General features: G+C 47.4%; 4 protein-coding genes across 4 annotated transcripts in view; 3 read left to right on the forward strand and 1 right to left on the reverse strand.

Moving 5' to 3' along the window:
* The window catches only part of SLC40A1 (solute carrier family 40 member 1), a 20,845-nt gene extending 15,526 nt beyond the window's left edge, over nucleotides 1–5,319 (reverse strand). Inside the window, exons 1-3 of the mRNA XM_036319970.1 lie at nucleotides 5,019–5,319; nucleotides 4,506–4,573; nucleotides 74–233 (exon numbers count right to left, since the gene is read on the reverse strand). Of these exons, the coding sequence (XP_036175863.1) occupies nucleotides 74–233; nucleotides 4,506–4,573; nucleotides 5,019–5,061 (271 nt within the window). The 5' untranslated portion in view covers nucleotides 5,062–5,319. The remainder of the gene's footprint in view (nucleotides 1–73; nucleotides 234–4,505; nucleotides 4,574–5,018) is intronic.
* Nucleotides 5,320–58,373: 53,054 nt separating this feature from the next.
* ASDURF (ASNSD1 upstream reading frame) lies at nucleotides 58,374–63,387 on the forward strand. Its single transcript, XM_036320304.1, has 4 exons — nucleotides 58,374–58,506; nucleotides 61,158–61,211; nucleotides 62,566–62,641; nucleotides 63,248–63,387. Exons 1-4 carry the CDS (start codon nucleotides 58,426–58,428, stop codon nucleotides 63,316–63,318), a joined length of 282 nt encoding a protein of 93 aa, XP_036176197.1. The 5' UTR covers nucleotides 58,374–58,425; the 3' UTR covers nucleotides 63,319–63,387.
* ASNSD1 (asparagine synthetase domain containing 1) lies at nucleotides 63,305–66,237 on the forward strand. The gene is made up of 3 exons (XM_036320303.1): nucleotides 63,305–64,788; nucleotides 65,073–65,254; nucleotides 65,887–66,237. Exons 1-3 carry the CDS (start codon nucleotides 63,340–63,342, stop codon nucleotides 66,170–66,172), a joined length of 1,917 nt encoding a protein of 638 aa, XP_036176196.1. The 5' UTR covers nucleotides 63,305–63,339; the 3' UTR covers nucleotides 66,173–66,237.
* Nucleotides 66,238–75,474: 9,237 nt separating this feature from the next.
* ANKAR (ankyrin and armadillo repeat containing) lies at nucleotides 75,475–121,571 on the forward strand. The gene is made up of 22 exons (XM_036320825.1): nucleotides 75,475–76,093; nucleotides 78,825–79,262; nucleotides 81,225–81,388; nucleotides 82,119–82,222; nucleotides 83,988–84,168; nucleotides 85,634–85,853; nucleotides 88,770–88,971; nucleotides 89,159–89,367; nucleotides 91,481–91,585; nucleotides 95,502–95,743; nucleotides 96,710–96,878; nucleotides 97,234–97,475; nucleotides 104,731–104,884; nucleotides 105,401–105,562; nucleotides 106,517–106,623; nucleotides 108,532–108,654; nucleotides 111,671–111,829; nucleotides 112,912–113,029; nucleotides 114,099–114,208; nucleotides 116,685–116,881; nucleotides 119,542–119,588; nucleotides 121,228–121,571. The coding sequence occupies exons 1-22, from the start codon at nucleotides 75,493–75,495 to the stop codon at nucleotides 121,473–121,475; spliced, it is 4,302 nt and encodes a 1,433-aa protein (XP_036176718.1). The 5' UTR covers nucleotides 75,475–75,492; the 3' UTR covers nucleotides 121,476–121,571.
* The last annotated feature ends 325 nt before the right edge of the window (nucleotides 121,572–121,896 follow it).

Here is a 121,896-nt window from a genome sequence, read left to right on the forward strand (position 1 = left end):
GAATGGAACCGTGACCTCCTGGTTCATGGGTCCACGCTCAGCCCCTGAGCCACGCCGGCCGGGCAGCACTCACCTTTGAGCCTGGCGTTTTTATCCACCCAGTCGCCGATGATGGCCCCGAGGACCAGCACGGACCCGGCCACCACCAGCCCGTAGACGGCCGTCAGCAGCAGGCTGTTCCCGTAGAGCTCCACCAGGAACACGGACACCGCGAAGTGCCACATCCGGTCCCCCTGGAACCAGAGGGAGACAATGGTGGCCGAACCATTTTCGTTTCTGGTCAGTTATTCTCAGGAAGCGGCTTGCTTCTCTGAGGACACTTTCTGGCCCCTCAGGAGGTTTTCGAGGTTGGGTCCTCTATGGATGGAGCACTGGCCACGGGCAAGACTGTCCATCCTGCCACGTGGAAGCTGCTCTGGCTCAAGGGCTAAGCAAACCGGAAAGAACATGCTATTAGTGAAACACACAGAATCCTTCCCATTCCAGAAAAAACACGTTTCCGGACCTAAGAAGGTGTTTTAAGACAAAAGCCGATGCCAGGTGTGTCAGGTTCCGAGCCTGGAAGGGCCTGTCCTGAGGTAGTTTACCTCTGAATCAGCATGAACCTAGAGCAGAGCTTACGAACAGTAGGGTGCCTTGAATGCCAAAAAAAACCAAAAAAAACCCCCACCAGTTTCCTAATTTGTAAAATGATAAGAATGAACTATCTCTAAAGCCTTTTGTAGCTCTAATGTTCTAAAATCTATGCTCCACTTCACAAACAAATTTCAAAGTCATAAAACAGCGGGGCAATCAGAAGGATGAAATTAGTATGGGCCAACTCTGGCACCGCATAAAAGAAGACATCAGAAATAAATGCATAGCAAGCAGCCATTTTTACACTTTAACAAAGATGGGTTTTGAAAGGGGAAAGAAACTACTTATTTCTTCACTAGAGGCCTGGTGCACAAAATCCGTGCACTGAGGGTGGATGGGGGGCCCCTCAGCCCAGCCTGCGCCCTCTCACAGTCCAGGAGCCCTTGGGGGATGTCCGACTGACGGCTTAGGCCCACTCCCCATCAGTCGGACATCCTTAGTGCTGCTGCGGAGGCAGGAGAGGCTCCCGCCACCGCCGCTATGCTCACCAGCTGTGAGCCCGGCTTCTAGCTGAGCAGCGCTCCCCCTGTGGGAGTACACTGACCACCAGGGGGCAGCTCCTGCGTTGAGCGTCTGCCCCCTGGTGGTCAGTGCACGTCATAGCAACCAGTTGTTTCACTGTTGGGTCTATTTGCATATTAGCCTCTTATTATATAGGATTCCAGAGTATACAGGGAGTTTTGGGAATTCACCACTGCAAAATGAGGCATGACAAACTTTTCAATGAATCAGTTAAATTAATGTATAAGAAATCTATAATGGACCTTGTTATATTTTAGGTTCCATTCCTAACAGGTTAACATAAAACAGGACAACACTGTTCTATCATAACCTACCCCTGGAAATCACTACAGGACACATTTCCAGGCTAGATTCTTATGGGATGGGGGAGAAGAGGTACTTGATTCTGACCTCCATTCCTCTGAACAGCTCCCAAGGAAAGACTAAAACACATAAATGCGCCAAATGAGAGGTTGCCTCAACAAGTGAGTTTCCTCTTTTTTAACCTAAAGAGTAAGAAATATTATCCCACCACTATTGCTTCTTCCTCTTTTTTTGTTTTGTTTTTCTATCCTATCTTTTTTCCAACGGAATTTGTTTTAGATTCCTCCAGAGCATCAAAACGGGTGCTATTCAGAGGCAACTTTCTGTCTTGCCTATCCCGTATGGCATGGCCCTTCCTTGATAGAAGGGAATAAAATTGCTCCAGTTACCCCAATTTCCAAAGCCTTTTCGTTGTAAGAAGTAACAGCTTCTATGCTCACAAAACCCCCAAATCGGGTAAACTCTAAGTAAATGTTGACCAAGTACAACTTGCAAGCCCACCCGTTCCTTCCTTACGTTCACTCCCTGCCTTCCCATAAGCTCCGGCCATACTTGCTTACATGTCCATCTACACCCAGTGGACTAAGAGCTGAAGACCCACTGAATATCAGTGTGTGAACAATCAGTCATTCCTCAATACGTTCCTCTCTTGTTGAGAGGGACTACGGAGGCACCAGAGATTCAAGTGCATGAAAATCAAGGTCCATGGTCCCATGCAGCTTGCATCCCAGTGAACAAAGACCAAAAATACATCTAGAATAGGTCAAGCAGTGTAAATGCATGACAAAAAATAAAGGTAGGATGGGGTTGGAAGGTGGCATTTTGCATGAGGCAGTGACAGAGATCTCTATGAGCAGGGACCGGAAGGAAGGGAGGGCTGGGCCATGCAGACATCTGGGGTATAAAGGGAGACAGGTCATAGGATGGTGACATAAGATGGAAGCAACTGGCATCCTTTCAATGCCTTTCACTACCGGTTATCTTTCTGTGATTAGATACAGTTGTTAAAGCCCATACTAACCTATATTAAAAGCTCCCTGATAGAATCCACTTCTTACACTACTTGGTATTTGATATAGTGTCTAGAGCAGCGGTTCTCAAGCTGTGGGTCGCGACCCCTTTGGCGGTCGAACAACCCTTTCACAGGGGTCGCCTAAGACCATCTTGCATATCAGATATTTACATTACGATTCATCACAGTAGCAACATGACAGGAAGTAGCAATGAAAATAATTTTATGGTTGGATCACAACATGAGGAACTGTGTTTAAAGGGCCAGAAGGTTGAGAACCACTGGTCTAGAGGAAAACGTATGGATCCACTGGCAGGTAGAAATGAAGTCAGAAATAAAAGCTTTCAACCCTACACACATTTAAGCTCGTATAACCTTCTACAGTAACACCTCCATATTCAGTGTACAGGAAGCTATGGTGTGGCAGAGTTGGCAGGGAAATAGATAGATAGATGCAGATGCATCAGCTATGATTGTAGTTGCTGTTATTTTGTTTGTTTGTTTGTTTTTTTGGGGGGGGGAGCTTGCTTTAAATACAACTTTCCCACAAGAACTCCCTTTGCTCAACTTACTTGTAAAATTGCCATAAGCTTGTCACTTTGCTATGGAATTTACATTCTGACCAAACAACCCTCTTTTGGCAAATCTGACCTCCCCACCTGTGAACAGAAGGTCACACAAACCCTAAACGTACCAGGATTTGGAAATGAGGCACATCGCTGCCCTAATGGACAGGCCCAGACCACAGGTGAGAATTTCAGATCCTCTCCATCACTTGTGATTGTTTTGTGTGGTTTTTCAATACTTCATACTTACTGAGTTAAACTGGAACACCAAACCACTGAGTTAGATTAATGGAGAGTACTCTCACTAGCTTTCCACCCAGAACCGGCAGCTACGGGAAATGAAACCTGCGGGATTCCTCCGTGCTCACATGTGCCTGCAGGGCCCTGTCTAGGCCTCGGGAGAGAGGCGCCTGCCTCCCGCAAGGCCGGCTCTGCTGCTGTTTCTCCAGGAGCTGATAACCCGGCTGAGCATTCCCCCAGGGCCCGGGCGCAGATTTCCTCCTACGATAGTGGGCATGCACGTCTTCAGGACGATTTATGAGACGTTTCCAACTTAAAAGGAAAGCAGCCGTCACCAAAGGGCCTCTCTAAGCTCCTTCTCCTTACCTACAGCTCTTAAACACACACAAGGTGTGAAGAGAATACACTCAGACTCATTGCTTCTAAACCAGAAGAACAAGTGCTTAATTTTAAAGAGTCTAATCATGAGTTAAATACATATCCAACACCCTTTTGGGATTAGTCTTTCTTGGGGGGGAGTGGTTTGAGGACAGAACCCAGGCCCACAGAAACACAGGGCCCCTTACAACACCACAGAGGAAGTCAGAGGAAAAACTGGATCAGGTGATGACTTTCAGTGCATGATGGTTTCAACATAGCCTGAGGGGCCCCACCCATACCTGCCTACAGGTAACATTTTTAAAGACCAGGCTTTTCATCACTCAGACATTTGTGTTGGGGATACATTTTATTTACATTAACCTTAGGATGCTATGTTCAGCCTAAGTCCGTCACTCCGCTGTTCTCCTGTAATCTCATAGTGCAGTATGCCGAAGCAAAAATTTAACGAAAGAAAATTAAAAATTAAAACATGAGGGAAAGAATAGGAGGTATCTGAGACAGCCATTCATTCTTAGCAGCAGATATGACCACTTACTAAGCCTGGTAACGAAAAAAACAAACCATTGGCAAACAAGGCAAGTACCACTGCTGTGGTTAAAGCTGTCCTTCGCTACTTGTTCAACCTACACAGAGTGTAATAACCTGATAATTAAATAGTATTTACTAACCCTATGGGAAAATACCCTAGGGGGGGGGGACACTTTTTCATCAAAGCATGTGTTTGGATAATGTTATGTCTCTCGCTGCCCGACAAACAGGAGGGTGGCTTAAAACAGCTGGCCCCAGTCAAAGGAAACCAGAATTGTGCAAGTGTGAGGTAAGAATGACTGCACAGGCTCACTTACCCAAGTGGATAAGAAATGGCCCACGTAGAGAAGGAACTTCGCCGAGGTCAGGTAGTTTGTTAAGGATTCTGTAAAGACACACACGGGGCGGGAGATCAAAAGCATATTTTGTCCCTGGAGGTAGAGGAGGTTGGAATGTGTGTCCGTTTTAAAGGACCATGAAGCAGGACCATCAGGAACGACGTGGTGGGGTTGGCCAGGGTCATGTTATCAGGCCGCGCCGCGCGCGCTCGCATTCAGCAGGACCTTGGCCAGTGGGCTGCGCGCCTTTCCGGCAGCGGGAGAGCGGGGCCAGCCTTCCTGGGCTCCAGGTCTCCACCGAGGGCGCCCGGCTGCCCAGCCCACTCGTCCGGTCCGGCCTGCAAGCCCCTCTTCCCTCCCCCCCTCCCCCGGGACTCCCATGGCTCCCTCCAGCCCCTCCAAAACAGGAGTCAGAGGAGCTACCGGGCGCTCTGCTCGCCCTTCAGCCACAGTCCCCGGAGCCCGCGAGCCCGGCACCTGGCGGCCACTCACCGCAGCATCCTCCCGGGCGGTCCTGCTCGCGTGGCCGGGTCATGGCCGGCGCCCTGGCTCAGGTGCTCGGGACGGGAGTGCGAGGAACGGCGGGAGCGCCTCCGGGAACGCAGCAGCCCAGCCCGGAGCGAGCGACGGCAGCTGCAGGGCAGAGGCGGGTCTGGGGGTCCGGGGTTCCTTCCTAACTTAGCTATCACTGTAGCTGAAGTCGGAAGGCAAAGCCTTATGGACGCGCCGGAGCTGCTGCCCGACCGACCGCGCGAGCCGATCGCTGCCCCGCGCGCCGCCGCCGCCGCCCGGCCCGGCCCGACCTTATAGGTGCCCGGGGCGGGGCTCCGTGCGGCCGCCCCTCCCTCCCTCTCGCTCCCCGCCCCGCGGCGCGAGCCCGGCCGCCCCGACCCGACCGGCGGTGCGGCCTCCACGCCCCGATCCCCGGCTGTCTCCGCCCGCGTCCCCGCGTCCCCCTCCGGCTGCGAACAGCTGCGGCCCCGGGGGGCCTCCCGGTGACTCCCCGCCAGGGAGCGCGCTCCGGCGGCCGGGGCATCGGGAGGCGCTGGGGTCGGGCTCGGACCCCGGCTGCGAGGGCGGTGGGGAGAGGGGCGCACGGGTGGGGAGAGGGGCGCACGGGCGGCGAAAGGGGCTCACAGCCCTGGGGGCAAGGAGGTCAGCGCTGCCGAGCTGCGGCCTGGGCGTGCGGAAGCCTTTTTTTTTTTTTTTTTTAAACGAAAACCTTCACGTAAAGGTGTGTCCCCGGCCGCTCTCCGGCTTCCCGTCCGGCCACCGGTCTGCCCGGACGGACGCACAGCGGGTCCCTCCGAGCCCAGCATCAAAGGGCAGGAAGGGCGCAGGGACCCGAGCCGCCTCGGGGAGAAAAGCGGCGGGAAGGTCGAGTCCAGCCCAGAACTCGGGTCTCCGAGGCGCCCCGGCTGCAGCGGGGAAAGCAGCCAGGCTTCTCCCTTCCCCATCCTGTCCCCCCGCCCTCCCTCTGCCCCCAGCCGGTGAGGGACTGAGGGACCGGGAATACCGGCTATCCCGGTCATTCCTGGCCCGGCCCGGCCCAGACAGCCTTTCCGCGCTCCCGAGGGGCAGGTGAAGGATTCGGGAGCGACCAGACTCACCCTCCTCCCCGCCCCTCATCCCGCCTGCCCGGCCCCTCTGCCTCCCAGGCGTGACCTTACCCTTCGCCAACTCGCCAAATCCCGGGAGGGGGTCCTACAGGTGCCACAGCGGCCGGATCCACCCGCGGGCCCAGGCCCGACTGCTCCCGGTGTGCGGGGAGACGCGTGCACACCGCCCTGTATCAGAGCGGCCATCAGGAGCCGCGGGTGGCGGCGGGCGGGGCGCAGGGGGTTCGGTTGGCGCGCGGTCTGGAGGGCAGAGATAGGGGTGCAGTTTAGCTACTGCTGTCAACCGCCTTCTCCCTTCCAGCACCGCTCTCCCCTCTTCCCACGGCCTTCATGTCCTTCCTCTTCACTCCCAGGGGGGTGAGGGGCTGTCTTCTGAGGTTGGGAGGAGAGGGCCAGGTATCCACATGCCCTGGAGGTAAACCGAGGCAGCTCCTGGGGGGAGACAGGAGTGAGCCCTCCAGGCCGGCACCTCTCTCCCTGGAGGTGATCTTGTGACGGGTGGGTCCACAGCAAAGCACAGGGATAATGGTGTTTGCACAGGCCTCTCGCCAACGGGCCTCCCAGCGCTTTCCTGAGCTTCCTGGGCCACAGAGGAGCCCTGTGCTGCCAACTCCCAGGTGCCTTAAAGGAGGTTCCGTTGATTTTTTAAAAGTTTATGTCTGGACCAGCTGGTGCAGCTCAGTGGTTGAGTGTTGACCTATGAACCAGGAGGTCATGGTTCGATTCCCAGTCAGGGCACATGCCTGGGGTTGTGGGCTTGATCCCCAGTGGGGGGCGTGCAGGAGGCAGCCGATGGATGATGTTTCTCTCTCTCTATCCCTCTCCCTCTCTCTAAAAATCAGTAAAGGGGAAAAAATATTTTTATTTTATTTATTTCTGGCCAGGCCGGTGTGGCTCAATGGTTGGGCATCAACCTATGAACCAGGTCATGGTTGGATTCCATCTCAGGGGGTTTCAGGCTCAACCCCAAGTAGGGGGCCTGCAGGAGGCCGCAGATCAATGATTCTCTCTCATCGCGGATGTTTCTCTCTCTCTCTCCCTCTCCCTCCCTCTCAGAAATCAATACAAATAAATGTATTTTTTAATGTACCTCTGGTCACCACTGCTTGAGAAGTGTCTGTGGGAGTAGCAGCCTAGTCAGTGCATACCTCACAACATGATACAGAGATTGTTTTCCACTGTCAGGGAGGAGACCCCAGAAGCCAACACTAAGAGGAGGGAGAATCAGACAGGGACCACGGTGACGCCGGTAGGAAAGACACAGGGACTTTGGGAAGAAAACGAGCAAGATCCACAGCATCCAAACCAGCGAGGTGTGTGAGCCTTGGCAGGGGAACCCTGAGTATTCCTGGGAGCAGTCCAGATAGAGTAGCTGGGGCGCATGAAATATAAAGGAATGAAAAGGGAAATGTAATAAAAACCCTCAAAATATGTGCAAATGCAAAGTGAGGGTCATCTCCTGGCCTTGACATTCGCGATCACAAAGCACCGCTTAAACCACAAACCCTCCTGGCTACTCCTCCTAGGAGTCATTTGACAGGTTCGAAATCCAGATTTCTTTCTTTAAGTATTTTCCCAGAAGTCAGAAAACACACCTTCCCTGTCGTGTAATCATGACCAAGAAGGCCGTACAATTTTTAAACCATTTTACAAAGAATAGGCACCCTAAACACCATTTCCCAGTTCGTTTCCAAGGTTTTTTAGTTTGTGACAAGGTTAGCTAACTCTGTAAGAAGTCCAACCAGAATAAACTGTATGTTCTAATTTGAAATTGGTAAGTATTTACGCTTGGCCAATAAAGGGGTTGTATTATTTTATTTCAAGTTGCTTTTTCACTTACCGGTCAGGGCATCCTGAGCTTCCGCCGCGTTAGCGGACGTGCTCACTGGGACAAAGGCAGACAGGCATGGCCACCAGTACACCGCTCCAAGTAAAAGCAACGGGGCTGGCACCACCGATTCCAGGAAGAGCTGGTCTGGGCTGGGGCTGCTGTCGGATGTGAAAATGTGAAACTTTAGGGCGTGATTTGGGATCTATAAAGCCATGTTGCCATTCACAAGCCTTTCTCAGTGTTACAGGCATATTTCAAGAACGGTCTGACATTTCTATAACCTGTGACCGACTGGGTCCTTGAGAAATTTAAGTTGACACCTAGTTCAAATTGCAGGCCTCTACTTGAAAAATAAGCATTTCCCCCCATTTCCACTTTGGATATTTCAAATAGATTTCTCATGAATGCTGACTCTGACTTCTTACTCTGACTTCTTTCTTGCCCTCTCTCCTCTCTCTCTCTTTCTCAAACACACACACACACACACACACACACACACACATACACACACACACACACACAGATGTATCAGTAGTCTACGATTTCTAATTGGGGAATTAAGTGCATAATGTAAAAGATTCCTAAAGAAATACATTCCCTTGGCAAATCCATGGAGACAGAAAGCATATGACTAGTAGGTGTCGGGGCGGGAGGTGAAAATGGGTGGTGCCCGCCTCAGGGTGCAGGTTCCCTTCTGGGTGATGAGTATGTTCCAGAGCTAGACGGTGCCGGTAGCTGCAGCACACTGTAAATGTGCTGAAAGCCCCAGAACCGTGTGTTTTCAAATCGTTAAAATGGTGAATTTTATGTTATGAGAGGTTTACCTCCATCTCAAAATATATTCCTCTGTGGGAAGGTGGCCATTGGGGGGAGAGTGGCCCCTGGGATAAATGTAGGCCACATGAGGTCCTAGGAGAGTTTCATCAAAAAGCAAGAATTTGCAGAGGTATCTTGCCCATCAGACTCTGTGGAAACTTAAAAAGGTTGAAACTGAATTAACTGGTTCGGTTTCTCCATGTTTGGCCAGAAAATACATCCAAATTCCATTTAATCCATGTTTCGGTATCCTCCCCGTGGCCACAGGCAGCCCTTCCGCTGTCTACCCTCAGTCCCTCGTGCTGCAGCATGACGTCCGCGCTCCTGCCCTCTCTCAGCGGCCAGCAGGCAGTGCCCAGCATCACATCGCCCTCCCCGTCTCCGGCCCTCTCAGCGGCCAGCAGGCAGTGCCCAGCAGCACATCGCCCTCCCCGTCTCTGGCCCTCTCAGCGGCCAGCAGGCAGTGCCCAGCAGCACATCGCCCTCCCCGTCTCCGGCCCTCTCTCAGTGGCCAGCAGGCAGTGTCCAGCAGCACATCGCCCTCCCCGTCTCCGGCCCTCTCAGCGGCCAGCAGGCAGTGCCCAGCAGCACATCGCCCTCCCCGTCTCCGGCCCTCTCAGCGGCCAGCAGGCAGTGCCCAGCAGCACATCGCCCTCCCCATCTCCAGCCCTCTCAGCGGCCAGCAGGCAGTGCCCAGCATCGCATCGCCCTCCCCGTCTCCGGTCCTCTCAGCGGCCAGCAGGCAGTGCCCAGCATTGCATCGCCCTCCCCGTCTCCGGCCCTCTCAGCGGCCAGCAGGCAGTGCCCAGCATTGCATCGCCCTCCCCGTCTCCGGCCCTCTCAGCGGCCAGCAGGCAGTGCCCAGCAGCACATCGCCCTCCCCGTCTCCGGCCCTCTCAGCGGCCAGCAGGCAGTGCCCAGCAGCACATAGCCCTCCCCGTCTCTGGCCCTCTCAGCGGCCAGCAGGCAGTGCCCAGCAGCACATCGCCCTCCCCGTCTCCGGCCCTCTCAGCGGCCAGCAGGCAGTGCCCAGCAGCACATCGCCCTCCCCGTCTCCGGCCCTCTCAGCGGCCAGCAGGCAGTGCCCAGCAGCACATCGCCCTCCCCGTCTCCGGCCCTCTCTCAGCGGCCAGCAGGCAGGGTCCAGGAGCACATCGCCCTCCCCGTCTCCGGCCCTCTCAGCGGCCAGCAGGCAGTGCCCAGCATCGCATTGCCCTCCCCGTCTCCGGCCCTTGCTGGCCTGAGCCAGGCTCTGCCAACAGGGACAGACGCCCCGGGCCTTCGGTCACCTGGATGGCCTTCTTGGCGCCCTCTCCATCGCGCCATCTGCTTGCAAGCCCTCCTGGGAGACAGCACGAGGGCCGCACTGCCTGAGCCGAGGGCTCCTGAGCGACAGGATCCCCACCCTCCGTCGTATGTCCCGGCCCGTGCGCTGCACCTGCTCCTAAGCCCAGCTGAGGGCTGACTCCCACTCAGCCCGCCGCGCGCGAAATCTACATGCCGGGCTCTCAGCCACGGCCTCGGGCTCCTTCATGTTCTCTGTGGGACGTGGCCCACGTGGCCCGAGCGAGAGGCCCTGCTTTCCAGCCCCCTCCCACCCCGGCCTCTCAGTGGTGCGACCCTTTGCCTGCTCGCCCCCCTTGCTGGTCTATGTGAGTAAAGACTCCTTCCACGCGGCTGGCTTGCTCCTTTCAAGTCTCGTAAATGCCTGATTGTCACAGCCGCCCCGGAGAAGACAATGGTGTCTTACAGGCCCCCAGGCCTGGTGAGACGCGATGCCTTACCTTCGGTTCTTGAATTTTGGCCCCACGGCCCAGCATGTAACAGGAAGGCTCTAAAACAACCAAGACCCTCCCCACTCCTGGCACAGCCCGCCTCGCCAGGCGATTAGAACATGCTGACGAGAGCGATGGCCTTGGCATCTAGGAACAGTTCAATCACAACAGCAAGGCCCTCCGAGGAGTCTGTCAGACCGGCCGCTGCCCTGCTGCCTGCACGGAGCCATGCGCACGACAGAGGCCATCAACTTGGAGTTCAGACAAGTGGCAGACACTCCGCAAGGTGTGTATCAGGTATTGTGTCATCTAACACTGTGACACCCTGTGAAGTGCTGCGGCTTCTATCCCCACTGTGCACACACGGAAGCTAGGCTTGGGGGTGAAGTACTCACTGGGGCACTGGGCTGCAGAGGGCAGAGACAGGACGCACGCCTAGATCTGTCCCACGGCACAGCCCTGGCTGGTTCAATCCCTGGTCCCTGTTGGGGTGTGTGCGGGAGGCAACCAGTCCATGTTCCACGTGTCTCTCTCACATTGATGTTTCTCTCTCTCCCTCTCTCTCTCTCTCTCTCTCTCTCTCTCTCTCTCTCTCTCACACACACACACACACACACACACACACACACAGTCCCTCTGGAAGTAGGGGAGGTCTTGAGTGATGGGAGTTGGTGATGAAGGATACTATGGGATTGGAAAGAGGACTGGATTAAGGGGGACAGAAGGGGCTGAATATAAAAGTGAACGAAAGAGCAGGGAGGGAGGGTGGTCAGCAAGGTTCATGAGAGTGAGCTTTGGGCTAGAAATCGGGGACAGAGTGCCCTCTTTGCCATCAGCCGCTGGGTGTCCTCAGGCAACTTGTTTTCCTATAACAAGTCTGCTCCCTCGTTGGTAAATGAAGGGCTTTGTGGATCTCTGAGATCAAATTCATCGAAACTGTCTGCTGTTCATAACAGTAGTCGCTTCCAGATTTTTACATTCTCCTCTCAGTAGTTTTCTATGGATGAGCATGTATTATATATCCAGAAACAAAACAAAAAAATTAAGCTTCCTATAGTTTCAATTCCTTCGACCACAAGAAGGCTTTCTGTATCAGTTCATGCCCTTCAACCTTTGAACGGGGCTGATGGCGATCCCTCCAAGGACACTTCTCCCTAAAATACCAATGACACTTCTAACCATCGGGGCTGCAATCATAGTTCAAAAAATCTCAGTAAATCTTCCTGCCATAGATGTGGGTATTATTTTATTTGAGAAGAAAGTGGTAATGGTTTCCTATCTTTGATTTTGCACTTGAATCGACTCCATTGCTATACCTCTGAGGAAATGTGAAGTGTTCATTAAGGCGACACGGGGTCCGTGTTGCTGTTTCGACTCCTTTATCTCCTGGATCCAAATATTCGTCATCTGGAAAACGGCATCACCGCGTAGGGCCCTTGGTCTGGTAACGATGTTGGCTCTTCTGCACTTGATCGCCTTTGGATCACGTAGTCCCTGTGGTCAGAGTGACAGCGGACACTTGGAGTCCTGCTTCCTGAGGAGCATCTTGTTTACATGTGAAGACTGATCTCCAGCGCATGCCCATAGAGATGCCAACAATGTAGAAAAGATGCACCAGACTGACTGGCAAAAGCATTTTCACAGCGTGAATCCCAAAGACTGTGTCCTTGCACTTTTAGGTTTCATGCGATTTGGGGAGCCCAGCGTGGGCTGCCTTTAGCTTCTTCAGGGGTTGCTTCTGTAGGGTCCCCTGACCCCCATCCACACTGACTGAATCCCCCTCTCCCGTGCGCCCCTTCCCTCTGACAGCCATGGCCAATCCCTGCACCAGGGCCAGCTCGGCCCCCGTCCCTGTGGTCACGAGGCCTGCACGTCTTGAACAACCCACTGTGTGTTCTCCTCAGCAGTGGGTGACCCGCCCTTTGAAAAAAATCACGCTGCACCCCAAGAAGGCACACTGGAAAACACGAATGTCGTGACTAATTTAAAGCTGTAAGTGAAAAACACCTAGGCTGCCATTATCGGCTTGTGAGGGGAAAGGGTATCCTCACATGAGGTTAGTTGTGTCTTCTCAGTACCAATTACTCCACACAGGCCTAATTTGTTTTCCTCTGCGTGCAAGCTGCTGCCCTCGAGGTAAACGCAGACGGATGCAGCATGATGAGCTGTGCGTCAGTCCTGCACGGGCGGACCATCTGAGCTCGAGTTGAACCTAAGGATCAAGTGGCTCAGGGAAGGTCCACATGTATCGGGCGTCGCATTTGTCTCCTAAAAACAAGAATCTCATTTTCCCAGCAGGTGACGACCTCAAACAGACGGTCAGCACAACAAATTACTGTATTCATCTGCCGACTGTGAGCTTAAGCTGAGCTGGTGATTCAATATTTAGGAAATAATTCTGTCCAAAACCTCAGGAATTACATTAACTTGATATTTATCTTTGTTTCCTTGTGCTATCTGGCCCCAGGGAAAAACTGGCACATTTTCTCTTTTAAACTGTTGACATTTTTTAGAATAAAAGTGCACGGCAACTCTTCGGATTTCTCCTGCTCACACAGTTCAGGGACTGGGTGGCTCACCAATACCGCGTGTTCCAAACGGCTTTGCAAACCATAACAGTATAGAGGCCCCATGGTACAGTATATAAATGCCTCAGAAGTGCCCTGAACCATGCCTTTTGGTCAATAACTAGCTTTTGTCTTCATTCAGAAAAAGCTCAGACTAACTCCCAGCTGTTTTGATAGTTCCAGTTCAAAACACTTTCTGCTCTCTGCCAAACATGTCCTGAAGAAAGACAATTTGGTTATGCAACTGCCCCTAAAAGTCCCACCATATATGTCAACTCCGGCTCAACCAACAACATGGGAATCGAACCCACAGCCCTTCTGTCCATGGGCTGACACTCTAACTGAGCCAAACAGCCCAGGGCTGTTGCCAGTAATTATTAAATGAGTATTAACAATTACATTAAGATAAAAGGAGAAAAGTCATAATTTGTCCATTTCCCATGATAACTAAGCCTCCAAATAGATCTGCATTTACATTTTATTAAAAACAGACATAGATAAGAGTAAACCTGGCTATCAAACCAAAACACTCACCTCATCTGTACCTTTAAGAATAATATACAATACATTACAATGGAAGGGCATTTGCTTTGCAATGTTATCTGCTATAAAAGGCAACCACAACAAATGTCTTCATTTAGTCCTGGGCAGGCTTTCCATACTTTTTAGAGCACATGCTAGGCAAACAGGAGGCGGTAATGGAATGAGTCGTAAGCAACCAACAGCTTGACTCGCACTCCAGAAAGTGTTAAGCGTGGATTCAGATATGAAAGTAAGGGTTACAGGATGTGAGCCTTTCCTGGTGGGACTGGGACAATCCCGCAGCATGCAGGATGGGTGGCACCCTTACCATTTCCTAGCGAGTAGATTATATAAAGTCTGAAGATTTTCAAATTTGATTTTTTTCCTCTTGTATCTGTTTACTCTTTCTTTTTGTAGGACTTATTTACTGAGTGCTGGATGCTTGTAAAGATGTAAGAGAAAATCATCCCAGAATCTGTGCTTCTGAAATGAAGACTATCTTGGTCAGCTTGTCAACTGAGCATGAAAATCCCTCGATGGAGGGGAAGGGAGAGGAGGGAAGGAGGGAGGGAGGGAGGGAGGGAGATAGGACGGAAGAGAGGAAAGGAGACAGAAAGGTTGTCAGTACCATTCAAGGAAAAGAGAACTTCCTAACTGTAGTCCTAGAAAGATCAAAATAGATATAAGGGTTACATGGCTTTGCCACACTTACTTGGAACATCCTTTCACGCCATCCAATTCACGTGCTTCTCACTTAATTCAGGAGCCTGGTGTGTCCTGATCTGGTGTCACGGAGCACACGGTGCTGACAGAGGGAATGTTACAGAGAGTCCTTTTCCCTGGAAAGGAGTGTGCCTCTCTGCAAATTAAAAGCGTGGTATAAACAGTATCCCTTGAGTTTAGCAAGTATGATGGAGTTATAACCACGTTTTAAAATAAGAGCCAACAGGCCAAGCCGAAATAGCTCAGTTGGGAGAGCGTTAGACTGAAGATCTAAAATAAGAGCCAACACTTCCAGAGCATTTACTATGTGCCTGATGCACCTCTAAGTCCTCGACATACACAAATCCCTTTACTCATCACAGTAAACCCCGAGAAGTAAGCATGATTCTTGTGCCCATTTTACAGACAAGGAAACTGAGGCTGAGATCTCTGGGGGAGCATTTTACCGATTTTCTACACCTGAGAGCTAAGACACTAAGCGCTTGAGCAGCAATAAGCCCACATGTACCCTCTCATGTCTGGCTGGAAGCAGCCCCAGCCATCACATTACCGTTCAAGGCGGTGCCTGCCCCGCTTCAGCAACGCTGTTCTCTCTTGAGAATGAGCACAGCAGCAGAGAATTGCAAACAAAACCTATGCTCTCTCCCCAGATCAACTGCGGGCGAGTGAGTCTCCAAGTTGTCATCCACCCAGCACACACACAGCACATGCAGCGCACACAGAGCATATGCAGCACACACAGAGCATATGCAGCACACACAGAGCATATGCAGCGCACACAGAGTATATGCAGCGCACACAGAGTATATGCAGCGCACACAGCACAGATGCAGCGCACACAGAGCATATGCAGCGCACACAGAGTATACGCAGCGCACACAGAGTATATGCAGCGCACACAGAGTATACGCAGCGCACACAGAGCAGATGCAGCGCACACAGAGCATATGCAGCGCACACAGAGCATATGCAGCGCACACACAGCATATGCAGCGCACACAGAGCATATGCAGCGCACACAGCACAGATGCAGCGCACACAGAGCAGATGCAGCGCACACAGAGCAGATGCAGCGCACACAGAGCATATGGAGCTCACACAGAGCAGATGCAGCACACACAGAGCATATGGAACGCACACAGAGCATATGTAGCGCACACAGAGCAGATGCAGCACACACAGAGCATATGCAGCGCACACAGAGTATATGCAGCGCACACAGAGTATATGCAGCGCACACAGAGTATACGCAGCGCACACAGAGCAGATGCAGCGCACACAGAGCAGATGCAGCGCACACAGAGCATATGCAGTGCACACAGAGCATATGCAGCGCACACAGAGCATATGCAGTGCACACAGAGAGCATATGGAGCGCACACAGAGCAGATGCAGCGCACACAGAGCAGATGCAGCGCACACAGAGCAGATGCAGCGCACACAGAGCAGATGCAGCGTACACAGAGCAGATGCAGCGCACACAGAGCAGATGCAGTGCACACAGAGCATATGCAGCGCACACAGAGTATATGCAGCGCACACAGAGCAGATGCAGCGCACACAGAGCAGATGCAGCGCACACAGAGCAGATGCAGCGCACACAGAGCAGAACACAGAGCATATGCAGCGCACACAGAGCATATGCAGCGCACACAGAGCATATGCAGCGCACACAGAGCATATGCAGCACACACAGAGTATATGCAGTGCACACAGAGCATATGCAGCGCACACAGAGCATATGCAGTGCACACAGAGCATATGCAGTGCACAGATGTGGACAACTTTGTGCTCACAATCCACCCTCCTGGCTCTGAAGTACAGCTGACCTGGAAACAATGCAGGTGTGAACTGCTCAGGTCCACTGATGTCCCAATTTTTTTTTCAGTAAATACTGTAAATGCATTTTCTCTTCCTTATGATTGTCTTAATAATATTTTCTTTTCTCTAGCATACTTTATTGTTAGAATAGAATATATAATACCTATAGCATACAAAACGTGTTAAGCGACTGTTTGTTATAGCAAGGCTTTTCGGATCAATGTTAGGCTATTAGTAGCTAAGTTTTTGTGAAGTCAAAGTTATACATGGCCCAGCCTTGGTGGCTCAGTGGTTGAACATCATACTATGAACCAAGAGGTCACTGTTCAATTCCTGATCAGGGCATATGCCAGGATTGTGGGTTCGATCCCTAGTCGAAGGCGTGCAGCAGGCAACCTCATCATTGATGTTTCTATCTCTCTCTCCTTCTCCCTTCCTCTCTGAAATCAATTTTATATACATGGATTTTCAACTGTGCCAGGAGCCCGCAGCTCTGACCCTGTGCTGTTCCAGGTCACCTGCAGTGCTGTATGCCTGAGAGGCTGGTTCTGGAGGGTTAACTGCCCTGTAGGTAGGACCTCATCTTCAGGTTGCAAGTGACTAAACCTCACCCCACAGCCCAGCAAGAGACTCCATGCATCCTGGGAACCACTGCAGTTTCTCAAAGCATCTTTTATGGATGACTGAAAGTTCAATATGAGGTGCCTACTTTCTTTTGTGATTCTCCAGATCTTTAGCAGTTAAACTGAACATAAATAGCAATGAAGTATAAGCATCGAACAAATTTTATTTTTAACCAACAAGACATATTAACTTGTGTTACTCTGGTCAGAATAAGATTATTTAGGAGTTAATATTATGCAATTGGGTCTCAAGTATTGTTATATTATCAATGTTAAAAAAAAAGAAGCATAAATTAATTGACATAACAATGAAACAAGAGGTACAGACTGAGGAAAAACGCAAAGCATGGCTTACCGATTTGTGTATAAGGAGTGGCTCTTACCCCATGAACCTTGACACAACCGAAGAGGTTGGGAGAAGAGAGGAGAGGACTGGTGCTTGCACTGTGGTGGGGATGGGGGAGAGGGCTGCCTTCCAGGGGTTCTAGCAGAGCTGGGAGAGGCACGTCTTTGCTGCCAGTCAACACTCATTCCTGCAGCCCTACTAGGTGCAGGCACTATCCAAGGTCCTGAAATACAGAAGTAAACAGAACCCCCATGAGGCTTACATCTGCTATGGCAAACTCGGGGTTCAGGTATTAGTCCCTGACAAGGAAAGTGGTGAGGGGGCGGACTTTTTCCTGGACCCTCTTGAACCCAGCTGACTTGTGGATCTCACAGCCAAGAAAGACACTGAGGGCTACTGAGAAATCCTAGTCCCCTCCCACTTTGGATCCTCAATAAATATGACTCCAATTTGGACTGTAGTCAGTAGTCTCTAAGAATAACGATTATAGAAATACAGTCTTCACATCGGGACAATCTGGGCACATGGAAGACATGCAATAGCTATTTTGATTGAAAGCATAATTAACGAAAATATTAAAACCACCAAAAGTCAGCTTCATCATTTCCTATTTACTGTATGACATTAAGCTATTTGACATCATATGAAGTTTTTGTCTTTCCTTCTTAAAAGAAATAGTAGTTGGACGTTGCCTAAATAAAGATGCTTAGAGAATTGAAAGCAGGGCGAAGGGCTCTTTCAGGCAAGCATCCAGTTTCTTTAATCCATGAGCGTTCTTTATAAACAAACACAGACCATGCGGCCGTGCCAGGCCCTTCACCTGAGCAGCACCCGTCATCACTCACGGATCCCAGGGTGCCCGGCTGACCCTTATCTTCAACTAAAAGGATGTTGGGAACACAAGAAACACACAGTGGGGATTGCTGTCCTTCCTGAGCTCAAAGGACACACGCGGAGGAGCGAAGGTCAAGGGGAGGAGTTCAGTTTGCTTAGTGAACACAAAAGACATTGTCCACGGGATTGGCCTTCTCACTGGAATGAGTAAACCATGTCTAGACAGGCACCGTACCGAGAAAAGTCTGTTAATTGGCTGGATAATTTCATTGGAAGAAATCCAATCGTGAGCAAAAGAAATGCAGTTGCACAATTTTCTGTCCAACGTAAAGAATATTCAAACAGAGTAAATTTTTGGTTACAGAATATGACAATGGTAATTATTGGTAGCAGTACACAATCTCTTTCCACAGCCTCATTATCTTCCTGCTTAACTGTTTCCTCAAGTCTATTCACGGTCCAACACACCCGAGGGGAAAGACTTTAATTACCGCCGCTGCCGAGAGTGAAAATTTTAGTTACCTTCCTGGCGAGCATGGGAGGGAAAACCAAGAGCAAGCAGGAGTGGGGGAAGTCACCTCTGCTTTGGCTGGTATATCTGTTTTTAAAATATATATATTTTTACTGATTTCCAAGAGGAAGGGAGAGGGAGAGACGGACAGGAACATCAGTGAACAGAGAGAATGGGATTTCTTTAGCCGAGTGGAGATGCCGGCCATCCCCAATATGAGGGAGAGCCCGGAGGAGATGAGCAAAAGCCCCGGAGATTACAAAGAAAAGGGCACTCCTACACTTTATGAGCTTCCTGGTAAATTTATTATTGTATTTGAATTATTACACATTTTCAGCATGACACACTCGCACTAAAACACAAGTCCAGAACACATTCCAGAGACATGTGTTATGATACAACCTTCCCTTCATTATCTCTGCTAATAGGGAATGGTGGCAACGTAACCCAAATACCTTCATATCTTTTTTTTTGAAGCGGGGGTGGGGGGGGACACACTACTTTGCTCTGAATTTAATGTATTTTTATTGAGATATAATTGGCACAGCATTATATTAGTTTCACATGTACAACATAATGATTTGATATTTGTATAGATTGTGAAATGATTACCACAATAAGTCCAGTTAACATCTATCACCACATATAGTTACAGAATGTTTTGCTCTTGTGATGAAAACTCTTAAGATATAGTCTCTTAGCAACTGCCAAATGCACAATGCAGCATTAACTCTGGTCCCATACTGTGCGTACATCCCGGGGCTGATTTATTCTCTAATCGGAATTTTGAACGTTTTGACTCCTTTCACCCATTTCCCTCCCCCTGGGCCTCCCCGCCCCCTTCCCCCCATGCCTCTGGCAGCCACCAATCTGTTCCAAATACCTTTCTAAAAACCATCTTTATTGGGCTATGGCTATAGCATAGTATCAACATATGACAGGAACAGTTGATGAGCAATAAGCATTACTACGTTGGGAATGTGGTTGGCAGCTGCTTCTCTCATTCTATCCAGAAATTTATGGAGGGAAACTAAAGAGGCTTCATTCATCCCTCGGAATCAACTGGGTCTGAGGGGACGTGGAGATGGAGCAGCACCCGTTTCTAAGGTCTCCTCACATTTAGAAATCTGTCTGGAGGACAAGGAAGTGACCCACCGCACAGAAAAGGGGGAAAGGAGGTTCTAAGAATCTTTGATCTTCAAAGTCAGAAGTCAACACAAAACGAGTTTACAAAAGGAAGCCAACCTGGGGCGCATGCCAGGCGGCAGGAATCAATGGCTTAGAACCAACTGGCCCAAGAGCGGAAGAAGCATCTATTATTTCAATGAAAAGAAGAGAAAAGTGAAAAGAGAGATGATGGCATAGTTCATTTGTTAATAATTTAACATTTGAAAACGTCCAAAAGGGCATTTCTACACATTCACATCACAAAAGCCATGGCCCCACCCAAAGGTCCATGCCCTCTTGTATTTTCAGTGTATGATGAACACACAGCCTAGGTGAGTCCAGCTCTAAAACATATTTCTCAGGTAGATTTCACACGCAGTCCCAGGCTGGAGCCAGAGGAAAGCCCAAGAGGCTCCTGAGCCTTCCAGGATCACCACGTGGGCCGTCACAGGATGACCGAGTGGCCGTGGCACAGCCCCGAGCTTCTGTAGGCAGAACGCGGTAGTATTCATCGGAGACCCGCACCTATTGCAGTGCAGGGTACATAGTCACCACTCAAAAAAAGGTTGGCTAATTAATAAATGAGCACCGTACAGGTATATAACCATAGGTGCTACCCGGATTGAGACTAAGTCACAGATTGAGATTCAAACTATGCTGGTGAACTGCTCTGTGAACCTTTACACGTCAGCTCCTGTCCATGTGTGTAATGTATCTCATGTGCATTGAAGTCCTTATATTAAAGTGCCAAATTACTATTATTACGACTAAATGACTTATTCTTTTTATTTACCCAAGCACCTTTTATCCAAATACTTAAAAGCATTTCCAATCATGGCAAACTCCTCAGACTTTCCCACACCTTAACATATTTTAAGGACTAAAAACATATCCATAGCACTCATTCGTAATTCTTATTTTTACCCAGTCCCAGAGGGCTTCACTATGATAGAAAAATTTTAAAGCCTTTCTCTGGCCTTTTGCTGTTTTCAGAGTTCATGAAATATTTACACTGGAAGGGCTACGGGGTGCCCTGGGGGCGTGTAGGCCCTTGGACTCACTACTCCGCTCCAGGGCAACAGCCTTGACTCAGTTCCTTGGAGCCAGCGTCTGTGCGAGCACGCTGAGGAAGCCTGCTGCCATTGCCCAGAGACTCCCAATCGCCGGGCCGCCTCCAGGCCCAGGGACAAGCTAACCCTGGCATTCAGGTGGCTGGGATCCACCCGGAGACACCACACCTGAGGGAGCACCCTGAGAATCAGAGTCGCTGCAATTCTTCAGCTCTAGCCCCTGAGAAGCCGGGGGCACCCGGAGGGCACCCTCCAGGACCCGGCACCCGTGCTACCGGCCCTCCAGCCGTTTCCAGGCCTCCCTCTGAGGACACTGCCACCACAGCACCAAGGACCAGGCTCACTGCCCTGCAAACCTGTCTCCAGGGCGGACAGGAGGGGCCGGGATGAGCTAAGAGGGAACCTAAGCCGGAAGGAGCTGACAGGAGACTCGGAGGTTCTGCCTACCCGTGGTCGGCAAACCGCGGCTCGCGAGCCACATGCGGCTCTTGGGCCCTTGAGTGTGGCTCTTCCACAAAATACCACGTGCGGGCGCGCACGTACAGTGTGATGGAAATTTCGTGGCCCATGCGCAGAAGTCGGTATTTTGTGGAAGAGACACACTCAAGGGGCCAAAGAGCCGCATGTGGCTCGCGAGCCGCAGTTTGCCGACCACTGGTAACCAGACCCTTTACGGAGAAACGTGTGATACTGTTACCCAGGTCTGTGCTTAACAGGAAACTGGGAAGTTGGAAGGGACTTTCACTGGACATTGAAGAAGAACTAAAGGTCGATCTTTATTTCACAACAGTTGTAAAAAGACTAGAAAACTGTGGTGGACAAAACGTGAAGTCAACCTCTCTTTTCTCTCTCTCTCATCTTCTATCTCAGAATTACCAAATTCCCCCAAAGTACAAATTCTTCCAAAATACAGACTATCTGTATATCTAATTTACATACAAATTACACATTTTGGTAGGCTGCTCGTTATTCATTGATTAAAATGCATTTTGCTGAACGGAAATATTTTTTTTTTGTTTTAATTTCAGGGGGAAAGATGAATGCTTCATTCTCCAATGATTGCTCCTTTCCCCGTCTTTCTAATGGAGCAGAACATAAAGGATGAAACTTACCAAGATTAAATGCAAAAATATCTGTACCTTACCGCAAGCCCCTGTGGATGCCACATTTTGCTTACAGTTTTATTTAAGGCTAAGATTGTATTTATATATGTAATGCCACCAAATATTAACACTTCTCTATAATACCAACAATATCAAAAATGACGGATTTATTTTGTTGGGGGGGGGGGGGCAAAAGTATTAATGGTGAAGCATTTTGCCATTTTTAACTCCATACAAAATTATATTTTAAATGTTGTCTGAGTAACATATTTATTCATGTTTGTTTTCTTTTTCTTTCTTTACTATGTGTTTTTAACTATAGAAACAAAAACACCCTAACCCCATTTAATCATGATAAATTATTATTTATTAAAAATGACACTATCAGTAACCAATGATTCATCGCACCCTTCCCAAGCCTGGTTATTACATATCCAGCCTAAAATGAATCCGACAATGAACTCCCGGCTCCCGCACAGGGAGGGGCAGTAATTACAAGGTTATACAGCCTTCAGGTCAAAGCAGTGGGCCAGCGCTCTGATCCTAACCTGACCAGCATGAAGCTGCTGATTAAAAGCTAAGTAACAATAACAAAAGCCCTCTCCAGGCAGGAGAGCGCATTTAACCCAAATGTTTATCACATTCCAATACCTTTGCTCAGCTGGGCGAGTTCAGTAAAACTGAGAGGTCTCAACATTTTCTCAAGGGTGAGAATGATGAATTTAATTACTTATCCAGAGTGTGAGAACACTGGACAATCGGTGTTAGAGGAAAAGACTGATTTGTATTCTTTGGGACAATCTCTAATTGGATTTCCCCAATTCGTACATGATCAGGTTTCTGAAAGTATGCTTATCTATGCAATAATGATGAGGATGGACATTCTGTGCCAAGGAATCAAGACCAAGAAATGTGTCCTGTGTCTCAGTTTTCCCCAGCAAATGAAATAGTCTTAGACTATTTCTGTATGGGCGACATACTACTAGTAAGATAAATTACAAAGAAAAATAAGCGGATGCTTAATGGCCTCTCGCATAGCTATATAGTTTTAATATTTTAAGTAGTTCAAAACAGAGATAACAGATTAAACATGTTACCATAATTCCCTGAGCAGAGTAGAGTTACAAAATGATCTGCGAAATTATTTTTAATAAATAAAGTTAGGCATCTTTCCAGGAGGAACCCTTTTAGAAACATAGTTTTATTTAGTACTAAGCTGGAGATATCACGTTCCAGATATCAAACTGTCCTACAAGGCCACAGTCATCAAAACAGCATGATTCTGGCATAAAAACAGGCATATAATCACTGAACAGAATAGAGAGCCCAGAAATACACCCATGCCTTTATGGCCAATTAGTATTTGACAAAGGAGGCAAGAACAAGGAATGGGGTAAAGACAGACTATTCAATACATGGTCCTGGAAAAACTGGACAGATGGGTGCACAAAATGAAACTAGACCACCTTCTTACACCAAATACGAGAACAAACTCCAAATGGATCACAGACTTAAATGGAAGACTTGATACCATAAACCTCCTAGAAGAAAACACCAGTAAAATTTCAGACATTGCTCTTAGCAATATTCTTTTCTGATATAGCTCCTGGGCAAGGGAAACAAAACAAAAAGTAAAGAAATGGGACTACACCAAACTAAAAAGTTTCTTCACAGCAAAGGAAACCATCACCAAAATGAGAAGACAGTCCACTGAATGGGAGAACATAGTCGCCAATGATACATATGATAAGGAGTTAATTTCCAAAATTTATAAAGAATTTATACAACTCAACACCAAGAAAATAAGCAATACAATTAAAAAATTGGCAAAGGACCTGAATAGACAATTCTCCAAAGATGGCCAATAGACATATGAAAAGATGCTCAGTAATCATCAGAGAAATGCAAATTAAAATCACAATGAGATATCACCTCACGCCTGTCAAGATGGCTGTCATCAATAAATCAACAAATGACAAGTGTTGGTGAGACTGTGGAGAAAAGGGAATCCTCATGTACTGTTGGTGGGATTACTGATTGGTGCAGCCACTGGGAAAGTATGGAGTTTCCTCAAAAAATTAAAAATGGGCGTGGCCGGCGTGGCTTTGCGGTTGAGTCGACCTGTGAACCAGGAGGTTGGGGTTTGATTCCCGATCAGGGCGCATGCCTAGGTTGCAAGCTTGGTCCCCAGTGTGGGGTGTGCGGGAGGCAGATAATCAATGATGATTATCTCTCATCATTGATGTTTCTGTCTCTCTCTCCCTTCCTCTCTGAAATCAATAAAAATATTTTTTTTTAAATTAAAAATGGAACTGCTATTTGACCCAGTGATTCCACTTCTGGGAATATATCTGAAGAAATCCAAAACTGTAATTCGAAAGAATATATAGGGTGTCCCAAAAAATGTATACATACTTTGAATAATTAATTCAAATGGGTTAAATCTGGAAAGAAAGAAACATCAATTGAGTTACCAGCAGTTAAGTGTGAATACATTTTTGGGAGAAATACCCCATATGCACCCCTATGTTCATTGCAGTGTTATTTACAATAGCCAAGATGTGGAAGCAGCCCAAGCGCCCACCGGTAGATGAGTGGACAAAAAAGCTGTGGAACATTTACACAGAGGAGGAAACCTGACCTTTTGCACAGCATGGATGGATGCGGACAGTATTATGCTAAGTGAAATAAGCCAGTCAGAGAAAGACAAATACCGATTTAATGAACAAAACAAACAAATAAAATAGAAACAGATTCATAGATACAGAGAGCAGACTGACATCTGTCAGAGAGGGGGGAGGTTAAAGGGTTGGGTGAAAAAGGTGAAGGGATTAAGAAAGAAAAAAAAGCCCAGTCAGCGTGGCTCAGCAGTTGAGTGTGACCTATGAACCAGGAGATCAAGGTTCAATTCCCAGTCAGGGCGCAGGCCCGGATTGCAGACTCGATCCCCAGTGGGGGGCATGCGGGAGGCAGCCGATCATTGATTCTCCCTCATCATTGATGTTTCTATCTCTCCATCTCCCTTCTTCTCTGAAATCAATAACAATATTTTTTTAAAAAAAAAGAAGAAGAAACAGACACAACAATATAGTGATTACCAGAGGGAAAGGGGGTGGGAGGAGGTGGAAGACGGCAAAGGGGGGATCCATGGTGGCAGAAGGAGACTTGGCTCTGGGTGGTGAGTGTATGATGCAGTGTGCAGAGGGTGCTGTAGAACTGTATGTACACTTGAAACCTGTATGTTTTATTAACCAATATCACCCCCATAAGTTCAATAAATTAAAATAAACAGCTTATATTCTGGAGTGAAGCTGGCAACCCTCTTGACAAGACAGTCGGTGGCAAGGAGAGGAGAGTCTTCTGTGTCCGAGATAGAAGCAGAGGCTCTTTTTGTCTTCTGTCCACCCCTCCCTCCCAGCTAACAGGTATGGGGAACAGTCAAAAGCTGGAGCTAAAATGTGTGTATGTGCCTATCTATGCATTCGCATGTGCACCTCTCTCCCTCTCTCTCTGCCAGGGCTGACCAGCAGAACCTGAACGACAGATGAATGATGACTCTGACACACGTTTCTGTGAAAGAGAGGGCTAAGGGACTACCTGGCTAGAGAAACCAAACAGCCTTGTTCGCCTGCCTCTTCAGGCTTTGATTGTAACAGCAGTTTGGGATAAAGTTTATCTTTTAGATACAATCAGCAGGGGAAGTAATCTTGGCGGCGGGAGGGGGCGGGGGGAGACACACATGTGTCTGCAGTGTCCTTTAAGCAAGGACACCCAAAGATTAAGCACATAAGGATAAGGATTCTGGTAAACACCCAAGGGTCCATAGGTCCACAGACTTATTTGGAAAGGTCAAGGAACAATTAGGGGTGGTCGCCTTCAGCCAACTCCTCTTTTCAGAATTTCCTCCTTACAAACTTTTCAACGAAGTCTCTCATGCTTCCCTGCATATCTCTCTCTGTCTCTCTCTCTCTCTCTCTCTCCCCCTCTTTCTCACCTGGCTTTAGTGATTTGGCCTGCAAAGTACAATTGATTTCAATACAAATGCCAGAGAGCCTACTAAATTAATAAATTCAACTTTGATCCTACAGAGTTTAACCAAATCTATCTACGTTTTTCTTAGTCAATTGCAATCATATATTTTTTCTTTTATTTCAACTTAATCAGATGTTAATCTTTCATACACTATCACTTGTGAAAGGTCACATTTTTAAATCCAGGCTTCTTTTTTTTAAAATAGACTTTATTTTTTAGCACAGTTGATGGTTCACAGCAAAACTGAGCCAAACGTGCAGAGGTTTCCCACACACTCTTTGTTTCCATAGATGCACAGTCTCCCTCATTACAAGTAGCCATTCCCACTCGGACATTTGTCATTCTATGGGTTTGGACAAATGTATGACATTTTAGCTCTTATAACTGTACAAGTAAAATTTCATTGGGGTAAAACTTTAAAAAATAGGTGTTTTAGAACTAATTCTTAAAGTCAAGCCAATCATAATCAAGTCCCTTCAACCCTTGTGAGATTCACAAAACCTCACGCTGGTGTTGCCCATCAACGGCTTTCCAATACCTCCGCATTTTGGACAGAGTTAACTGGTAGACTTAGTATTTGGGGGTTTGTTTTGCTTTTGGTTAATTTTGTTTATATTTGTTTTTAAGAAACAATAAAACAAATTGAAATAATATTTTACTAAATTGATCATTTGATTGAACGAATTGCCCATTTCAATCATGAGTGTTATCAAACACAGTATAAAGTGCCCAAACAGAACATTAAATTTGCTCAGAAATATAGAAATTCAGAAAACATAACTACATTCAGACATTGCCTATACACAGCAAAATATGCGCATCAGCAGTAATACATCCTCATCGGATAAGAAGGTGGTACCATGGGACATGCTTAAGTGACCTGAAAATACAGGTGCCTTTGAAAGCTCTGAATACATGGAACTGTGCAGAGTAATATGTTATTAAACAATGTGTAACAGGCGTGGCTCTTGAGTGCTACATCGTAATTGTTGGTTAGCGTTTGAGCGTGTTCAGACACCTACCTGCTCTTTCAAGGACTAGGAACAAAGCCAGCTGAGGCCATGGTGAGCTGCTGCCCAGCCAGGCAGGTGTGGAGAGGACTGAACTGGTCCCAGAGGCTCCCTCCTTGTGCCTGACTTTCCCTAGGTGTACCCCTCCCTGTGCCTGGCCTTCCCTAGGTGTACCCCTCCCTGTGCCTGGCCTGACCTAGGTGTACCCCTCCCTGTGCCTGGCCTGACCTAGGTGTACCCCTCCCTGTGCCTGGCCTTCCCTAGGTGTACCCCTCCCTGTGCCTGGCCTGACCTAGGTATATCTCCCTCACCACACGTGCCCCCAGGTACTTCCATCTACCTTCCTCCTACCAAGCCAGCCTCCCACCCCCAGCATAGCCTGCTCGGGGGAATAGGGGACAGACTCACCTTCATGTGTCAATAGCTGACAAAGCTTCCCTTGTTATGATTCCTGTATTATTTAAATTTTAGTTAAAACTACGATATCTACTATTTTAATTTCAGGACCCTGGCAAGTGAAGGAAGCATTCTGCAGGACTGTGGGAAAGGGAGGGTCTCCCGGCCCCAGGAACAGGGGGAGCCTGGGCACCTCGCAGGATTCTCACAGCTTCTGTCAATACTCCTCCACTCGGGGTGGGGGAAACATTCCCACACAACACTGACCACTAGTCTTCACTTCGACCAAGTCGCTGAACAGGAGTCCACCCTACAGCTTTATAACTGAAGCCACAGGTACTAGTACTTACCAGCCTCGCTTCTCCCATAGTCACTCCCGAGTGACTGTGGTCTGGGGCAGTGTCTGGTTGTCAGGGCACGGGGCTGCCTATTTCACTCAGGCAGCCCTGATGAGGCTGTGCCTTCACTCGCGTACAGAAGAGAATTCTGTTTTCTCGTCGTCGTCCTTAGAGAAGGAAATGCAGTTGTGGGCTGCACGATCACATTTAGGGCAACAACGGGCCGCATGTACAGCCGTGGGCCCGTAAGGTTATTACAGTGGAACCAAACATACCCACCGCCTAGTGGCGTCAAAGCTGTTGGGAAATCCTAGCACAATGTGTTACTCAGGTGTTCTGGTGATGCTGGTGGAATTATACCTACTGTGCTGCTGGTCTTATAAAAGTATAGCATGTTCACTAACATAATACTTAATAATGATAATAAATGAATATGTCACTGGTTTATGTATTTAATATACCAACCTTTCCTCCTTATTTTAGGGTGTCCTCTTTCTATTTATTAAAAAAGTTTTCTGCCTGGCCAGTGTGACTCAGTTGAACATCAACCTATGAACTAGAAGGTTGAGATTCAATTTCCAGGCAGGGGTTGCAGGCTCCATCCCCAGTGGAGGTGCATGCAGGAGGTAGCCAATCCATGATTCTCTCTCATCATTGATGCTTCTGTCTCTCTCCCCCTCTCCCTTCTTCTCTAAAATCAATAAAAATATTTTTCTTTCAAAGGAGTTTGCGCCCTAGCTGGTTTGGCACAGTGGATAGAGTGTCGACCTGCAGACGGAAGGGTCCTGGGTTCGATCAGGGCACATGCCCAGGTTGTGGACTCAATCTCCAGTAGGGAGCATGCAGGAGGCAGCCGATCCATGATTCTCTCCCATTGTTGAAGTCTCTATCCTTCCCTCTCCCTTCCTCTCTCTGAAATCAATAAAAAAAACAAAAACATTTAAATAAGTAAGTAAATAAATAAATAAATGCAAGGAGTTTGCTGAGAAACGGTGTTGTATGCTGGCAGCAGCCTCCTGCAGCCTGTGCTTGCCGCATCTCTTGGTTGCATCATCTCTCTCGTGCTTGATTTAATCTCATGTTGTTTTGGACAGTAACACGCTGCACAGGCTTGCAGCCTGGGAGCCATCGGCTAGCCCCTATGATGTTTGCGTAAGTCCGAGCTCGCTGAACAACACGCTCCTCAGCATGCACCCCCCCTTGCTCGACAGCACGTGACTGCGGTAGCTTTGGACGAGGCTACGCAAGGAGCACCCCATGGATGCAGGGCGGGAAAATGTGTGCGGACTCGGAGGACGATGGCCAAGAAAGTAGGTGTGAGTGTTTCCCGATGTGACGGGGCTGTCGGCTCACTCCTTTCAGGACCTCATGAGCCGCAGGAGGAGAAGAATGAGCAGGCTCCAGAGCAGCAGTGGCCCAGCGCCAGCTCTTCCCTGGTTGCTGGCAGCAGAGGGAGGCGCGGGAGGAAGGAAGCCCAGCGGCTGATGGAAAGCACCTGAGCCCAGGCTGCTCCACTCCCTCCCGGCCGTAATCCGGAGCACATTCTGGAAACACCTTCGCTAGGCAGCTACCGGGCGTGGGATCCGGGCAGCACAGAGGAAACCTCTCTTGATCTAATAGGACAGAAGACAAATATACCAATTTGGGCGCCAAGGAACTTCCTGGATAACGTGGGCCTGGCTTTCCAGAAGGCGTCAGTGTGCTCGTAGTAGATGTCGCCCGTCCGCACAGCACTGACGAGGGGTTCCACGTGCCATGCTGTTTCGTCTTTCCTTCCATAAAGTGGTACTACTTAAGTTTATTTGTGGTCTAATTAAAACACTACATATTGCCCTAGGCAGTGTGGCTCAGTGGATAGAGCACTGGCCTGCGGACTGAAGGGTCCCAGGTTCCATTCCAGTCAAGGGCATGTACCTTGCTTGCAGGCTTGACCCAGGAGGCAACCAATTGATGTCTCTCTCTCTGTGTCTCTCCCACTCTCTCTAAAAATCAATGGATAAATATCCTCAGGTGAGGATTAACCAAAAAACAAACAAACAAATAAAAACATTGTATTTTCTGATTAAAGTGATAGAAAGTTAATTAAAATGACAATTAAAAAGTCATCATTTCTGATTTTTAATGGGTTTCCCAGTATCCATGTGAATTAAAGAAATTAACCGTCAATTTGCTTATGCTGAATTCACTCAAGTCTAGAACAGTTATAAAAACAACCCCGGCTAGGTTCCGCAAAGATAAAGCTATGAAATATGGCCTTCTGCTTGAAGATAGCACTGTGGTTGGAAATAAATAATAGACACTAAAAACACAGGAGAAACTGACAGAAAGTCTGGCGAAATCTGGTCGGCCATGCGAAAACAATGCTTATTGGGAAAACACAACACACTTGCCTTTAAAAACCCTGGGAAACAAGTCTACACGGATGAAAAGACAGGCAGCAATTCTATTTCGCAATCTCCGAACACTGCCCGCTGTGCCCCTGGGATGTCGGCCTCACTCCCTGCCCGCCCCACCTTCGCCCTCATTCCATAAGGCTAGCACTCGTGTCCACACGGCCCAGTGGACCACGTGGGAAGTGGGCAGGACCACATTCCCCCGCAGGCCATGCGGCTGCAGCCTGCCACTCACAGCTAATGAGCAAAGAGAACAAAGGATAAACATCAGAGGTCTGAAAGCAAAAGGGAAGAAGGATTACCAAGCCATGTCTCCCAGGTAACTCACACACCGAGACGGAGGAGAAGGGCCGGAGGCGGGGCTGGGAGTAGACGTGAACTGCCCGGGTTGGAGCAGGAGCAGGCGTGTGTGAATCAGCATCAGATGTGTAGACAACAGTCCCCATCTTCCTGCCCATTCGCCTGTGTGTGCACATGCTGAGGCCTGAACGTGTGAGACGCAGGTTCCCTCCCAGGCATCACTTACAGTCGCGGTCCATCCGTGACACGGGAGGGTTCTGTAACGAACACTGAAGTATTAGCCTGCACGTCCTCCTCAGATGAAAACGTCTCCGCTCCGCTGTGGTTGAGTGTCGACCTGTGAACCAGGAGGTCACGGCTGGATTCCTGTGCCCGGGTTGGGGGCACATGCCCAGCTGCTGGCAGCATCTCCACCCTTCCTCCCACTCGAGAATGCAGAAGTGCTCACAGGAGGGTGAGGGATGTGACTGTGGCCTTGTCTGGAGTACACAGTAGGTATTTGCTCCTCCTCTGCAGCCATGATTGCTGTCCCTGCCACCGGAAATAAGAAATGAATAGGGGATATTAACATTAAGTAGATACTTTCTTATTTATAGAGTAACTCTGTCCAGACGCAGCAACCTTACCTGCCATAGAAAACTAAGTTTGGTAGGAAAAACTCTAAAACACATCACTCCAACAGGGGCCGGTGCCTGCTGAGCTCTCCCTGGGTGTGCTGACCGACAACTGGTTAAAAACATTCTACCTTCTTTATGTGAGGAAGAGAAGCTAACGATCTGCAATTAGAATCCACATGTCTGTTTTGTACCTGTTTATCCCCCGGAAATGAGAAAAAGAGTCCAGTCGGAGACGAGAACTAACATTTACTGAGCACCTACTAAGGCACAAGTGCTTTATGAACCTCGTCCACATTTATCAATAACGACCTTCTAAAGGAAGCATCAGAAATCCTGTTTTATAGATTAGGACGTGAGGGCTCAAAGCTAATTCACTTGCCCAAGATTACAGGATTTTTTGTGCTCAAGTAAAGAACAGATCACCAAGAATGTGGTGTCAAGTCCCTGGTTTAAAACACACTGATCTAAGATGTAAGGTTTGGGAGTATCTTTTGGTTACGAATTACCAGAGAAAAAAGAAGACTTTTATTCATGTAAAGGTAAACAATAATTTTAAATATCACCATTGAATTGGAAACACACACACACACACACACACACACACACACACACACACACAAGCACACACAGGCCCTTCAAAATACAAAGACTTGAGAATAAGGTCCTCAGGCCCTTAAGTGTCCACGGATTCCTGAGAAACACTCATCTTCACTACTCTCCTCATTTCAGGCATCCATGTAAGGACTGAACAGCACTCTATGTCATAAAAAGTCGAATGTTTAGTGGTTGGAACTCATTTTTAAGCTGGCAGTCGGCAACCAGACATGAAAATCATATTCCCGATTTCTGATTCACATAAAAACCTCCACAGCGTGAGGTTGTGTCTTTGTAAAGCTTTGCCAGAACGAGTTGGTCTCAGAAAAGCGCCGGGACCCCCTGGCGCTGTGGGAGCCACTGCTTTGGACCCGGCTTCCCGCAGGCCGCGTCCCGCTCCCGGAGCGTGCTCTACTGGTTTGAACAGTACCCGGCTGATCTGCTTTTCCGGCCCTCCTGCCCGCGGGGAGGCCTTGCTCTGGGCTCAGCTTAATCAAACCAGTTAAAACTGGCTCTCTCTGTATCTTATCTTCAGTACAAATTCCAGGGTCCACTCACATGATACAAACTTAAGTCTAAGGACAAATGAGCCCCTTCAAGCAGGAATCTTCTTTATCCTAAAGCCGCATCCACTGCTTCAACACATGTGACTTGGCCGTCTTCCAGGGCCTCCGACGCGCCTTTTCCTCGCAGAGCTGGAGACAGGGGTCACGCTGGAAGCAAAAGATGTGCAAGTGCAGGTGGACACTGCATTGGGGGAAGCACGCACCGGTCTCGACCAAGGCCTTCTTCTCGGAACTTTATCTTCTTCCATTTCCTTAGGAGACTTTCACTGGTCATTCTTGTGGACCAGAGGAGCCACATGCTAACCTGACCAGCTCAGGGGAGGCCTGCAAGGCTCAAAGACCTAAAGTGACCACAAGGATGGTCTGAAATGAAAACTTTAACTAAAAGCAATCATGGTGGGTAGTCACGTCCTAGGCTGGTCTCTTCCCTGATGAGCTTATTGTCTTTTTGCTTCTAAGATAACATCCTTGAAATGTCAGGGTAACTTGTAAAGTCCCTTTTTTCCGGACCCCTCAGGGCACAACCAAATGTCCTGGGCGCCAGGACAGAGACCACAAATTCCTTCATTGTTATTGTTATCATGTTAATTGTTGACTGTTTACTATCCTGCACCCACCTAAGTAAACGAAATGTGTGTCTATCATTTTACTCTTTATCCAATCCCAGAAGTCCCCCCCCCCTTTGCTTTCTCCCGCCTCTTATCACCAATGGATTTCATGTAACCCACCTATATCTCCTTTGATTGCAATGTATAGAAATAGATGAAAGACCACCATTCTCCAGAGCATTATGCCAACCCATTGAGATGCTACTGCCCGGCAATTGTCGACAGTTTGGCTCAAATAAACTCACAAAAATTCTTCCCAGGTTTGACTGTTTTTAGGTTAACATTTGTAAGAGCTCGATGATACCTAAAGGTTAAATCCCATTAAATATCACAAAGGGAGAACTATTTTAGTTCAAGGACCTAATCTATTAGTGGATATTTAAATACAAAGGAACTCGATGACTAACCTAGAGAACTAACATTTCAAATGAACACTTACTATACCTACTCGTCTCATTGGATGCTCAGTGGCCCTGGGAGGTGGCCCTATAATTACGCAACCCTGAAGGCTACCTTTTCACTTAGCCAACCAACCCCCCACCCCCACCCCCAGGGCAGTGGCCCTCACTGTCTCTGTGGCAGGGCCTCCGGAAGTGCAGTATAGGCAACTGCAGTACAGACTGACCGTGCACAGCAAGCCGCTGCTTTCAGATTCACTAGTCAGCGCTGTTCGTTCAGCAAGTGGCGGACGTGCTGCGGACGGACTCAGGGGCCCCTCCTCGGCCCCCGGACACCCGCTCTGGCCTCGCTGCTCTGTGACACCGTGAGAACCAGCAGCACCGTGGGAGGAAGGGTAACGACACGCGTGAAAACACATGATACGAACGCTGGTGAAAACCCAACTGGGGGAGGGGGAGGAAGTCCACATTACCCTTTCCTGCTGGTCAGGAGAGAGGCAATCCTGAAGCCTAGAGTTGGGAGGTTTCCATGGCAACGTGGAAACTGCTCACAGCTCCCCCACAGTGTGCTTCCGGTTGCTTTCTCTGCGGAATTGCAGGCCCGGCCGTCTGATGTAGGAGGCCTTCCAGCTACAGTGTCAAGCACACCCGGGGAAATAACTGGCGTCAGTAAAAAAGTGAAATCCTAGCTGCATGTTTTTCCTCTCTCACTAATAAGAGTTAAGCCAGGCCCAGCCAGTGTGGCTCAGTGGTTGAGCATCGACCTCTGAACCAACAGTTTGATTCCTGGTCAGGGACCATGCCCAGGTTGTGTGGGGCGTCCAGGAGGCAGCCGATCAATGACTCTCATCATTGATGTTTCTCTGAAATCAATTATATATATATATATATATATATATATATAGAGAGAGAGAGAGAGAGAGAGAGAGAGAGAGAGAGAGAGAGCGCGCGCGCTGACAGGCCCAGGTGTGCTCGTGGGCCCACTTTGGCAGGGGAACGGAAGCAAGCGGGTGTGGGAGAGGTGTGATGGCAAGGTTCGAACACGCCTGCAGATGCCACAGCTGGCTGACATGTTGCTCTGACTCACATGTTAATGCTGGAACCCTCACTAAATGATTGAAACGGAACAGAGATTACATGATTCTTTGGCCTCTGTCTAGGGGAGTGGTTCTCAACCTTCCTAATGCTGCGACCCTTTAATACAGTTCCTCATGTTGAGGTGACTTCCAATTTCATTGTTACAAATTGAACATAATTAAAGCATAGTGATTAATCACAAAAACAACATGTAATTATATATGTGTTTTCCGATGGACTTAGGCGACCCCTGTGAAAGGGTCGTTCGACCCCCAAAGACGTCGCGACCCACAGGTTGAGAACCGCTGGTCTAGGGAAAAGAATGAGTGTTCATCCGTCCCATATGATATATTCATTTCCTGCATAAACCCTGGGAGAGCAATTTCCCAAAAAAATCCCAAAACATGTAGCGAACAGGTTTCTTCTTTCCCCTCCCTCCTTCCTTCCTCCTTCCTTTCTTTCCTCCTAACAGAGCTAAACAAGAAAATTGTTTTCCAATATCCATGTGCTGACTATCAAGTTAGTTAGTTAAGAAAGATCAAACAGGCGAAACGTTTTTCCTTTAATCCTGAACTTCAGCACCGAGGTGTTTCCAGCCCGGAGTGTTGTTTCGCAGTGGGGGGCTGCCGTCCATCAGGGCTGAGGCTGCTGTCTGGGCCCCGCCTGGAGTGTCAGATAATGAAAGTCCCCAGGCCGCCTGCCCCATGGCCTGTGAGGGTGAGGCTGAGGCTGAGGCTGGGGCTGAGGCTGGGGCTGGCAGGCCTATCCTCTGCTTTCTAGCAGCCAGAGCTCCACTTCCTGTCATTCTTTCCTAATGTGCTTTTTGCTGTTTTGCAAGGTTGACCCCCAAAATGTCAAGATTGTGTGCTATCTCCAATCCCAAAATACCCGTGACCTCGATCAGAACATACGTGATTTCTAAAAGGCAAACAGCAGAATTGACAGTCAATTTTTTTAATATGGTTTTTTTTCTCCCCAGGGAAGAATAGCTATCTTGAAAGAATAACTCAACAAAAAATGTTATGCTTTATTGGGGAGTCAGAAAATCAAAATCTGAATAAGACTCAGTTAAATCAACCAGCCGACAAATCGCATTCTAGGTCGAATTAGAAATTAGGTTAAAAAATAAAACTAGATCACCAACTTACACCATACACAAAAACAAACTCAAAATGGCTAAAGGACTTGAATGTAAGACGGGAAACCATAAAAACCCTACAAGACTCCATAGGCAGGAAAACTACAGACATATGTCATAGCAATATCTTTACAGACACAGATCCTAGGGCAAGGGAGACTAAGGAGAAAATAAACAAACGGGACTACATCAAAATAAAAAGCTGCACAGCAAAGAAACCATCAACAAAACAACAAGAAAGCCCACTGCATGGGAGAACATATTTGCCAATGTTATCTTCAATAAGGGTTTAATCTCCAACATTTACAGGAAACTCATACAACTTAACAAAAAGAAGATAAACAATCCAATCAAAAAATGGGCAAAAGACCTAAATAGACACTTTTCAGAAGAGGACATTCAGAAAGCCAAGAGACACATGAAAACATGCTCAAAGTCACTAATCATCCGAGAGATGCAAACTAAAACGACAATGAGGTGCCATCTCACACCTGTCAGAATGGCTATCATCAACAAATCAACAAACAAGAGCTGGAGAGGATGTGGAGAAAAAGGAACCCTCGTGCACTGCTGGTGGGAATGGAGACTGGTGCAGCCACTGGGGAGAACAGTGTGGAGTTTCCTCAAAAAACTAAAAGTGGAACTCCCATTTGACCCAGTGATCCCACTTCTAGGAATATATCCCAAGAAACCAGAAATACCAATCAGAAAGGATATATACACCTCTATGTGCGTAGCAGCACAATTCACCATAGCTAAGATTTGGAAACAGCCTAAATGCCCATCAGCAGACGAGTGGATTAAAAAATGGTGGTACATCTACACAATGGAATACTACACTGCTGTAAAAATGAAGGAATTCTTACCATTTGCAGCAGCATGAATGGAACTGGAGAGCATTATGCTAAGCGAAATAAGCCAGGAAGTGAAAGAAAACACCACATGATCTCACTCATTTTATGGATAATAAAGACCATTATAACCTGATGAACAAAAAGACAGATACAGAGGCAGAGAAGCATCTAAGAGACTGTCAAACTACAGCGGGAAGGCTGGGGAGTGTTGGGGGGGGGGGTAAGAGATCAATTGAAGGACTTGTATGCATGCATATAAGCATAACCAATGGACAGACACTGGGGGGGGGGGGGGGTAAGGGCATGTGCCGGGAGGTACGGGAGGCTGGGAGAAGGTCAATGGGGGAAAAAAGGAGACATATGTACTACTATTTGTAATACTTTAAACAAGAAAATAAAATTTAAAAAAAGAAAGAAATTAGGTTCCTACCTTCCCTTCCCCTCTCCCCTACCTTACATATGAGCCAATTGTAACATAAGAAACTTAACAAATGTTTATCTACTCGAGCAAAGTCTCAAGAATGGTTTCACTTTAACCAAAAGAGGCAGGTAAATCTAATGTGAGAAAGATGAGACTGCCACCCGCTTAGAAATGAAATAAGCTATCAAATCAGTAGCTGGGCCTAGAAAAGATTTTTTTCTTTATTAAATGTATTGGGGTGACCTTGGTTAGTAAGACTGTATAGGTTGCAAGGGCACACTTCTATGATCCGTCATCTGGATGTTGTGTTGTGTGCCCACCACCCCAAGTCAAGTCCCTTTCCGCTACCGTTTCTCAAAGCTGCTGCACAGCGATGGACGGACACATCTGAAGGTGCACATCTTGTGTGCATGGTTCCCAAGGGTTTCTGGTCTGCACCTTCCAGCCCGCTTGACAGCAGCCCTGCCCGCCGCCCGGGCTGTGGGCCTGCGCTGGCTTCCTGCACCATGCCCTCTCCAAGCCACTCTCCAGTGGGGACCCCAGTTACGCCGCAGTCAGTGTCACTAGCGGGTCCGTTTAAGGAGTGTGTGACTCGCGTGAAGGTGCTTTGAAGACACCTTTAGTTCTGGAACGCAAGGCTTTTCCTTTGCTAAAAGCAGTCTAGGCCTCGTTGCACCGGTTCGGGACTGGGGTGGGGTGCAGGCGTAGAATTCCCTGTGCCATTCTCAGACTGGTTTCTATCACTGCGTTTAGATCGAGGCCCCGCGGGGGCAGCGAGCGCATGCGAACATGTCCCATGTGGCCTGCGCTGGAGAGAGCTCTGTGTGTTTGTGCCCTTGTACTTCGCAAGCTCGGTTGCCCTGGCAGAATAGAGGCACCTCTTGCAAAGGGCCTTTCCTTGAATGTAACAATAGTGAAGCATTTTGCCAAAATGCGTGCGCGACCATCTGCCTCGCAGCTGCCTGGGAGGTGGCCAGGGCTGCCTGGTTCCCTGTTCTCCAGTCTGGGAAGTGGGAGCCCCAGAAGCCGAGGCCCGCGGGCAGGCCCAGAGCCCATGCTCCCTCAGGAAGCTTCCCTTGGCACCTGGGTCCCCCGCATGACGTCAGAACCAGTTCCCAGGTCCCAGCCCGGCGAGTGCTGGAAAGGCCTGGAAGCTGATGTTGGCACAGGCCTCCCTGGGCTCAGACAGGGCCACACTCACGAGGCAGGAGCAGCAGACAGGTGAGCAGAGGGAGTGCCGACATACCTGGTGCCTCCGTGACCGCCTCCACCAGCTCCGTGTTCAGATGCATGGGGTCCTCAGACCCAGGGGGGGAGCCTGGAGACCTGAAGCAGCAAATCCAGAGATGGGGGGCGGGGGGACGCAGGAAACTGAAGATTAACTCCGAGCTGCCATCCAGAGAGCCGTCTGTGCACACACGGACTCGGGCTCCCCAGCGCTGGCCATGCCGCCCTCGGTGCAGAGCTATGGGGAGAAACACTCCCTGCGTCATTTCCAAGCTTCAGACTGTTAGTTTAAAGTACATTTTTATTTATTTATATTTTTTTGAAGTGGATAGGTTGTATATACTTTTCCATCTTAAAATGGTATTTCCTTTTTTCTGTCTCACTTCACAGGCCACTTTCTCTGGCCACATAACAGGCATGATCTTGCAGCATTTGTTTTCTTTATTGATTAAGGTATTGCATATGTGACCTTATTCCCCCTTTACCCCCCCCCCCAACCTCCCTAAAATAGATTTTCATTGATTTCAGAGAGGAAGGGAGAGGGAGAGGGAGAGGGAGAGGGAGAGGGAGAGGGAGAGGGAGAGGGAGAGGGAGAGGGAGAGGGAGAGGGAGAGGGAGAGACAGAAACATCAATGATGAGAGAGAATCATGGATCGGCTGCCTCCTGCACACCCCCCACTGGGGATGGAGCCTACAACCGGGGCATGTGCCCTGACCAGGAATCGAACCGTGACCTCCAGGTTCATAGGTCGATGCTCAACTACTGGGCCAGCCGGGCCATACACATTTGTTTAATTGAATGAATGAGTGTTGTTAAGTTAAATATCCAGAGACAGAGATTCTGATTAGAAAACTTAGTAAAATCATTGTGTTGGTCTGCCCCAAATTGAAAGCTTCTGTATGAAACTCCTGGGAAAATAGCCACTTAAAGCATCTTCCCATTTGAGAACAGTTTATACTTTAGAATGTGGGGAAGACAGAAAACAGACCCTTTGCTCTTCACTGTAACATCACAGGGGCTGCAGCAACTCAAAATCCTCGCCGGGACCGGCCGCCCGTAGTTTCCTCCCCGAGACGCTGCCCGCTTCTCCGAGCATCTAACTGATGTTTACAGCATTCCTCTCTCACTTCCTTTGGGCCTTATCTGCAACTCACAACAGATGGGGCTGCTTGTTGTTCTGTGTTGTTGTTTTTGTTGCCAAAAAGTACTAAATAATTAACTTCTAACCTTCTGAGTCGCCGTTTTTTGGGGAAAACAGCTTTAGGCTCCTCTTTTAAAGCTTCTGCATGTTTTCTGACGTGTGTCTCCTGGAGACCTCTTTCCAAATGAAAAGCAGATGGTGAAAGAGTTCTTTGTCTGAGGCCACACGATGAAGCTGTTGGAAGGCTAACTGCGGTGAAGTAAAATAACAAGATTCCACTGAAACCGACTTCCAGGAAAAGGAGTCCGTTTTACTTGGAAAAGGCCTGTTAGAATGCATCCTGATGGGCACAGGCAGTAATAATTGTAATCTACCTCTTTTTCTGCTTTTGTGAAAAAGGGAACTGGAGCAGGGAACTGGGGGGAAAGCGTCTGGGGTCTATAACAAGTTCCTAATCCACACAGCCAATAACTGCTATTTGCCAGGTGCTGGGGGCGAACTAGAACCAGATGCCCTACTCCCGGCCCTGGCGACTACAGTCCAGCAGCTGAGACACAGGATATGCAAGTGAGCCCAGCACTCCTTGACAGGCTTGGTGAGTAACACGAGGAGGTACATAGGGTCCATGGTAAGTAGTCATGGGAAGAGGGGAGCATCTAGAAGGGTTTGTCGGGAAAACTCCCCCTGAAAAGCTGTACAGATTAGAGCTCCTTATGTAACAAATAACAACAACAGACACTGTTATTCTCTTAAACAATAAAGAGAATTTATTGACTTGTCTGGGAATAGGTGTAGCTTCCTGCAGGGCTGGGTCTGGCAGCCCCACGTCTGCATGTACCCTCCCAGCTCTGCTTTCCTCCCTGATGAAGGCATCCAATACCCCGCACAGTTGCTGCCCTCCACTCCTTACCCCCCACCCCCACTGCACCCCCCACACACACACAAACACACATGTACATGAAGATCCTCCCATGTATGAACACAACTGCCACCCAACAATCTAGGGCAGTGGTCGGCAAACTGCGGCTCACGAGCCACATGCGGCTCTTTGGCCCCTCAAGTGTGGCTCTTCCACAAAATACTGACTTCTGCGCATGGGCCACGAAGTTTCAATTGCACTCTATGTGCACACCCACACGTGGTATTTTGTGGAAGAGCCACACTCAAGGGGCCAAAGAGCCACATATGGCTCTCGAGCTGCAGTTTGCTGACCACTGATCTAGGGAAAGAGAAAGGGCTCCTCGTCCACAAGCTCTCAGTCCCTTTCTCAGAAACCCTGGCGAATGTCTCCACATCTCCCTGGCCCTCCCTGGGTCACAGGGCCACCCCTGACCCCGTCTCATGGCCAGGGCATTGGGAATGCTCATTGGCTCAAGCCAATCCTGGACATGGGGTCCATCCCCCCAAAACACAAGCTTGAAAGTGAGTAAGGGTGGAACTCGAGAGAAAAACTGAGTTACCCAGTTACCAAAAGAAGGATGGGTGAATGTTGGGTGCAAAGCGCAGATGACGGATCAGGAAATGACAGTGAAGCTGAAGGAGAAGGCGCTGCCAGGCGATTAGCCAGCGAGGGGGGGTTCCGTGTCCCAGGAGCAGCAAGTGACAGGGTCTGAGGAAGAAAAGAGCTGGGCATCTTCAGGGACAGAAAAGATCAGGTTTTTATAAACAGATAATTTAGTCAAGAGCTCTTTCCTAACCACAAAGAGAAACTGGATGGAAATGCGTCCGCCTCGGGTCTGCTTTCCCAGGCTCGGGCATTTTCCCTATTAAAGTAAATAGCTGCCCATGAGCTATTTCCAACACACCAGACCACACTGAAGGTGGCACACCATGCACACAGGGGGTAACTAAAACATTCCACATCAAGAACACATCTGATAGTTAGTCAGGCTGAATGAGGGAGTGTCTGAGTGGAATCCCAAATTCTTATCTTAGCTGTGTGGCAGGACTCGATCTATTTTTCATCAACATTAGAAAGTATTTATATAGCCATCTGAAGTGTTAACCACATTTTCAATTGCTTGTTTGTTTTTGCGTGCTGCGGTTGCTAGGTGATGGAGAGATTATACTATTGTGCGTCAGGTGGCTTCACAAATATGTATGTTATGTGGAGGAAACACATTCAAAGTAGCCCCCGAGCTGACGAGAGCGCAAGGCGGACTCTCTCTCAGAGCCTCAAAACCTGAGACTGTGGAACCTCCGAGGGAAGGCAGGGGAGGGCGGTGGGAAGAGATCAACCAATGAACTTGCGTGCATATAAACCTGTGGACCATGGGTGGTGAGGGCCTGGGGGTGGGGGAGGGCGGGGACAGGGGGATGGGAGGACTGGAAGAGGTTAATGGGGGAAAAGGAGGACCTATGCAATACTTTCAACTATAAAGATTTGGGGGGAAAGCTGAGTGTGAGGTGCCAAGGCTGTGGACATCTGATGTGGAAGTTGCTTCTCAAGTGGTGAGGGCTGGGGAGCTTGTCTGAGGGGACTCAGCACTGCCCCCAAGAGACGGGACGTGAATTTACAGGGAGAGGAGGGAGAAGGAGAGAGAGATGGGAACATGCAGGAAAGGACTGGCCCCAGGGTGGCCTGGCTCTGGGCTACACATTTTTGAGACCTGGTGTTTTACTGTTCTAACTCGTCATAAATTTAACGGGCAAAGAGTGGCATATTGGTGCTTTAATTCATAGTTCCCATAGTTTATTTGTTCCCGTAGTTCCCATTTGTACTTTTAAATGAATTTCCTGTTCCTTTTCTATAATTTTTTTTTCTTTCTTCTTTTTTCTTTCTTTCACTGTTAATAAGTGTGATTTGGGGCATTTTAACCTTTTGTCTCTTATATGTTTTAAATATTTTCCAAGTGTTATTGGGAGCTTAACTTTGTTTTTGGAGTCTTTTACCATCTAGAAATTTTGCATTTTTATGGGTCAAGTCTGCCAAACATTCTCTTTTTGGCAGTGGTCTTAAACACCTGACAGAAAACACAAATTAGCCGAGCGGTCCAGGAGAGGACGGGTGAGTGAGACACATTTTTTAAGAACTACAGTCAACAGGCATCACTTATCTAGACAAAGGGGAGAGCCCTGGGTTACAGGCCTGGCTGAGCCGTTTCCTGTGCTCCCGGAGCTTGGCCAGGTGCCCTGGGCCTCATGCTGGGCTGGAGGAGTCCTTGGGGGCACCAGAGGCTGGGCAGGGCCCGATGGCTGAGAAGAAGACGCGCCTGGCCCAGGTTGGGACTGGCCATTCTCCATGTGTCCACCTTGGTGACGATGTACTTGTTGTTCATCTGACTGTGATGCTTGGGATACAGGTGGTGCAACGTGAAGGCAGCTCCAGAAACTGCAAAACTGCACTGGAGTTGTTTGTGCTGGTTACGAGTAAGTTCCTTTATTTCCCCTCTTTTATACCCGCTCTTTCTCCCTTTGCCTAGTTAACTTGTCGTCTTCCCAGTCTCATCTGGAGACTTCCTTTGCCTTCTCCCTGGCCTCTCCTGCCCATCCCACCCCACCCCACTCCACCCCCATCTGGTTGTGCTCCCTGCTCCCATAGCACTTTCCACGTCACAGTACCTATCATTTTAGATCACTGTCTGTTCACCTGTCTACCTTCCTACCTGCATCACAAGCTTCTTGAGGCAGACAGCTCCCTGCCTGTCTAGCTCACACCTGTACTCCCAGCGCCTAGCCTAACACGGAGTAGCAGCTACTGTTTGTTTGTGGCGCGAATGAACAATGTGTGTGGCTCTGCAGGAAGAACTGCCTCTGTCTCATGTTTTCATCCTGCACAGGAATGTCCCAGTGAGAACGGTTTACCCCACGGGGCCGAGAAGCGCTTTCTGGCTGGGCAGCGACACTGCCTTGGTCTCCAACACAAACGGGGAGAATCATGAAAACAACATGTGGTCACTCGACGCTCCTTCCCTGTTCGCTGGGGAGAGCTCCGATTTCAGCAGAGATTCGCCCAAGTTACTCCTGCTGTTTATTTATCTTTCTTAACTTGAAAAGGAATCAAAATGCTCACATGGAACACAGACTGTTAGACAACATCAAGGGCTGGGGGCAGGAGGAAGAGATGGAAATGGAAAAAACAGTGAAAATAAACGGACTAAAAATAGCATTTCCCAACACACTCAGATCTGAGACAACAGGGAGCTCTCTGACTCTGGTCCTCATGATGTAAAACATTTGACAAAATTTGTAGATTTTTAAAAGAAAAACATAAAAGCAACTTCTGGATTTGAATCTAGGCTTTTTCTTAGACAGCAGGTAGACAACAAAATACTGTCTTTTTCCTCAGCAGGAAGCTCACCCTCACATTCAGGACCAGCGATGTAAATAACTGAATGGAAGAACGTGAGTTTTAACTCGGGACACTCAGCAATGTCTGGCGCCCTGGGTTGTTGTCGTCATTTTTGGGGGGTGGAGGTGCTACTGGCATTTAGTGGAGAGAGGCCAGGCATGCTGTCAAACGCCCTGCATGGCACAGGGCAGCCCCTTAAAGAATTATCCGGCCCCGCCCTGACCGGTGTGGCTCAGTGGATAGAGCGTCAGCCTGAGGACTCAAGGGTCCCAGGTTCGATTCCAGTCAAGGGCATGTACCTTGGTTGCAGGCACATCCTCAGTAGCAGGTGTGTAGGAGGCAGCTGATCGATGTTTCTCTCTCATCGATGTTTCTAACTCTCTATCCCTCTCCCTTCCACTCTGTAAAAAATCAATAAAATATATTTTTTTAAAAAAAGAATTATCCAGCCCCAAATATCAATAGCACCAAGGACGAGAAACTGACCTCATCCTTTCACCTCAAGAAACTATCTATTTTTAAAGCCACTCTAATCACCAGTCATGATGGGCTCTTATGGAGATAGGACTGCTTCCATAGTCAACTTCTAGGACCGGGAACTTCAAAGGTAGTTATAAAACAGTGTACTCTGAACCGAGGTAACTGTCAGTCCCAGGAAAAAGGGAAGGGCCGGGTTTTCATGGTCCACATTCAATCAGGAGCAACTTGAACTCTGTTAAAACAATTAGATGGTAATAATCATCACAATCTCAGAAACGTTTGGATGAAGTATTAATAACATTAATTAAAGCATTATTGCTGATAAATGGATGACAACTTTGGAAAGAGTTTCTTGGCTGCTTAGCAGCAGCACTGCCAACCTTTGTGACACTCAGGAGTGCACACCAGACCAGGGGAGTTATAAAACAAGAAAATACATCAAAGCAGAACCCGGAATGTGGAAGTACTCAAAACGATGACACCTAAGACGAACTGGTCAGCCAGACCCCGGAAGTATGTCAAGAATCTGATGAGCGTGGCAATACTCAGCTCTACCTACAGTGACACAACAGCAATGTGAGGCAAAAGCAGGTCCATCGGTCTTAGTTTCTCATTGACCATATTTGGATTGTCCCAAGGTGATCTGCCCTTAGATTTCTCTTTGACATGGAAAACCTAACATTTCAAAAATTGAGCTTGTCCTTTTTCATAATAAAATTTGTGCACCGGTGGGGTCCCTTGGCCTGGCCTGTGGGGATTGTGCCGAAACCTGCTCTCTGACACCCCTCGAGGGGTCCCGAATTGCGAAAGGGCACAGGCCAGGCTGAGGGACCCCATTGGTGCACGATCGGGGCCGGGAAGGGACTGTGGGAGGGCTCCAGGGTATGCCCAGCCCTTCTTGCCTAGTCCTGATAGGCTGGACCCCAGCAGCAAGCTAACCTACCGGTCGGAGCATCTGCCCCCTGGTGGTCAGTGTGCATCATAGCAACTGATCAAATGGTCGAATGAATGGTCAGACCTTAGCATATTAGGCTTTTATTATATAGGATAGGATGGGACTCCTGTATTATTTTCAATGCATCACCGGATTTCTGAGCACCTGGACTCACAACCCTGTTAGCTTGTATTCCATTGTCTATACTTCAGCCCCAACATCCAACTTCCCTCTGGTTTTGTACCAGGCAACGTCTTTTGGATTTGGTTCTTTTGCCCCATTTAGTCCCTTTTATCTCTCCTGTTTAAGTCACTACCCAATGCAGGTCCTTATCATTTAGGTCCAGGTTCCTGTAACAACCTCAGATAGTCTTCTGTAAGGTAGTAACTCCCTGATTCACTCTGTTTCACATGCTATTGTAAGACAAGACCACCACAATACTGACAATCAGTTCTAGGCTTGAGGGTTTAGAGCTCACGGTTTGGGGTCAGGCTGCCTGGTTTTCAAGCACTTAGGTACATTAAGTCATTTAATCCTTATAATAAACCAAAGAAGTAGCTATTATGATTACCCATTTTACAAATGAGAAAATTGAGGCTCACACATTAGTTAGCACTGAGCCAGGATTTGGTCCATGTGTCTGGCTCCACCATCTGAGCTCTCATCATTGTGCACCATTACCCAGGACCACTGCCCAGGATTCGGTGACTCCTACATCCCATTACCCAGCCCCTCCACAAAGCATTCTCTGACTATAGCAGCCTTGTCACGACCGTTCTGGTTAAAGGTGTTCACAGCCCTGACAGTCTATCCTACACCACCTAGCACCTAATTTAAACCTCTCGTATCTGCTGCAGTTTCCTGTTTGCCCAAATGGAGTATCCTTCTGTCGCACGCTGGTACCACATCTCACATTTGTGGGCTGTGCTCAGAGCAGGCCTCAATGAGTCCTTACAAAGTGATGCCAGGGAAGCCTCCTCTGCTGCAGGAATGGAGGCAGTGCACACAGGAATGCGCGCCCTGATCTTATCTCTACCTCTGGGCTCCACCCTCCGTGAGGCGACCTCCCACGGCTGCCACTTGGAGACACCATCGCCTGCACACCTGCTTTCTGCCAACTCACTCTGAGCCCGAGCCCTCTGTGGGCCCTTGGCTCTCAAGACTCTTGCTCTCCTTTCCTTATCAGCGCACCTTGACTTACTTCTGCATCATGGTCTTTGATACTGACCTCCTTCCTTGGGAGTAAACCCCAGTCGCCCGGCTGAAGTTAGCTCTTTATGGCCTCTTTAAGTGGCGTCTCTGGGAATGGAAACTATGACATCATCTAAGCCAATGATTCCCAAACACCACTGAGGATAAGATCACTGGAGAGCTTCTAACACATTCCGATTCCTGGGCCCCATTCCAGATCTACTGCACTGGAGGATTCAAGATAGGGGCCTAGGAACTGGAATGCTTAGCTAGCATCCTGGGTGATTCTTGTGATCAGAACAGTCAAGGAAACACTCATCTAAGGTTCTGGGTAATATTTTACCAGCTGATCTAATGGGATATTCAGGCTCAATTGCCAATCAGAAATTAGGAATCCTGGACAAAGAAAACTGATTTTCAGGGGCTTAATAGCATCCTTCCTTATCAATTTCTATTTTCCTAGCTATTAATATAAGAAAGCATGTTCTACTAAATAGACCACTAGTACAGAAATTTGCCATGTGACCTTGAACAAGTCATTTAAGAATTCTGAGCTTCAATTTCACTTTTATAGAAAAAGGCTAGATTGGGCCAGGTCAGTAGTGGTTCTCTCCCATGAATACACATTAGAATCGCTTCAGAAGTTTCTGGAATATACATCCCCCAGGGATTCTGATTTAATTGATCCAAGTGATTGTATTATATAATTGAGGTTAAAACCAAGTGAACTGGGTGGTTTTCAAGGTGCCTCTCAGCTCTGAATAACTCTGGTTGAGTAACTCTACCATTTTCTGATTCTTCTGTCAACTCTAACATATTTAGCATATGTAATACATACATCCTCTCTTTTATTCCACTTTTGTTCAATAACATCTTTGTTAGGTATTTGATGTTCATGTAGGAAAGAGAGTGAATAACTTTAAAATGCTCTTATGAGTTATTCCTATTATTCAGGAATATAATAAAGTCTTTTAAAATCAATAGGCCCCGATACAAATAGCAACAGCCCACCTTCTAATTAAATCAAAGACTGAGGTAAACCTATCCATTCCTTCAGTATTTCAAGGAATATTTGTTGTTAGGCCTGTGCGAGCTGCTGATGATACTGCAATACTGGAGAAACGCAGTCCAAGCCCATGGAAAGATAAACATTGTGTAAAGATGACAAATGTGATGAGGAGCAGGATGGCCTGCAGAGAGCGACAAGAATGCAGAGGGACTGAACCTCTTCTGCGCAGAAAAGGCTGTAGGATGAAGGGAGAGTGAAGGGGACACTTGCTCAGCTAATTGGAATTAAGCGTCTGTGTGGGGCAGGCTACACGGCATGCTGGAAGGGACTGGGGTGGAAGGAGCCGGGTGTCCCAGGAACAGAAGCAAGGCCTAAGAGGCTGGAACTGGTCGGAGAAGGGGACAGGGCACAAGTGCAGGGCCAGGTAAGAGAGCTTAGAATTTTTAAAAAATATATTCGATTGATTTCAGAGAGTAAAGGAGAGGGAGAGAAAGAGAGAAACTTCAGTGATGAGAGAGAATCATTGATCGGCTGCCTCCTGCACGTCCCCGACTGGGGATGGATCCCGTAACCTGGGCATGTGCCCTGACTGGGAATGGAACCGTGACCTCCTGGTTCATGAGTCAACACTCAACCACTAAGCCACGCCGGCTGGGCAAGAGCTTAGAATTTATACTAAGAGCGCCGATATGTCAAGCAGGTGCTCAAGGGGTCTCATCCCGTGTGTTGAAGTCCCCGGAGGGCTTGGCGTGCAGAGAGCCCTAAGTGGGTTCGGGGAAAACAGGCTCTCACAGCTGTCAGGGGAAACAAGATGGACTAAAGTGGTGTGAGCAGAGATGGAGAAAGGTGAAGAGAGTCCAGCTGTCCCTCTAAGGAGACTCAGAAGGCGTGGTGATTGATGGGCTGTGGGAGGAGGGGCGGTGGGAGGTCCGGGAACTTATGAGTCAAGGTTTCAAACCTGAGTGACTGGGTGGATGGCGGTACCATTTACTGAGATAAAGAACCCGGAGGAGGAGCGGCGTCAGTGCGAAACAGGAGTTCAGTCAGGGACACAGTGCGCGTGAAACGCCAGTGAGTCAACTAAGTGAGGTCTTAATTAACGTGGGCCTAGGACTCAGCAGAGACCTGGACCAAAGCTACAGGTGGAGGGCTGTCGGCATATGGACGGCAATGGCAGGCATCAAAGGTGGATGAAATCATCTATGTGTCAGGGCCTCGCAGCAGGTGCTGGGGCAACAGGTCCACTGCGCTGCAGTGACTCACAGGCCAACAGAGGCAACCAGCTACGATCAGGGCCTGCATTTTAGTTCAACTGCCATGAACACTGCCCTGAACACCCCTACCATTGATCATGGCAGGTAGGCCCTTCTCTTCTCTACGCTCTGAAGGCTTAACTCCCAACTCAACCTACAAACTTGAAAGTTGTCTACAATGGACTCGCCTACTCTTTGTTCTAAGAAAGAGGGCTTCAACCGAGAGAACCGCTCACGCCACTGACAGATTTCACTTAAAATAAACTTCACAAGCTGAAATATATTCGCACTAACACCACACCTTTACACACCGCTGCCCGTGAAGGTCCAGGGAGCACATCGCCAGTGCTGTGCCTGGTCAGTCTCGGGGGAAGTGAGCTTTACAGTGTGCAGGGCTCGGACACAAAGCCCAAGGTCGTTAGGCCTAGGCCACCGGTAAATAAGTCCACAGTCTAAGGGGTTCTCGGGACATGATCTGCCTTTCAGATGTACTTTGTAGCGTAGACAGCACTGCACCCACCAGCAGAGCCTGCTGTTGGAAAGTTCACTGATACCAGGACTAACTGCCAACAGGCCTAACGGAGACCGACGTTTCTGAGCTGCGACTCTTCTCCGGTTATCCTCTTCCTTCCTCCCTCCTTTCTCTCTCTTCCCCCATCTTCCCTCCCTCCCGCCCGCCCTCCCTCCCTCCATTCACCTTCTCTCTCTCTCTCTCTCTCTCTCTTCCTTCTTTCCACAAATAGTTTCTGCCCCAGCTCTTATGGAACGAGGCGAGGCACACATATTTGACCTGCACGCCACATACAACCACGCTAACGGCCCCTCGTGCAAGGCCCTGTGACAACCACAGCAACAGCATTGGGAACGGAAGAGCTCTCACAGAGCATCTTATCCAATTCACCCATTTCACACATCAGGAGACAAACTTTCTTGCCGTCCCACTGATGTGCTTGAGAATCACCTTTTTAAAAAATATCTTTTATTGATTTTAGGGGCGGGGGGGGGGGGGGATAGGGAGAGAGAGAGATAGAAACATCGATCGGCTGCCTCCTGCACGCCCCCTCCTGGGGATCCAGCCCACAACCCAGGCCTGTGCCCTGACCGGGAACTGAGCCAGGACCTCCTGGTTCATAGATCGATGCGCAACCACCGAGCCACACTGGCTGGGCAAGTTGAGAATCGTCTTAAAGTTTACGTGGCCATCATGTTAGGCTTCACACAAGAGTGGCAGACACTTTAGGGGTGTTTTATTAAGGCAGGAGGCCTGGAACGGCACTAACCAGTACAGACAGCCACTACATACATGTGCCCACTGAGCCCTTGCAATGTGCCAAGTCTGCCTCGAGATGTGCTACCAAATGCACAATGGGCTTTGGAGACAGTCTAACTGGAATGTGAAATATATCCTGAATGCCGTTTATATTGCTGGCATGATGAAACGATCGTGATTGGATACAGTGAGCTAAGTAAAATACATTCTTAAATTGGTTTTAGCAGTGCCCTCGGCAGTCCCGGCCCTGCCTCCTCTTCAGCAGGGTTTGGAGGGAACAGACCAGGGCCGCCCCTCCCTCCAGCCTCCGTAACCTGGGCATGTGCCCTGACTGGGAATGGAACCGTGACCTCCTGGTTCATGAGTCAACACTCAACCACTAAGCCACGCCGGCTGGGCAAGAGCTTAGAATTTATGCTAAGAGCGCCGATATGTCAAGCAGGTGCTCAAGGGGTCTCATCCCGTGTGTTGAAGTCCCCGGAGGGCTTGGCGTGCAGAGAGCCCTAAGTGGGTTCGGGGAAAACAGGCTCTCACAGCTGTCAGGGGAAACAAGATGGACTAAAGTGGTGTGAGCAGAGATGGAGAAAGGTGAAAAGAGTCCAGCTGTCCCTCTAAGGAGACTCAGAAGGCGTGGATTCCGCCCCACCGTCTCCTCCAGTCCCACCTTCAGAACCTCCTCCGGGACCGGCCAGCACACGGGTTCCCGCCTCAACTCCTTGTTTCCGAACAACCACGCGCTCCCAATGCCTCAGAATTATCCCCCCCCCCCCCCTCCCAGGTGGAGGCTGTGGTCACCGCCTGGCCGCCTGCCCGCGGCCGCCCCGCCTACCTGTCTCCGGGCGTCTCTTTCCACCCGACGATGCGGCCCTGGCGGGCGGAGGGCGGAGGAAGCCGAGGGCGCTGAGCCTCTTGAGGCGCAAACCCACCGCGGGGGCCGCTTCTCTCCGCGACGAGCTGGGCCCCCCAGGGGAGGGGGTGACCTCGGACCCCGAGGAGGCCTGGCCTGGGGAGGGGGTGGCCCAGGCCCCTGTAGAGCCGCGGGCCCTGGTGCTGCCCCGACCTCCGCCGTGACCCCTGGGAACCACTTCCGGGTGAGGAGGGCCGTGACCTCCTGGGAACCACTTCCGGGTGAGGAGGGCGGCTCCTGGAAAGATGGGCCACACCTGGCCCCTCCGCAGGTGGCCCCCCAACCCCACCCCCGCGGGGCGGGCGTCTCTCCCAAAGGCTCCCCCTCCAGCACCACCAGGAGCCTGGGGGCCCGGAGGCCTTTGGGGGCCCCTCTGTACCCCCCTGGGGTCTCCCCGAAACCACTGGGCGTCCTTTAACCACCCGGAGCCTCTCCCGGGCACTGGGCCACCTGCAGCCATAAAGCTTCTGCAGGAAAAAATAATAATTTTACCTTGTTTCTGTTTACTTTTTTAGTGTGGCTACTAAGATTTCATATTAAATACATGGCGCCCATTTGCTGCTCCTAGTTCTGCTGGACACCGTTGCCCCAGTGTCACAGGCCCGTAAGGCCGCCTGCTGGCTGGCCCCCATGTCAGGCCTTCACGTTCAAGTTCCTGAACTCACCCAGCACTGACAGGCAGAAGCGTCCGTGCACATTCAAAAAGGTGGGCCCCACGTCCCAGGGAGCCGAGAACCTACCGGTCGCAGCCCAGACAGGCCGAGGATTCATTAAATATTTGCCCGGGTCGCACAGCGGACTAGTTCAGAGGTGGCAGCAGGACCCAGGGCGATTCGCTTACTGACCTTTCATCACAGGACAGTTCGATGAACAAAACTGTGCCCTGGTTTCCAAAGGCTGCGGAACGAATTCCAGCTGAATTCAACAAATATTTGGGTGCCTCCTGGCGCCTGGCATTGGGCCAGGAAACAGTCATTAGCGGGCTTGGTTATCACCTTCGTGTCTGAGGGGCTTCCATCCAGTTCTACATGAAAAACAAAGCTCCTTTCAGCACATCTTCCTCATATTCATGACTTAAATAGCACTGCATCTGTAGGAGGATGTTGTCTTACCTTTCAAACTCTAAATGGGACATTTGGTCAAAGTGAAAAAGCTGTTAAAAATTCCCTAAAATGCAAATACCTGTTAATTAAAAACATTAATTTTGAATTTATGGAATTTACATTAAAGCCATTACCAAACTTTTTTTCTCTCAAAACATTCTTATTTACTTTGGCTATAATTTAATTAAAGCTTAAAACTGTAACGTACTATCTGAAATGTACTATTACAGGGTGGGGCAAAAGTACGCTTATGTGAAAAATACTACAATAATTAATAATAATACAAATATAAACTCTGGTTTCACATACAACTATAAACCTACTTTTGTCCCACCCTGTATATTCTTTTCTTAAAGGGCCAGATTTCAACATCTACTGATATCATTACATGGTTACTAGAGGCCCAGTGCACAAATTTGTGTACAGGTGGGATCCAGGTGGCCCACCCAGATCGGGGCAATCAGGGGCAGGGCCGGCTGTGGGAGGGGCCTCGGGCAGTTGGCAGACTGGCCCCACCTTCTGGTCGAACTCCTAGTCAAGAGGACAATTTGCATATTAGCCTTTTATTTATAGGATAAGGCTTTTAAAGACTCGTCTGTTGCTAAATAGTAAATTTTAGTTGATTTACTATAGGCAGATTTTATAAATATCCTTGGTGAATTTGAAGTAATTGCACTTTAGCCCAGGTGGTGTGGCTTAGTGGTTGAGCATGGACCTATGAACCTGGAAGTCACTATTCAATTCCCAGTCAGGGCACAATTAGTGATTCAAGAGAAAATACTTTAAATATCAAAATATTTAGAGTCAATTTGGGGAAAATTGATGAAGTCTGACATTCTCAAATATATTTGCAAAATTGGTCCTCTTTGATCATTTCAAGTAAATCGAATGTGAAATGAAAGATGTCAAATCAGACTCTCACATATTGTGTTTTTTCCCTTGTGCCTCAAAAACCAACATAATTCGTTCCTTGTTCATTCTAAAAATTATGTAGTGGTAGTCATATAACCTAAATTTTATTAAATATTAAATACTGTAAGTTTATTTTCCTAACAGTTTCATTTTTAAAAATAACAAATTAAAGCTGTGTATTTAAATATATAATAAAAAAGTAATATGCAAATTGACTAAACGGCAGAACAACCAGAACGCCTGTGGCCCCTCGCCCCAGCTGGCCCACCCCCGATGGTGCCCATTGGGCGGACCGGCTGGACCCCACCAGTGCACAAATTTGTGCACCAGGCCTCTGGTTTACTATAAAATGTCTATTGTCATTTTAAATATATTCACTTGTAAGGATACTTGTCTAGTACCAATTATCCCGTCTGAACACTCAGCAACCTTCCCCGAAACCATGTGAAAACTGTTTCCTTCTTCATCTGGTGGAGTCAGAAGTAAAAAGAAATACAGAGAGAAAGATGCAGAAATAATTTAACTGCTTCCGAGTTCCTCCCAGCCAGGCCTTCCTCGTGTAGTTTTATTACTTGTTTTTAGTTGACGCCCAAAGACAACAGGCAATAAACCCTGGACTACAGATCAGGAGCCTAGGCCGGATCCAGGCTGCCTCTGTCCATATTGCACCATTGCCATGTACCGACTGCACACTGTTGGGTCAAGTAACCAACCCCACTGTGCCCTCATCTGTGAAGTGGGGCAATACTAAGTGCACTTAGCCCTCGTAGCGTTGTTACAAGAACTGAGTCACAGACCTGTCAGAATGGCTATCATCAACAAATCAACAAACAGCAAGTTCTGGCGAGGATGTGAAAAAAGATAACCCTTGTGCACTGTTGGTGAGATTGCAAATTTGTGCAGCCACGACAGAAAACAGTATGAAGTTTCCTCAAAAAATTAAAAATAGAACTACCTTCTGATCCAGCAGTCCCACTCTGGGTATAGATCCAAATAAATCCAAAACACTGAATCGAAAAGATATATGCACCCCTATATTCACTGTAGTGTTGTTTACAATAGCTGAACTAGGGAAGCAACCCACGTACCCATCGGTAGACCGGTGGATAAAGAAGATGTGGTGTACATGCAGTGGAATATTACTAGGCCATAAAAAAGGACGAAATCTTACCATTTGCAACAACATGGGTGGCCCAAGAAGGTATTATGCTAAATGAAATGTCATAGACATACAAATGCTATATGATTTCACTTATATGTGGAATCTAAAAAACAAAATAAATGAACAAACAAAACAGAAACAGCCTAAGCCAGTTTGGCTCAATGGATAGAGCATCCGCCCATGGACTAAAGGGTCCCAGGTTTGATTCCAGTCAAGGGCATGGACCTCTGTTGCAGGATCGACCCAGGAGGCAACCAATCACTACGGCCGTCTCTCTATCTCTCCTGCCCCTCTCCTTCCACATAGCTTTTTACTTCACTTTAAAATTATATCCTAAACAGAACAGTAGTGTTCTAATGATGTTTATCAACAACGTGGAGTGAAAGATGCCCGATTTGTCTCAGTTGCCAGTTTCAGTGGGGTACATACTCCCACCGGGGCTGACTTCAAGCTCCAATGGGCAATCAAAGATCGAAATAAAAATCAAGGCAAAAGCAATAACAATGACAAAGGAAAATTTATGACATAGCTACAACCTGACAAAATAAACATGAGCCCAAAATGCCTCATGCCCTTTGACCCTTTGATTCTCTAACTGAAAATTTAGCCATAGGGAGCACGGTGGCTGGAGCCAGCTCCCTGGCTGATAGTGACATTTCCAGGAATTTTATAAGCAGGTTGTTAACCATGACCATTATTCAAAAGGATGGTATATAAATTCATAATTTAAAAAATTATTTTTAAAACAAAGTTAATAAATGCTAAAAATGCTACGCTTTCAAATGATATTGTACTACTATCCATGCTTTTTAGGTTTTTACATCTCCCGTGTGACTACACACTGCTTCTCAACTCTGCATTCAGTGACATCTGCTGGTGGTGAGAAACAATGTACTCATAAGATTTCCTAGAGGATTTTAGATGTGGAGTTGAGGAGTGCAGAGAAGTGTTAATAGAGATGAGGAAACCACTGTTTTCCAATGGAGGAGGCAGTGATTATAGAGACAAGGAAGTAAGAAGGTGGTAGGTGAGTGGGTCATTGGGAAAACAAAATGGTAGAAGCATGGTAACAGGAAATGGGAAATAAAGCGGGACTGTATCAGTGAAAGTATGCTGTGACTGTGCAATGTGAAGAAAGCTAACCTGGAAGGGAAGGTATTCTAGGTCCCAGATTATGTAATTGTCTAGGGCAGTAGTCGGCAAACTGCGGCTCACGAGCCACATGCGGCTCTTTGGCCCCTTGAGTGTGGCTCTTCCACAAAATACCACATGCGGGCGCGCACGTACAGTGCGATGGAAACTTCATGGCCCATGTGCAGAAGTCGGTATTTTGTGGAAGAGCCACACTCAAGGGGTCAAAGAGCCGCATGTGGCTCGTGAGCCGCAGTTTGCCGACCACTGGGCTAGGGTGATGACAGCAGCAAGATGGCACGACTTGGATTCCCACATGCACACTCAAGTGCCTGGGGTGTCAGAGGGGACTCACGGGGGCACCGTGGGGCTCTTTGCATTTTCAAAGGGAACAGTGCTCCATGACATGCGTTGAACATGGCTTAAACTGGCTGTTCAAGTTATTAGCAGTTTCAACATTTGATAGCACTGTATTTGTTTTGATGATATCATATATTTGCAAAGCTGGGTTTGGGGTGAAAAACAGTACCTCATGGAAATTAATGAAGAACAGGAAATGAGGGTGGTGGTGCCAGGGTTTGAGAAGTTATGCGGTGCCCAACGGGTGTACGCATCCAATAAGTAATGGTGGCCATTTAAGAATACAATGAAAATGTTACTTTCTACTTCAATTTATCTGTTCAAATGGCTACTAAATTGTTAAAACACAAATACTTCTTAGGTTGTTAGGACCTGACCGCTTATGGAAAAGAACTGCCTGGTGGCTTTATTGGTTGCTCTGGGGGTTCGTTTGTTTGCTTGCTTTTGTATGCTTGCTGTGGCTTTTGAGGACCGTGAAGAAATGGTGTAGACACTAAGGGGGCGGTGAACTGAATAGGAGCCCCTGGCCTCCACGTCAAACTCACCAAGAAGAAATGAGTGGAATTGTGGGTGCGGAGTAACACAAGACACAACCATATTAAAGGCAAAAGAAATAAATAAATGTTGTATTAAACCTAGAAAGAGGGATTAAAGGTAAGAAGTCAAGTACAAGAATAATAAGTAATGGTGTGTGCAGCACTACTTATAAAAGCAAAAGAGTGGAAACAACCTGAAATAGAAGGATAACTGAATAAACTGTGGGACAACACATGATGTGCAACTTTGAGAGAAATAAAGAATATTGCTGCCTGCGACTGTGCAATGATCTCCAAGATATAATATTAGATAAGAAAATCAAACAGGAGGAAAGTACTTATACTAGATCATCATTTCTCTAAAAACAGTGTAGGCTATAAATATTTACCTAAACCTTTGCTTATTTTTTTTTAATTCCTAGAAGGGATAGACCAGGAGAATCAAGGAAATTCTACACGCTGGATCTCAGCAAGGCAAATGATTGACTCTAGAGAAGAGGAATTGTGGGTTCCACATGTGGAGACCAGTCAGGGAGAGCAAGTCACTCAACAAATATTTAATGAGCACCTACTGTGTGTCAGACTCTCAGAATACAATGAAGGAAAGACTACCAATTGCAAAAGGTAGGCACACAGACAAATAATAATAGATAGAACGAAACAGGCAAACTGAACAGACAGAATGCTCAGGACGAGGGTGGGGGAGGTGGCTCACTACCTCTTAGCGTGGGTACCGAGGCTCTAATGCAGACTTGGCATTGCCCTTTATTTTCTTCTTGTCCCTCGTACAGCAGACATTACTCTACCACTCGGCCTGGGCTCGGCCTCGGGATCCTTTCAACACTGCACTCCAGGTACCGACAGTGGATCAGAGCTGGTCATCACACGGGCTCATGCTGCCAACCTGGCTGTAGAGTCCGATGATCCGCGGCAAAGGTTGGAGTACTCAGTTTTACGTCCATCTACAAAACTGAAGAAAGATAAACTAGCTAATTATACAGTTGGCCCTGGAACAACATGGGTTTGAACTGCCTGGGTCCACTTTATGCAAATTTTTTCAATAAATACTGTAAATTTGTATTAAAAAAATTTCAAATAAGTCAATAACAGAAAAAATAAATAGAGCCCCGCCAATGTGTCTTAGTGGCTGAGCATCTGCCAATGAACCAGGAGGTTGAGGTTCCATTCCTGGTCAGGGTACATGGCGGGGCTTGGGGTTTCATCCCCAGAAGGGGGCTCGCTAGAGGCAACCAACCAATAATTCTCTCTCATCATTGATGTTCCTGTCTCTTTCTCCCTGTCTCTTCCTCTCTGAAATGGATAAAAACCTATGAAAAGTACCACAGGCTTTAACAATATATAAAGATATCTTTAAAAAATAAATAGAATTTAAAAAAGCAATGATATGATTAGATTTCAAGCTCCCATTTGAGAGATAGAAAGCCCAATAGCTGGCCAGTCCCCCCGTGACAGCAACAAGAACAAATGGACGACCTACGGAATCACAACTTCTCCTGCACTCTGGGAGAACCCAGTTCACGGGGCAACAAACTAAGTCAAAATGGGAGGGAAGTCAGGAGCCCTGGGTGCAAGTCAGGACTCAAACACTGCCTCCCGGGAGGGCTCCCCAGATGCCACGGAAGCTAGCAGGGAAACGCGGCCAAATCAGCCCCTGGTTTTTAAAGTTAAACGTGCACTAGTGCGAGGGGACAGCACCTCTGGGAGCCACACACAGGGGAGCCCCTGGCGCTGTACCCAGACCTGAGCCGGGGCAGGGGGTGTGAGTGCAGGCCTCCCTCCCGCAGACCGGGGACAGGGCCCACCCCCCGCAGGGCCTGGCAGGGACCACGGAGAACGACACGCCCGAGCAGCCCGCGGCGGCTGGACCGATGGACACAACAGGCTCCGTTTCCCAAATCACCCAACAAAGACACCCGCAGGCGCAGGGGCCATCCCTGAAATTCTATGTCATGTTCACAGAAGAAACACTACTAATTCACAAGCTTTTCAAAAACAGAGAAAGGAAGAAGCACATCCCAACTGATGGCATGAAGCCAGCACGACCCTGACACCGAAATCCAAAAAAATCAAAATAAAAGGCGTTGCAAGAGAATAAAGGCACGACACCCGGCCGGGCATCGCTTGCTGCGCGCAGGTTGGGGTGGCCTTTCCCAGGAGCGCGGGTGCGCATCCTGTGCGGGGCGCACGCGGACTGAGAAGCTACCCGTGTAGCTGAGGTTCCTGCTCAACTGGGCATCCATCTGGGGGTGCACGGGTGGGGGCGCGTCAATGTTTTCACCCCGAGACCAAACCAACAAAAACCTGGCCACGTCCGTGCGGCTCCGGCCCGACGGCCTCTCTCTGAAATGAGAAGCCGTCTCCACTAAGCCCCTCTCTGGAGCTGCGCCTGGGGGCGCCCCTCTTCCGGAGCTGCGCCTGGGGGCGCCCCTCTCCTGAAGCTGCGCCGCTGGGGGCGCCCCTCTCCTGGAGCTGCGCCTCTGGGGGCGCCCCTCTCCTGGAGCTGCGCCTCTGGGGGCGCCCCTCTCCTGGAGCTGCGCCGCTGGGGGCGCCCCTCTCCCGGAGCTGCGCCTCTGGGGGCGCCCCTCTTCTGGAGCTGCGCCGCTGGGGGGCGCCCCTCTTCTGGAGCTGCGCCTCTGCGGGCGCAGGCAACTCACGGTCCCCGGACGCGCGGTGACGTCAGCAGAGCGCTTCTCCTCGGCGCCGCCAGGGGCCGCTCACACCTCACGGCCGGGCTCCAGCTCGCGCGCCAGGAGCAGCGGTGCGCACGCGCGGCCCCGCGCCCAGGCCAGACCCGAACTGCGCAGGCGCCGTGGGCGGGGCTCCCGGGACCGGAGCGGAGGTGGGCGGGGCGAGGGCTGAGGGCGGGCGCGGGGCCGCGCTCGCTGCGTGTTGTGTGCCCCATGGAGATGCCCGCGCGGGAGGCGCGCCCCGAGGACGGCGCGGGCCGGGCTGCCCCGGGCAGAGAGGACCTGAGCAGCAGGGTGAGTGTGACGGGCGGGCAGCCGGGCGGGGGCGGGCGCCAGGGCCCCGCGCAGGTCCACCGCGCAGCGTGGCCCGGTCTCGGCTGGCCCGGCTGCCTGGCTCCTTTAAAAGGAAATTATCTCAGAGGGAGGGAGGGTGGGAGAGAGAGAAACATCCATGATGAGAGAGGTTCATGGATGGGCTGCCTCCCGCACGCCCCCCACTGGGGATCGCGCCTAACCGGACCTGTGCCCCGAGCGGGAAGGGAGCCGTGACCTCCTGGTTTGTGGGTCAACGCTCAGCCGCGGGCCACGCCCACCACCGGGCCACGCCCACCACCGGGCCACGCCCACCACCGAGCACGCCGGGAGGGCAGCCCTGCTCCTTTTACTCTCAGCGCTGGACAGATACTGTGGAGGGAGACCCTGAAACGTGCTGGAACCGACCCAACTGGCAGCGGGCAGAGATTTGTTTGGGAGGAAACTTCTAGAAATACGGCCCACCCCAGCCGGGCTGCGGGTATTCTCCATGCGGGAAAACGGCACCTCCATCCGTCCAGGAGCTCGGGAGCCACCCTTGCCGTCCACCACGAAGCCCACCCATCTGCGGCTGGAGCCCGTGTCACAGGTCCCTTCATCGCCCATCACCTACTCCAAGCACGTCACACTCAGGCTCACAGCCTAAGATAAAAAGCGCTAAGTGTATGTGGCCGCAAAAACACAAAAGCGTCCATTTTCATAGAAACAGGTTTATTTCGATGGAGACATGCTGAATACAAAGGGCTGAAATAAGTGAGTCGTTAACATAAAATAATAGAACATTTTAATAAAAATCAATATTTTTTTCTTGAACATTAACTTACCAGACACTGAATAACTCACCAATTAATAAGTGTAACACAAATAAACCTATTTCTCTTGTTCTCCAAAAGCGAAATATTTCCTGTTGCGCACACCAAACAAGTCAGTGCAAGGCTAATGACATGGCCATTGGCTGCTAACTGGTGTGCCTGCGCATAAGGCGCGTAAGGGAAGTGAATGCAACGTGATTACAGTAATCAGTCATTAGCGAGTGTTGTAGTTCGTTATTATGTATAACAGGATATTGTAAAAGTTAAGTTATGACATTTTTATTAAAATGTTTCTTACCTACTGTTATATTGGCTGGGCCACAAAAATATTCATTGTGGGCCGCATGCGGCCTGCAGGCCACGAGTTTGACATGCTTGGTATGACTGGCCTTTATCAGCCATCTCATCTACCCGCCATCCCGAGCCCTATGGGGCTCCTAACTGGTCTCTCATCCGTGTGACCTCCTTCCAGTCTGTTCTCCACTCGAGCCAGAGCAGTGATCCTAAAACACATAGCTGATTATCACTCTTCTACCCAAAAGAGGGGAGAGGGGAGCCAGTATAATACCTTACCTGCCATTGCCAGCCAGAACCTTTAAAAATGTATTGGAGTTGGGATGGTTGTGGCCATTCAGGGATGGGGTGCCCTGGGTCCTTGGTTCTGTCCTGAACTAACAGTTCTGTCTCGGGCAGGTCTCTGGTCCCCGGTGTCAGTTTCCTTGTTTGACGTGAAGTGAAATAGATGGATACCTGCCATTTCTAAAGTGAATGGGAAAGCTTTGTTCAGACACAGGTTTCAAGGTTGTACAAATGGGGTCTTGGAATTCGAGTCAATGTAGTCAGTTACTGTACTGACTGTGAACTGGGGAGACAGGAGGGAACACTCCTGGGAGGGGTGAATTTCCAAACCGCACACAGGCCACTGAGGACTCCAGGGCAAGCCACTTACACTGGAGTGTGACGGGCCCTGAGGGAGGTGATGTCGGGCAAAGGTTGTTAACGTGGGTTTAGAGGCACTGGCGACTCCAATCCTGTTCACAAAGTAGCTACTATTACTGAAAAGAGTTAGAAAAACCTTCCTTTCCACTTAGCTGAGCCCTTTCTCCTACTAATGAAAAATGAGGCTGCCTTCAGCTGCCAGCGCTGTGCTAGTCTTAAAGCAGAGAGGAAGGCGAGAGGTCTTGCTGCTTGTTCCGAATGCATAAATCATGAACAGTGTTGGTATTGCCCTAACGGGTTTGGCTCAGTGGCTAGAGTGTCGGCCTGCAGACTGAAGGATCCCAGGTTCGATTCCAGTCAAGGGCATGTACCTTGGTTGCAGGCACATCCCCAGTGGGGAATGTGCAGGAGGCAGCTGATCGATGTTTTTCATCGATGTTTCTGACTCTCTATCCTCCCTTCCTCTCTGTAAAAAATCAGTAAAATATATACAAAAAAGAAAAGCATTGGTATTTGAGTGGTGAGAGTAGCCCACTCTTTCCATTTGCTATTCTTCACTTTAAAAAGCTAAAACATAAATCGTTTGAAAACGGGTGCATATTGTCTATTTTAAGTAAAGTGTATAAGCTGGCCTTGCGTGTGCTGATGACCAATACCGAACCCGGGTCTGGGCTCAGTGGGCTGGATAGCACTTGGCGAGTGCAATGCTGTGTCCTCGGCAACTTCCCGCACCCGCACCTCCCACACGGCCGGCCGCTGAGAACACTGCTCACAGGCCGGCCTCTGGACAGTCGGCACACTTAGCCCCTTGTCCCACTGCTACTTCTCAGGAGCCCCCAGGGAGCGGACTTTGATTTAAGAAGTTTTTCTTTATCTCAATAGATTAAAGAACAAAAGATTGTCGTGGATGAACTTTCTAACCTGAAGAAGAACAGGGTGAGTTACTCAAGTGATTCTGAATACTGAATAGTATGTGGGAGGATTTGATTGTATCTTATTACCTATATACTGAAGTTATAAGAATTATTTTTTTAAATTTAAATTCTTTATTGTTTAAAGTTACAAGAATTTTATATAAGATTTATAATATTTTAGCATCTTAAATTACAAAAATGAAGTGTCCAAGATTTTGTATATATGCATATGCAGATAATACTAGTACATAGATATCTATATAAATATATATTTAACTTTTGTAGTTCAAGAGAAAATATCGGTAAATATATAGATAGCTATATATTGATCATAATTGATAGTATCTTTTCCCCATCATATGAAATTCACATTACCTTTGAACCAAATTATACTAATTATACTATGATATTTTGGAGTTGTATTAACTAGTGATATTTATTTTGTACTTAAATATGATTTTTTAAAATAAGTGAACTTTAAATATATTGAGAAGAGAGGAAACTGTTCCTTTAAGTGAAAGTAGAGAATTGTTGAAAAACAAAACGGATAAATTGCTTCCCCTATCACTCCCACATTTTCTTACATAAATATTCCAAATATCTAACATGGTTATTTAATGCCATTTCCATTCATGTAGGCACAAGCAAGCAACTGCTGCTTCGTGTGTGCTTATACTGTCAAAAAACTACATTTTGAAGTTTAGGAATAAATGATTTTGAACCTTTTAAAGCATTTTACAGATTATTTGATAACTGACAGGTTAAACATTTCTGGTATTATCACTTGTGGAATATTAGAGGTTAAGGCACAATTGATACAGACTTTGTAGGCAAATTGGCAGAATGTGTCAAAGCTTTAAAGGTGTGTAACACGTTGACCCTGCAGTTCCATTCCTAGGAAGTGATACTTAGGAAAAAATCATGAAGTGCACAGAGAGTTAGTTACAAAGACATTCATGGCAACATTGACTTATAATAGTTAAAAGTCTGTAACACCTTAAATACCTAAAACTTGAGGACTGACCAAATAAGCTGTAATATGTTTTACCCATACAGTAATTTTGTAAAATAAAACATATTAATAAGAAAAAAGTTCTCAATATATTCATTGGTAAAATCAAGTTATAAATCTGTAGTTATAGGAGCCCATTTTTGTTAAAGAAAAATGGTATTATGGAATATGCAGAGAAAAAAGAATTTCACCTCAGAGTTAATGGTAGCAATGGCAGGATAATGAGTAACTTTGTTTATCTTTATGCTGAGGTACTGTTCTGATCATGTTACTGAAATTTACGAATAAGTAATGATAGGGTTCAGAGTTTTGACATCTACTTTTTAGATCAAATCTTAATATTAACCTAAATTGTGTTTTGCAGAAAGTTTATAGGCAGCAACAGAACAGCAACATATTCTTTCTTGCCGACCGAACAGAATTGCTTTCTGAAAGCAAAAGTAAGTTTTTTTGGTGTATCATATGGAAATGCACAGAGTATAGGCTTTCTGTACGATTTCATGGTAGTACCTAAAACATACTATCTGCATCTGAATGTGGAAGTATTTATCTAAAGATTGGGCGATGCTACACCTGTTAATAAAATCAGTGCAGTGGTTTGGTTGTCTTCAAGTTAGCCTTCCAAAGATGAGTTTATGGTAAAGATAAAATCAAGTAAAAATACAAAGATGTGTTAGCACTGATTAGTAACATGTGCTTTAGAGTTTGAGATGATCTAGATATGAAACTATTCTATCACTTTCCAAAACCTTTGTGACTTCGCATGAATTACTTTGAGCCTCCAAAGTCTGGTGGCATTTAAATGAGATGGTCTATGTAAATGAGATGGTCTATGCATAGCCCAGTGCCTGGGCCAAAATAAGCATTTAATGTACAGAAACTAGTTTCCTAAGAGGTTAACATTCATCCTGAGAAGCCTGTTTTAAATTATTAATTTGCACTAACACACTGCGTTATACTCAAATGGTTTGATTTTGGTAATTGTCATCCTGTGAATTACTAGGTTTATTGATTTTACTTAATATTCTTCTCCATTCCCCCCACAGATATATTGGATGAGCTGAAAAAAGAATACCAAGAAATAGAAAACTCAGAGAAGACCAAAACTAAGAAATAGTCCACCTGATTTCACGTAACCATGTGTGGCATTTGTTGTTCTGTCAGCTTTTCTATTGAACATTTCGGCGAAGATTTGAAAGAGGACTTGCTGTGTCACCTTAGACGACGGGGACCCGATAGCAGTGGACAGTTGTTGAAGTCGAATGCGAACTACCAGTGTTTATTTTCGGGGCACGTCCTTCACCTAAGAGGGGTGTTGACTGCCCAGCCGCTGGAAGGGGAGAGGGGCGACGTGCTCCTGTGGAACGGAGAAGTCTTCGGTGGAGTGCAGGTGGACGCCGAAGAGAATGACACTCAGATCATGTTTAACTGTCTTTCCTCTTGTCAGAATGAGTCTGACATCGTGTCACTCTTCTCGGAAGTTCAGGGTCCTTGGTCTTTTATCTATTACCAAGCATCTAATCATCATCTGTGGTTTGGTAGGGATTTTTTTGGTCGCCGGAGCTTGCTGTGGCATTTTAGTAACTTGGGCATGAGTTTCTGCCTCTCTTCAGTTGGCTCCCACACATCGGAAGTGGCCAACCCATGGCGAGAAGTTCCAGCATCTGGAATTTTCAGAATTGATCTCAAATCTACTTCCGTCTGCAAATCTGTGGTTTTAAAATTGTATCCTTGGAGATCCATTTCTAAGGAGAACGTTCTCAAAGACTGTGACGATAGCCTGGCTCAGATTTCAGCGAGCCTGCCACCGTTTGTATCCGTGGCAGCAAACGAAGCCAGACTGTGTCTGAAAGAACCTGTCGCTCCTCTGAACGTGCTGCTGCCCCCGGCTCCAGCTGCTGCCCTCCGCGCCGGCACTGCCAGCTGCCCTCCCGCGGGAGACACGCTGCGGGCCCTGCTGACGGACGCGCGCACGCAGGAGGTGGTGGGGCGGTTCCTCGCTGTGCTGAGCAGCGCCGTCAGGCGGCGCGTCCTGTGTCTGCCTCGGGAGGCGGCCCGGCCACCGGGCGCCGTGTTGGGAACTCGTGACCGGAAAGCAAAGGTGGCAGTCCTGTTCTCCGGGGGTGTTGACTCCATGGTCATTGCAGCCCTTGCTGACCGTCATGTTCCTTTAGATGAGCCCATTGACCTGCTGAACGTGGCTTTCATGACGAAAGAAAAGGCCGCCCCGGCCAGTTCCAACAGCAAAGGGAGGAAACAGGGAAACTGCGAAATGCCGTCTGAGGGATCGACTCCTGATGCTGCTGCCGGTCCTGAAAAGGGAGCCGGTGCCCCCGACCGAGCCACGGGCCGAGCGGGCCTGAAGGAGCTGCAGGCCGCCAGCCCGGCCCGGGCCTGGAATCTGGTCGAAATTAACGTTTCTCTGGAAGAACTGCAGGAGCTGAGAAGAGCTCGCATACGCCACCTGGTCCAGCCCTCGGACACGGTGCTGGACGACAGCATCGGCTGTGCCGTCTGGTTTGCTGCCCGGGGAGCTGGCTGCCTGGTGGCCCCGGAGGACATGAGGCCGTATCGGAGCCAGGCAAAGGTGCGGCCGCATCTCCCCCCCAGTTTCTCAGCCCTGTTCTTGCTTGCCCTGGCAGCTTTTGGCATTTAGGGTATAAAAATAAAGCATATTTTAGTTGCATTTAAACTACAATGCAATGTATATGACTTTTTAAAATTTGGGCATATTTTACTTTCTTATGACTTTGTCTAGTGGTTTTTCTCTGAAAACGTGATCTTTGCGGTAGTGACTTTAAGCTCTGGTCTGTCTTACCCTCTGTACTGCATGGTGATGGCAGCTCATTGCAGTTTCTTTCACCGTCACAGGTCGTGCTGACCGGGATCGGTGCGGACGAGCAGCTGGCAGGCTACTCCCGCCATCGTGCCCGCTTTCAGATGCACGGCCTGGAAGGACTGAACAAGGAGATTGAGATGGAACTGGCTCGGATCTCTTCTAGGAACCTTGGCCGTGATGACAGAGTGATTGGCGACCATGGAAAAGAGGCAAGGTAACCGGAATCTCATGTAGTTTTGTAAGGATAATAGGCTGTAAAGGGAGATCTTAGGTCCCTTGTTTTCCTTTGGAGACTGTTCAAGTCATAACCGTACCAACAATGACGTCTTGGGTTCAGAGTCAACACAGCAGCGAGGGACGATGGGTCACTTGGTTATGAAAAGAAGACATTCCTTCTGGTGGTTAATTGACTAAGTGGCCGTTGACTACAAGGATTCAGCATGCAGAGCAGGCGTCCAAGCGAGCTCGTGGGGTGTGGAGCATCATAACAGCCACTCTGAGCCGTCGCTTCTTGTCTATTCCACCCTCTTCCTGCTTTCATGGAGCTCTGGTTGCCTTTGTACCATTGTCATTCTCATGTTACCAGTTCTAACCCATTTGAAATTTTGACCACAATGTCATCATTCTAATCATCTTCGAATTTTCATTATAAAAAGATAGTGTCACAATACAGAGGCTGTAAAATGTTTTCCTTTTGAAGGGTGTGTCTTAGAGATGAGAAAAATAGTGCCCTCAAAAATTAATGTATACTGTAAATTTTAATGTATTGAATAAAATGCCAAAGAAGTAATCATAACAGGTTGGTTTTATTTTTTAATAGTGTTTGTATTTATCTATCTATCCTAGATTTCCTTTCCTGGATGAAAATGTTGTCTCCTTTCTGAATTCCCTACCAGTTTGGGAAAAGGCAAACTTGACTTTACCCCGAGGAATCGGCGAGAAACTGCTTTTGCGTCTTGTAGCCATGAACCTTGGTCTCACAGCCTCTGCTCTGCTGCCGAAACGGGCCATGCAGTTTGGGTCCAGAATTGCAAAACTGGAAAAGAGTAAGGAAAAGGCATCTGATAAATGTGCAAGGCTCCAAGTCACTTCCTTAGAAAACCTTTCTATTGAGAAGGAGACTGAAGCATAATATTCCACAATGTAATAACATTCACTAAATGGTGATACAACAATAAAACCTGCTTTGTTATTGTATAATATGGTAATTTTAGAATTTACTGTGCAGCTTAACATAGCCAAGCGAGTCATATTGACAGACTGCAGAAAGAAGGATCGTGCTTGAAAGAACAACTGGCATGTTTTTAAACTGATGTCGCCATTGCTTTTAACTCTTCATGGAAATGTCCCGCCAGCAGCACTGAACAAGGCAGCCTTTACTGACTCTTCATGGGAGCTGCAGCAAACATGACTCCGTTCACTGTTGTCAGGGTCGTGGTTTACGTGGGGTACAGGGACCCTGTGACATTCTAAGCGAACGAAGGTTTAGAGAAGGTAAACATTGCGTGAGGTTCACACTCCTGAGCAATACTCGGTTCTTCTGTTACATCTCCTTAGGCAACTCATTTTCCCACTCAGACTCTTGAGGACTTAAACATTCTCCTGTCCCACAAATCCCTACCTGGCTCTTCACAGCTCCGCCATCAGGCCGAGAGCTGCCGCCGCCCCCCAACCCCAGGACTCCGACTCACCTGCAGGCACCCCTCTCGTTTTCTCCCTTCTCGCCTTTAGGAAGGGAAATGTTGGTCCATCATCAAAAGGCGGGGCCTCCACCGCTTCTCTGCATCCCAGCCCTCCCGCCCTTCAGGAACTGCATGCTCCTCGCCAACACTTTTAGCCTCTTCACTGTTGGATCCTTCCTCTCTTGTCTAGAATATTCCAGCCCACAGCCATTTGAAATGCACAGCCCTGGTCCTCCTCTTCCTTACTTACCATCTCGTATCCCACGCACACTCGCCCTCTCCACCTTGTCACTGACTCACTGCACTCCAACGAGACATCCACCCACATTTCTCAGCTGTGACCACCATCCCAAGGTCACTGTTAGGGATCCGTCCCCGATTAGGGCTGACACACTTTCTGGAATGGGCATAATTTGATTCTTTTAATCATAGAAAGAAATATTAGGATACGTGTGCAACAAACAATTCTGTCAAGGACTTTCACATTCCCTGACTTGATTCCCTGGTGAATGCAATGTTCAAACCAGATTTAGGTATTAACCTGAATAGCTTTCCACCTAAAGGCAGACAACTTCAAGTGTCTGACCCTGAGCACTGATCTGACATTGCTCCCTATTGGGAGGGGTAGACTAAGGTTGGCCCAAGCAGCCTAGAGGGGGGTCTGATAGTTGTTATAATAATACAGTTCAGTCCTGAATCAGCTGTCATTTCTATAGTGCTCTCACGTGTCAGGCGTGAGCTTTACGTGGGGTAACGATTCCATCGGCTGAACCTCTCGGGAGTCTCCAGGGCATCTGCTCCAGCAGGTCTCTGCATGTTTGTTTTTGCCTGTTGGTGTGTTGTTTTTTTTCTTTAGTCCCCAGAGGGCCTGGTTGTTTACAGCCTTCTTGGTAATTAATCCCATAAACTCTGGGAAAATGTGCTGTGTTAACGCTTACAGGAGCAATCCCAAGATTTGAGACACTTGGAACAAACCATCTGGGTACCTGAACAAAAAACTTCTAGAGGAATTCACAGTTTTGTTCACGCTTCATAATTGCAAACATACAAATCTCACAAAGAAGGCAATGATTTTTGACATCCCTTGCCCTGGAACAACAATCACACATTATTTACCTCCATAGCGGCTGTTAAGAGGAAACAGCAGACCCAACATGGAGTCACTGGTGTTCAGCTCCACCAAGACTTAACAGCGAACCCAGTTTCAGCGCCGCCTCTCCAGGAGTGGGTTTTGTAAGCCAATCCGTCTGATTCTCCTGGTCAGCACTAGTGAGGCAAGCTGCCTGATACGACCCCTGCCTTTCCCTACGGGAAGCTGACCTTGCTTGAAATGATCCATCCTCTTAACGTTCCTTCTACCGGCAAAACCTCCGTAGAGCTTCCTTCTGTTCACTAGATTGGGTACTGCCAACTCACGAATCCCTCTGTGATGCAAATTTAGGTTTTTAAATTTACTAGGTTGAATTCTTGGTCTTTAAAATCACTAAAATATGATAACTCAGTTAAAGCATCATCCTGATATGCCAGGGTTTGATCCCTGGTCAGGGCCCATAAGGAATCACCCAATGAATGCATAAATAAGTAGAACAACAAACCAACATTTCTCTCTAAAAATCAATATATGCAATTTTTTAAAATCACTAACATCTGTTATAATTGGAGTAAGAAATCCTGCCCCCACACAGTCCCCAAACACCTCCATGTTGCCAAGTTCAGTGGGACAGTTTCCGTTCGCATCTCCCTTGCCCTGGCAGCGAGGCTGGCCAGTCCCTGGTTCCTAAACACTTCTCTTGGCTTCTGTGGCCAATCCTGGCTTTCCTGCTGCCCTCCTGGCCACTTGCTCCTTGTCTGCTGACTCCACCCTTGCTACCTGACCTTTAAATATTGGGTTCTTTGGGTCTCCATCCTGGGTTCTCAACTCTATTCTCTCCCCTGGTGATTTCAGCCATTCCCCTGGTTTCAACTACCCCAAACCTCCCGAATGTATACATCTAACTCACGCTGCTACCATAGTTAGCCCAGACCTGAGGAAGGCATGGCTGACATCTCCACCTGGTTATGTCACAGGTACATCAAGGTCAATATGTCCACAACCGAACTCTGAAATCTTGCCCTGACCCCCTGTTGCTCTAAAAAACCTCACCTTCTTTTCAACGTTCTATCCACAGGCCCCTCATGCTTCCTCAAGTCCATCCACAGCCTCCACCTCCACCGCCTCCGCGCTAGCCCATCCCCAGCCTCTACTGCCACCAACCCAGCCTACACGTTTGGAATAAAGTTCAAAATCCTTAACCCGGCAGCCCGCATGATCTGGCCCTCACCTGCCGCTGTGGCCTCGCTTTGTGCCCAGTTCTCTCTCGTTCTCTGTGCGAGGTTCTGTTCAGTTTCTCAATAATTTCCATTTTCTTCCCACGCCAGTGATTCAGCACCTGCTCCCCACCCCTGTCCTTCCCCGGGCCTTTGCCTGAACAGCCCTTTCACCCCTAGGCTCAGCTGAAAGGTGTTCCTCACGGCCGCCTCTCCCAGCCCCAGTTCCGGCCGGCTCCCCCTCCTGTGCCCACTCATCTCTCATCTGTCACAGGTGAAACCGGCATGGGCACCGTCCCTGACAGCGCCCTGCGGCTTTGTGTCTGTGTTCCGGGTCTCCAGGTCCCAGCCAGCGCCTGGCTCACAATAGGAGTTCCATCCCGAGGAGGGAGAGAATGGTGATGTGAGCTCATCTGGGGCCCTCTGAGAGCCTGGGCGTGGCCTCCTCTGGTTTCTGGCGGGTTGGTTGGCTGGCTGACTGATTGGTTGGCTGGTTGGTTGGTTGGTTGGTTGGTTGGCTGGTTGGCTGGTTGGTTGCTTGGTTGGTTGGCTGGTTGGTTGGTTGGTTGGCTGGTTGGCTGGTTGGTTGGTTGGTTGGTTGGTTGGCTGGTTGGTTGGTTGGCTGGTTGGTTGGTTGGCTCGTTGGTTTGCTGGTTGGTTGGTTGGCTGGCTGGTTGGTTGGCTGGCTGGTTGGTTGGTTGGCTGGCTGGTTGGTTGGCTGGCTGGTTGGCTGGTTTTCTCTGTAGAGATGAATCGTGAAAGTAAAAGATAATAGAGGCCTAGTAACTGGAGGTGAGGAGGGCTGAGTTTAAAGAGGGGGTGAGGGTGGGGCAGGTGCAGAGCATAGGGGGATGCGGGGGGGTGCAGGGTGGGGGGTACAGGTGGAGGTCCTGGAGGCCAAGAGCTCTGCCCCGCGGAGAGCCAGGCAGAGGGCTCCCAGGGCAGGGCGGCCACATGGGGCACGCAGGCCTCCCCAGGCCCTGGAGTGAGGGGGCTCCTGACGGCAGGGCTCTGCCCAGGGGTCCCCGGGGCCTGCGTGGACCAGACAACCGTCATTCAGAGTCGGCTGCCCTTCCTCCTGGCCTCCCCGGGCCCTGCCCACGCGGGTCCTGGACTTGCTCAAGGACAGGCCTGGGCGGTCCTGACTGTGAAGGTGGGAGCCCCAGGCGCTTCGGGAACCTCCCTGTCCCTGTTGCTGCGCCTGCGTAGCGGGGAGCCTGAGCCTGGTTCTCAGAGTGGGGTTCCCCCAGTGTCCTGCCAGCAGCAGCACCCCCTAACTTCTCAGAAAAGCACATTCTCTGCCCCCTCAACCCCCTACCCCACCCCCCACTGACTTGGAAACTGCAGCGTAGGCCCTGCAATCTCTTACCAGGTCCCAGCTGATTGCAGCGCTGGGAGAACCACTGTGCAAAGGAGGGGCGAGTAAATGACATAAAATAACGGTGCAGAGTTAAGCGAATAGTAGGTGTTCAATAAATGATGGTTGTCATGATCATTATCCCAGGAACAGAGAGGTAGGTAGTTGCACAGAAATGTGAAGTTAAGCAAGCACTTCTTGTCTTTCCTTTTCTTTTAAGCAGGTTTTTATTTTCTTACTTAAAAAAATAAATTAAATAAATATATGCCCAAAAACCTCTCCAAAAAAAAAAAAAAAATAGGTATGCAACATTAGCTTCTCATATATAGACACATTTCTTTTTGACGTATTAGTCTCTTTTGACTTTAGAAAAGCAGAACATGATTAATGTTAAAGGTTTTACAATTTCAATTGTTTTAATTCAATTTTCAACTTCCTTATGCTGTGATTAGATTCAAATTGAAAACTATAATAGATCTACCATAGGACCCAGCAATTCCTCTTCTGGGCATTTATCTGAAGATAATGAAAACACTAACTTAAAAAGATATACTTCGCTAGCTAGTTTGGCTTAGTGCATAGGGCATCGGCCTGTGGACTGAAGGGTTCTGGGTTCGATTCTGGTTGGGGGAACATGCCTGGGTTCTGCGCTCGATCCCCAGTAGGGGTCGTGCAGAAGGCAGCCGGTCAATGATTCTCTCTCATCATTGATGTTTCTCTCTCTCCCTCTCCCTTCCTCTCTGAAATCAATAAAAAAATATATTAAAAAAGATATATACTCACCCCATATTCACTGCAGCATTATTTACTATAGACAAGAAATGCAAACAACCTGTGTCCAACAACAAATGGATGGATAAAGAACTTGTGATATATATGGAATATTATTTAGCAATAAACAAGAATGTAATCTTGCCACTTACGACAACCTAGATGGACCTCAAGGGTATTATGCTAAGTGAGATAAGTCACACAGAGAAATGAAAATATGATTTCACTTATGTGTAGAATATAAACAAACAAATACATAAAGCAGAAACAGATTCATAGGTACAGAGAACAAATGGATGGTTATCAGAGGAGGGGGGTGGGAGAATAGGTGGAAAAGGTGAAGGGGGAATAAGAGGTATAAACTTCCAGTTATAAAATACAAGTCACGTGGATATATTGTGCAGCATAGTCATTAGTATCATAATAACTTTGTGGGTTTTTTTAAAAATATATTTTTATCTCAGAGAAGAAGGGAGAGGGAGGGAGAGAGAAACATCCATGATGAGAGAGAATCACTGATCAGCTGTCTCCTGCATGCCCCCTACTGGGGATCGAGCCCAAAATCCGGGCATGTGCTCTTGACCAGAATCAAATTGAGATCTCCTGGTTCATAGGTCGATACTCAACCACTGATCCACGCTGGACAGCAGTATCCTAATAACTTTGTATAGTGACAGGTTACTAGTCATATCATGGTGATCCCATCCTATGGTATATCAATGTAGAATCGCTATGCTGTATGCTTGAAACTAATATACTATTGCATGTTAACTATACTTTAACTTGTTTTTTTTGGTTTTTTTTTTGTTTTTTATATTTTTTTTTATTGATTTTTTACAGAGAGGAAGGGAGAGAGATAGAGAGCTAGAAACATCGATGAGAGAGAAACATCGATCAGCTGCCTCCTGCACATCTCCTACTGGGGATGTGCCCGCAACCCAGGTACATGCCCTTGACCGGAATCGAACCTGGGACCTTTCAGTCCGCAGGCTGACGCTCTATCCACTGAGCCAAACCGGTTTCGGCTATACTTTAACTTTTATTTGGGTCCTCTCTCTTTGCTTCTTGGTGAGCCTGGCTAGAGGTTTGTCAATCTTGTTTATCCTTTCAAAGAACCAGCTCTTGGTTTCATTGATTTTCTGTATTGAGTTTTTGGTCTCTATGTCATTTATTTCTGCTCTAATCTTTATTATCTCCTTCCTTCTGCTCACTCTGGGGTTTTCTTGTTGCTCTCTTTCTAATTCTTTGAGATGTAGAGTTAAATGATTTACTACCATTTTTTCTTGTTTGTTGAGATAGGCCTGTAGAGCTATAAACTTCCCTCTCAGGACTGCTTTCATTGTGTCCCAAAGGTTTTGGATTGTTGTGTTTTCATTGTCATTAGTTTCCAGGATGTTTTTAATTTCTTCTTTGATTTCATTGGTAACCCAATCAATATTTAATAACATGCTATTCAGCTTCCAAGTGTTTGAGTATTTTGGGTTGTTTTTATTGTAGTTTATTTCTAATATTATGCCATTGTGGTCTGAGAAGATGCTTGGTATGATTTCAATCTTCTTGAATTTGGGGAGACTTTGTTTGTGACCCAATATGTGGTCTATTTTTGAATATGTCCCATGAGCATCAGAGTGGAATGTATATTCTGTGGCTTTGGGGTGAAGTGTACTGAAGATGTCAATTAAGTCCATCTGATCTAGTGAATCATTTAGGATTGCTGTTTCTTTGCTGATTGTTTGTCTAGAGGATTTATCCAATGATGTCAGTGGTGTATTAAAGTCCTCTACTATGATTGTATTGTTGTCAATCTCTCCCTTGATATCTTCCAGGAGTTTTTTATGTATTTGGGTGTTCCTGCATTAGGTGCATATATGTTTATCAGGGTTATATCTTCTTGTTGTATTGATCCCTTTAGTATCATGAAGTGGCCTTCCTTATCTCTTGTTATGGCCTTCACTTTGAGGTCTATTTTGTCTGATATAAGTATTGCTACCCCAGCTTTCTTTTCATTTCCATTTGCCTGAAAGATATTTTTCCATCCCTTCACTTTCAGTCTGTGTGAGTCCCTTCTTCTGAGGTGGGTCTCTTGTAGACAGCAAATGTATGGGTCATGTTTTTTTATCCATTCAGCCACTCAATGTCTTTTGGTTGGAGCATTTAGTCCGTTTACGTTTAAAGTTATTATTGAAAGGTACTTATTTGTAGCCATTTCTTTTTTTGTGTGGCTATTTTCTTTCTGAGCTTTTTATTTCTTCTTTTTCCACCAGTCCCTTTAGCATTTCTTGCATTGCTGGCTTGGTGGTGATAAAATCCCTTAGCCTTTTTTTGTCTGTGAAGCTTCTTATTTCCCCTTCGATTTTGAATGATAGCCTTGCTGGATAAAGTATTCTTGGATTGAGTCCTTTGCTTTGCATCACTTTGTAAATTTCCGTCCATTCTTTTCTGGCCTGATGTGTTTCTGTTGAGAAATCATTTGATAATCTAATGGGAGATCCCTTGTATGTAACTTTCCGTCTCTCTCTTGCAGCCTGTAAGATTCTCTCTTTGTCCTGAACATTTGCCATGGTAATTATGATGTGTCTTGGTGTGGGTCTTTTCGGATTTACCTTGTTTGGGACTCTTTGTGCTTGTGTGACTTTTTTCTTCCCCACCTCAGGGAAATATTCAGATATTATTTCTTCGAATAGGTTTTCTAATCCTTGTTCCTCTTTCTGTTGTTCTGGCCCTCCTATTATTCGTATGTTGTTTCGTTTCATGTTGTCCCAAAGCTCCCTTAGGCTCTCCTCCTGTCTTTTAATTTTTTTCTCCAATTGCAGTTCAGTTTGGGTGTGTTTTGCTTCCTTGTCTTCTAATTCACTAATTCGATCCTCCATTTCTCCTAGTCTACTGTTGAAACTTTCAATGGTGTTTTTTATTGCAGCTATATTGCTCTTCATTTCTTCTTGGTTCTTACCTAAGTTATTGATTTTTTCATCCATTTCTTTTTGATTCTTACATAAGGTATTGATTTTTTTCATCTGTTTCTTCTTGCTTCTTGCATAAGTTGTTGATTTTTTCCTCCATCCGATTTATGCACTCTAGGACCCTTATTCTGAATTCTTTTTCTGTCATGTTCCATGCCTCTCTATCACTTAGCTGCTTTTCTGGCGAGTCCTCCTTTTCTTTCCTTTGGGGGTTTCTTTGTCTACCCATGTTTGATCTCACTGACATATCTAGATGTTGAGTCGTTTAGTGGCTGCTCCCTGGGTGGCAGTGTCTCCTCGAGCTATGGTTGCTCCTCAGGCGGTTGTGGTAGCAGCTGCTCCTCAGTTGGCAGCAGCTCCTGGGTGCTGTTCACAGCTGTGGTGGCTCTTCTGGCTGGTGGGGGGAGGCTTCACACATAGCTGCTGGTCCTCAGACGGGGTGTGGTGATCAGGAGGCTGCTGTTGCTTGGATCTTTCCTTGAGAAGCAGGACTCCACGTAGTTGCGCTGTCCCAGATCCGGTGTCTCCAGGTTAGCAGCTGATCTCTGGATGCTGGATCTTTGGGTGTACAGTATACGTTTCCAAAAAACAGCCACTCAAGATGGCACGGTCTCCGCAGCTGAGCCGGCACTCTACTTTAACTTTTAAAAATGTTTTTAAAAAGATTGAAAATGTAATGGTTAGCCATGAAACTGTTACCAGGTGGGCCTGGGGCCAGAGTGGGCCTGCTTCATGCCAGCAGGGAGTGTGTAGGTTCTTGGTTCATGTAGGAAAGAGTTCACAAGTCCAAGTGATTTTGAGGGCACAGAGATACACGTCTAAGGGAGAGAGGCCTGGGCATGAGCATGAGGCTTTTTCTTTCTTTAGCAGGTGGGAACCCTAGGGGATGCTCAGGGGAGGGTCTTAGCAGAATACCTATTAGCTTTCCAGGTGTGTCCCTCACTATGTTGAATCCTCAGAGTGAGCGTATAGAGGGGTCAGGGTGATTTTCTGGTTAGTTTTCTTTTCAAAGACCCTCAGCCAAGAGGGACCGGGACCGAGGCCCGTCTGCCCCAGGGCAGTCTGGAATGTGTAAACCACTGACTCTCAGTGTCCTCAGTTAGGGGAGGTAAGACCTTATGACTCATTAGCTGGCTGTAAATTGCTGAGATTGTTTGGCCTTGTTTAATAATTTTTCACCGTTTCCTTTATTCCACTGGCCAAGGGATTGTCCTAGCTTCTTCTTACCCTGCTTCTAAACAGTTAACCCAATAAGGACAAAAGGAACAGATGTCTTTCTTGAGCTATCCAGCTTTATTTAATTGCTTGTTTCCCCCCCCCCCTTTTGATTTATTACAGAAAACTTCCCAAAAGGACACACTAGGATTAATTGGAAATGTTAAGATTGCCCAAGAAAGGATTACAGAGGTTTGATCAAGTTCAGGATGAGGAAACCTACCTGCAGAATTTAGCCGTCCAGAGAAATGCTTCTGCCTTTTTTGAGAAATATGATCGGAGTGAAGTGCAGGAGTTGCTGACCATTGCACTGGTGAGCTGGCTGTCGGGCAAGGAGGACGTCCACCTCCAAATGGACTCCCCGAGCGGGATCATGAGCCACCTGAACAACGTGGGCTTCAACACGACCATCCTGCTCATGCCCGTGGACCCCACCGCCCTCCTAGACTACAGAGAGGTCCACCAGATCATCAGGGAGTTGGCCATTGGAATTTACTGCTTAAATCAAATCCCTGGCATCAGTTTAGAGGCTAATTATGACCAGAGCTCCTCTTGTCAATTACCTCCGGCTTATTTTGATACCAGAATTGGGCAGATTCTGATCAACATCGACTACATGCTGAAAGCGCTGTGGCACGGGATCTACATGCCCAAGGAAAAGCGGACCCGGTTCTCCGAACTGTGGCGAACCATCCTGGACATCGACCCGGAGGGCAAGGCGCAGACAAATAAAGATATCTTTGCAGAGTTTAGTTCAGCAGGTAAGAGAATTTAACGCATTTTATAAATGACGTAAGAATTGAAGTTAAGACCCTAGTCAGTGAAGGAGAACCTTTTGAGCTGGGTGTGTCAGCATTTTGAAAAACCCTAACTTAACTCTGGTGCCGTGTCACATATAGAAATTTTTTGATATTTGCAACCATAGTAAAACAAAGATGTATATTTTTGATATTTATTTTACATATTTAAATGCCATTTAACAAAGAAAAATCAACCAAAAAAATGAGTTCATGTGTCACCTCTGACACGCGTGTCATAGGTTCGCCATCACTGCCCTAGCTGGTTTGGCTCAGTGGATAGAGCATTGGTCTGTGGACTCAAGGGTCCCGGGTTCGATTCCAGTCAAGGGTACATGCCCAGGTTGCGGGCTGGCTCCCCAGTAGGGGGCGTGCAGGAGGCAGCCAATCAATGATTCCCTGTCATCATTGATGTTTCTCTTGAATTGAAGTTAAGCATAAATAATGTGCATGAGCAATCGAAGCTGTGGTGTTTTAATAGCATTTGGTTTCATGGGTATTTATTCTTGACTTACCAAATTTTTAAATTCCTCTCTTCCAATGGCCATAATTCTCTAAATGCCTGTGTATAAACGACAGATGCCACTGAACCCTGGAGCATCCCCTTTAGCATGTTCAGTGTTTTTATTGAATCTTTAAAAATTTTTTTTCCTGGTTTCTTTGCAACAGGCCAAGTGGAATGGGGAGGGGAAGGGGGAATGTGTGGGACTGTGTCCAGTGGCTTTCATTAACCAAATATACATTGTGGTTCTAAGCTGCTTTTTCAAGCCTAGATTAAGGGTAACATTATCAATGGCAATATTCCGTCTTTATTTTATTTTTTAATTACAGTTTGCATTCTATATTATTTTGTATTAGTTGCAGATGTACAGCACACTGGTTAGACAATCATGTACTTTACAACGTGGTCCCCCTGATATTTCCAGTGCCCACCTGGCACCTTACACAGTTACTACAATATTATTGTCTATGCTAGAGGCCCGGTGCACGAATTCGTGCATGGGTGGGGTTCCTTGGTCTGGCTGGTGATCGGGCCTATGAGGGCATCTCGCCCAGTCCTGATCGGGGCTAATCAGGGCCGGCCGGCCGGCGTGGGGGAGGGACCGCAGGAGGTTCTGATCAGGGCAATTGGGGCCCGGCTGGCCAGGGAGAGGGGCCATGGGAGGTTGGCTGTCTGGGGGGAGGGGCCGCGGGAGGTTGACTGTGGGAGCCCACTGACCACCAAGGGGCAGCTCCTGCGTTGAGCGTCTGCCCCCTGGTGGTCAGTGTGCATCATAGCGACTGGTGGACCGGTTGTTCCAGTCGTTCGGTGGTAACGGTTGCTTAGGCTTTTATATATGTAGAATTCCCTGTGTTGTGCTTTCTATCCCTGTGACTGTTTTGTAACTACCAATTTGTACTTCTTAATCCCTTCATAAATGCAACTTAAAACGATATTATAACTGACAAGAAAGTCCTTAATTTCATGATAAATCGGGAGAAAATGTAACATAGGAGATTTGTCATATATAACAGAGTAAAATCAAGTTTTGATTCTCATTCTATTTATCATGGTTAGCAGGCAAGTTCCTTAAGGATTGTATATGTTTCTCTTCTGTTATCAGCAAAACCAAGAAACATGTAATATAGATTTGAAAAGCAAATTGCACTGTTAGCCTAAGGAAGAAGCGGACTCCTGGGTAAAGGGAGGTCACATTTTCCTGTTCTTCCATATTTTCCCTGATTTAACGACGGGATTTACACTATTGTTTCCATGGTATTGTGTTTCTTTTCCTTTAGAGAGAATGAAAATCGCCTGGCCAGCATGGCTCAGTGGTTGAGCATTGACCTATGAACCAGGAGGTCATCTGTGAACCAGGAGGTTCGATTCCCAGTCAGGACATATGCTTGGGTTGTAGGCTCGATCCCCAGTAGGGGGTGTGCAGGAGGCAACTGATCAATGATTCTCTCTCATCATTGATGTTTCTATCTCTCTCCCCTCTTCCTTCCTCTCTCGGAAATCAATAAAAAATATATATTTTTAAAAAATAAATAGCCAAAACCAGTTTGGCTCAGTGGATAGAGCGTCGGCCTGCGGACTGAAGGGTCCCGGGTTCGATTCCAGTCAAGGGCATGTACCTTGGTTGCGGGCATATCCTCGGTGGGAGATGTGCAGGAGGCAGCTGATCGATGTTTCTAACTATCTCTCTCCCTCCCTCTCTGTAAAAAAATCAATAAAATATATTTTTAAAAAATAAATAAAAATAAACAAATAAATAAAGAGAATGGAAATCTATTGTTTTATTAAATCTATTATTTTTAATTCTACACCTGTCCATCTTTCTTTTTCTTTTTAATATATTTTATTGATTTTTTTACAGAGAGGAAGGGAGAGGGATAGAGAGTTAGAAACATCCATCAGCTGCCTCCTGCACACCTCCTACTGGAGATGTGCCCACAACCAAGGTACATGCCCCTGACCGGAATCAAACCCAGGACCTTTCAGTCCGCAGGCCGACGCTCTATCCACTGAGCCAAACCGGTCAGGGCTGTCCATCTTTCTTTACCCTGCTTAGTTACCCATTGTCTGCCTGCTTTTCACTGTAACAGTTTTTATTGGCATTTCATGATCCCTCCCCTGTCTTGTTAGGACTTTGATCATGAAGCCTTGTGTTCGACCTGTCACTCTATAAACTGTTTCTCTTTCCCTGTGAAGGTTTGATTGACATTACAAAGGACCCAGACTTTGACGGAATCTATGACGAGGACATGAATGAAGACCCAACATACAACCCCAACTCCCCTGAAGAGACCGCGGTATTCATGAAATACGCCGAGAATATTCTGCTGAAGTTGACCTTCAGCACCACGCAGATTCAGCAGTATGAGAACGTGTTTGTGTTCGACACAGCCTACTGGCTCACCAATGCGATCAAATGCACCCAGGACTGTCTCGACATCTGTACCTACCAGCGGCTACAGCAGAGGCTGTACCTTCAACAGAAGGTGATTCAGAAACACTTTGAGAAGAAAAAAGAAATCAGAAGAGGGATCGGATACCTGAAGTTAATATGTTTCCTGACCCCGTTTCTCCTGAGTTTGAAGAAGAAGATGAAAGTCCCCTATCTGAGCAGCCTGCTGCCGCCCTTCTCCGGTGAGCAGCACCCCAAGTCACATGTTACTGACAGACACATGACCACTTCCTATGTACACTGAATTGTGTTTTAGTGTGTGAGTCCAGGCATGTCACCTGGCTGTGGCCTGTTAGAAAGAAAAAAAGATATAATGCCTCCCAGGTAATGAAGTAGACTTGGTCTTTGTACACAGTGCTTGGCATATATTCACACCAGTTACAAGAGCTATTGGGAGACTTGAAGCAAGTTCTGAGAAACTGGGAAATGTGCCATGTTTATGATGGGACCTCACTGAGGACACATCATGGCTCACCCAGATCACTCTAGAAAGCCAGTGCACTTCCACTCAAACCCTGTCATGCCCTGGCTGGTTTGGCGCAGGGGATAGAGCGCCATCCGCAGACTGAAGGGTCCCGGGTTCCATTCCGAGCACGGGCATGTACCTTGGTTGCAGGCTCCAGGTCCTGGCCGGCGCGTGTGAGAAGCGATCAATTGATGCGTCTCTCTCACATCGATATTTCTCTCTGTCTCTCCCTCTTCCTTCCACTCTCTCTAAAAATCAATGGAAAAATGTCCTCAGATGAGGATTAAAAACCAAAAAAATCTGTCATGTTTCTCACGAAAGTTTAGAAATTGATTCTGAAATTAATATGGAGTATTGAAGGATCATGGATGGTCTGACATTGCAGAAAAAGAGATGAAAACATTTTATTTTTTAAAAATGTAGATTTTTATTAATTTCAGACAGGAAGGGAAAGGGAGAGGGAGAGAGAGAGAAACATCAGTGATGAGAATCATCAGTCGGCTGCCTCCCGCACGCCCTACATTGAGGATAGAGCCTGCAACCCGGGCATGTGCCCTGACCGGGAATCGAACTGTGACCTCCTGGTTCTGGGTCAGAAAACATATTTTGAAACGTTACTATATGGCTCTGTAATTAGCACAAAGACCAATGGAAGAGACGAGAGAGCTGAAATAGGCGCATGCTTCCATGGAGTCTGCCAGGAATGAGGTGCAAGCTGTTCCTCCCACCCAAGTGAAAACACAATTTAGGTATTTTCCTTGGTGCCCGAGCCTGTGAGCTTTCTATGTAGATGGCAACGTTTCAGTAGAAACTTGCAAATCACTGAGTGAAAAGGTGTGTCATAAGCATTCCAGTGGTGAAGAGGATCGTATCTGTGAACTGTGTGAAGACGGGTTCCTGGCAGTGCTTGTCGGGGGCCGGGGTGAGGGACGGTGAGGGTGAGGAGCCGAGAGGCCGCACTCACAGGGGACGTAGCTCTAGCTGCAATGTCTTAGCACTTAGATGAGTAACAGCAATGCGCGCACAGTTCATGTTCACAGTTCGTTCCAGGTGGTGAGATCAGGTTGCTGTGCTCATCTTTGTGGTTTTCTGTGTGTCCCTTTGACATTCCCCAAATGACATTATGTACTTTCCATGGATGAAACCATATTCTGCTAACAGGTCAAAGTATTGAACAAACCTAATCCTTGCTGAGATTTTAGAAAATTATTTTTTAAAATAAATGTTTTATGTGTGGTTTTATTACTTTCCAGAGAAGTGGGCTGGTTATTTTTGTCATGTAAGAGATACCCACTTATTTTGAGTTCTGGTAAGATTTTGTTCATTTAACCAAAGATTCTCTAAGGCACAAAGTTTCAAATCTTTTCTGATGATTGGAGGTATGATATTAGTATTGAGCTCACACATAAAAATCAGTAAGTAGAATAATGTTCTGACTATCCTTTTAGAATGTCTGTACAATGAAACTACAGAAAATGCCCCAAAATGTATGACATAAATACATTTTAATGTTTAAAATATACACCAAGAGCATAAATAATGGCATAGAATTTCATGGCCAAGTTTTTCACTTCGTGTGGGTTTTTTCACTTTGTTTGGAGAACCTAGATTTCCAAAAGATGGTTGTTTACTTGCCCTTTTCACTTTTTAAATCAAAGTTTGTTTTCCTTTTTTGGAGATGACAAGGTCAAGACCGAGAGAGAACTGCCTCCGTTTATTTACGGACCAGATTTTAAGTGCCAGAGCTTCCAGTACACAAAGCATCAGTATTTCCATGTTCACGGAGGGATTGAATTCGATATCACCACGCCTATGATCGAGACTGCGTTGGAAGTTTTTCAGGTGTGAACGATTATTGTTCATGAGATGGTTTATCGTTTCAAGGCTCTCTCGTCCTAGTCTCCGCTCAGACAGCCTCTGTTGGAGGGGGCCCTCGGCAGCCCTCGAAATGATGATGTTTCCCTCTCACTCATTTTCCCAGACAGTGTGTGACGTGTATGAATTAGGCGCCAACTGCGCCTAAGGTACCACGTCAGGTGTCAGAGAGAAAGTGGGAAGTAGCTGAGTACAGCTCTCATCCTCACAGGTGGTCGGGCCTCTCACGGGCAGCATCAGCCCAGGACACTTGGCCAAACAGTGAGTGGGAGTCCCTGGCCACGCACTGCACGGCCTCCCGTTTTGCTCAGAGGTGCTTGTTGGAGCGGAGGGCCTCCGGAGCAGCGGTCGCCAACCTTCCGGACCTCCCGGACCACCAGTGGCCCAGGGACTGCCGGGTGGCGACCGCTGCGCTAGAGTTTGGGAATAATAATTCTTCCTTTGGAATGTAGTCTAAATTTTACACATTTCTATTGTCATTGCTCTTCAACCTTTCCTGTGTCTTTTCTTTTACATTTTTTTCTCATTCCCAGAGTAGGGATCTGGTACATACAGTTATTATTAGGGTCTGAGGGGATATTGTGTTTTTTTTAAATTGTCATTTGCATGTATAAAATTTCATCTAAAAGATATCACAATCGTTGAGATTTGTTGAAAGATTTTTTTTTATTTTTTACTAACATAACTCATATTTTAGGACAATTTGGAAAAAATACAGGAATGTGCCGCTAGCACATTTGCAGAAGATTCCGGATACAAAGAGTATTACTCCATCCCGGTCATGGAATTGAACGGAAAGAGGTGAGGACGCTCAGTTGTTCCTCCCAGCAGCCACCGCTGTTGAAAGTGAGCAGAAAACAGACACGTGTCCGATTCCAAGGCTTAGCTTACAACCCGATGCTGGAGGCCTTAGAACAAGAACAACCCCCATGCATGACACACGGACCCAACAGAGTACTGGAAGTTGTATGTATTCCCGCTCTGTGAAGCACTGTGTAGCGGTCCTTAGAGATGGTCGCTTTAGTGAACGTCGTCTGGTCTGCACAGCTCTTTACGTCCTAGAGTGTATGGGCCTTGATGGGAGAGCCTTCTGAGTGGGACCCAGGCTCCCCGCCCCTCGATTCCAGTGAGTGAGGCGAACCCCTAGTGATGGGGTGGCCCCTCCACAAGCCTGGGCCCCTGGAGAAGAGGCAGGGCCCGCCCCCACCCCTGGCCCTGTGCTTGCGAGGTGTGGGAGGGAACAGCCTTTAGCTGACAGCCTCGCGTCCTGGTTTCCTCTGTTAGGGATGACGGTGTTCAGGAAGGATGGCAACCTCAGATACGTGGTCCTGGTCCTCAGACATGCCTGCATCTGTGCAGAGACCTCTATACTCAAACAAGCGGTCAGAGGACAGGTCAAGGCAGGGGAACCAGCCTCTGCCGGGTCAGAGCAGAGGGCTTCCCTAAGATCTTCTGTTCACTGACCCCTGGGGCCTGTGACCCTCCCCCACCCCCAGCTCCTGGACAAGGAATGCCCCGAGTGTAGTCAGTCCCCGACTCACCTCCCTGAAAATGTGCGAATGGAGCGGGCTTCCCAGCACCCCCAGGGGAACTGATGGCCGCTAAGCAGCAAGCGAGGAGCCATGGGAGGGGCCGCCGTCAGGACCACTGTATCCACAGCTCCGACTGGTTGCATCTGAAGCAGAACCCAGGTGGCAGGAGAGGCTCCCACTGGCGGAGGTGGAGTGGGCCCGAGGCGCCCCCCGCAGGAACAGGGGTGGCAGACGGGAGAAGACTGCCTCTCCCTTCCCCCTGGGAAGGAGCCCGCAGCAGGGGCGCCCCAGGGTTTGTGACTCCCCTCCAGACTGAGCGGCCTGGGCTCTTGTCTACCTGCAACTCAGGCCCTGAGGGTGGGGATTCCCTGTCCCTGTTGCAGGGAGTACACACCGTTCCAGGGCTCACCCGAGGCAGGTTCTTTTTTTAAATATATTTTTGCTGGTTTCAGAGAGGAAGGGAGAGGGAGAGGGGGAGAGAGAGAGAGAGAGAGAGAGAGAGATACCAATGATAAGAGAGAGTCATGGATCGGCTGCCTCCTGCACACCCCACACTGGGGATCAAGCCCGCAATCCAGGCATGTCTTACCTTGGCCCCCTGGTTCATAGGTAGATGCTCAACCATTGAGCCACACCAGCCGGGCTCAAGGCAGACTCTTGAGAAAGTACATGGAGGCATAATTACATTCAAAGAGTTCATATATACATTGGTAAAAGGAAGGTAAGAGAGGTTCAAAGGTAAACCCAGAACCTCTTCAAGCCAGAGTTCTAGCTTCCAGTGACTTAGCAATGTCCCTGGCCACTGGCCCGAGTAGCACAGAGTCCATCAGAAGGCCCAATATGGAGAAGACACTTGTTATAGAAAGACTTGATTAACAGCCATTGATAACCATGTTATTAAATGCTTATCAAGTACACTTTCAACTAGTTTTGTATTTAATTGTTATAAAATGTAAAGTTTTACCAGCATATAAAAAAATAGCAAATCAAAGTCAGAAAAACTTATCTTTAAAAAAAATTTTTTTTTTAAATAGCTACTATGTGATCAGTTTTGAACTGGAAACATTCTATCAGCAGCTGTATAAGACGCAGTGGTGGGGAGCCATCAACGAAATAGTCAACAACCTGCGACCCAAGAGACTCCCGCTCACAGACACCCAATTACACGAGCAATTTAAGAAGAAATTTGGTTTCAAGAAAGCTATGAAGTGCAAGGTATGTCCGTAATGACCACATGATTTTGTGTAAGAAGTTATATATCACAGTCAAGTGTATGTCTCAAATTTTCATCTCAGGGTCAAATCACAGCTTACGTAAAGTTTCCCACATGAAATGAGAATCCCACATGTTACCGCCTAGAAAGCTCTGGATTGCACATCTGGCATGATTACCAAGCAGCCTGTTCATGAACTGGATTGTGGTTAATATTAATAACTAGAGGCCCAGCGCGCGAACTCACGCGAGACTCAGCCCGGCCGCGCCACGAGACCCATCAATGCACCTCCTCATTTGGTCATTATGGCGTTACAGCCACCGGCCTTTTATAATATAGGTGGCTAATATTTATTAAGTGCTAATTGTGTGTGCTAGGCATTATTATAAATCCTTTCAACACACCTTTCAAGGTACCCGTGGTCTGGTCACCACTCCTATTTTACAAACGAGAAATCCGAGGTGCAGCCAGCTACGGAGCTTCCCACATTACATGGCTCCCACCTGGTGGAGCCTGCTTCCCTGGGAGCTGAACCCAAGCGCAAACGCAGCATCCTGACCAGATCTCTGCACTTGCTTCAGCCTCGATGACTAGCATCTCAGCTGGTGTCTTAGGTGGTGAGCTCACCAGTTTCAAAGACTACACTGGCATTTACCGACCATTTATTTGTTTTAATGTCTATACATTAAAAAATTTAATAACCTGCTAGTTTAACTCTAAAATATTAAGTAGTTGGAATGTCTCAAAGAAAAGTGTCACAGTCTGGCTGGTGTTGCTCAGTGGTTGAGCGTTAACCTATGAACCAGGAGGTCAGGGTTTGATTCCTGGTCAGGGCACAGGCCCGGGTTGTGGCCTCAATCCCCAGTGTGGGGCGTGCAGGAGGCAGTCAATCAGTGATTCTCTCTCATCATTGATGTTTCTATCTCTCTCTCTCCCTTTCTCTCTGAAATCAATAAAAAAAATATTTTTAAAAAGTGTGACATTTTTACATTTTCATTTTAAGACCTAGAGCAAAGAACACTAACTGTATTTCTTTCTCTTTTTTTTAGTATTAATCATCTTTATTGTTCTAAGGTTTCGATAGCTGTAGATTTTGAGTTTCGAGACTTCTGCATTAGAATGATATTCTTAAATCAGAGAGAAGGAACCCAATGCTCTCCCTTTGCTGTTAAAGTATTTCAGAAAGATGTTTGTCCACCGCATTTTGCTCGTCTCTAAAGAAGAAAGACCTGCAACCTCTCCCTAAAAAGGGGGGAGGAGGGTGTAGGTGGACTTCCCAAAAATAAGGTTTCGGGTTCTTGATGTTCCTCTAAGGGCTCTAACAACTTTAATCGGTGCCCAGTGAGGCACTTTCCTCAAGGATCCTGGTGGAAATTCCACTGACACTGGGCACAGGAATGTGAGGGGGAACATAGTTCGCTGCCTTGTAGCCCTGAAGCGAACTCTGGCCTCGCTGATGATTCTCAGAGCATCCCCTTCGGCATGAAGTCTGCGGTGGAGAAAGGGCTGTCCGCGGTCTTCCACACGTTCAGCCGCAAGACCTCCAGCTCCACGATCAACGTGTCGGACGAGGCGGGCTACGCCATCTTCCACCACGCCGCCCTGCACAACCGCGTGCCCATCATCTGCCAGCTGTGCAAAGCCAACTTCAACGTCAACCAGCGGCGCTTCATCATGTTCAGCCAAGGTGCCGCCTCGGTTTCAATCGTACAAAAGGGCCGAGAGGGCTTTCTTTTTCTTACCCCTTATTCAGCATTAAGAATGCATGTCGAGCCCGGACGGCGTGGCTCAGTGGTTGAGTGTTAACCTAGGAACCAGGAGGTCACAGTTCTATTCCCAGTCAGGGCACAGGCCCGGGTTGCAGGCTCCTTCCCCAGTGTGGGGCCTGCAGGAGGCAGCCGATCGATGTTTCTCTCTCATCATTGATGTTTCTCTCTCCCTCCCTCTCCCTTCTTTTCACTCTCAAAATCAATAACATATTAAGAGAGAGAGAGAGAGAGAGAGAGAGAGAGAGAGAGGGAGAGAATGTGTGTGAATTTTAGAGCAAGACTACTCTGTGGTATTGGTTCCTGTGCCGTTTCTTCCAGGGGGTCCCCTTATGTTGCCTGAGGATCACGTGTTGCTCTCTTACCTGCTGTGATTGGTCGACCCTGTCTCCCTCACTTGAATGTAACCTCCGGAAATGGGCAATGATTTGGTTCACTTGTTGGTCATGGTGCCCAGGGCCCAGAAGGAAGCCTGGCAGGGTGGGTGCTCGGGAAATCCTTGCTGGGAGAATGCCTGGATGTAGGCGCGCGGGGCAGCATTTGAAAACCGCTGGCAGAAAGACAGCGGCTCCCTGCAGGGGTCAGAGGGCAGGCAGGAGGGCACTGGAGATCCGGGCGGAACCTCCACTGCTTGTGCCGGGCTCTCCGCCTGGATGGACGGTGTCTCCCACCACCTGAACTTAGGCTACGTTACAGCAAACATCCTCTAGAATAATAGGTTTAGGATGCGTGACCCCTTGGAGGCTACCCCTGTGTAAACTGTGAAGAGTAATTTCCCTGGTTACTAGCTACACCCCCATACTTGCATATTCTTTGGAGTATATTGAACCGAAGTGGAAATGACGGAAGTTGAAGCTGCAGGTGGAGGCCGAGGGGAGCCGTGGGGGAAGCCCTGGGAGTGGCGGGTGCATTGCTGCTGCCAAGGTCGCCATTTCGGCTAGCGCTCAGCAAGCTGTGTCCCATCTGCACTCACCAAGGAGAGCGCTCTGCCCTCAGCCTGCTGACTACGGATTCGTTCTGTGCTCTGTCACTATAATTAAGGTGCTTGGATGCTAAGATGCCTCTATTGCTCAATTAAAATATTCAATCATTGTTTTTTAAAAAAAAGAGCACACATTCAGTCACGTTTAAATGCAATGGGTAGTTATTATTCAAAGATGTGTTATATTTTAAGTCCTTTCGGTGTGAAAAAAAAGAAAGTTGGCAAATTAGAATCTCTCATTCATCCTGTTACTACTTAAATTTCCACTGGCTGAGAATTGGGTAGTTTTCTTTTTAAATATATTTTTAATGATTTCAGAGAGGGAGGGAGAGAGAGAGATAGTAACATTGATGATAAGAGAGAATCATGGATCGGCTGCCTCCTGCATGCCCCACACTGGGGATCGAGCCTGCAACCCGGGCCTGTGCCCTTGACTGGGAATGGAACCGTGACCTCCTGGTTCATAGGTCGGCGCTCAACCACTGAGCCACGCCGGCTGGGCTGGGTAGACGTTGAAGCATGTTGAGCAATGCTGGCAACGTCTGCTACTACTTAACCAGCACAAAACTGCTTCAACGGTGCTTCTGACCCACCACTGGAGGGGCAGCGAGATGTCAGATGCACACAGTATGCCCAGGTGCTTGGCCCAAGGCTATCCCTAGTCCGGGCTCACATCACCTGTGTCTGAGCACCGTCTTTCTGTCCTTCTCCATACGAGTCTGTTTTGGCTAATTTAGGAAACTGCTCTATATTAATCATCCTATTCCTATGTGTGTTTCTCTTTAAACAGAGTCATCAAAAACGGACGGAAAAAAAGAAAGAAATGGTAAGACAGAAGTAAAGTGCTTGGTGCATTTTAGAACGTTATTGCACATGTTAAAACTTGTCTTAGGGCCTGTAGTCTCCACAGTGCTCCGTCTCAGGAGAGTGTCACAGGATGGTGTTTCATATGCACTTTGAAATGTGAGCTTTTTCTCCCCCTGGTTAGTTATTCATACTCCAAGAAGTTTGTTTTTTCCGTTTTTTAACTGTGAAATTTGTAGTCACCTCTACCTATTTTTAGAAAATCAGATCCAAAAGTCGGTTTTATACCTTACCAGGGGTCCTCAAACTATGGCCCGCGGGCCACATGCGGCCCGCCGGAAACATTTATCCGGCCCGCCGGGTGTTTTTGCCGCCGCTGCCTGTCCTGCTTAGCAGCCGACTCGTCCCGGGCCCGCAGTGGGCATGTGTGGAATGTCTGAGGGACAGGGAACTGGCCCCCTGTTTAAAAAGTTTGAGGACCTCTGCAAACAGACAAAGCCCAGTTCATGGTACTTCGATGTGCTGCCACCTAGTGACCGTAACCATCGGAGGTCAGGACAGTGGGCACATCCCAGGGGAGGCCCCACAGGACCAGCCGGAGGGGGCGGAGAGGGGAGGGGTGATGCCACAGGAGCCGGGGAAAGGAACCCAGTTAGAGACGAAGATGTGGTCCATTCACCCTGAGAGGTGAGGCGAGAATTGAAAGACACCCACCGGATTTAGGGGCAGAGAGGCCTGTGGAAGCAAAGGGAAAATAAACAAGAAATAGCTTATTTTATCACAGAAACTACTGACCACATTGACTTAATTTTTCAACTACTTCGTATTTTCAATGTTGCTTATTGCTAACTTTCAAGGAAGTATTACTTGGTAATGGCCTGGCAGCCCGAGTGAAGTAAGTCCATGCAGAATTGCCTTCAGTCACGCTCTCAGTGCTTCTCTCGAAGCTTGTGTCCCGCACGCGGCTGAGCTCTGTGGCCGGGCACCAGCACGGCCTGTTCCCGGGCCTGCTGGGCCTCAGGCCCCTGAAGGCAGTGCCCGTCCATCCCAGGTCCGACGCCTCTGCACCTGGCCGCGCAGGCCTGCTCCCTGGAGTCCACCACCTGCCTCCTCTGCTTCAAGGCCGACTATACGCTGCCCGAGAAGCGGGGCTGGATGCCCATCCACTTCGCCGCCTTCTACGACAACATCTGCATCATCATGATCCTCTGCAGGAAGGACCCCAGTCTGCTGGAAGCGGAGGCGACGGCCGAGTAAGTCACCGAGCCTTTGCAGACGTGCGCCCCGCGCTGCCGGCTCGCCCCGCCCGCGGGCCGGAGAGAGGCTGGGGGAGTGAGCCGGACCTCCTCCACCGCCGTCGGGCAAGGGTGACAGAAAGGAGAGGTGGCTTCCTGTGTGTGCGCGGTCACGATACCACATCCCATGTCCCCGGGGTTCCAGGAACCAGTGCACGCCGCTGCTCCTCGCGGCCACGTCAGGAGCGCTGGACACCATCAGATACCTGTTCTCTCTGGGGGCCAACTGGAGGAAGACGGACACCAAGGGCAACAACATCGTCCACCTGTCCGTGCTGACCTTCCACACGGAGGTGCTCAAGCACATCATAGAGCTCCATCTCCCCGAGCTTCCCGTTTGGAAAACTCTGGTAGGTGAGTAGAGAACACACAATCTCTTTATGAAAAAACCAGAGGCCTGGTGCACGAAATCCATGCAGGGTAGGGTCCCTGGGCCTGGCCTCCCCACCTCCTCCTTCCCTCGCTCCCTCAGCACCCCGCTGCCACCACTGGCCGCCTGCTATGTTCCACGCCGCCCCCTGGTGGTCAGTGTACATCATAGTGAACGATCAAACTCCCGCTGTTCCTGTTGAACTTCTGAGTGGACAATTTGCATATTAGCCTTTTATATATATAGATGTTCTGACTATTATTCAGGTTAATTCATGATACTCTGAGATGGGGCAAATAAAATGCAGGAATACATGCATTGTACTTTAAATATGTAAAAACCGTGAAAGCCCTAGCCAGTTTGGCTCAGTGGATAGAGCTTCGGCCTGTGGACCAAAGGGTCCTGGGATTGTCTCTGGTCAAGGGCATGTACCTTGGTTGTAGGCTCCTCCTCAGCCCAGGCCCTGGTCAGGGCACGTGCAGGAGGCAAACAATCATGTGTTTCTCTCACATCAATGTTTCTCTCTGTCTTTCCCTCTCTCTTCCACTCTCTCTAAAAATCAAGGGGAAAAATATCCTTGGGTGAGGATTAAAATAAATAAATACATAAGTATATGAATACATGCATACATAAATAAAAAATCATGAAATAAAAAATGTTAGATTAAAACCAGAAATAGCCAAACTGGTTTGGCTCAGTGGATGGAGCATCAGCCTGCGGACTCAGGGGTCCCAGGTTCAATTCTGGTCAAGGGCATATACCTTGGTTGTGGGCACATCCCCAGTGGGGGGCATGCAGGAGGCAGCTGATCGATCTCTCTCATTGATGTTTCTAACTCTCTGTCCATCTCCCTTCTTCTCTGTGAAAAATCAATAAAATATATTTTTTTAAAAACAGAAATAAAAATAGCACCAAACTGTATTTTTGTGTGTGTAAGAGTAGCTTTATTTCTAATTAAAGATAAATAACCCAAATAGACTACATTTTACACAATTACATTTATTTTTATGTGCCAATTTTTTCCCAAAGTCCAACCATCCTCTTCTCCATCAAAAAAGCAAATTAAAAAAGTAAAGGAAAGAGGGAGGAAATTAAAGTTTGAGTGGAAAAGATTCCCTCCAATTTATTCCTCACTCCTAATTTTAGAGACAGATTCAGTAACATTTCCCCTCACCATTTGATAAATGTTTTGTGATTTTTGTCCAAATTTGTACTCAGTCTATCCAGAAATATTATAAAGGTGAGGGTTAGTAAGCCAAGTGAATGGACCCATCTAATTTTACTCCTTCCCACTAAAATCACATGGAGGTTAAATGAAAATAACACCAGCAGCAGCAAACATGCATTCAAGAGGAAATAGGAGAGGATGCAACAGAAATAAAATATTTACTAGTAGGCAAGCCTGAGGCCGTGGCTGGTGGGAGAAGCCAAGCCAGGCCAACAGTGGGAGCACGGAGCACCCCGGGCCCACACCCCAAACCCTCCCTGGGCTAAGGACTCGTCGGCAGGGCCCCTCCACAGGCTCCCCAGCAAGGACCCAAGGGTGCTCAGCAGGCCCTGCCGCCCGACAAGCAGGAGACTGGGAGCTGAGCCGAGAGAAGAGCCCGTGGAATGTCAAACATGACAGCGAAGGCACGTCCCGGAATGGAAACTGCCCAGGCCAAGGGGGGGATGCGGGATTCCCAATGGGCCCAAAGAAAACTAAGCTGAAGGTGAAATAGAATAAGAAAATTATTGCTCGGCCAGTGTGGCTCAGTGGTTGAGCATTGACCTCTGAACCAGGAGGTCATGGTTCGATTCCCAGTCAGGGCACAAGCCCGGGTGGTGGGCTCCATCCCCAGTGCGGGCGTGCAGGAGGCAGCCGATCCGCGATTCTCTCTCCTCGTTGATGTTTCTGTGTCTCTCCCTCAAAGAGCGTGGGGTACGTGATGTGTTCGGCACCTCACAGAAGGCCACACGCAGAGGGACTTGAATGGAGGCGATGGTGGTGATGGGGAGATCTCCATTCCTGGCTGCATGTGCCTCGACAGAAGCAGAGCCAGCCCGTGCCCTTCTGTTTGTAAAGCGCTAACACGCGTTTCCTGTGGCTCCCGCCAGAAATGCTGCAGGGCGACAGCTATAAGCGGAAGATGATGGCGGTCATGTCGTTGGAGGTGATTTGCCTGGCCAAGGAGGAGTACTGGCGGTGCATTCTGGACGCAGGTGAGGACAGCGGATGGGCCGGCTTTGGCTTCTGCCGTGGGCTCTATTCCATTCAGTGAGTCACTTTAAGGTCCATTTTCCTTTTCCCCGTGGACCCTGCACAGGATCAAATAACGACAGAAATCCCAGTTCTCTAAAAACGTGCAAGTTTAGCAATGACAGTAAGTTACCACGCTGCTGCTCGGATTTGCTGCTCTTGCTTAGAAATTATCTGTGTTCCGTGTTGGCATGGTTCGCTTTTAAACGAGAAGTCGCCTCTGTGGGCTTCGAGGCAGTCCTGGGCTGGCAGGCAGCTCTGCGTGCAGACGTGGCTAGCTGCGTGCCCTCCCTAAGCCTCATTTCCTCGCTAATCAACCGGTCCCGCCTCCTGGGGCTGTTTGGAGAACAGCGCTGTCCGACGGAACTTTCTAAATTGATGGGACTGTCCTGCCGGCGCTGTCCCACAGTGGCCAGTACTCTCACGTGAATATTGAACGCACGTGAGGTGCTCATAAACATCTGTCGAATGAGGGGGTGAGAAAGTTACTCTGGGGAGTCCGTAACTGTGCTCCTAAAAGCGCGTGCCAACGTTCCACGTGTAAAAGTGAACCACGGATAACAAGCCACGGGGGAGATTACATTTCAGGCAAATAAATAAAGCCCGAATTGTGCCTATTATATCCGCCAGCATTTTGTGTTTGGGGTGTAATGTGCTGTTTTCTTTTTAAAAAATATATATTTCTTTTTTTTTTTTCTTTTCTTTTTTTTAATTTTTTTTAATTAAATCTTTATTGTTCAGATTATTACATTTGTTCCTCTTTTTTTTTCCCCCCCATAACTCCCCTCCTCCCAGTTCCCGCCCCACCCTCCGCCCTCACTCCCCACCCACTGTCCTCATCCATAGGTGCACGATTTTTGTCCAGTCTCTTCCCGCATCTCCCACACCCCTTTCCCCCCCAGGAATAGTCAGTCCATTCCCTTTCTATGTCCCTGATTCTATTATAATCACCAGTTCATTCTGTTCATCAGATTATTTATTCACTTGATTCTTAGATTCACTTGTTGATAGATGCATATTTGTTGTTCATAATTTGTATCTTTACCTTTTTCTTCCTCTTCCTCTTCTTAAAGGATACCTTTCAGCATTTCATATAACACTGGTTTGGTGGTGATGAACTCCTTTAGCTTTTCCTTATCTGTGAAGCTCTTTATCTGACCTTCAATTCTGAATGATAGCTTTGCTGGATAAAGTAATCTTGGTTGTAGGTTCTTGGTATTCATCACTTTGAATATTTCTTGCCATTCCCTTCTGGCCTGCAAAGTTTCTGTTGAGAAATCAGCTGACAGTCGTATGGGTATTCCCTTGTAGGTAACTGAGTTTCTTTCTCTTGCTGTTTTTAAGATTCTCTCTTTATCTTTTGCTCTTGGCATTTTAATTATGATGTGTCTTGGTGTGGTCCTCTTTGGATTCCTTTTGTTTGGGGTTCTCTGTGCTTCCTGGACCTGTAAGTCTATTTCTTTCACCAGGTGGGGGAAGTTTTCTGTCAATATTTCTTCAAATAGGTTTTCAATATCTTGCTCTCTCTCATCTTCTGGCACCCCTATAATTCTGATGTTGGTACGCTTGAAGCTGTCCCAGAGGCTGCTTACACTATGCTCGCATTTTTGGATTCTTTGTTCATTTTGCTTTTCCGGTTGGGTGTTTTTTGCTTCCTCGCATTTCAAATCATTGACTTGATTCTTGCGCTCCTCTGGTCTGCTGTCGGGAGTCTGTATAATATTCATTATTTCAGTCCGTGTATGCTTAATTTCTAGTTGGTTCCCCAATATAAGATCGAGGGTCTCATTAGTTTTCTTGTAGATCTCATTAAGTTTATCGGCGGCTTCTAAACAGTTCTTGAGAGACCTTAAAAGTGTGGTTCTGAACTCTATATCTTCCATTGACAATTTTGTCCTGTTTCTTTGTCTCCGCATTTTGTTATGCTTCCTTGGTGCACCCCCTAGTGGTCTTTGTTCGCAGTCTTATAGTTAAATCTTGATTGTTGTAGCTAATTCCAGGGAGGGTTTGACCTCCAGGCCAAGTGGCTATGAGAATCAGCTGTGTCAGCAGTGAGAGAACTTCTGTCCTCTAGGGAGGTGCTAATCTAGCGTTTGCCTGAGGCTATCCGGCAAAAGCCTCTGTGCAGGGCTTGGGCGGGGCGGGTCGCACAGGATCAACAGGGTGGGCCGGAGAGAGCAGTTATGGCGGCTCTCAGTCCTGTCCCCAGGGGCTCTGCCTCTCTGAGTCCCCGCACCCGCTGCAAAGCTCAGAGAGAAAGCTGCACTCGCTCTGACCGAAGCCAGACAGTCCCGCTTCTCCCGTTTGAGTCTGGGTCCCTAAAGACTCGCCCGTATCTGGAGCTCAGAGTCTGCGACTCCCTCCCGATTGAAAACGCCAACCGCGCCCTCCGCCGCCAGCCCGCTCCGTGCACTCCGCACCTCAGAATTTGACTTCAGCACTGTGCCTCCTCTGAGTGTCCGTATGCGTTTCTCTTTCCTCCTAGTTGTAGGACTTCCACTCAGCCAGCGTTCCTGTGGTTCTGGGTGATGTCCCTTCCGTTTTTTGGTTTCACTTTTGAAGTAGTTGTTCAAAGCAGCAAACTCCGGCGTTAACCTATGCCGCCATCTTGGTTCTCCCTAAAAAATATATATTTCTATTGATTTCAGAGAGAGAGAGAGAGAGAAACATCAACGATGAGAGAGAATCATGGATCAGCTGCCTCCTGCAGGCCCCACAGTGGGGATCGAGCCCACAACCCAGGCATGTGCCCTGACCGGGAATCAAACCCTGACCTCCTGGTTCATGGGTCGACGCTCAAGCCCTGAGCCCCGCCGGCCGGGCTGCTGTGCTGTTTCCTTTCACAGGGAACTGATATAACAAGCCTCCAGCTGAGGCCCGAGTTCCTGTTTCCACCAGGCGGCATGATTTCTGAGCCAGTTCTCCTTAATCAGGCTAAGCTTGCTTTTACTTCAGTTGTTTTTGTTTTTCAGCTGCTTGTCACAATACGGCTGAAACATAATACAGTGCTCACACACCTGCACAGACACTGCCACACACACGCTGGGTGCAATCAACAACACGAACTCTCCTGTATAGCAGCTCAAAGAATGGATTTGTCCATGACCTTAAGCCAGAATTTAGGGTTTCAAAGATGGCTTAGGGTTACCAATAGAAAACGTATGTTCGCGTGCTATGTGAGCATTAAATGTGTGAACAGCCCTAACCAGTTAGGCTCAGCGGATAGAGCGTCGGCCTGCGGACTGAAGGGTCCTGAATTCAATTCCAGTCAAGGGCATGTACCTTGGTTGTGGGCACATACCCAGTAGGGAGTGTGCAGGAGGCAGCTGATCGATGTTTCTCTCTCATTGATGTTTCTAACTCTCTATCCCTCTCCCTTCCTCTCTGTAAAAAATCAATAATATATATATATATGTGTGTGTGTGTGTGTGTGTGTGTGAACAGTGAGAGCTCTCTATATTATAGACATGACAGAAAAGTGCATGTATGTCGTTTTCAGGAATAACTGTATCGGTATGTTATAGAGTTATTTGCTAATTGTTTATATGTCAATGTCCATACACTTATTTATTTATTTATTTTAAAATATGCTTTTATTGATTTCAGAGAGGAAGGGAGAGGGAGAGAGAGAGAGAAGCATCAATGATGAGAGAGAATCATTGATCAGTTGCCTCCTGCACACCCACACTGGGGATTGAGCCCGCAACCCAGGCATATGCCCTTGACTGGAATCAAACCCAGGACCCTTCAGTCCACCAGTCAATGCTCAACCACTGAGCCAACCAGGCCAGGGCCTTAAGCATCATTTAAATCTTATTATGATCCATGGACGACAAGTGGTCACAAAATAATCCATGCTCTTTCTAATCTCTGCTGTAGGCACCATTCCCGCCTTAATCAACCTGTTAAAAGGCTCCAAGATAAAGCTACTGTGCAAGACGGCGGGGCTGCTGAGCAACATCTCCACGCACGCGGACATGGTGCACGCCATCGTGGAGGCGGGGGGCATCCCGGTCCTCATCAACCTGCTGGTGTCGGAGGAGCCCGAGCTGCACTCGCGCTGCGCCGTCATCCTGTACGATATTGCGCAGCTGGAGAACAAGGAGGTCATCGCCAAACACGTGAGTGCCCGTCGGGAGGCATCGTCCCTCATCGAGAAGAAGCTAGAACAGGGCCCGCTGCCCCGCACACCCACCCCGCTGTCCCGGACAGAGAGCCGCGCTCCTTCTCCGGTCCCCTCAAGGTGGAGCCCCTCACTGTGGACACCTGTCCTCTGCCCGCACTGTCTGTGGCCAGTGGGGGGGAGGGTGCTCTCCCCCCGGGGACACCTACTCATGCATCATGGCTCACATCGCAGAGGCCGCCTCGCTTTATTGGAAGTGAGGTTGCCTTCCTGTGTCTGATCTTGAATACTCTTTTTTTTAAAAATATATTTTTATTGATTTCAGAGAGGAAGGAAAAGGGAGAGAGAGATAGAAACATCCATAATGAGAGAGAATCATGGATCGGCTGCCTCCTACAAGTCTCCCACTGGGGATCGAGCCCACATCCTGGGCCTGTGCCCTTGACCAGAATCGAACCTGAGACCTTTCAGTTCACAGGCTGACGCTCTATCCGCTGAGCCAAACGGGCGAGGGCTTCTTCAGTACTCTGCATGATTTCTTTCCTCAATTTAAAATTAGGAAATGCTGTTCACAGTTAAAAACAATAATCTATGTTGCGCAGATACGATCGCCAGTAATGAGCGCACCTGCAGCGGCAGAGATTTCCAAACGGGCTCTGTATTCAACGGATCTTAGGCAGTTGCTCTACTTTTTGATATGTTATTCAATGTTACAGCGAACTGGCAGCCTCGATGGACTTGGGTCTGAAGGAAGCTATTTTAAAATACGTTTGTGGAATACTCACCTTAACAGGACAGCCCACACTGTCCTCGGCACGGTGGCCCTGCCACGCCGGGTGCCATGCCAGTGGACATCTTTGTTATGGGTCGCATCTGCAGCGGCTTGCAGACGTGCGGCTCTCAGTGAGGGCTGCCTGCCGCTCGGATGAAGGCCGTTGTGATTAAGCGAGCTGTTCTCCTTCAGAACGGGATCCCAACGCTGATAAACCTCCTGAAGCTGGACATCGAGAACGTGCTGGTGAACGTCATGAACTGCATCCGGGTCCTGTGCATGGGCAACGTGAGCAACCAGCGAGCCGTGAGGGACCACAAGGGCATCCAGTATCTCATCAATTTCCTGAGCGCCAGCTCAGGTGAGCCTCTATCTGTGCATTATTATTACTGTTATTTTTAATATATGTTTATTGATTTCAGAGAGGAAGGGAGAGAGAGAGAGAGAGAGACACCAATGATGAGAGAGAATCATGGATCGGCTGCCTCCTGCACGCCCCCCACTGGGGATGGAGCCTGCAACCCGGGCCTGTGCCCTGACCGGGAATGGAACCGTGACCTCCTGGTTCAGAGGTCGGCGCTCAACCACGGAGCCACGCCGGCGGGCCGTATACACTGTCCACATTTGACTTTACAACAGGAGAAGCGAATCTGCTGTGTCTTTTTAGTCTTGCTTTTTAAGAGACGTAACTGACTGGCTCTTGAATTCCCCCGCAGACTTGCTGAAGGCCGTGGCCTCGGCCACCATAGCGGAGGTGGCCCGCGACAACAAGGAAGTGCAGAACGCGCTGGCGGCCGAGGGAGTCATCCCGCCGCTGGTGGCCCTGTTCACGGGGAAGCAGCTGAGCGTGCAGGTGAAGGGGGCCATGGCCGTGGAGGCCCTGGCCAGCTACAACCCGTCCATCCAGAGAGCGTTTCTGGAAAACTCCCTGAGTAAATACCTCCTCAAGCTCCTCAAGGTAGGGCCGAAGGCCCAGTGTCCTTTTCCTTAGCCACAGTACTCACTATTGACTTCAGCTCAGTGCACAGAAAACTGAAACCCCTTCTAGAATAAACCTTTTCTAAAATGGGGTGTTCCAGCCCTGCCAGCCTGGCTCGATGGTTGGACATCGACCTATGAACTAGGAGGTCACAGTTCGATGCCCAGTCAGGGCACATGCCCGGGTTTCAGGCTTGATCCCCAGTGGGGGTGTGCAGGAGGCAGCCTATCCATGATTCTCTCTCATCATTGGTGTTTCTCTCTCTCTCTCCCTCTCCCTTCCTTTCTGAAATCAATAAAAAATATATTAAAACAGCTCAGTGATTGAGCATTGACCTATGAACCAGGAGGTCATGGTTCGATTCCTGGTCAAGGCACATGCCGGGGTTGTGGGCTCCATCCACACTAAGGGACCATGCAATGACTCTCATTGATGTTTCTATCTCTCCCTCTGCCTTCCTCTCTGAAATCAATAAAAATATATTTTTTAATATATATATATATACATATATATATATATACACATACATATTAAAGCAGGCATAGAGGGATTTTCAATCCCAGCAACAACACAGCACTGGTAACTCTTACGCAGCCAGCTCTGGGCAGTGAACTTCCACTGGACAGAGAGGCCCTGTAGCCTAAGAGGCCAACCCCAGAACACTGCCACCCAGAGGCTGACCCACAAACTGACTCTTTGCTAAACACAAAATAAGGCAGTCTGGGAAACAAATGCGGCTTGCTTTAAAATAAGGACTGTGGTTTACAACACAGAGGAACAGTGTATCGCAGGGAAACTCAACACTCTCCTGAATACCTGGCAGGTCTAAGGCGAGCCACACTGAAGAATAGAAGAACCGAAGGACCTTCACTACTGCAATATTTTTCTTTTTTCTTTTTTCACCTTTTAACTAAGAAACCAATTTTTTTTCTTTTTTTTTCTTTTTTTTTTCTTTTCCTCTTCTTCTTTTTTTTTTTTTCTTCTTTTTTCCATCACCTGATTTTACCCTTTTAATTACTACCTTCTTATTTTTAACCAGTATTATTACTGCTACCATTTTACCATTTTTTTTTAAAGTGCCATTTTATTTTCTCTTTATTTTATTTTGGGATTAGTGTTCTCCATTCTATTTTCATCGTTATATTATTGGTTGTTTCTAGTTTGCATTCATCTCCAGGGAGCTGTTGCTGGAATTTGTTGGGATTAATGGCTGTTCTATAGGAGTATTCTCCTCATATAAAAAGTCTCTTCCCCTCTTCCACTTCATTCTCTCTTTTCGCTCTTTTTTTTCCTTTTCCTTTCTTTTCTCGCTTTTACTTTCCCCCCTCATTTTTCCCAATTTCATTTTTGCACTCCTTTTTTTGGTCCCTAATTTTCTTTTCTTTTTTCTCTTTTCTCTTTTTCTCTTCCTTCTTCCTTATCCCCTAATTCTCTTAATTCAGGTGGTCACCTTTATTTGGGGTTATTAATATCGTGAATATATTTGTGTATAGTGCCTGGTACGTGGTGCCTTGTTGTGTTGTATTTTGTGCCTTTAAATCAACACAGCAGATCCAAGCAACAGCAACCTCCTGAGCACCACACCCTCTGCTGAGGAACAGCAGCTGTACATGAAACCTCGCCCCACCAGCCAGAAGAGCCACCACAGCTGTGAACAGCACCCACCAGAGGAGTTGCTGCCAACTGAAGAGCAGCTGCTACCGCAACCGCCCGAAGAGGAACCGCAGACCAAGGAGTCACTGCCACCAAGGGAGCAGCCACTGAACGACTCAACGTCTAGATATGTCAGTGAGATCAAACATGGGTAGACAAAGAAACCCCCAAAGGAAAGAGAAGGAGGACTCGCCAGAAAAGCAGCTAAGTAATACAGAGGCATGCAACATGACAGAAAAAGAATTCAGAATAAGGGTCCTAGAGTGCATAAACCGGATGGAGGAAAAAATCGACAACCTCAGCAAGAAGCAAGAAGAAACAGATGAAAAAATCGATAACATATGGAAGAAGCTAGAAGAAACAGATGAAAAAATCGATAACATATGGAAGAAGCTAGAAGAAACAGATGAAAAAATCAACAACTTAAGTAAGACCCAAGAAGATATGAAGAGTGATATAGCTGCAATGAAAAACTCCATTGAAAGTATCAACAGTAGACTAGGAGAAGCGGAGGACCGAATTAGTGATTTAGAAGACAAGGAAGCAAAACACACCCAAAACGTACTGCAACTGGAGAAAAAAAATGAAAAGACAGGAGGAGAGCCTAAGGGAGCTTTGGGACAACATGAAACGAAACAACATACGAATAATAGGGGTACCAGAACAACAGAAGGATGAACAAGGATTAGAAAACCTATTAGAAGAAATAATATCAGAAAACTTCCCTGAGGTGGGGAAGAAAAAAGTCACACAAGCCCAGAGAGTCCCAAACAAGGTGAACCCAAAAAGACCCACACCAAGACACATCATAATTACCATGGCAAATGTTCAGGACAAAGAGAGAATCTTACAGGCTGCAAGAGAGAGACGGAAAGTTACATACAAGGGATCTCCCATTAGATTGTCAAATGATTTCTCAACAGAAACACATCAGGCCAGAAAAGAATGGACGGAAATTTACAAAGTGATGCAAAGCAAAGGACTGAATCCAAGAATACTCTATCCAGCAAGGCTATCATTCAAACTTGAAGGGGAAATAAGAAGCTTCACAGACAAAAAAAGGCTAAGGGAGTTTATCACCACCAAGCCAGCAATGCAAGGAATGCTAAAGGGACTGGTATAAAAATAAGAAATAAAAAGCTCAGAAAGAAAACAGCCACACAAAAACAGAAATGCCTACAAACAAGTACCTTTCAATAATAACTTTAAACGTAAACGGACTAAATGCTCCAAACAAAAGACATCGAGTGGCTGAATGGATAAAAAAACATGACCCATACATCTGCTGTCTACAAGAAACCCACCTCATTAGAAGGGACTCACACAGACTGAAAGTGAAAGGATGGAAAAATATCTTTCAGGCAAATGGAAAGGAAAAGAAAGCTGGGGTAGCAATACTTATATCGGACAAAATAGACCTCAAAGTGAAGGCCATAACAAGAGATAAGGAAGGCCACTTCATAATACTAAAGGGATCAATACAACAAGAAGATATAACCCTGGTAAACATATATGCACCCAATGCAGGAGCACCCAAATTCATAAAAAAACTCCTGGAAGATATCAAAGGAGACATCGACAACAATACAATCATAGTAGGGGACTTTAATACACCACTGACAGCACTGGATAAGTCCTCTAGACAAATAATCAGCAAAGATACAGCAATCCTAAATGACTCACTAGATCAGATGGACTTAATAGACATCTTCAGAACACTTCACCCGAAAGCCAGGGAATATACATTCTACTCAAATGCTCATAGGACATATTCAAAAATAGACCATATATTGGGTCACAAGCAAAGTATCCCCAAATTCAAGAAAATTGAAATTATAAAAAGCGTCTTCGCAGACCACGATGGCATAATATTAGAAATAAACTACAATAAAAACAACCCAAAATACTCAAACACCTGGAAGCTGAATAGCATGCTATTAAATATTGATTGGGTTACCAATGAAATCAAAGAAGAAATTCAAAACATCCTGGAAACTAATGACAATGAAAACACAACAATCCAAAACCTATGGGACACAATGAAAGCAGTCCTGAGAGGGAAGTTTATAGCTCTACAGGCCTATCTCAACAAACAAGAAAAAATGGTAGTAAATCATCTAACTCTACAACTCAAAGAATTAGAAAGAGAGCAACAAGAAAACCCCAGAGTGAGCAGAAGGAAGGAGATAATAAAGATTAGAGCAGAAATAAATGACATAGAGACCAAAAAAACAATACAGAAAATCAATGAAACCAAGAGCTGGTTCTTTGAAAGGATAAACAAGATTGACAAACCTCTAGCCAGACTCACCAAGAAGCAAAGAGAGAGGACCCAAATAAACAAAATCAGAAACGATAGAGGCGAAATAACAACAGACCCCACAGAAATACAAATGATTGTTAAAAAATACTATGGACAGCTCTACTCCAACAAACTAGACAACCTGGAGGAAATGGACAAATTCCTAGAAAAATACAACATTCCAAAACTCAATCAGGAAGAATCTAAAAATCTCAACAGGCCAATAACTATGGAAGAAATTGAAGCAGTCATCAAAAAGCTTCCAGCAAACAAAAGCCCAGGACCAGACGGCTTCACAGGGGAGTTTTACCAAACATTCAAGGAAGAACTAAAACCTATCCTCCTCAGACTACTACAAAAAATTCAAGAGGAAGGAACACTTCCAAGCTCATTCTATGAAGCCAGCATCACCCTAATACCAAAACCAGGTAAAGACAACACAATGAAAGAGAATTACAGGCCAATATCCCTCATGAACATAGATGCCAAAATCCTCAACAAAATCTTAGCAAATCGGATCCAGCAGTACATCAGAAAGATCATACACCATGACCAAGTAGGATTTATCCCAGGGATGCAAGGATGGTACAATATCCGCAAATCAATAATCGTGATACATCACATAAACAAATTGAAAGAAAAAAACCACATGGTCATATCAATTGATGCAGAAAAAGCATTTGACAAAATTCAACACCCATTTTTGATAAAAGCTCTCAGCAAGGTGGGAGTAGAAGGATCATACCTCAACATAATAAAAGCCATATATGACAGGCCCACAGCCAACATCATACTCAATGGACAAAAACTAACACCATTTCCCCTAAGAACAGGAACAAGACAGGGATGCCCCCTCTCACCACTCCTGTTCAACATAGTACTGGAAGTGTTAGCCATTGCAATTCGGCAAGAAGAAGAAATAAAAGGCATCCAAATTGGAAAAGAGGAAGTAAAACTGTCCTTATTTGCAGACGACATGATATTATACATACAAAACCCTAGAGACTCCATCAAAAAGCTACTGGACTTAATACATGAATTTGGCAATGTAGCAGGATACAAAATTAACCCCAAGAAATCCGAGGCATTTCTATACACCAATAGTGAACTTTCAGAAAGAGAGATTATAAAAACAATCCCGTTTACCATCGCACCAAAAAAATTAAGCTACCTAGGAATAAACTTAACTAAAGAGGTAAAAGACCTCTACTCAGAAAACTACAGGACGTTGAAAAAAGATATAGAGGAAGACATAAACAGATGGAAGAACATACCGTGTTCATGGATTGGTAGAATCAACATCATTAAAATGTCCATACTACCCAAAGCAATCTATAAATTCAACGCACTTCCCATTAAAATACCAATGGCATACTTCAGAGATCTAGAACGAACTCTCCAAAAATTCATCTGGAATAAAAAAGACCTCGAATAGCTGCAGCAATCCTGAAAAAGACCAAAGTAGGTGGGATCTCAATACCAGATATCAAGATGTATTACAAAGCCACTGTTCTCAAAACTGCCTGGTACTGGCACAAGAATAGGCATATAGATCAATGGAATAGAATAGAGAGCCCAGAAATCGGCCCAAACCAATATGCTCAATTAATATTTGACAATGGAGGCAAGAACATACAATGGAGCCAAGATAGTCTCTTCAATAAATGGTGCTGGGAAAATTGGACAGATATATGCAAGAAAATGAAACTAGACCACCAACTTACACCATACACAAAAATAAACTCAAAATGGATAAAGGACTTAAATGTACGACAGGAAACTATAAAAATTCTAGAAGAATCCAAAGGCAACAAAATCTCAGACATATGCCGAAGCAATTTCTTCACTGATACAGCTCCTAGGGCACTTGAAACTAAAGAGAAAATGAACAAATGGGACTACATCAAAATAAAAAGCTTCTGCACAGCAAAAGAAACCATCAACAAAACAACGAGAAAACCCACTGTGTGGGAAAACATATTTGCCAATGTCATATCCGATAAGGGCCTAATCTCCAAAATTTATAGGGAACTCATACAACTTAACAAAAGGAAGATAAACAATCCAATCAAAAAATGGGCAAAGGACCTAAATAGACACCTTTCAAAAGAGGACATTCAGAAAGCCAAGAGACATATGAAAACATGCTCAAAGTCACTAATCATCCGAGAGATGCAAATCAAAACAACAATGAGGTACCATCTGACACCTGTCAGACTGGCTATCATCAACAAATCAACAAACGACAAGTGCTGGAGAGGATGTGGAGAAAAAGGAACACTTGTGCACTGCTGGTGGGAATGCAGACTGGTGCAGCCACTATGGAAGACAGTATGGAGTTTCCTCAAAAAACTACAAATGGAACTCCCATTTGACCCTGTGATCCCACTTCTAGGAATATATCCCAAGAAACCAGAAACACCAATCAGAAAGGATATATGCACCCCTATGTTCATAGCAGCACAATTCACCATAGCTAAGATCTGGAAACAGCCTAAGTGCCCATCAGTAGATGAATGGATTAGAAAACTGTGGTACATCTACACGATGGAATACTATGCTGCTCTAAAAAGGAAGGAACTCTTACCATTTGCAACGTCATGGATGGAACTGGAGAGCATTATGCTAAGTGAAATAAGCCAGTCAATGAAGGAAAAATACCACATGATCTCACTCATTCATGGATAATAGAGACCATTATAAACTTTTGAACAATAATAGATACAGAGGCAGAGCTGCCTCAAACAGATTGTCAAACTGCAGCAGGAAGGCCGGGGAGGGTTGCGGGGCAGGAGGTAGGGGGGTAAGAGATCAACTAAAGGACTTGTATGCATGCATAAAAAAAAAAAAAAAAAAAACCATCAATGACTCTTCATTGCCCACTGTGTTAAGAATAAGATTTTCTATTTAGGGAATTGAATTTTCACAAATAATTCAGTCTAATCCTCCCTCGCCAGCCTCTTCTTATATTATTCCTTTGTCAGATTCCCACTAACTACACCAATCAAACTACATTCTAAGTGTCTCAGTTTATGGGCCATTCTTTACTTATGCTTGGCCCTTCCATTTTTAGTTTCTTTGACCTGCCAAACTCCTTATGTATAAATAATTTCTTCAACTTTGCAATCCATATAGAATTTTATACTTTTGTTAATATTATGCTTTCATAAAATATAGCTTCTATATATATATAAAAAAAAAATAATAATAAAATAAAGCAGGCTATTCCTACAGTAGTAAATACATGCTCACCGAATGAACGGATTTTCTCTTAAACAGGCCTTTGAAATCAGCGTGAAGGAACAAGGGGCCGTGGCACTCTGGGCCTTGGCGGGACAAACGCTGAAGCAGCAGAAGTACATGGCCGAGCAGATCGGGTACAACTTCATCATCAACATGCTCCTGTCGCCGTCGGCGAAGATGCAGTACGTCGGTGAGTTGCTTTCTAGGCGCAGCTCTGACCCGTGAGCCCTGGGCTCCGGCGTGCTGCCTGCCTTCTCATTTTATTTTATTTTTTTAAATATGTTTTTATTGATTTTATTTATTTCAGAGAGGAAAGGGGAAGGAGAGAGAGAGAGAAACATCAATGATGAGAGAGAATCATTGGTCGGCTGCCTCCTGCAACCCGGGCCTGTACCCTGACAGGGAATCAAACCCATGACCTCCTGGTTCATATGTCAGTGCTCATCCACTGAGTTACATTGGCTGGGCTACTTCAATTTTAAATATATTTGTATTCATTTCAGAGAGGAAGGGAGAGGGAGAGAGAGAGACATCAGTGATGAGAGAGAATCATGGACCGGCTGCCTCCTGCACACCCCACACTGGGGATCGAACCCACAACCCGGGCCTGTGCCCTGACCAGGAATCAAACCGTGACCTCCAGGTTCATAGGTCGATGCGCGACCACTGAGCCACACCGGCCGGGCTGCTTGCTTTTCTTTTCCAGGAGGCGAAGCAGTCATCGCCCTGAGCAAGGACAGCCGGCTGCACCAGAACCAGATCTGCGAGGGGAACGGCATCGCGCCGCTGGTGCGCCTGCTGAGGATCAGCAAGCTGGCGGAGGGCACGCTCCTGAGCGTCATCCGGGCCGTGGGCTCCATGTGCATCGGTGCGTGACCCGCCTCGGTGTCCAGACCGTCGCGATGCTTCCCTTCCTCTCGGCCCGCTGCCAGAGCCCGCCACCATGTTTAATGTCGATATGCGCTTCTAATTCTCCAAGACCTGACTGAGTACAAGTGGTGAAGTTCAGTTTCTTACATAGGCTCTGTTCTTGCACTCTGGTTAGAGATTTCAACCAGAATATTCCTCTAGTCATTTTTATAAAATCAAACGGTAGCATCATAAGCTTAAGTACCTTGCACGTAATAATTCTTCAATAAATGGCAGCCATTATTGTTCCTTGATAGTCTAATATTTATAATTTTGTTGTTTTGTGACTTAGAAAATTGTATCCACTTCTAATAGTAGAATTTCCACTTCCGTTTGCCTTTTAAAAACTTAATTCAGGTTAAATCGGTGTCGCTATAGCATTCCCTTTTGTCATTTACTAATCATGTTCTTTGACCAGAGGACACATCCACTTGTGTTTATTTGCTTTTCAGTAAGTTTCAATCCCTGAGGGGGACAGCACCCCTGGAGTCTGTGCCCAGTGGCCTGAGCCGGAAGGGGCTTTGGGACTCGGCACGAGCCACGCCCTGTGTCCGTGAGAGTCGCCTTTCCCGGGTGACTCGGTTGTGTCCGGCTCTTTGCTTGGTGCTCATGAGCGCGTCTCTGGCCCAGAGAGAATCCGGTTTCCTCTCGAGCACACACACCTTCGCTGAGAAGAGCTGTGCACTCCCTCTGGTCCCAGAGCTCCCGCGTAAGCCGCCAGCTAAGACCTGGACCACAGCCTCCGGACCCTTAGAGGTCCTGTTTCCAACGGGCCCAGAGCCCGCAGCCGCAGCTCCACGCACCCCAGGCCGAGGGGGCAGAGCTGACTAGTCGTGTGGTGCAGGGCGCTCTGTCAGCCACGCACACCGCCCTTGCCAACATGGACAAACATCTCATGATGTGGGTCTTCCAGGTGTCGCCCACACGAGCAACCCCATCAGCCAGCAGTTCATGGCGGAGGAGAACGCCTTCCCGGTGCTGATGCAGCTGCTGAGGAGCCACCCGTCGCTGAGCATCAAGGTGCGCCAGGCCACCCGGCCCTTCCCACGCGGTAAAAACGAACGTAAGCGGGACATTTTAAGATTGAATGGTATCATTTGCAAGTTCACGAGTACAGTACAGGTATTAAACTTCTAAACAAAACTCTAGAGGTTTCACACAAAAAGGTTGCTACAAAGATCGTCAATTTTATTAAAATATTTCTTCAAAACAGGAACGTCTGTGTCCTCCTCAGGGATGATTCCCAGCAGTTCATCCCTGCGTCCTCAGACACTGGTTGCTAAAGACTGGGCGGGGGTCCCAGGGATGCGGGCTGTAGGTCGCAAAGTTTCTCCACTCTAAGTGAATCCTGTGGTTGCTACGCCCACGAAACAGCCCCACCTTCTGTTCCTCAAAGCGAACGTTGCCAAGTAGCACTACGAGCTGTGGAGGAGCCGTCCACCCCCACCCACCCCCACCCCCTCACCCCCGCTAGCAGAGCGCCTTTAGTGAGATGACGTGCACATCTACTCCAGCCCCTTCCTAAAGCTCTGCAAATCCGGGACATCGATAGTTGGCCAGGCAGGAAATGGTAGCAACCAAGAACACATTTTCTCTTCAAAACTTGGTATGGGCTCTATTGGAAATGAGAAAATAGAAATGACCAAAGAGGAAAATATGTGAGTAAACATCGCATTATTTCTTTAAGGAACGTGTTTGTTACCAGAAAAGATGTTTTAAGTTATGTGGCTTTTCTGGCTATGAAAGAGATTATGTGTGTACTAGAGGCCCGATGCATGAAATTCATGCAAGGGGCTCAGCCCTCCCAGCCCCGGCTTCGTCCAGAAGGTCGTTCAGCTGTCTGGTCTAATTAGCATATTACACTTTTATTATTATAGATGGGAGTTGAATTAGGGAAAAGAAGGAAGGAGCTCATGCTAGCGATGTTTTTGGCTTGAATTATAGTGAAAACTACACTGACTTTCAAAGTACCCATACATTTCGGAAGACTATGGAAAATGCCACGTAAAGTACATTTTTATTTTTAAACATGCATTTTCACGGCAAAAGAGTTTTCACATCAATGGCACCTACCTATAATTCAGTATCGATTCTCAATGAGTTCTTAAAACTTGTTAAAACAGAACAGAGATACACTTCAATACTTTCCCGCAAATAAAATTCTATAGTAAACGAAATACTTCTGCAACAGTTGTGCTTTTCAAACCCGTAACATTTTTCATAGGAATGCAGAGTGTAGTTCCTAAAAGCGTAACCACTGCATCCTCGCAGTACCCAGGTTCCTTTACATCCTCTGAAGGACCTCAAATCATGACCCCAGAAACAGAGGCCCACCCTCAGCGCTCCTCCACGGGCTCCGCTTAACTCACAGGCGGTCCAGAAAGGCTGACAATGCACAAGCTGGTATCTGATAAGCAGTTCAAAACAGCTTAACCCCTGCCAGGAAATTCATTTTTTAAAACATATTTTTATTGATTTCAGAGAGGAAGGGAAAGGGAGGGAGAGATAGAAACATCAGTGATGAGAGAGAACCATGAATCGGCTGCCTCCTGCACGCCCCACACTGGGGATTGAGCCCACAGCCTGGGGATGTGCCCTGACCGGAAAGCAAACTGTGACCTCCTGGTTCATACGCTGACACTCAACCACTGAGCCACGCTGGCCGGGCCCATGCCCAGAAATTTTTTTTTTAATTTAGATAAAGAAGGGATACACCTGTGCCCAGCACACAGAGGCAGGATCTTGACCCCGCTGTTTGAAAACCGTAAGGGACATTCCTCCCGAAGTTGTAAATGCCAGTGAGAGAGCTGGGATCCATGGGTTTTACAGTATCTTCCGATTAGTACATCCCATATCAATGTCTGCATGATAAAAATGCCAGTGGATAAGCCGTAAGTGACAAATAACCTCTGAAATCCACGTGTCCAGGTGGAGGTGGCCTTTTCCTTGGCCTGCATTGTCCTGAGGAATAAATTGCTGCAGAAGGAATTGCAAGAAAATGAAGGGTTCAAATATGCGGATGTCCTCTTTCTTTTGCACGCCCAGGATAAGGTAATCCCCTTACAAAATATCAGCGGTCATTTAGAAGAAGGTTCTGAGACGACCTCCTCAAATTATTACCAAGTCTTCTTCATGGCGGTGTTTAAGCGCCTTACTTCAGAAACGGGAAATCTCTCTGGGAGGCCCTTAGTTTGTATTGGTCGAATGATAGTGTCCCACATTTCTCACAGCACGCTTCATTTTTGAAAAGTAGCCATTTTATGTGTTGGGTCAAGCCAAAACAAAAACAAAACAAAGAAATCACCCAATCTCTTCTATCCTGAATGCATCAAATCTTTGACCCAATTTTATGAACTTTCAACCCTCTGCGGTCTGCTGCTTCTGCAATATTCTAGAATGGTGCTTCTCAGTCTACTCATGATGAAGGAATAGCTTTCCCCCCACTGATCTCTTAATTATATATAAAAAAAAAGCTTTACATTTTGCAATAATTTTAGACTTTCCAAAAATTTGCAAAAACCATACTGAGTGTCCTGGGATACCCTTCATCCCGTTCCCCTGATGTCAACCAGGACATGAACATTGACACGTTACCATAAACCGGTCTGCAGGCCTGATTTCAATGTTGCCTGTTTCCTCACAAAGTCCTCTTTCAGTCCCGGGACCCAGTCAGGGATTCCACATTGCATCTCGTCGTTGCGTCTTTTTAGTCTCCTGCCCTCTGTGAAGTGCAGGCCCTGGGATTTCAGGGTTCCATGTTTTGCCTGACCTTGACAATCTTGGTAAGTGCAGGCCCGTTGTTTCGTGGACTGCCCCTCAATTTGACTCCTCTGATGTTTTCTTATGATTAAACTGAGGCGACGCATTTTGGCAAGGACACCGTAGCAATGACAGGGTTTTCTTCACTCACCTTCCCAGCAGGTACATGACATTGATGTGTCTTATGACTGGCAATGTGAACTTGGGGTACTTGGTTAGAGCGGTGTCTGTGAAGTTGCTGTTTTTCCCTTCATATGTAAGACGTATCTTGAGATGAGACACCCCGAGGCCATGCGAATACTCTGTCTTGCCTTGTATTTTGTTCATCAATTTTAGCACGCGCGGATCAACAGGACTACGGCGGCATTTACCTGACGGTGATTATTTTTTAATTCCCTCATTCTTCCACTGGTAGTTAACTGTAAGAAAGACCCATGTCTTTAAAATGCTTATTCGCAGTTTCTGTAATTCCGTGGCAACCATTTCGTGGACCATCGCTGGCCCGTGGGCCACACTGCGAACGGCACTGGCCCTAGAAAAACTCCGGGTCCTCTGTGACCTACAGTACACTTGGCGGTGAGGGAGGGCATTGCCGGCCACGCCTCTCTCCGTTCTGAGAGATCTGGGAAGGGGAAAGATGCGCTGTCACTGCATTATTTTTTTTCAGTACATAATTGGACTTCACTGTGGTGCACAAAAGATGCAGTTCGCTCTAATGACCTGGAGAATAAGAGGGAGAGGAGTCTGCATTCATGTCTGCCTCTCAAAGCCGCCTTTCTCCCTCTCTACTCTTCCTGCCACCTGTCTGTCTCTCACCCTCTTCCTCAGGGTCAGTTTTCTGCTCCCTTTTCTCCTCCTGCTCATTTCCTTCCGTTCCCCTTCCCTCCCAACCACCTGCTTCACTCTCTGGACCCTATCCCCTTTTTTTAAAAAAAAAAAATTATTTTATTGATTTCAGAGAGGAAGGGAGAGGGAGAGAGATAGAAACATCAATGATGAGAGAGAATCACTGATCAGCTGCCTCCTGCACAGCCCACATGGGGGCTTGAGCCTGCAACCCGTGCATGTGCCCTGACTGGGAATCGAACCGTGACCTGGTTCATAGGTCAATGCCAACCACGGAGCCACATCGGCTGGACTGGACCCTATCTTTGACTGAACCTAATACCTTTCTTCTTGCCTAGGGCCAGGTGACCACTTTGTGGATCTATAATTTTTATTATGAAAAATTTCAAACAACTCATGGTCAATCTTATTTCCTCTATCTACCTATTCACCATCCCTGTGTTATTTTTAAATCAAATGTCAGGGATCATCTAATCTTATCTGTAAATATTTTTCAGTATGTACATATGGCATTTTTATATGATAATTCATTGTGGCAGAAGAAAACTCACTAAGATTAATTGTTCTCTAATACTGTTCAAGTAAAATGTTAAAAATAAGGCTTAGTCATAAGGTTCTATCTTTGGGGCCTATCTGGAAAATCTACCATACTTGTTAATCCTTGGCAAGCAGATGGTCTCTAAAGGAAAATTATTATTTGCTCTTTTCCCAGCCCTAAAATGTTAAAATGTGATTTTAAGAAGTAAATCACTTTTATTTAAAATTTCTCTTTTAGAATACAATACAAAAGAATTTTACAAATGAGCTTATTTTAAGAGATGATAATCGTCCCACAATGCATAACATGCAATAGATAGCCTGTTGTACAAGGGAAGTTTTGACTTATTAACTCCACTTTGAAATGTTGAAAATAAAATGTTAAAACAAAATAGTCGAGGGAAAATAAAATTACAGTTTCCTGTTACCATTTTTTTTTTTAATATATTTTATTGATTTTTTACAGAGAGGAAGGGAGAAGGATAGAGAGTTAGAAACATCGATGAGAGAGAAACATCGATCAGCTGCCTCCTGCACACCCCCTATTGGGGATGTGCCTGCAACCAAGGTACATGCCCCTGACCAGAATAGAACCTGGGACCCTTCAGTCCGCAGGCTGACGCTGTATCCACTGAGCCAAACCGGTTAGGGCCCTGTTACCATCTAGATATTTGGTTGCATAACCAGTAATCTAACATTCCCTTTAAAAATTAATTTTTCCTCTTTTCTTCTACCTGATACCACAACCTAATCCTCTATTTTTTCTGTTCACACTATTATCTATTCTCGCCAATACATTAATGTCCTATTTTACTCGTAGAGGTAAGAATGCAATATATTTTAACAGGCGAGAATGAAACCCTCTGACCATGATAACATGGTAAGTGAAGTGGCTAAAGATAACGCATGTCTCTCCTGTTTCTAGGACATCCGCTTAAGAGCAGGCTATGCGTTAACCCTTTTTGCCTTCAATGACGTCTTTCAACAATATTTAATTTTGGAAAATGGAATAATGACCCTGTCCATCTTTGAACCTTTTCTTGAATCAACCATTGAAACTGAGAAGGCGATGGCAGCATTTCAGGTGTGACATTGGAGTTGACATTTCCATGGGTGTCGTTTTAGTGAAAACTTGAACATTAGAAAAAAGTTTGGATCTGGAAAAATGGTCCTGGTTTGTAAAATTCACAGTAGTTTTCACACCAGCCCCTTTCACATCATTAGAAAAACAAAACACATTACCTATGAGGATTTCTTCATTTATATGGAGCTTTACAAGTTAGAATGGAAGTTTTACCCTTATACACCACCTGATGTTTATGAAACGCTGTTGGGTGGATAGGCAGGTAGAGGTATTTTCATCACCTGCGTTTGATAAGGAAATAGGTAGCGCAAGGTGGCATTCAACACAAGAGTTCCCTGCAGAATCTTTAGCTGACCATGCTCATGCTTCAACCCATGACAGCTAGATGTACCTGGGTTCTTCTGTCTTATTCTCCCTCTTCTTTTTTCCCCTATGATTTTTAGGAGAAGTATTTTCTTTCTCTTTTTTTAAAGTTATTTATTTATTTTTATTTTTGTTAATCCTCACCCAAGGATATTTTCCCATTGAATTTTTTTAGAGAGAGGGGACACGCACACACACACACACACACACACACACACACACACACACACACAGAAACATCAATGTGTGAGAGACACATTGGTTGGTTGCCTCCTGCACAAGTCCCAACCGGAGCCAGGGATCTAGCCTGCAACCAAGGTGCATGCCCTTGACCAGAATCGAACCCAGGACACTTCAGTTCCCGGGCTGACGCTCTATCTACTGAGCCAAACCGGCTGGGGTGAGAAGCTTTTCATATGAACCCTACTTCAAGGATATAAAAGTTACAAACATTGTAGAAAGAATACTATGGCCTCCCATGGTCACTAAAATGACCAGATAGGGCCAAGGACTCTAACTCCTACTCCTGCCTCTTGCTTCTCTCCCTTTTCTCCCCCCTCCCTTTTTTTTTTTGCTTCTCTTCTAGTCAATCATGCCAAATTACTCCTCTTACCTCCCTGAGATGTACCAAGTCAATCAATCAATGCATCAATAAAAGCTTAATCAGAGAGGCTGAGTAGAAGATGCTCAATGATTCTTTGCTTCTTTTTCGTTTGTAGATTATTATATTAGCTAAAGTCATCATAGATGTGGACCATATCACTTTGTCTTCAAGAGGAGTTACTATTCTGATCGATAGTCTGTATTCCCTCCAGTCCACCACGATTGTCTTGACAGGTAAGAAATGACCAGCATCTCATTGTAGCCGCCTAAAGCTAGTTGTGCAAACACGTTTCTGTAGCCTGAGCCCGAGCAAAGAAACCAGCCGGACACTCTGTCACGCAGCTGGAAGCCTGGGCCCACAGGGGAACATGCCTGTCTATGCTGCACCCCAACGAGGAGCAGAAACTCCGAACACGGCCTTTCGGCTTTCCCTACGTTTTCAAACCCTGCCTTCTCTTTTCCAGAATTCAAAATGATAATTCAACTCTGAGCTACCGTAAGAGCAGGCACACACTGACTGACAGTAGCGACAGATTTGCACCGACGCCCCTCCGCCTGGCTTCCTTTTGACCAATGGCCCATGTTTTGCTAACAGTGAAGGGCTCCCTACACTGATCTGTGGTATAGCAAGGCAAGGGGGCCCAAGAGCGGTATTGACACCATGCTAACCACGTGACCGTATCGAGTCCAGATCCAACTCCCCAGATGATCAATCAGTAGTCATTGACTTCATATGTCACTCTCAACATGACGTGGAACAGTAGCAGAATAACAGCCCGAGGGAGGAACTACCACCAGAAATCGTAATAATAAAAGGCTCATATGCAAATGGACGCCATGCCCTCACGCTGTAAGGACCGCTCAGCTGGAGGCGCTGGAGCACCTCTCGGGCCTGGCGCTCCGGTGGGAGGCGGGGCACCTCCTCGCACAATTTCTCGCGCTGGGCCCCTAGTAAATAAATAAATACATAAATAAATACATAAATAAATAAATAAAGTATTTGCTCTTTAGCTGAAATGGGCCACTTGAAGGCAGCAGAGGAACCTCGACTTGCTGTCCTGGGAAGAAAACCTCGGACTTTCAGGCGTCCCCTCTCTTATGTGACCTGCTTCACTTGCACTGTGTGTGACAGAAACCCAGACCATACTTTGGGGGAAAATTTATTCTACATATAAATGCTTTTTCTCAGCACTTCTTCATTAGCAGACATGTCTTATGACTCAGACATTTTTAATATTATGTGCAGATAACCAAGAGCACGGCTTAGCCGAAGCACAAAGCCTTTTTCTCCTTTAATTTGTAGGGAACTTAATAGCCAGCCTGGCTCACTCCAGAGCTGGGATTCCAGCTGCGTTTGCCACATTAGGGACAGTCCAGCGGCTCTGCTACCATCTGTACTCCGGGAAAGAAGAGGTAAATCAAAAGTAATGTTAGCCCAGTCGGCGTGGCTCAGGGGTTGTGCATCAACCTATGAACCAGGAGGTCCCGGTTCGATTCCCGGTCAGGGCACAGGCCCGGCTTGTGGGCTCCATCCCCAGTGGGGGGCATGCAGGAGGCAGCTGATCGATGATTCGTTCTCATCATTGATGCTCCTATCTTTTTCTCCCTTTCTCTCTGATATCAATAAAAATATATTAAAAAACAAACAAACAAAAAGCAATTCTAAAACTGAATGTTCTGAGACTATAATTTGCCTCCCTCTCATCTCTGTGGGCTGACTTCCCCACAGGTTGACGGAGTTACAGAACAGTTCGTGTTCCTAACACAGCCTGAGATGGCTTCTCTAGAACTGTACCCGCCACCCCTAATTCCCGTTCCCACAACATGGGAAAACTTGTTTTATCTTTGATAGTTAAGATTCAATCTACCAATGAGTACACTGATGATATCAGATTTGTAATTAAAATCTTTATACAATATCCCACACCATTTTATGACTTCACTGTCGTTTCTGTGATTCTCTGGAATGAATGAAAGTGGAATCCATTGGACAGATTTCCTCATCTGCCAAGCAGGGTTCGAGATGAGGATGGATGTGTGAGGAAGGCGAGGCTGCCCAGTAGTGGTTTGCCTCTGAGTGTTCCCCTGCGCTTCCCCCCAAGGTCTAAGGCAGTGTTTCTCCAACATTGGGGTGCATTGGGGAACCCAGGGGAACCTGTTACGCCATATGGCTGGGCTCCATTCCCAGAGTTTCCCATCCAATACCTCCGTGCAGGCCCCAGGATGTTCATTTATTTCTAACCAGTTCCCAGGAGCCGAAGCGACCCTGGGACCACGTACTGAGAACCGCTGTCCAGGCGGGGAAGGTGCCCGGGCAGTCAGATGCCAATGGCAAGCCCAGAGTGTCAGCTTCTGGTACCCAGCAAGGGCGGGGTTCACGTTTACTCCATGACATTCCTTATGCCACCACTAACAGATTTTCCTAAGAACTGCCCAGCAGTACACGTTAGTTAATCATATTTATTAATTATGATTAATCATTAATCATAGCCTCATTATCTCAAGGTCACAGGCAGAGAGGACTACTTCCTTCCAGGAAAGAAAGGACTTTTCCTGTGTCCTATGGCCTGATACTTGTTCTTGCTTGTTTTTGCCAAAGGAAAATGTAGTTGCTTTCCCGAGCACATTATTATTATTATTATTATTATTATTATTATTATTATTATTTGTTGTTGTTGTTGTTGTTGTTGTTGTTGTTAATCTTCACCAGAGGCTATTCTTTCCTATTGATTTTTTTAGAGAAAGTGGAAAGGAGGGGGAGAGACTGAGAGAGAGAAACATCAATGCGAGAGACACACATTGATTGGTTGCCTCCACAAGTGGGATCGAGCCTGCAACCAGGTATGTGCCCTTGACCGGAATCAAACCCGTGACCCTTCAGTCCACAGGCCGATGCTCCAACCACTAAGCCAAACTGGCCAGGGCCCGAGTGCATTAATTTTAACCTACTTTTATGCTGTAGGCTCCTACCTGGTTTCCTATGACAGTCACCTATGCAGTTTTGAAAAATCGTAATGTCTAGGCTGTACCCCAAGATAATAAAATCGGTTTTGGGGGGTGGACCCCAGGCTGAGTCATGTTCATAGCTATCCAGGTGACAGTGATGCACCAGCAAGACTGAGGGCCACTGCCTTCGTTCAGCCCCCAGGGCCCTGCATCTGGCTGCACCTTAGAATCCGCTGTGGCACTTTAACAACATACAGGCCCAGATTCCACCCTCGAGCCGATTCGGTGGATGGGCTTAAAACAAAAAACAAAAAACAAAACCTCCTGGTGATTCTAAAATGCAGGCAGGACTGAGAACAACTGGAAATCACTGGCAGGTGACACCCCTCCCAAAGCCTGGCCGTGACTATGGACACAGATAACGGGGCAGTGAGGGCCGGTGGGCCGGGGCCGGGGGGGGGGGGGGGGGGGGAGGGTGGAGGAGGTCAATGGGAGAAAAAAAGGGGACATGTGTAATACTTTCAACAAGAAATAATTATTTAAAAAAATAATAAAAATAATAAAAACCTGGCCGTGAGCCCTAGCTGGTTTGGCTCAGTGGGTAGAGCGTCAGCCTGTGGACTGAAGGGTCCCGGGTTCAATTCTGGTCGAGGGCACATGCCTGGGTTGTGGGCTCCATCCCCAGTGTGGGGCGTGCAGGAGGCAGCTGATCCATGATTCTCTCTCATCATGGATGTTTCTATCTCTTTCTCCCTCTCCCTTCCTCTCTGACATCAGTAAAAGTAAACAAGTAAATAACAGTAAATAAAAGCATGGCTGTTGTGCCATCGGTGGGCATGCGCATTTGCTGGCATTAGCTCCAGGGACTTGCTAGGAGTGTGTGCTGAGCGCTGGCGCGGGCCCTAGAGCAGAGCACACGGTGAAGGATGTGTCTTCCCCGCAGGTGCGCACAGCCTGCTCCTGCGCCCTCGGCTACCTGACCTACAACGCGGTGGCTTTCCGCGTGCTGCTGAGCGAGTGCCGCAATAAGCCGAACCAGTTCCTCCGGATAGTGAACAGCATCAGCAGAGATGCCAGCATCAACCCGGCGTTTCTGAAGGAATTTAGAATGCAGCAAAAAGTGGGGCTCCCTTCCTTAAGGTAGGGTGCGCATAGGGGAGGTGGCAGGAGTGAGGTGACTGATAGAGGAGCTTTTACCGACCTGTAAGGAAGGTCAAGCAGGGCACGCCCCGTGCTACACATCTGTGCCTCAGACACCCAAGGACAAGTTCCTTGTGAACGCCCATCGCCAAAGCCTGTTTCACTTCTCCCCGAGCAGCAGCAAGTGCAGACACGAATGCAGCCGGATCTTGGGGATCCTGCCTGGCCAGGGTAACTCGCATTTCAGAAAAGTTTTGGGGAGCCTGGTTGCCTCCACGTCTGATCCAGGAAGCCATTTTGGGGTGGACTGGGGTACACTTGAGAGTTCTGAGGACCCCCGCGGGAACTTGGCCTCCAGTGGGACTTCGGGAATGACCCAAAGCGGGGTCACACCGGGCCCGGTGGTCGGAGTCACGCCAGCTGCCGGCATTTATCCCGAGGGTTTCGCACCCGCGTTGGAGTTTCATCGCGAACTTGAACTTGCGTTTCTGAAAGAGAGGAGAGGCGCCTGACGCCGGCACGGTTCCTTCTGGGCGCGAGCGGAATGACAAGCCTCCCGTGCAAGCAGCGCTGCTCTCATGCAGGCAACGATCCTGGCAGGATGTGTTACGAACTTTGCAATCACAGAGGAGAGGGGACCAGCTTGGCTCTAAACATCAAGTTTAAGTACAGAGAAAACCGAGGGCCTCCTCAGAGTCACGTTAACTGCGATGCTGTGGAAAACGGACACCTAACCTCGTTCCCTAATTGTATCTAAACAGCCAGGGACAGCGAAATGGCAATGGCTGTCATTGACAGCGTTAGAAAGTAATGCTTACTGGTTGAAAATAATTTAGGATAAATGATAGAAGCACTATTTAATAGTCCCTCCCTCAGCGAGTCCATAAGGCAACTTTTGGGGAATTATTTTTTAAAAAAACAAAAATGAAAACCCTCCCTCAGGACACTTGTCTGCCATCTGCTGGGGAATTGTAGTAACTACACAAATCTAAGAGGACTGAGGCGAATGGCACCCCTTTATCGTTGAAAACACTCAACTCTCAGGATTATAAAAAGTCGGTAAACTGGTCAGAATGGTGAAACTGCTGAGCAAGTAACAGTTAACCCATCACCAATAGTGCTATGCACTCGCCTTAGAGCAGCGGTTCTCAACCTGTGGGTCGCGACCCCTTTGGCGGTCAAACGACCCGTTCACAGGGGTCGCCTAAGACCATCCTGCATATCAGATATTTACATGACGATTCATCACAGTAGCAACATGACAGTGATGAAGTAGCAACGAAAATAATTTTATGGTTGGGTCACCACATGAGGAACGGTATTAAAGGGCCAGAAGGTTGAGAACCACTGGCTTAGAGCGTTTACATGGACTGTCCGCTTTATTTCTCGTAACAACCCCGAACAGGAGTGCGGTATACATAACACGATGGGAAAGGCGTGGAAAGATGACTGGGGCAAGCCTGGGGACTTCGGGATGATAAACATGCCCGTCCACAGAGTGTTCCTTGATGGCACTGCCGGGAACAGAGAGAGGCCGATCGTGGTTGGATCATAACAGCTTGTTTGTTTGTTTGTTTCGAGTGTCTACCTCTTCTCTGTTCCCATCCACACCAAGAACGGGATAGTAGAGGAGCCCTTGGCCGCGTCCATTTTGAAGTGTGGAGGGAGACATCGTTAACGGACCCGCCGTGAAAACAGAGGAGACTAACACTAGCTGGTTTCATTACCACCCAGTAGCCATGAAGTTGCTTCATTAAAGGAGGAAACAGCAAATGGTCCTCACCAGAGTAATCAGGAATGCATTCGGGACACTTTTATCTCTTAACTTTAATCAAGACTTGCATTTTATTACCAGGACGTGTTTGCAATACCACATTTACAGGTTATCTGTACAGGATGGTGATTAAAATAATACTTATTTTTAAGCCACCACCCCACCCACCCACCCACACACACACATTAACTTAGGTACACGTTATTATTTGACTTAAAACACTTCACTGGTACCCCATTACTTCAAAGTTGACATTTTATCATTCTTTTTAAAACACATTTTATTGATTTGTTAGAGAGGAAGGAAGAGGTAGAGAGACAGGGAAACATTGATGAGAGAGAAACATCAATCAGCTGCCTCCTGCACGCCCCCTGCTGGGGATGGAACTCAAACCTGGACATGTGCCCTGACCGGGAGTCAAATCAGCCACCCTTCAGTGCATGGGCGATGCTCAACCACTGAGCCACCCGCCTGGCTACATGTTCTCATTCTTAATACACACAATGACCTGATGGTTATTCTCCAACCTCGTCTCCTATCGCGTCCCAGACACCTTCACTTCTAAGCGCACCAGACTGTGCAGTGCCTCTGCCCGCCGCGCCGTGCTGTTCTACGCACTGTGATCCCTCACCCCTCCCCTCTGCCCGGGGCACGCCCCACCGCATCCCCCCGAAGACCTATTTTCTTCAAAACCCGGCCCAAGTGGTCTTCCCCCCGAAGCTTTCCTCCATCCGATCCCTTCAAGCAGACTCACTGCTTCCAGTGTGCTGAGTGAGTCAGTGAGTAGGAAACGCTGCGGCGACCTGAATGAGTCAGACCCAGGCTGTGGAACATGCTGCGTAGCCTCTCTATGTTTCTCGTTTGACGAAAATGTTTTCCCTTTCAGTCTGGAGAAAAATGGAGGGCCATGCATAAATCTTCTCTCCAGAAAAGGTAATTGGTGTTTCTTTTCTCTCCAGGGTGCCTTCTGGCCCTGGCACTCTGTAATCCAGGGGTCCTCAAGCTTTTTAAACAGGGGGCCAGTTCACTGGCCCTCAGACCGTTGGAGGGCTGGACTATAGTTTAAAAAAAAACTAGGAACAAATTCCTATGCACACTGCACATACCTTATTTTGAAGTAAAAAAACAAAACGGGAACAAATACAATATTTGTATTTGCATGTGGCCCACGGGCCGTAGTTTGAGGACCCCTGCTGTAATCCTTTGTTCCATGTATAAACATTCAAAAAGGCGGGTCTACTGAAAAGGCGACCTGCAAGCGTTTGTGTTTGGAATGCTGTACACCTAACATATCTCCCCATGTATAAGCCAATGTGACACATTTCTTTTTTTCTAAAAAAAAAAAAAATGTTTTTATTGATGTCAGAGAGAAAGGGAGAGGGAGAGAGAGGAACATCAATGATGAGAGAGAATCATTGACTGGCTGCCTCCACACCCCACACTGGGGATCCAGCGCAAAACCCGGGCACGTGCCCTGGCTCATAGGTCAACGCTCAGGCACTGAGCCAACCCGGCGGGCTTATCCTTTAAGGCCTTCCTCCCCAGCACCAGTCGGCAGAAACTCCTCCTCCTTCGCCCTTTCTCACAAGCCACGCACAGGTACCCTCATTACGGAAACAGCACACTAGTAAGTAGGACTCAGCCACGCCCTTGCTATTGTTCTGTGCCGTGTACACCTTGTCTCGTGAGTTCATAGGGCACAGCCCACCTTTCCCTTACACTCCGTACAGTGTCGCACACAGTGGGGGGGATGCCCTTGAAACCCAAGTCCAGACCTGATAATGGTACCCACCTGGGCCCCGTAGACAGAGGCTAGGAAAAATGACTTGTTGATTTCACGTTTAGCTTAGTGCTTGCTCGAGTGTGCTTGGTGGAGGGCCAGATTCCGTCTTGCTTGGTGCAGTCACTGCCCCACAGGGAAAAGCAAGGGCGGGCCATTCAGAGGCCCCTGTGCTCCCGTCACGAGTGGGAGGGAGAGGAGAGGAGAGAGGACAAGAGGAGGAGAGCGGGCCTCACTCACTCCATCTGGGGGAGCGAGGTGTGGGCGGAGGGGAGGCTGTATTTCCGACTATCGTGGGTGAAAGGGTGTCTGGTGCGGGCACAGCTCCTTCGCCAGCCTCGCTCTTTCTTTACTGTAGTATTGATTTCCAAACAGCCTGGGTGCCAGGCACAGGCCGATGAAGCTTTTGCAGGTGTGTGGCAACATAAGAAAAGATGTGGACAACGGAGAGGGTTTGTGGACAAAGTTAATGTCATTCAAGGGGAAGGCCATGCCTTTGAGAGCGCCTTTGGCACTGTCTTTTGGTGTTAAACTATCCCTCCTTTCACAAACGCCTATTTAAAACAGTTGACATTTGGTCCTTTGTTAGTGCCAACTTGGCACAGTAGAAAGTCGGCCACCATGTTTGGCTGCCCCGAGGTTTTGCTGTGACATGAAAGCCTGGAAGCTGCTGCGCTGTCTCTTCGTGTGTCTGGAATGGGGAGGAAACAGAACGATGTTTCTTAGCTAAGGGGATCAGACTGTGGCGACCTCCCGAGGCGCAGACCTTTAACTGTGGCTCTTACTTCTTAGGGAGAGAGCACCGAAGAAAGCTAAGACCGAAAATTCAGCCCCGAGACTCCCTGACCTTATTGCCTCCTGTAACGAACTTCATGGGGCTCTTCAAGACCTCCAAGAAGTCCACTGTGTCGCATAATATTTTTTCCTTTGCATCTGCAACGTCCTCAGATGTCATCCAAGTGTCAAGACCAAGGATAGTGTTGCTGAGCGAACTTGGGAAACACGTTCAGAAAGATAACGTTGAGCCTGCAGAAGGTTAATAAACGCATTTCAGTGTGAATGGATTCCCGAGCAACTTTTTAAAACATTTTAACGTTTATTTTGTTGTTATAGTTTTATTGATTTCAGAGAGGAAGGGAGAGAGAGAAACATCCATGATGAGAATTATCCATCGGCTGCCTCCTGCACGCCCCACACAGGGGATGGAGCCAGCAACCCAGGCCTGTGCCCTTGACCGGAATCAGAGTTGGGACCCTTCAGTCCGCAGGCCGACGCTCTATCCACTGAGCCACCCAGCCAGGGCGCAGTGTTTTATTTGTAATTGTGGTAAAATGCACGTAACATAGTTGTGTCATCTTTTCTAATGGGGGTTCTTGATGTCGACACTTAGCAGATTGCCCTCAGCCTGTCTCCCGGGTTAAACCAGGCCTGATTCCAGTCTCAACCGATGAGTAGAAGTTT

This window comes from Myotis myotis, unplaced genomic scaffold, assembly GCF_014108235.1.
Source record: "Myotis myotis isolate mMyoMyo1 unplaced genomic scaffold, mMyoMyo1.p scaffold_m19_p_8, whole genome shotgun sequence".
Classification (NCBI taxonomy): domain Eukaryota; kingdom Metazoa; phylum Chordata; class Mammalia; order Chiroptera; family Vespertilionidae; genus Myotis; species Myotis myotis.

Excerpts from the sequence above, each read along its gene's own strand:
- ASDURF (XM_036320304.1), top strand. The coding sequence starts at position 58,426 with ATGGAGATGCCCGCGCGGGAGGCGCGCCCCGAGGACGGCGCGGGCCGG. Across the intron at positions 58,507-61,157 it reads GAGAGGACCTGAGCAGCAGG|ATTAAAGAACAAAAGATTGT; the intron begins GTGAGTGTGACG and ends TTATCTCAATAG. Across the intron at positions 62,642-63,247 it reads ATTGCTTTCTGAAAGCAAAA|ATATATTGGATGAGCTGAAA; the intron begins GTAAGTTTTTTT and ends TTCCCCCCACAG.
- ANKAR (XM_036320825.1), top strand. The coding sequence starts at position 75,493 with ATGTTAAGATTGCCCAAGAAAGGATTACAGAGGTTTGATCAAGTTCAG. Across the intron at positions 76,094-78,824 it reads TGCAGAGTTTAGTTCAGCAG|GTTTGATTGACATTACAAAG; the intron begins GTAAGAGAATTT and ends TTCCCTGTGAAG. Across the intron at positions 84,169-85,633 it reads AGAAAGCTATGAAGTGCAAG|AGCATCCCCTTCGGCATGAA; the intron begins GTATGTCCGTAA and ends GATGATTCTCAG.
- ASNSD1 (XM_036320303.1), top strand. The coding sequence starts at position 63,340 with ATGTGTGGCATTTGTTGTTCTGTCAGCTTTTCTATTGAACATTTCGGC. Across the intron at positions 64,789-65,072 it reads CGTATCGGAGCCAGGCAAAG|GTCGTGCTGACCGGGATCGG; the intron begins GTGCGGCCGCAT and ends TCACCGTCACAG. Across the intron at positions 65,255-65,886 it reads GACCATGGAAAAGAGGCAAG|ATTTCCTTTCCTGGATGAAA; the intron begins GTAACCGGAATC and ends TATCTATCCTAG.